Source organism: Schistocerca americana, chromosome 6, assembly GCF_021461395.2.
Source record: "Schistocerca americana isolate TAMUIC-IGC-003095 chromosome 6, iqSchAmer2.1, whole genome shotgun sequence".
NCBI lineage: Eukaryota > Metazoa > Arthropoda > Insecta > Orthoptera > Acrididae > Schistocerca > Schistocerca americana.
In genome coordinates this window covers 34,857,914-34,993,145 of record NC_060124.1, presented here as the reverse complement: position 1 = coordinate 34,993,145, position 135,232 = coordinate 34,857,914, and the positions used below count along the sequence as shown (strand labels likewise).

The window sequence follows — 135,232 nt, the reverse complement described above, 5'->3', positions numbered from 1 at the left end:
GACAACGCTCGATCCCACGTTGCAAAAGAGGTCAAAACGTACTTGGAAACGTTAAAATGGGATGTCCTACCCCACTCGCCGTATTCTCCAGACATTGCTCCCTCTGACTATCACCTGTTTAGATCAATGGTGCATGGCCTGGCTGACCAACACTTCCAATCTCATGAAGAAGTTACACATTGGATCGATTCGTGGATCGCTTCAAAAGATGAACAATTTTTTCGATGTGGGATTTCTACACTGCCCAAAAGATGTGAGAAAGTAGTGGCCAGCGATGGAAAATGCTTTGAATGATACATGTGTAGCCAATTAATGTAGAAAATGAGAGGGCTGGTGGAGTGGGTAATAACAAGTGTATTTCACAGAGCAACTCATGTCCGCATCCCTTAGTGTACGGCGCTAAGCATTGTTGAACAGTGTCGTATACCGCCAAGAGAGCAGGCAGACAACATGGCATCCATGTTGTGAGGGTAGCAGGTTTGCAGGGAAACGATTTCAGTGAATTTGTGACATCAAAGTTAAAGAGACATCCTATTGACGTTTTATGATCTTTGTTTCCAAACACTGCAGTCGATATAGTTGCAGGTATTCTAGGTGGGACAACACTACAGGTTTACCGCCTCTTACTGGGCTGTGAACTGCGATGCTTCTGACTCTGCAAATTCCTGTTTGATAGGTGTTGCATGAAGGGCAGCACTTGTGCACACTGCCAAATCTGATTCGCCCTGCACTAATTTGTCCTCAAACGGGAACACTCTTGTGTTTGTTGCTGCATGGAGGGGACAGGAAACAGAGCACTGTTCTTGGGAGGCAAGTGGATACATGCACTGTGCTTATGGGGCAACAGATGATATGCTCACGCTGCCCAGTGTTTGTACGTTTGGCGTTTTCTGAAATGTTGAGTGCCAGATCCACGCACCTGTACTGCCATCCACAGGTCCACGTGGGAGACAGGTTAACTTGAGGTACGTTTTACACTGGCACAATCTAATAATGAGATATGAGCATTTAAGGCCTATTTTGAAACCTGGTGCACTCATTTCATGTTACAGCTACTAAGGCCTGACTGATGTGGTCGTCAACACACAGTGCGTACATCAGGGCTTGAAGAGGAGGCGTTAATACTGCTGGAAAACACAATCTGAACAAGCTCATGGCGTGTTGCATGGAAAACGGGTGTAAGGCATTCCATAATTTGGTTGTGTGGCATAAAGACCATTTGCAGCCCTACCGCCATCAGAAGATTCATGCCCTTAACCCAGACGATTTTTCACGTGGAATTGAAATCAGACAGTACTTTTTGCAAAGCTGTGCCATTCAACTGGGCTTTCCAAACCGTTTACTTTCTGCAGATGAGGCATTCTTTACACGAGAGGGTATGTTCAACAGCCACACTCAACGCATGTGGGCACAGCAATATCCGCACACCACCTTTGTTTGTGGTCACCAAATCGCTTCACTGTCAACATTTGGGCTGGCCTGCTAGACGATAATCCCGTATGTCCATTCGTCTTCCTCTGACAGCTGAACACAAACAGATACCTAATCTTTTTACGAGAAACATTGCCAGAGATGTTGGAAGATGTTCCTCCCAATGTGCGACAGCGAATGTTGTACCAACACAATGGTGCACCTGTGCATTTCGCACGTGCAGTGCGAATGCATTTGGATGAAACCTTTGGTGAGAAATGGATATGGTGCGGCGGGCTGGTGGCATGAGCTGCACATTCCCCCAACTTGACACCCACTGATTTTTTCTTCTGTGGCCACCTGAAATTGTCTATGAAACACCAATTGAGAGTGACAAAGAACTGATAGGGCGCATTATGGCAGCCTCCAATGCCATTTTCACTTTCCCATAGTGTTAGAAAGAGTGTGACAGTCACTCCAGCATCATTACACGGTGTGCATTCAAGCAGGAAGGTGCAATTTTGAACACTTTTTCTAACTCTTTAAAGAAAAGGTTATAAAATTTCACCCCAACTTCTGATTTACCTTGCTGTGACAAATTCGTTGAAAACGTTGCCACACAGATCTGCTACCACGACAGCTCGAATGGTACGTTGGGTGTGTATCCTCTTGGCAGCGCATGACTCTGTTTGATAGCTAGCGCTGTATGCTAATGGAAGCAGACATGGGCTGCTATGTGAAATATGCTTGTTATATTACTCACTCTACCAGCCCTCTCATTTTCTGTATTCATTTCAGGTATACCCTGTATGTACTACATCTGTGTGTGTATAATAAATTTTCAAAGATTGCTGTAAAATTTATTTTAATATTTAATCTCTTTTCAAGAAACCTCTAGCAATTATGTTGGAATACACAAAGTTTCGACTGGTTGTCGAGTCTGTGATTACAGTGCAATAAAACATTTCATGATCATGAAGTTTATTCTCTAAATGGTGATTAATTACTAAACTAATTTTACAGCAATCTTCGAGAAAGTTACAGAAATGAGTACTAGCTATACAAATCGCTGTTAGCCAATAAATTCACATTGCCTTGACCAAAATAATACAGAAATAGCCCGTTGGTTAGTCATAGGGACATTACAGTGATTTTGTTCTTGCTGTTTTGACAGATCACGAATGTTTTCTCATGATAGAGTTGAAATAAAAAAGAGTACAACCGCTTTGTTTGGGGGATTGGACGAAATTTGTAAACGTGAACTATAGCATGGAACCTATTCCAGACATCTCTCTTCCTCTAATGGAATACTTTCGCAGTTGTAACACTGTATCATTTAATTTTCATCTCACGTCCTCCACAGTCTCACAAAACATAGTTTCGATGAAGGCCACCTGATCCCAACAATCTGTCATTTCCCCTCGTCACCGCTACTTTGCAACAGCAAATCTTCCCATTTAATTTTTATAATAAGTCACTACAAGCCTCACACTTCTACAGGCTTCAGTAAGAGAGAACGAGTAGCGAGGACCGCAGTGACATCGTTCTAACAATGGGCAAAGGACCGGTTGTACAATCATGGTGTAAATCCAGGGATAGGACTGGACTAACCACAGATTAACTTGGAGTGCACGTTGTACGACGTCATTTTATTCCCCAGTTAGTTATTCCCAGAATGCCTCTCCCATCCAATTACATTGGCAACAATTGCGGGTTACGCTGGATATTTTCGTGCAGGGCACGCCATATTGGCCTCCCAGGCAGACGTGTGGCGAAGCGGAGTGACGTCATTAGGAAAACGGAAAGCGAGAAGCGGGAGGCGAGAACACTAACGAGCATTGTTAATTCAAGCAAATTCTTAAATCCCTGCGTTTAAATAAATAGAGCAGATGCGTATTAGCTACTCTTCTTGCAGGTCTATTTGTGGCACTATGAGCAAAAGTAGGAAATTATTGTGCTATCGCTGAATGCAAAAGTGCTTCACATAAAACTGCCGATGTCGTTTACCATCGCTTTCTAAAAGATAAGAGAACTGCAGTGCAAATGGGTGTCACGCTGTAAAAGAACTGAAACTGTTATGGTGAATAACGCAAGGTTTTGTTGAGATTTTTCTTTGAAAAGATAATTAGAGCGTGACTTTTTGTCAACACAAAAAAATTCCAAATTGTCGTGGAGATGCATCCAAGGTTGTTGCTAGTACCAGCAATGACAGTGTACATATAGTTGCCGGATATTCATCCTCTTTAGAAACACGTTCCTATGCTATTATCGGCATTGTTTTTTACAGTGATCGCTGTTGTGAAAAGAGAAGAGTACGACCAGCGCAGAGGTAGTTCTTGACCAAGATGTTAATGCTAAACGCGAAGTAGACAGATTAAAGACTAACGTGCAGCTGTTAAGGAGAGAAACTACGCTTTGAAAGAAGTAACGGGGTCCTGCAAGCCAAGTATTCGAAATATGTGCTCGAAGTAAACAGATGTGCTGCTTCTACATCCAGACGACTACTCTCTATTTCGCAATTAAGAGCCCAGCAGAGGGTTCATCGATCCACCTTAAAGCTATTTCTCTACCATTACACTCTTAAACAGCCTGCGGGAGTAACGAATATTTAAATCTTTCCGTGCGAGCTCTGATTTCTCTTATTTTATTACTATGATCATTTCTTCCAATGTCGGTGTGGACCAAAATTATATTTTCGCATTCAAAGTAGAAAGACGGTGATTGAAATTTCATGAGAAGATCCTACTGCAACGAAAAACGACTTTGTTTTAGTGATTGCCACCCTAATCGAGTTATCATATTCATGGCACTCCCTCCCCATTCGCAATAATATAAAACGAGGTGCTCTTATTTGAACTTTTTGGATGTCCTCCGCCAATCCTATCTGATGCAAATCCCACACCACACAGCAGCACTCCAGAAGAGGACGGACAAGCGTAGTACACCTGTTTCATTTTCTAAGTGTTACATCAACAAATAACAGTTTATTAGGAACTGTAATTCATAAATATTTTGTTGCATTTACATTAGATTGCACTAATTAGTGTGCAACCGAAATTCAGCGGATTCATTTTAGTAACCATGTGGATGAGTTCACAATTTCATTATTTAGAGTCAATTCCCAATTTGCTACTGCAGTAAAACAACATATTACATAGTGTTTCACTACAGATCAGATTCGATCTTCCATTGACAGTTCATTGGGTTCAGTCTCAGAGAAACTTCTTCTGGATTCAGACTACATCAACGGTAATGACTGGATCTCCGTAATCTCCACAGGTAGGCTCACTTCTCTTTCGAGTAACTGGTTGAACAAAATAAACAAGTTTGAAGTGATGACATGTTACTAAGTGTGAATGAGTGATGCAAAAGATATTGTCTACAAAAAAATCGAAGTTTCCAGAAATGCATTAAAAACTAGTTTCTCTTATTTAGGCCAAGAACCTTCACTACAATAAGGCATCTAAACATATAAGCTAAAACAGGAAACTTTCCATGAAGAAAAATCTTAAATGTGTTGCTTCATGATCTTTATGAATATTTATAATATGCTCTAGCTTTTAATATCAAGTCTTCGAAAGTATCTATTATTATGATATACAAGTTTTATTTAATAATTTTAGATGCAAGCGATGCTTAATAATGCGCATCAGCACTCTGCAACATACATTTCACGAGGCTGGTGTTAAAATGTTGTGGACTGTGGTGGACGGTATTCTGAGGCCCACAAGCGGGAGCACAGAACAGTATTCCTGCCGACGTCATACTGTTAGCCACGGCAGTGTGGCCCCCCGGAATGACTTACCTGATTGTTTCTAGTTGCCTCGATTTTCACGTATGTCATTTCATACATACGTTGTCGTCATCTGCAGAAACTGCGTGCCAAACATGAGCGATAAGCTTACCAGATCGCAACACTATTCATTTGAGGATACTTTGAGGCTGGTAGATACTGTAATTGAGTTCAAGAGAATAGTAGAAAATGCGAAAACTGCTGCGGTCTGTCAATGAAAATAGTGCAAAACAAATAAGTTTGTAGGGTACTTGTATGTATGACAATATAACGATCTATCACGAAATTAGTTAAAGGAGGTTTGTTGGTTGGCCAATAAAGTATGGAGGAAAATATGCAACAGTTTACATTCAAAAACAACTTCACATATTCGACTGAACAGCTACAATAGACGAACGATTTTTTTCAGTAAAGAAACATGTAGAAGAGACTAAGATTCGTGGCGCTCCAAATGTGTAACGTATGTTCCAAGTTGTATATAATAAAATACACGATTTGATAAAGTTATTGACAGAATGACGTCTCTGTGACTTTGATTCAGATCCAAAGTTTCTAGATACGATAGTATTCCATCAAATGCAGATGTATGGCAGATGGTAAATTATAAGTAGGCACGTAATACAGAAACAACTGTGAAATACAGCCTACTTTGTGAAATAGTTGTTTTTTCAGTGTGTCCAAAAAACTATGACAACACCAACATCATCAAGATTGGCTTAACTGACAATTATGGGAGGTGTTACTGGCTACCTTCCTATTGTATTTACGTCTTAGGCTGATTAATTCATTGCAGGAGCAATGGGTATTGTACAGAAACCACCTTTGCTGAATTATTAAACACTTTTTGTGCATCCACTTCTGCAGTTCTTTGGGGTATATAAATCATGTTTCTATGATGTGGTGATTATTAATAGTAATATTGAGAGTATACATGAAAAATATGATGCCAACATTTACAATAAACAACAATAATGCCTTTTGTAATCTGGGATCGAAATGTATCAATGGCACATATCCAGACTGGAGGCTGCTGTTATTGTGTGTCATCCTAAATGTTTGAGGAACAGTAACTGCTCCATACACAATTCTGACTTGTGCAAGCATCTCTAGCAACTATAAGTACTCTAGGAGGTAAGGAGAAGTAAACAGAGGCACGACACCTTCACTGCATTCTTCGTTCTTTTCCTCAGTCATCTCTATTTAAATCTGTCAAGTTTGATTTCAGAATAAAAATACCTTTTCTCAAATGTGAAGGAATTAGCAGAGTTGCAGATGGTACTGCTTCAAAAATAGTATGACAAGAAGGGAGGAAGAATTGTATTGATTGAAAAAAGGGCATATACTTTAAAATTAGGAACAGAAAATAAATATTAAAACAATTGATTACAGAATAAAAATACATTAATCCAGATACATGTGTTTATTTTATTTTCACTTAATTACACCAGAGAACAGAAATAATTAACAAAACTGTCTCTTGTGCATGTTGTCCAGTGTCAAAGACATCCTTTAAATAATCCTGCTGTCTGTCCCTTTGCCAACACCAATGAAGTCTCAAGTGGAAAGCATCAGAGGCAAAATATTTGAGTGTTAGTAATAGTTGCTTCAGTGGTGGAACACAGTCATATCTGAAAGAAAGAAAAAGAATGATATGAGACAATTTGTTAAACAATTCAAGAGAAATTCAAAAACATAACTTGCTAGCCACTTCTTCCCCTGTTATGATGATAGAAATTCAATAGCTAAACATACCTGTTAGCTGAATGACAAGCAGTGTGCGATTTGTGCTTTTATCAGTGGGGGGGGGGGGGGGGCGGGAGAGTCTAAGGGGTTAGTATAATTATATATGTTACCAGCTTCGACTGTGGCGTTACCCATGAATAAACAGTTATTTATAAATAGATTTTAATGCTGAAACTCACTATTCACGCGTATGCATTATCAGAAAAGCCATCCTTGTTTCATCTTTAAAAGCACATTATAGGTAAAGCTTATTTACAAATCTCATCTACATACAGGTTTATAAGTTTGTTTTTATTTCATCAGAAAATACGTCTTTCGGATGCATCTGTAACCAATTTTGCAACTGCAGCAATGACGTCTTCATCACTTTCAAATCGTCTTCCCTATAGTGTTTCCGTTTAGGGTCCAAGCATGTGAAAATCGCTTGGAGCCAGGTGAATGTTCCAGCACCTCGAATTTCAACTCCTTTATTGCGTCGGATGTCCGTTTGGCAGAATGTGGGCGAGCGTTATCTTGCTGCAGGATGACACCTCTTCACAGTTTTCCACGACGTTGGGATCTGATTGCAGGTTTTAGTTTCGTACGCAACACATCACTTCCACCATACAATACGGACCTGGCTCTAAAGCCTCTTTTACGCTGGGGCGACGTCTTGCAACATTGTGGCATGCTACGGAAATGTGGCGTGCGTCGTCTTGTAGCATGCTACAACAGGCAACATCTTGAGGCGTATGTTGCATGCAGCAGGTTAATTTATACCAAAGCAACAGAATTTGTGCCACACATGTCGGTCTTGCAGTATAATGGATGATAAAGTGATCGCAGCGGCGGGGCCTACTTGGTACTTGCACATGCAGCTAACAACTGAAATGAAAACCAAAGGAAAAGAAAACGATGGTGGAAGAGAAGAGTATTTAAAGAAGGTCCGCGAAATAGTATCCTAGGAACTAGAAGCAGACGATGGTGCGTTATTTAGAATTTTACGAGAATGTCGACTGAAGACTTTAATTACTTACCACAATTAACTACACTTCTTATTGTAAAGAACGATAACAACTGCCAAGACACTATTTCACCAAGAATTCGATGGGCCATCGCATTACGATTTTTAGCCACTTGCGATTCACTATGTACTTACTTAAAGTATCATATTCTGCTATTTCCCTCATAGTGCCAGAAGTATGTGAAGCTATTTCATTGGTGTTGAAGAATTACATAAAGGTAAGCACGCAACATTCAATACTGATTTCATTTAAGTAATGTTTTATTGGCATTTTTAAGCAAATTAAAATGAATATTAAAGAACTGTTAAAAATACTTATTTCTAAAATCGAATTAATTCGAGCTCTCCTGTTCCTATTTGAACAAATTCGTCACAATTATTATTGTCCACATATACAATTTCACAGCTAGGTTTTGCAATCAACGCATCGATGCTCCAAGTTTGCTGTTCATACTCCCCCAAGGCTACTTTAAAAAGAACATTTGAAAATTTGTGCTTGACGTATGTGGGAGGTACATGTTCTTCAAGAGCTACATCGCCGTCATCTTTTGATACTGTGTCCTCTGTGTCATCAGTCTGAAAAAATACGGAAAGTAATGAGTATGTTTTACTTTTCAGATTCCAAAGGATATTGAATAATGGCAGAAGGTAACAAGAAATTTCGAAGTGAAGTGGAATTTCCCTCACTGCATAGGAGCCATATATGGCAAACATGTGCAAATACTAGAAGTGAATACATCAACTACAAAAAAACATTCAGCATTGTCCTTACGGCAATCGTGGACGCAAATTACTGCTTTCAATACGTAAATGTTGGATGTCACAGGGACAGAAAGAGAGGGGGGAGGAGATTGACTTAGAGGGGGAGAGAAATTGACCTTAGTGTAGGGAAGAGTGACGGAAGGGGTAGGAGGTGAAAGAGGAGAGAAGCAGATGGACAGAGAAAAGGGCAGGAGAAGATGACGAGTGGGAAAAGAAGGAGATGGACATAAGGGGAAGATAGAGAGACATCCGGGCAATGCCGAGTTTATTTAGCTCATTTATAAAATTAATAAATCTTCATATGTTGTTAATTAAAAACTTTGTAAATGATTCATGTGATATACAATACTCAAACTATACTAAAATATGACATGAATAAAATGTAAACTTAAAATTTTTCTGTTGTTTTGTGCTTAATTTTAACACTCTGAAATTGTAAGTGAATGGTAATTTGTTAAAGCATCGTATTATGACAAAGCCACAGCAAAGTGTGGCCAGTTCAGCTAGTACTACAGAATATAATTGTCCTTTTAACTTACATAGTTTAGTTGAAGAGACGAGATGAATGAGACCCTGAAGATTCGAGGGTTTGCCTGTTGGTTTGTCAAGGGCGCTATGGTGCTGAGACTTGATCCACCTTGCTGCAGATTTTTCTGCATCGAAGCAATGCCGTGGAGATCCATTTATTGAAATGAAAAGTAGATTTGAAAGTGCCAGAATTTGTAAGTGATTTCTCTGATCAGTCAGTGTTAAATTCATGGCACTAAACCCGCGTTCACATTCAGCCGTAGATAGAGGTATAACTTCGAATGCTTTCACAAGTTCCTTCACAGAATTGGGCGTGTGTTGAGGATTTTCTTTATAGATTTGAAAATTTTTAACTAGTGACGCACACATGCTTTCACGTAATTTAAAGTCCACCTTATTACACAAGCGAGGAATTCACATGTCACCATAAAACACACGTTCATAATCATCTGAAGGCCATGTATCTGAATTTAATACGGCTAGATCCGAAAAGAAATCCAGGTACTCAAAGCGTTTTTTATATTGTCTACCAAAGACTGAAAAAATTTCTTCCGAAATGTCTGAAATCTGTTATATTCGTCAACATGGTTCTCTAATCAATACCCCTTTGAATGTGCGCTTTTCCTCCAATTCTAGTACTATCATCCTAATTCGTGGCGAGTTATTTGTTTTCAGTGTTTCACGAGTTCTTATAGCCACGTCAATTTCCTGTTTTGCTTTAAGGACTGAAGAATTTCTGTTCTACGTAGAGAATGATAATACTTGTAGAACTTCTAGGACGTTATAAAGCATAACTAATTCCATTACAACCAACCACTTTGTGAGATCTTTTAGTAAACCTTCAAATTTAGATCTCTCCTGAGTTGATCGGGAACCATCATGTCTCAGTTTTACAAAAAGATGGACAAGAGAACTGTGAGTTTCAAGAAGAACTCGAACAGCATTAAATGAGGAAGCAACCCAATGTACGCGAAAAATACGGCCTAGTTTTAATAGCTGCGAGGATAATTCTTGTGAAACACTTTGTAGTAGTCTCTGATTTTTGAGACAGAATATAAGGAATCTAAAAAAACCTGTATATGGTATACATCTGCTACATCATTCATAACATAGTCGACAGCTAATTCCATTTTGTGGTTCATACAATGAACGACAGTTAAATCCTTATGTAAATGACTATGCAATAGAGCAGCTATGCCTTTGCAAGGTGCAAGCATTGTTGAGGCACCATCTCTTGCGATACCTACAAAGCGGTTTTTTAGTACATCATTTGTAAAGCCATACTTTTCAAGAGCTGCTAACAGTGTGCTGAAAATGCATTCTCCTGTCCCACTTTCTAATTCAACAATGTCAAAAAATAATTGCAAGCAACTCTTAGAACAAACGTAAATATATTATTAAACAAGTTTGATTGGAAACCGTTGAACTGAAAGTCCATCATGATACTAAAGTTTGTACCCGATTCTACAAGGAAGTGAGCAAGATTCTTTTTCATTTCTTCTCTTACAAACATAATGATATTTCAGCATGCATGGTCAGAATGAAGCATATTACCAACTGATAAACCATTAAGCTTTGGTAGTTCGATTACTGCAGGATACGATTTGAATGATAATTTCTGTTTAGCTATTACATATGCACACCTGAACAATGAAGCAGTTGCGATTACTTTTTCTTGATGCTGCTTTCCCCACAACTTTTCACTTTCACTCACGCATTTTTCTAAACTTTTCTTTTATATTCATGATTTCTACGCACTTCATGTGTGATTTGCACTTTGCATGTTCCCCGATTTTATCATTTAGTTTTTTGGCGTTATTAGCAGAAGCACGAGCTAAAAACGCTTTATCGATAAGCACACGTTCACTGCTTTCCATCTTAAGTTCATGAACTTATGAACACACTGCGCATATTAATAAGTTTTTGTCATTTACGGACAGCCATGGCTTAGTTATTTGCCAGTTTTGAAAACGTGATAAGGCAACACAATTTCCTACTATAATCTCAAGAGTGCTGTTACTCCCATTCCTACCTTGAGACGTTGCACAGTTTTCAGTCACCGGAGATTCAGTCTCTTCCCCTGTATTAGCACCATCATTACAGTTTTCTTTTTTACATTCACTGTCTATTTTAACTCTTTTCGCACCACTGTTAGTATCCTGACTGTCCGAGTTTGTACACGTATCAGGTGATGCACTGCTCTTAAGGAAATCAGAAATTTTGCTTTGTTTAAATGACATCCTGAAATTCTATAGTTCTTACAGGGCTGGACGCACTCAATTCACTAATGAAGCTATTGAAGCGGGAACGTATGAAGATCGCCGTGTGTTTGGCGGACGCGAGGCAACGAACGAACGGCACCAATTAATTTGGAGTACGCGATGCTGGGGAGCCTGTGTTAAGCTCCACCCACGTGGTTCGTGGCTAGTGAACTCAGACTGTCCGATCCCGTCTGGTAGATACCGTTGTTCACTTGGCACTACTTTGTGCTTTCGTCCCAGGCGCGTTAGTGCGTTGCCAAAACGTGGCCTAACGGTTAATGTTCGCACAGGTACCGGGCTGGTCACCACCCTGTGTCAGGGCCCGGGCTGGGAATTTCAGCCCCCAGCTCACCCAACTGCTGCGGTATGACTGCCACACTACTTCCCTCGCAAGCTCACAAGTAAACGAATGACGCAGCTTAGACGAAAGCAACAATGACAACATGAGAATGATGATTTGGTTCTAAATATTTTGAAATGCTTAACTACTACATAACACTTTTTCAAAATTAATAAGCAAACATGTTAATAGTATTAATAGTAAGACTGTAATAAAATATTTCAGTGTTCAGCTTCAGAAATTTAAATTATATGGAAAGTTTTACTCCAGTGCGTGGGAAATAAACATCCCAGGTTGGGATGCATAAACTAAAACCAGGGGAGGGGATGGTGTGATGCAGAGGGGGGGAAATCCCCCCCCCCCCAATCAAATCGCACACTAATGACAAGTACCTAAGGTGGCACAACGTCTCTCACTCTTTAAATGGGGATTGCTGACCTGTGAGGCAGTAGGGGTTAGTATGTGTCATAGCTCGTAATGCTTACGCGTGTTATGTATATGTGCTTCCTAATAAATAGCTTGGAAATCATATCTTTATGCTGTGTCACTATTTTTCTGTCATACTGCTGGAGCTCCTTCTCCCTCATACCCATGGTCTTATGACAATCATATAACAATTACATTATGATAAATATGGGTGTGGTTTTGTCGATAATACTAATAACTGAGAAATACAACAGCTATATCTTGTAGTTTTTTTAAAAAGACTGACTTCTCTGTTGATTATACTTTGCTTAAACTTAGCTTCAGTACGCACAAATAATTTACATGCTTACAGGAATAATTCTAGGTGGCAGAAAATTATTTTGCTCTGAAGCATTCACTAAAAGATAGAAAATGGTTGTCCCAATGGGACATAAGAGTGAACAATATTTTCTGCTATAGATGTGGCTGAGTGAACTGGGTACATTAGTGTATTACCAAACTTTTGTTACATTAAACAATCATAATAAGGTATCAATTTCTGAAGGATGGTACTTCAGACAAGTACAATATAAGATATTTCGATTTCCATTACCTTTAATTATCTCTACTGAAAATAGCTTGATATTTCAGTAAAGTTGAAACATAACATTCCAGGTATTCCTTCGACATGTTACAATTATGTAGATTTAGTAACCAGATTCCTGTTCCACTCTTATAACACATTTTTATAGATATTATTTTGTGATAAATGTGGATGGGCATATGTGTATATTACTAATAACTGAAAACCGCAACAGCTATGTTCTATAGCTGAGGAAACATCACCTTTAAAATAAAATACCAAAATTTCTGCTAATCTTCCTATGTTAAACTTAGCCTGAGTAAGCGCAAATAATTCACAGGCTTCAGTGAATAATGGTCGGTGGAAGACATATTTTTGCTCTGATGCATTAGTGGGCCTATGGTCCTAATATTTTCATTAAAAGGTGGAAAGTTGTTTTGTCTCTGCTGTGGTGTTTACAAAAAGGGTAATTCCTAATAGAAAGCAGAGTGGAGCAATATTTTCTGCTTTTGATGTAATGTAGCTAAGTGAAATTGGTGCACTGCTGTTTTATCAAAATATTTGCGACATGAAAAATCATAATTTTTAAGACTGAAAAACTGTTAACACAAATAATATCCATAACTGGTGTGGTTTTTCTTGTTGGTTAACTCTATTATGGCACTGTCTGCTAAATAAAACGAAACAGTCCTTTCTGCTACTGCAGCAGTTGTAATACACACCAAATAAAGAAGACTATTTTGACAGGATTTGTCATTTTAATGTGCTTACTTTACATAAAGAACACAATGGAATTCACAAAGTACTGGAATCAAATGCATATTACCACATATAAAAAGTATTATTTTAGAAAACAGAGAAATAGTCTCACCTGTCTGTCATATGCTCCAATTTCTCAAGTACAAGATTGGAAAGATGAAATATTGCTTCCTCTGATAAGCAAAATTTTGATGTAAATTCAGAATCGTCAAATTCTTTGAAATAATTGGGACGAAATCTCACATTCTTCTCGTTCTCATGAAGCCAAAATCTCGTCATCACTGTCTGGATCACAATTCCGCAATCTTGGAAACTTATTCCCTGGTTAAGCTCGCAATTGCCCAGAAATCGCCATTTAAGTTATCCTGATTTTTCCACTTAGGCGTTATTCTGGTTCGTACTATTCCAAGCTTAATTGGCTCCTAATTGGAGATTGTACAACTGGCCCAATGTCTGTCCAGAAGAAACCAAGATATCCACACTAAGGACCTTGCTGTCATGTGCTCACACCAATGTATCATTAAGATTTCCAAACTGATCATCTCAAATGGGTTACTGCTCTCTGTTAATCTCTGCAGCAGGATATGCACTTACGGTACACAGGTCTTTATACATTGTCCTATGCCCTGCTTATATGTTTGCCACCAATACAATTAAGCTACATGTCGCCCTGTTGTTCTACAACCTCCACGTGCTGACAACAAATTATCATTCACCTGGTTTAATACTTCATTTTGCAATGTGGCTGGTACCTCAAATGGGGACCTAGCTTTGTTTGGTTACACAACACTCCATAGTGCATAATGAACTGTGATGGTATTGCAAACGCCTTTCAGTCTTTGTCATTTTCTTGCACCTTTTACCATTCTGCAGTGGAGGAATCTACTTGTCCTAATTGCACAAACTGTCTGACTCAGTCCATTGGTATTCATGTCTATCTTGTCTGGTTAGTAAATTACCTGAATCAAATTTACTCATTTTTAGTTGCTAGCATGTTAACCTGCATGACAGGTCTTTTAAACCTAAATGCCACTTCAAATTTGCATGGTCTGTTATGACTAAGTTTCCTCTCATATAAATAACAATGAAAGTATGTTACGCATTATATGAGACTCAGTACCTATTTCTTGCTGTAGAATAGTTATTTTCTGCTCCGTTTACTATCTAGATGAGTAAACAACAAGATATTCTGACCTGTCTGCTTCCTCACTTAATACATAGCTGAGCAAATAATTGCTCATGTTACCTGACGACACAAATTCTCTTTCATGCACTGTGAAAACCAATTTCTGTCCATTTCTTTCAACTGACTGAATGTATCTTTACACACTGCTGTCCAGTGAACCTTCACTACTTTGTTCAATATACGAGTGAGTGGCCACGCCATTTCCACATATTTTTGTACAAATTTGCAATGATAGCTTTCCAGATCTAAGTAAGACTGCTGCTTCCTTTCCATATGCAGTGCTGGAATATCCTATGTGACTTTTATTATCCCTGGGTCTGTCTGGCCTCCCTTCTGAATAATTTCATGCCCAAAATACTGTATATCATCTAACACAAAGTGGAACGTTTCTCCACTCCTGTTTGGTGCACCGTGCATAACACCTTTATTCATCTTTATTTGCCATTGACCATTAACATAACGGAATAGGCTTTATGTGTTATACATAAGACTGATATCTTTAGTTATATACACAATTACAGACATTAACAATACACTTTAAGTTTTTCATATATGTTTGGCATACTTTATTATATGCTCAATCACAGATATTTATATTTAATTTTATACACAATTACAAGCACTTATACTGAATTACCTATGCAACCACGAACATTTGTCCATATATTTTAAATTTAAATGTATGCTCAAATTTTTTTTCTCAAAAATTGTGTTATAATATGAAATGGTTTTAGCCAGCTAGCTGTACAGTTTTCTTTTAAAAAATTTAGGAGGGATGGACCATGCTGAGGATGGCAATTTTTAAAGATTTGTAGGAAGCTAGCTGTGGATTAGTGGGCGGTTTTTACTAGTCTGTGTCTCGGAATACCCATTTTAATTTTTCCTCCGGTGCTGTGCTGGTGTATATCTCCTCCTATATGATATTCTTAGATATTTGTTTCAATGTTTAGTGATAAGACATATAATACACATTTAAAATTGTAAGTACATTGAGGTTCCTTAACAGAGAGTGGCAGTGATCTTTTGGTCCAGCCCTACACATTTCTCTTATGACTTTTTTATATCTTTGTTATATCACTCATCTGTGTAGAGTGGCCCATACTAGCAGTCTGTATGAAATGTGACTCTGGAACAGTCCAAAATATATCCATCTCGAACAGTTAGGAGTAACTAAATGTCTCAGGTTCCACATTAGGTATGTTTCCATTGGTATTCTTTTGCAAATGTGACTGATGTGTTCTCCCCAGATTAATTAGGAATCAATATGGAATCCTAAAAATTCACCTGTTCTAGTTTTTATATCATTAGATAGTCCTAACAGAAGATGTTGGGTTTTGTCAGGACTACACAGCAGTTTGTTAGAGGAGAACCATTTTACTTCAGCATTTAGTGATTCCAGTAACATTTGCTGTTATGCTTATGTGTGCTGTTGGGTTTAAATTATCACTGTGTAAGCTGTATAGCAGACCACAGACTGAAGAAAAAGATGTGGCAAATCATTGACAGCAGTTATGAAAAAGAATGGTTCAAGCACTCATTCCTGTGGTACCCTTGTCTCTACTATTTTCATTACAGAATGTCTGTTTCTCACTGAAACATGCTGTTTTCTGTGGCTTAAGTATGGAGCAATAATTTTTAGTGCTGTAGTTTGTACTCCATAAAATTCAAGTTTTTCAAGCAATAGCTCATAAGGGATACAATAGAGCACCTTACTTACATCACATAAATCCAGTGTGGTTTTATTCTTATTTTCAAAAGCAGTGATTACCTGGTCTACAGTATCAAGAATTGCTGAAGTGGTACGTTTTCATTATATGTACCGAAACCGTTCGCTCAAAAGGTTATTTAATTAATTGTATATAAGAGGTTCAGATATCTTGGAAATTACAGGAACTATTGAGATTGGTCGACAATTTTGGGGAAGATTCTTGTTTCCTTTTTTAAAAACTGGTGTAACTTTTGAAATTTTTAATGATGCAGGGAAAATTCTGAACTGAAGACATTTGTTAAAAATGAAGGCCAAAGGTTCGCAGATAAAATCAATAGTTTTCTTGATCATGTAGTTGGATAGTTCTAGAAATGGAGAATTTTTTTACTGCTTTTATTACATCTGTGGACGTGATAACTTTCCACTGAAAAGACTGTCTCACTGGTAGCTGCTTACCAAGTAGTTCAGTTGCAGATGTGTTGATCATGTTTATTCTGTTTTCAATTTCTTTCACTGAAGACGTAAAGAACTCATTCAGTTGGACTGGTTCAAGTGATACTTCGTGCGTTAGGAGAGTGCTCTTGTGTGATAATCTGTCATGCCACTGTGCACCCATTTAGCGCAGTTTCTATAAACCTTTTATATGCTAATTTTTCCTCATCAAGCAGCTTAGTTTTATAAAAAAAATATACTTTGGATACTTTCTGTAAGCTATAGACTGGTTTCTGTATATTCATTAGAACCCGCAATTAGCACTATAAAATCGTTAAAATTCAAACTGCTTGTTTCTGAGGATTTCGTCATCTTCACTGTTTCAGCTGACGTGTGGAAGATTTAATAAAACTGGAAGCCTTTACACTAGAGTTTCTTCTAATAATTTTGTTTATACTACACCCACGACTGTCATCCAGAATAGTCACAGTCCCTTCGTTTCCGATTTTGCTTGTGTTTAATGTCGTTCTTTTCATTTGTGAGTTTGCTACATCATTAGAAATGTTTTGTTTCTTTGGTTCAGCCCTTATATAGTTGACTGTATACGTATCCAATTAACACTGTGATGATTTTGTTTATGGTGTGTTTCTTCACGAGCTTTTGGCCTATGGGAGCATCACATTTTGTGCATACCAATATTTTCTGGTTTTGTTCAGCATTCACAGAACTATAATGATGTGTCACTTTGCACTTAAACACTTTCCCTAGCTGTAGTGTTCTTTCATGTTCTTCGCAAATACCATTGTGTCTGCTAAATGCTAAGGTTTCAATCCATCTGGTAAGGGGCACTGAAGGCTTGTGTATTTTGTAATCCAAATGGCACTCATCAATACTGGTGAGTTCTGATAGGGCATAAACACTGTCTTTTACTGATCCTTTGCTGCTGTTTCAATTGATGACAACCACTTACAGATCCATAGTAGAAAAATATTTGCATCACCCTATATTATCCAACGTTTCCTTTACATTTACGATTACAGAAGTATTTGTAACCACATACTGGTTAAAATGTTGGTAGTTACTCCAAAATAATATGTTTTTTGTCCCATCTTTACTTTTCATCAGATTGAGGACCATTGCCATTCCCCAAGGGCTGATACTTCTTTCAATAATGGTGTCTCATAACTGTGTGACTGTTGGTTAATCAACACGTTCACCAAAATGTCAGGTGCGATGTGGTATTCTGTATAATTTGTAGTACACAGGCAGTTCATTTCCAGCTGGGATTCAGTAACGTATTATTAGGCATGCTCAATGCTGGCAGAGACAAGTGAGAGTTGACCAGATCCTTAAGCCTAGTTTACACGACACTAGGTTGCAGGCAACTGCGCTGCTGGCCACTGCGCATGCGTGCCGCGCGTTTGCGCAACTCGTTGGTGAAACTAAACACTTTCGGCGTGTTCCAACTTTGGCGACACTAGCTGCATGAGTTTTGAGATTATGTGTGTTTGTAGTGTGTAGACAAATTGAAATATGAAGTGGGGAATAGAGAATAATGTTCACTTTTTGGATATCTATGCTTTGCGTAGGTGTTTTGGGATTTCAGTGATGCTGATTACAAAAATACGCAACATATGCTGCTGCTGAGACCGTCATGTGCGATCATAACATAGATGGTTTGACAATATCTGAGCTGCAGGTCAAAGTTTATTGAGTTAGGAGCACATATACAACTGAACTGAGAAAAATACAAGCAAGTGTAATTCTAGCTGTGGCAATGCTTTCTTCTGCAAGACTAAAATCCCATCATTCTAGTTGGCCAACTCTTTGTTAAGGAATATTGTTGACAGGAGGGAAGGCTATACAAATTCATGAAGATGCATTCTTTATTCAATAGTCATCTATTTAAAAATGTCGCTCCAGTGCTCCCCATTCACATGTGTTAGAATTTTGTAATATTGCCTCTGTACAGGTCTATCTTCAAGAGAGTAGTTTGCAAACTATTCTCTTCTTAATGCGGCCTGCTTTGAATAATTATTGTTGCTAATGTTAATAATTGATACTGTTAATAATTAATACTGTTAATGTTGATAATTATTGGTGTTAATGAAATAGCGCCATCACCAACTAAAACCGTATCTTATAGCATGCCGAGTGTTCTCGATTGTAATGCATGCAATATGATATGTAATTTCAGTTCTGGCGACAGTGCTTCATGCATTACAGTACCTTTATTTCTTGTCGCATAATTAACTCTATTTAGAAGAAACGTGAACAGTTCTGGTAACATTGTTAGATAATTAAAAGAACTTCTTGAATCTTCCATTATAAATTATTTCAGCAAGGATGCTGAGCAACCGGGCTGGCGTCTTTTCTTCATCCAGTCACAAATCGAAACACGTTTCTTATTTTTTTTCTTGTGCAACAATTCCACGCAACAAGCTTAAACTCAATCACAACTCGTGCGACGTGCAGTTGCCAAAACTTTCATTTCAGACACGACTCAGGGACCCACGAAACTGAAATGTGTACTGGTGTCGCCGTGTCTACAGTCATATATGAAACCACTTGCGTGCAACTCCTTCCACGCAACGGGTGGCGCAACCCAATGTCGTTGTGTAAACTAGGCTTTATACATAACAATAATTGCTATCCACTCTGTTCCTTCTAAGTGCACGACCTTTTCCTGTACTGTAGCTGACTGAGCTGCCAGCATACTTAATCTTAGGACCCATATTTGCTCTATCTAAATCGTCCACATGCAAAATCTCCAAACTGACAACCGTCAACTCCTTGGCCAATTCATGCCCACAATCCAAAAATTATCTATCCTGAAGGGTATCACATGCTTTCTAATTCCTATAAGCGTACGACACTCCTATCTAAATCGTCCACATGCAAAATCTCCAAACTGACAACCATCAACTCCTTGGCCAATTCATGTCCACAGTCCAAAAATTATCTATCCTGAAGGGTATTACATGCTTTCTATGTAATTCCTATAAGTGTACAACACTCCTGTGTAATGAACACCGTTCATTATCTACCTACTCCATTTCCTTTACCAGCTCTGCTACACACAAAACATTCGCTAACAAATTAATTCCTATGCTCACCGGCAGTAGTTTCCCTGTAACTTATGGTCTTTTATCTCGTGATCAATTCCAAGTGACTGTGCATGCGGTTTACGTCATATGCTCGATATTTCGGGTGTGTCTTGGAAAAGTTGGTAATCTCAGCCATAGTATTTAAAGAGCTCTTCTATGCACCGTTCTAAATCGACTTTAGTGTGTTGTTTAAGTAACAAATATAATCCTAAAATTGCACAGCATCCCTTGACCCGTATGAGAAAACTTTCATACAAAACTAACAATTTTCTTACACCAGTCTGAAAACTCGACTTTTGTACTCAGTATGTGCACATCATTTCCACCCAATCCATTTCAACTACATTGTGGTGGACCCAACATTCTTTTCTCCAAGAGACCCAAAGTTGCCATGGACCCCTTCAATCCCATGTCCAATAAAAACTTACGCTTCTGCCCATGCAAAGCAGAATAATAAATTCATACTTGTTCCATTTCTGATCTCTAATGGATATGGGTATCCCATAGCAATCATTTGGAGGCTTCCAATATACCAGTAAGGGAGGTGAATGTGAGGAATAAAATAATTTTCAAATGTTTAAAATAAATTTTGAATTCCATTTGTGTAACATTTATGGCTCTAACACAAAGTCCAATTCACATACGCGAGATGAGATGGCAGCTCATGTTAAGTTACAAATAACATGCAACTGGAGACACTTTATCATCACTGCAGTAGTAGTTAGGAACACGATGGCACTGAGTAACGGATTTGCAGCTCATGAAAATTGATATAAATTCCAATTTATTATGTGCAAAGTGTCTAAAAATGGTGGCGACAAAGACATTTTGTGCTACTCATGTGCTATTGAAATAAGTAACTGCAAAGCTATGTCTACCCGATCGAAAATGAAGAACTGTGTTCTGGTGCCACATGGCAATCAAAAACTCATAACAGCCTCAGCATCGAAAGACGAAATAATTAAAGTGCTGCAAGACAATAGCGAAAATCAGTGAATTAGAGCAAAAATGTAAGTAAATATATAATCAATGAAAACTGCTGCATAGTAAAAAATGCGCAAGACAGGCAATTTAAAATCACAAAGAAAGGCAACTTCGTGTTACTAACGCCATCCAGAAAAAAAACTGCACCAGAACAAGTAAACGTATTTCCCGATAATGGAAATGTTCTGATGCCAGGTAGCAAAAACGCATGCAACATGTAAGTATAACGAAAGGCAGTGTTTACATGCTAACCACTGAAAACGAAACTGTGGTTAATGACACCATTAGTGTTCTGGACGATAAAGCAAGTAAACATACGTAAGAAAACCTGTGCAGGAATACAGTACGGAAGCCGAAAGTTTTAATAGTGAGTGACAGTCAAGGCAGTTATTGGAAAAAAGACTCGAATCAAAGTACGACATTCAAAGTTTTAGTAAGCTGAATGCTCCTCTCTGAAGTTTTTAGACGAATTGTTACATTAGAAGACTTTACTGGGAGTGTTACTGTTATACAGCGTGACGGAAAAACGGGGACACTTCCACAATCCAATAAAACTAGAAGTTATGAAGGAAAGAAATTGAATTCATAATAACTGAAACCTTACAACACTGCCAGTTACGAAAAATTGATGGCATTTATTATTTTTTGAAAATTACTTCCTTCAGATGTTGTCCTCCTGTACGAACACGTTCGTGAAATCTGCTGTTGAGATTTCTCATTGACCTCCGCAACATCTCAGCTGGGTCACTGTGAAGTGCATCCCGAATTCTCTGTTTTAACTCAGCCAGGGTCGAGTCGTGTAGACTTTGCTCTTGATATAGCCTCAAGAGAAAAAAATCACGAACGGATAAATCTGGCGATCTGGCGGGCCAGGGAATGTTACCGAATCGTGAGATCACATGGTTGCCAAACAATTCTTGCACATATGCCACTGATTGTTGAACGTTTGTAAACTTGTTCAACGCAGGTGTAACAAAAGTATCTCCACGTAACGATCGGCATTGACAGTTATTGTGTTACCCCGCTCATTTGCAAAAACATACGGTTCTATAATCCCAAACACCATGCCATACTGTCACTTAACTAGCGAGTAAAGGGTCATCATGAACATCATTACGATTTGTGGTTGCCCAGTAACGGTAGTTCCGTTTATTCAAGTAATCTGAGGGATGAAAATGTGCCTTATCTGATATCCAAACCTTGTTTAGAAATTCATCGTCATTGTTTACTTTTGTTATCATTTGTTGACAGAATCCCAATCATAACTGCAGCAGTCCTTCAGTTGTTGCTACATCTGTAGTTTGTACGGATAAAATTTTAAATCAAGATGAAGAATTCTGCGAACATTCTTCTGGGACATTCCAACCACTGCTGCTTGCTTACGAATTAAACGCCATGGGCTGCGTAAGACAAACTCGTGTACATCATAAATGTTCGCTGGGGAACGCACACTTCTTGGTTGTCCTGTTGGTTTCTTCTTGAGGGCAGATCCAGTCTCTTCAAAGTTATTAAGCCAATATTTTATCACGTGTTTCGAAGGAACGGCATCATGACGTCCTAAATTATAAAAAAAAACGTCAATACTCCCTCTGCGCCACTACCAAACCATCATTGTTTTTATAAAACACTTTTATGGGTAATGCACGCTGTTGTCCCTTCCACTGGTCCATGATTACTGAAATCAGAAATGGCAGACTGTGTGCTCGGTAACTGTCACGAACCCGCAGTGCTGCCACCTGCCCATGGCTGCCACTACTGGTACCAATTTCAAACATCCCCGTTCTACATCTACATCTACATTTATACTCCGCAAGCCACCCAACGGTGTGTGGCGGAGGGCACTTTACGTGCCACTGTCATTACCTCCCTTTCCTGTTCCAGTCGCGTACGGTTCGCGGGAAGAACGACTGTATTGCGAATACATAGAAAGAAGGATCCTTTATTGTATGATTATATGATAGCGGAACAAACACTGGTAGCAGTTACTTCTGTAAAATATCTGGGAGTATGCGTACGGAACGATTTGAAGTGGAATGATCATATAAAATTAATTGTTGGTAAGGCGGGTACCAGGTTGAGATTCATTGGGAGAGTGCTTAGAAAATGTAGTCCATCAACAAAGGAGGTGGCTTACAAAACACTCGTTCGACCTATACTTGAGTATTGCTCATCAGTGTGGGATCCGTACCAGGTCGGGTTGACGGAGGAGATAGAGAAGATCCAGAGAAGAGCGGCGCGTTTCGTCACTGGGTTATTTGGTAACCGTGATAGCGTTACGGAGATGTTTAATAAACTCAAGTGGCAGACTCTGCAAGAGAGGCGCTCTGCATCGCGGTGTAGCTTGCTCGCCAGGTTTCGAGAGGGTGCGTTTCTGGATGAGGTATCGAATATATTGCTTCCCCCTACTTATACTTCCCGAGGAGATCACGAATGTAAAATTAGAGAGATTAGAGCACACACGGAGGCTTTCAGACAGTCGTTCTTCCCGCGAACCATACGCGACTGGAACAGGAAAGGGAGGTAATGACAGTGGCACGTAAAGTGCCCTCCGCCACACACCGTTGGGTGGCTTGCGGAGTATCAATGTAGATGTAGATGTAGATGTCTGAAAGCCTCCGTGCGCGCTCTAATCTCTCTAATTTTACATTCGTGATCTCCTCGGGAAGTATAAGTAGGGGGAAGCAATATATTCGATACCTCATCCAGAAACGCACCCTCTCGAAACCTGGACAGCAAGCTACACCGCGATGCAGAGCGCCACTCTTGCAGAGTCTGCCACTTGAGTTTGTTAAACATCTCCGTAACGCTATCACGGTTACCAAATAACCCTGTGACGAAACGCGCCGCTCTTCTTTGGATCTTCTCTATCTCCTCCGTCAACCCGATCTGGTACGGATCCCACACTGATGAGCAATACTCAAGTATAGGTCGAACGAGTGTTTTGTAAGCCACCTTCTTTGTTGATGGACTACATTTTCTAAGGACTCTCCCAATGAATCTCAACCTGGTACTCGCCTTACTAACAATTAATTTTATATGATCGTTCCACTTCTAATCGTTCCGCACGCATACTCCCAGATATTTTACAGAAGTAACTGCTACCAGTGTTTGTTCCGCTATCATATAATCATACAATAAAGGATCCTTCTTTCTATGTATTCGCAATACATTACATTTATTCTGTGTCACCCTGTATTAATGCCAGTGTCAAGCTATACCGAGGAAAACGATACTGAAGACTCATACAACAACATTCTTGAAAACATTGATAATGTCTTAACTAGTGTTCTCCAAACTAGTAATAAGAGCAAATCTTATTTTAGACATAGTACCCAAAAGATTCGACAAAAAATATACAAACAAGAAAACCTGCAAGGTGAATAGTCATTTAGAGCAAAAACAGTAAACTGTTTGAAATCGTGCAACAAAAGCGGAATATCAGCGCGCACTCCGCTGCAGAGTGAAAATTTCATTCTCGAAACATCCCTCAGGCTGCGGCTACGCCACGTCTCCGCAATATCGTTATTTCCAGGAGTGCTAGTTCCGCAAGGTTTGCAGGAGAGCTCCTGTGAAGTTTGGAAGGTAGGAGACGTGTTACTGGCGGAATTGAAGCTTTGATGGCGGGTTGTGAGTTGTGTTTGCGCAGTTCAGTTGGTGGAGTACTTGCCTGCAGAAGGCATAGGTCCTGAGTTTGAGTCTCAGTCCAGCACACAGTTTTAATATGCTAGGCAGTTTAATATCAGCACACACTCCGCTGTAGGGTGAAAATTTCATTCTGAGAAGCAGAATATACATAAACTTTGAATTAGGAAGATTGTCAAGTGACAAATTCACATGTCACAATTTTCCCTTGAACAGAAAGGGGAAAGAGTAAGTATGCAATAGGCTTTCTTCATTAATTAAAATTAACTGTTGTGTAAAACAGGTGCTTTCATCTTTGAAGCAACACACAAGTCTGCCTGAAGACATCAATGTTACAACAAAATAAAAAAGTTTGAAAGCCAGGAAGATACAACTGCTGAAAATGAAACAAATGTGTCTTGACAAATGGATTATAATTAGAAGCACCATAGCACAAGAAAGGCAGGACCCAGAGTCCAGGGAAAACATCACCCACCTCTAGAAATTAGGATCACCAAATACAAAAAAGAGGTATGTGGTCAAGCAAGACTCAGTAAAATCCGTAGTTCAAACTTTAAACTGCTCCACCGGAAGTTTCAGTCTCTTTCCAGCAGGCTGAGTGAAACAGAGGTCTTGTTAAAGGATTTTAGCGATGTTTCTGTTTTATATTTCACTGGTTGAATAGAGAGATGTTAGAACTGACACACTTATCTCAGTTCAAATTAGCAGGCAAATTTTGTGGAAAAATACTCAGGCATGGTTGTAGCTGCATATATGTCCAAGAAAACATGGAGTTCGATAATATCATCAAACTTAATAGCTTATCAAGAGAAAGAGACTTAGAGCTGTCAATAGTAGAACTGCTAAATCAAAATACAGTTATTACCTGTGTATATAGGTCGCCAGATGGTGATAAAAAGTTTTTTATAATAATATGGAAGAGCTGTTAGAGAATTTCAACAAACTCAAGATAAATATTTTCATATATGGAAACTTATTTGTTGATTTCTCTAAACCCAATAAATTAAAAGATGAAATTAAAGATCCACTGTGCGCCCTAAAACACTAATCATCATCTTCTTAAAGATCCACTAAAGTCCTTTAACTTAAAACCATCTGTAACTCACCCAACATGGATAACTTGTACTTCTACAACAACCATTGACTAGGTTTTTTCAATACCTGCAGCACATAAACTGTAAACACTGGTTTTAGTGCTCATAGTGCCCAAATACTAACAATAGCTTATCCCAAAAACTTGAGCTAATGTAAGGAAGTTCAATGATGAAAATGTAGATTACTTTTGCTCTCTCTTGAGAAGAGCAAACTGGACTGATGTTTATAGTTCAAACAATACTGATGACAGGTTTGATACATTTATGGCCACATACAAACATTTTTCTTAAATAGCTTTTGCTAAACAAATGTAAGTAATAAAATCCATGCACAATTAAAATAAATGGATCGTAGGAGTAAAAATACCATGCCAGAATAAAAGAAAATTATGTGAATATTCAAAGCAAACCACAAATTCTGTTTTAGTAATTATTTTAGATAATATAATCAAGTTCTTAGACAAGTAACATCAAAAGCAAAGAAGTTGGAAAGTGGCAAAAAAATAGAAAATTACAGGAACAAGACTAAAGCAACATGGAATATCATCAAAAAAGTAAAAGGTACTACATCATTAGACTGCAAAAACATAAAATTTCATGAAAATAACAATAAAATAACTTACCCCACAGAAGTGACTAATAAATTTAACACTTATTTTTCACATATAGCACAACACCTGATTGCAGCTCCCAAAGAGACAGCAATACTCTACATTCAGATTCACATATTTATACAAAACTCTATTCATGTCTTCTATAACACCTGAGGAATTCTTTATGGTTAAAAAGATTACCCAACAAATATTCAGCATGTGTTGATGAAATACCAAATATTACCATTGAGGCAAGTGCAATACTTATTGTGGAATCATAAATAGATGGTTTCAACTCATCATTCATGAGTGATATATTCCTGACAAATCTGAAAACAGCAAAAGTAACACCACTGTATAAGAAAGGAGACAAATATGAGGCTGCAAACTATATGCCTGTATCATTATTGACAGGCTTTCGCAAGATTGTTGAGAAACTGTTTCTTAGGAGACTAACAACCTTCCTACGTAAAGAAATGATAATAAATGATTCAGAACTGACAGACAAATACAGTCATTTTTACTTTCCTAGATGAAATTGTAACTGCAGTAGGTAATAAGCAACGTTTTTCTGGTGTACTGCTTGACCTTAGTGAAGCTTTCGATGTAATTGATCAAAACATCCTCTTGCAGAAGCTAAGAAATTATGGAATACGAGTTCTACCAAGAGGTGGATCCACTTTTACCTGCATGGTTGTCAACAGATCATTCAAACAAAATAAATTTCAAATTTTTATAGTATAACACGCAAAAAAAAAAAAGAGGGAGAAAGAAAAAAAAAAAGAAATCAGATATTCAGTCCTTCGAGAGTCAATCCTATCTTTTCATTCTTTATGTTAATGACCTATCAGCAAAATTACCTAGAGACAACAGTACTTTTTCAGACAACACAAATATCATCATTAAGTGATGTGGTGAAGATAGCCTACAAAAACAGCTGCAAATGTAATACAAGATTTAACACAATGGTTCAGTACAAATAAGTTAATAACAAATTCTGAAAGACTGTGTCTGTCAATTTTTACAATTTACAGAAACTCCACCCAGCTACACCAATTTTTAACATTTGTGAATGCGATAAAATTTTTATATTTAAAAACAAAGATGATGTGACTTACCATACGAAAGCGCTGGCAGGTCGATAGAAACACAAACAAACACATACATACACACAAAATTCTAGCTTTCGCAACCAATGGTTACTTCGTCAGGATAGACGGAAGGAGAGGGAAAGGCGAAAGGATGTGGGTTTTAAGGGAGAGGGTAAGGAGTCATTCCAATCCCGGGAGCGGAAAGACTTACCTTAGGGGGAAAAAAGGGCAGGTATACACTCGCACACACACACATATCCATCCGCACATACACAGATACAAGCCTAAACTTAATGGGGTCGTTGTGGGGGTGTCTGTGTATGTGCGGATGGATATGTGTGTGTGTGTGTGTGTGCGCGAGTGTATATCTGTCCTTTTTTCCCCCTAAGGTAAGTCTTTCTGCTCCCGGGATTGGAATGACTCCTTACCCTCTCCCTTAAAACCCACATCCTTTCGTCTTTCCCTCTCCTTCTCTCTTTCCTGACAAAGCAACCATTGGTTGTGAAAGCTAGAATTTTGTGTGTATGTGGTGTTTTGGATTATGTGAGATCACTCAAGTGTTTAGTCATGGCATCAATTTACCCAATGTGGTTGGTACCTGCTGACTACAGAAGGAAATTACTACAAGCTCAAAATACTACCACTGATGTTCAAATTCTTGAAATAAGACACCTTAGGAACTTATAACATGTCCTAAAATATCTTCATGGAAATTGGAACACCATTCTTCCTGATTTAAAGTTGTCACCAATGCAGTTAATATCAACCCCCCCCCCCCCCCCAAATGAAACCACAAATGAGGCAAAGGTTTTGAATTCAGAAGATTTATATGAGAAAAATAATGACATAAAATACATTTTTCTCATTATTGGTAACCTAGTATCTAACTAAATTCATACTTTTAACTTTGAATACATTGCTTTGAAACCTTTAGAATTCGTGAATAAGATGCATGAGCTTAAATTTTTAAGCTTGTTTCCAAATGTTTGGGTAGCTATGTGAAACTCTTACTCTCTCTCTTAACCTCTTCCAGTGCTTGTAGCTGAAACCAAAAGGTCATTCAGCACCCTGGCTCATGTCAAAAGTTGTCTCAGATCAATTATGAATCAACAACGTCTCACAGATTTGGGAACCTTGGAAATTGAATATTATTTGGCGAGACAACTACACTTTGATGGTGTGATTCAAACATTTCCTGAACAAGAGGCTCACAAAGCACCACTGACAGTGTTGTAGGCAAGTTGGTTATAATATGCTACCCACTGCATGACTCATTGTAATTTACATGAGAGTGCACTGATGCCTATTTACTGAAATGTGTAGGAACGCCAGAGAATAAGTGGTGTCAGAACACTTCATAATGCAGCATTACTAGCACTAGACATTTCACCATGTACAAATTGCTATAAATACTTAGCCTTTTGTTTTAAAGTGAAGTGAAAGAAAATTAAACCAATTCAAAAATAAATAAATAAACAAAAAATTAAATTAAATGGAGCTTACATCCATTTCACAGTAATTCAATATCGAATAGCGTCTGCTCTTGCTGTATAGGTCATGGCTGAGCTATCATCCAGTTCCCTAGCTGCGGTGGTCTGGGCTCCTGGTAACTGTTTTCGTTTTCGTCACCACTTTTCAAATCAGTTTATGACCATTCTTTCAGTATGCTACTCCACAAAAATGTTATGGCACTGGTATTCTTTCTTGATATATTTAACCTCTGCACACACTTTCCTCTGATTGATGTCTTAGTTCAAAGCCGTGAGAAACTAGAGAGATGGTTTATATTATTTTTGTTTTATTACATTCCAAATAATTTTGATTGTAATAGAACATTATATGAGGTGTATCACAATAGCTATTACTAGTTTTCTAAAACAATAAAAGGCATGAAATTAAATATTTTTCTTAATAAATCAATGTCCAGTAATGAGTCGTTTTGCTCTTGCACTGGCGCAACGGAAACTGTATAGTGTAATAAAAGTGTTGGGAGGTCTTCATTGGAAAAAGACTGTGAAATTTTGAACATGATCTTAGCAAGGGCACATCACACAGAAGTGCTATAAATTGTTTTCTTTCTATGAAATTATTGTAATTAAATACAATGAAAATTACAAATGTATTTATAAATTTTATATAAATTTGTAGCTACCACAATCTGCTCTAATTCTGATTCAAAATGCATATGTAATTAAAAAAAACGAATACAGGAAATGTGCTCAGAACTAAATTACATACTAGAGGCAGCAAATTTAACTTTCAGCATCAGATCTGTAATTAGAAAACTGTCTTTCTCCACTTTCAAAGAAAAACAAGGTTATGTATTTTAAAACCTGAAACTGAGAAAACACATTTCATAGAAGATATTCTGTGACCAGTAGTAACAAACTGACTTCGATAGTTCATTTTTTCCATGGTGAGAAAATCAGCTACAGCAAAACCATCTAAACTCTTGAGTTAGGAACACTGGCTTTTGTATAGAAAACAAAGCATTTGTAGACACTGTGTTATTGATAAGTAATGTTTGCATTTTCGCCCTCAACAAAATCAGAAAATGAGTAACAGTTATTCTGATATGTGTGTATAGAAACCTGGTTTGCATCAGAACACTTCATGCTATTTCATAGGGCGCATCCACTTATCCAGTTTCTGAATACAATGCAATGACATGTCACAGTCTACATAATATCATCGAATGTTCACATGTTCTGCAATACAGGATAACATTGCATCTAACATGCAACCAAAGTTAGTACTGTCAATTGTGGGTCTACGATACGCTGTGTATACTACCCCACACTCAGGTTCACCCTATTGATCAAGAATATCAGTTAATTCACTTGAATTCTGCTGGCAATATCTCGTGCAATGTATAGTGCCATTAGTATAAACCAGAGGAAAAATGATGCTACCAGAGTGTCAAAAGGCTACTACGTACCTCTTGATGAGACTGACAGAAAATGGAGGAACCAGCTATTTCAATCCTCATTCCACCTTCCTAAACAAAAATTTTGGCATGCAAACACATTCGCACTCTCTTAACACAGAACACAGTAAATAGTTTTACCCAGTCTCTCAGACAACAGTATCTCCCTCTCACTGCCACTGTCAGAGTTTCTCTCTCACCATCTCATTTTTCTCCCTTTTATTTACAGTATTCCCCACAGCCACTGTCGCCTTTTGTCTTTCTTTGGCACTGCCTCTTTCCCCACCATACCTTGGCAGTAAAAAAATTCTGGCAGAGGAGGGTCCATCCTATTTTTTTCCCTGTACCTTAATGTTTAAATCTTGCTCCAAAATGCATGCTCCCCTGTACCCACGTATTAAAGTTCGCCAGTCTGGGAGGCTCCCAGCCTTCACAATTGTATTAAAAATACAAATTTCTGCTTTGCATGTGACGTTTGTATTTCACCAAATTGGATACAATTGTATGAAGGCAGCATTTGCCTTCTTTAGGCGGTTCTCCGCATATTCTGCCACCACACTACCCATATACAAGAATGAGTTGCGTCTCCACCTGCTGCTCCCCTATGAAAAGAGGCACCTCCACATTTCTAGAATTTGCTCTTATTTTCTCTTTTTTAGCTATATTTATTTTGAGGACAGTAATCTCTGCTTCTTTTTTCAGCGAGTTTAATTTAGCTTTCGCACAGTAGCCTTTGAGCTACTAAAACTATGTCATCTGCGGAATACAAACCCCCCAGACATGGATACCCCACTGGGTTTCTCTTGTCCTGTCTGCTTTGACTCTTCTCATAACTGAGTGAAGGACAGGTAGAAAAAGTCTTGGTATAAAATACAATTCCTCCCGACTCTGGCTGTTACCTCAACTGACTGTGAGATTTCCCTTGTGGATCACAAAACATCTGTAACCATCATACAGATCATTGATGATTTTTAAAATCTCATACAGTGTACCATACCTCTGCAGCACTTTATGTTTCACGGAATCGAAGACCTTTTCAAAATCAGTTAATGTTCTTTAAGCAGTCAATTTTACAGTGAATCTTTAATCCCATGTAAAATAATTCTAGTGAGTATTCTACTGGACACTGAAAGCAATGTAATAAGGCACCAGTTGTTACAATCTGAGAAAATTCCCCTTTTGGGAGCTTTGACACCAACCTATTTTTCTACTCCTTTGGAGATTTCTCTTTGAGCCAAATACACTTCCACAAGGGTTGGAGCATTTTAACAGTAATTTTGATATCAGCTTTTAGGAGTTACAGTGCTGTGTTATCTAGGTATGGAGTCTTTGCATTTTTTAGGCCTCCCAAAGCTATTCTTATTTCATCCATTGCAGATTTGTACCTCGATCCACATTAACTTTCTCTAAACATTTCCCCCCCCTCTTTCCCTTGGTTGTCTTCACAGTTTAACATTTCGTTGAAACCCTGCTCCTTCGTAGTTGTGCCTGGGGTTGTAATACTCACCCAATCTTTGCTCTTAACTGGTCATTCACACCCAAAGCTCTTCATTGACAGCCATTTGATGATGCTGTACAGCTCACTGTTTTGTTGTCTCTTCTACTAACGGTGCCTACTCATCTGTACATTTTCTTTTAACTCTCCTTATACCCATACTCACTCTTTTGTTTGACTCTTTGTATTCTTTATGCACATCAACTTTCTGTACTATTGTCTTACAAGATTTAACTTTTGTTTTGGCTCTTTAAGTTTTTGTCAACCTGTTTCAATTTCTTCCAAGATAAAGTTTTCTTCAGAGAGGATCTGAGATCTTTTTTGTAGTTTAAGAGTAAATCTTTCTTTGATGTGTTGGTCTTTTAGCCTTCCCAAACCACATTTTTTTTTCCTTCTGTGGTTGAGCTTGGTTCCATTAGCCACCATCTTCAATCTGAGCTCCACTTCTCTCCTATTTCTTATATTTAACAGAGTGTCTCAAAACTTGCGACATTGTTATCTACTTGATTTGCAGTAATATGGTCTGATGAGACCCACATTATGACAATTACGATGTGGAAGCAGTGTACCTCTAATGACTAGACCTGCTCAGCACACACATTTCTCAGCAGTTCACCATTTAAATTTCTATTCCCATTGTGGAGATTGCCCATGATGTTTTCAAACTTTTCATTTATTGAACCAACTTCTGCATTCAAGTCTCCCAGTAAAAAATTTATATTGCTATTATTAATTTGTCTAAGGCTTATCTCTGTATAAAATGAATCTTGCAACTCTTCTCCAGTCACTTCAGTAGGTGTGTAATCCTGAATTGCAGTGATATTCTGCACTTTTGTTTTAAAATGTGCAATTACTATCCTTTTCGAGACTGGTTTCTACTCCACTAAACTCCTTTCGCAGTTTTTAGATCCTGTGCATTGCAGCTTCACCTGCCTGTCCTACATACAGCAGCACTCCACCGTTCAGTGTTTAAACTTAACACTGATTATGGCCACATTATTTCACTTAGTCCCAGTATATCTAATAGGTTTCTCTCCAACTCTTTTTTGACTTGTTTTAATCTTCCCCCTCTCTGAATGTTCCTACATTCCAAAATTCAATAAGAGTTTTCTTTTCCTGGCCAATTTCCATGATTTGAATGTTTCTGGTGGTGTGCTTTATCAGCAACCCCTCCCCCCTCTGAGTGACCTGATGGTGTACCACCTATTGTTCTGGAGATCTCCCAGTGTTTTAGTTTCAAGACCTTACTCCTTAGATAGCTTGTCTTCACTATGACTAGAGAACGCTATCCATCCCGCCACAGTGAAATGCTATGTGCGTCACTGTTTTCCTGGTTACCAAGGATCTTCTGCTATTCATATTAGGGGACTGAGCATGCTGCAACACAATCACTGAGAGGGGAAGGACATTATAGCATACAAGACAAGATGTTGAGACACATACTCATCTGGATCCTCTGTGGACTCTGGCTTGGGAGACTCTGTCAGTAGTTGCACTATGACCAGTACAGCCCTCAACTTCAACTTCATAGGAGCACACAAACCCCTTTCCCACAAGAACAGTGTTTCATTAAGATTAAGATGGTGTCTCCTGAGGGAGTTGTAAGTCTTTGTTTTACAATCTATTATACATTATGTGTAGAATATTACTATGCCTGGATCCACTTGACAATATATTCATCAAGAAATGATATGATTTAGGAAAAAATACCAGAATTCTTGGACAAGCACTTAAACACAGTATTCAGGATTCTTGGACAAGTACTTAATCCCAGACTTCATCAAGAAATCAATGAGTACCACTGCACTGTCTACTGCCTTGGGGGACAATAAACATACAAACTGAAGTGAGAATGTGGCTCTGTAGAATTTCCTGACATGTTAACAGATATACTCTTCTTGTCTCTGCAGCCACCTCATTCAGTCATCCGGACTCGAATATTTCAATGGTCCACCTGGCTGCCATCTACATGTGAGCACACTAGTGCTAATCCTGTCAGAACGGCAGCCCTTTTATATGCTGCAGAATATGAACAGTGCAGGCACCAAAAATCGTCACTGCAGCCTCCTGGCACAAGAGGAGGTACAACACCCCAGTGATCACAGCTGACACAAATGATAAATTGTAATTAACACTGTCAATACATTCTGCTGGCTGAATCAATGACCATTGTTTTTTTATGCCAGATAAAACATGGTTCCAAATCTTACTTAATGGGTAACACTTGTCTCTATTTATAATTTTTCCCGCCAGTTTAGTTTTAACAGTTTGCTTTAAAAACACAGTCCCAATACCAAGATGCAGGAGCAATAGTTTGTGGCTAATCATACATCATCTCAGTAGATAGTGCTCTGCCACTGTATATTTCCAGACTGCAGCAACTGTGTGTGGCGATGGTATCAATACACCTGTCATTAATGGTGCAAATAGTTTGGCAAATATACAATTCCCCACAATGGCAAAGTATTTTGTAAACGCTGGGCTTCCTCAATACTAAGTGATCTTTCGCCAAGCCAAGGAGCACTCTAATCTTGGCTTAATGTGATCCACCTCTTGCGTCCAGCTTTCTGCATCTGAGATCGCATAAGTCCTCTTTGCCAGCATCCTTACGACCCCTGTGCACTGGTACAATGTATGACAACTTGCTGCATGCAAAAACTGGTCCATGCACATCGGTTTTTGATAAAAATAGTCCTCTGTATAGACAAATATGTGTAGAAACAGAAGCTTTCCATCCCTTCTCAATCTCTATTGTGAACTTTAGGCTGGGACAAAGGCAGTTAAAATGAGCCAGGAAACAGTTCAAAGTGCCTGTTCCAAGTACTAAGCCATGAATGTATTGTTGACATCCTCCAAAAACAGGTAGATTTTAAATATGCCATCCTCAGCACCCTATCTTTAAAATCTGCCCCCAATCAGTTTGTTCCACATAATTGTGATTGAATACAAAATATTTGGAAGTTAGTATGTGATGGCAAAGCTTCGTCAATAGGAATATGAGAAAACGAGTTCCTCAAATCTGGTTGTGAAATTTGATGTATGATTCCAATGACTATACTTGCTAAACACGAAATTTGTCTACTAAGTTTGTTACAAAAATGATGATGGTGCTCAGGGGAAGGGAGATATTTTTCATGATAGGCTGGCTATAGAATATTGAATTCATATTAGTACAGACTGCTGAACATTGTGCCAGCTCAAACTGAATCCTCTGCATCTGTGATAACACAATGTCCACAAGGGGTTGAAGGACAACTGATAGTTTCACTAATAGTAATTAACGATGAAGCGATTTTTCAGGAGCATATCAGCATATATCTTGATCTTCACTGGGGCTACTGCCTGGCTGAAGCATGCACATAATAAAGTTTCTGCAAAGTGACCTCTCACTATCATTGAACATGGAGAAATGGTTGCAGCAGCTAAATTCAATTACCAGCCATGTCCTTGGTTATGATATTTCATTAGATTTTTTTCATGCAGCTATAATGAAAAGCCAAGAATAAAACAGCCATAAGGATATTGTTGCCATGCATCCCAGAAACCCAGGATTGTCCTCAATTTGAATGGTGTAAAAAATGTCATGCTCTACTGAGTAAAAGTCCTGGACTTTTAAAAAGTAATACTCTTACATAGATATCAAGGAAATACAATTTAAACACCTGCCCAATGTCATCAAACTTCAAAAGAAATTATCGATTACATTTTACCTTATTGATGAAGTAAGTAAATTAGCAAATTATTCCCTCTTTCTATGGGTTTCCGGTGCTACCACTTCTTTTTCACCTTGAATTAATCTCATTCAACATTCCATGTTTTAAGAACAGTCTGTAGGAATCCATTAAATTCAGTCTGATAAGTGACCAGTGTTACCAAGTATGAAATATTTCACATTGTTAAGGATGAAGTAAACCACATTTAAAAGTTGAACACACCAGAGAATTTCCTTCAATGAAATGAGGTCGAAGTGGACACGAAGCAGAATGTAAATTCTCCAAGTAAGTTTCTCCCGACCTGGTACAGAAGCAAATAACCAGAGCCACTTCCTCATCCCCTCAAACCCAGAACCTCCCACAGAAGAACCACAAAGTGCCCCACTTGTGACAGGATACTTTCTGGGACTGGACCAGACTCTGAATGTGGCTCTCCAGCAGGGATACGACTTCCTCAAATCCTGCCCTGAAATGAGATCCATCCTTCATGAAATCCTCCCCACTCCACCAAGAGTGTCTTTCCGCCGTCCACCTAACCTTCGTAACCTGTTAGTTCATCCCTATGAAATCCCCAAGCCACCTTCCCTACCCTCTGGCTCCTATCCTTGTAACCGCCCCAGTGTAAAACCTGTCCCATGCACCCTCCCACCACCACCTACTCCAGTCCTGTAACCAGGAAGGTGTACACGATCAAAGGCAGAGCCATGTGTGAAAGCACCCAAGTGATTTACCAACTGACCTGCCTACACTGTGATGCATTCTACGTGGGAATGACCAGCAACAAACTGTCCATTCGCATGAATGGACACAGGCAGACAGTGTTTGTTGTTAATGAGGATCACCCTGTGGCTAAACATGCCTTGGTGCACGGCCAGCATATCTTGGCACAGTGTTACACCGTCCGGGTTATCTGGATACTTCCCACCAATACCAACCTATCCAAACTCTGGAGATGGGAACTTGCTCTTCAATATATCATCTCTTCCCGTTACCCACCAGGCCTCAATCTCCGCTAATTTCAAGTTGCCGCCACTCATACCTCACCTGTCATTCAACAACATCTTTGCCTCTGCACTTCAGCCTTGACTGACATCTCTGCCCAAACTCTGTCTTTAAATATGTCTGCTCGTGTGTGTGTGTGTGTGTGTGTGTGTGTGTGTGTGTGTGTGTGTGTGTGTGTGTGTGTGTGTGTGAGCGAGCGCGCGCGCGAGCGAGCGAGCGCAAGAGTGTATACCCGTCCTTTTTCCCCCCCTAAGGTAAGTCTTTCCGCTCCCGGCATTGGAATGACTCCTTACCATCTCCCTTAAAACCCACTTCCTTTCGTCTTTCCCTCTCCTTCCCTCTTTCCTGATGAGGCAACAGTTTGTTGCGAAAGCTTGAATTTTGTGTGTATGTTTGTGCTTGTTTGTGTGTCTATCGACCTGCCAGCGCTTTCGTTTGGTAAGTCACATCATCTTTGTTTTTAGATATAACTACATATATTATTACAAGTTTTAGATTATACTTAATCATGTGGAAATACCCAGACAAAATTAAATGTGGAAGGAAAGGAATATGCACTAAACATATGCGTGTTCACCATTAAAAAATAACATGTAAGGGGCACTGCACATGACAAAAATGAAAGCATTTCATCACAATACATAGAACTTTACTTACTCAAAAATACAGGGAACATAATAACAAACTTTAGGGGTTTATTCTCAAAATCAAAAGATTACAAAAACTTCACATGGAGATGGTACAATAATCCTTCATTAAGGAAGTATGAAAGGATTTATTCATGACACAAAACTTATACATTTACAAATATTGCCCCAAGCGGCCACTTCCTACTTCTGTACAGCCCCTGAGCCCACATTCCATACTTGTGCCATGTTGTGGGACACTCCTGATACGTTTCAATTTTGGGTCCCCTGCAACAAGTACACAGACTACAGGGCATTCAGTAGAAAATGACTATCTCTACTCATCCTAAATTGCACAAAGCCATTTATCAGAAAAATGTTACATAAGTAACATCTTTTCTCTGTAATGTACCATACAAAGTGTATTGAAAGGTATGTTACAAGGTATGGTGGTTGGTAGGTTGATACCATCTGAGGATATTGTGCTAATAAAGCTATGTTTGAAAACAGTTTGTTTGCGTGCTAATTGTCTGAAACATGGAAGAGGATGCACACAGTTTGGACAACACAAGCTAGGCAAGGAGAAAAGGACACAATGCACATTACTGTCTGTAACACAAGCTTAATTCACTTTCATAAGGTATTCATTATGATCACCACCAACTTCATACATTTTGTTTATCACCTGATGATGTCTCGAACTACTGGAAAGATTCCTGGCATATGGCAGATGACCCCAGCAGCTACTTGTAATCATGCCACACGATCTAGTGGTGACTCCATGGCTGTCTCATATGCCAGGATTTTCATATACCCCCAGAAATGAAAATACAATGGTATCAGGTCTGGTGAGAAGTGTGCTAGAGCACCATCCAAGCAGGGTCCACAGGATACGCTGGATGTACAAAGGCACCTAGTCCAACAATCCCGATAAGACCTCTCATAGGAATACAAGGTAACTGGGACCATCAACGGGCAGAGGCATGATGTACAGGGCTATATGGTAATAAATGCAACCTGCTCACATACTGGCAGTAAAATAACATTGGTGGTCTTGGATATGCAAGCCATGAGGATATTCTTCCATCCAAACATGGCTGTTTCTGATGTTGAACATCCTGTCCCCAATAAAGGTGCACTCATCAGGAAACAGGATACATCATATGAAATGAGGATCCTGCCTATTTTTTTTTTGATGTCATACTGAGTCATCACATGAGCCTTCTGGACTTCATGGGGATGAAAGTGCTCATCATGCAGAATGTGTCATGTGTGAGACAACTCTTGCTTGCAGTTGCTCTGCAAAATGCTGTCGTACAGCTTCAGCAAACTTTAGTTTACGGCTTTCCTGCAGGTGTCCAATTTGGTGACCATTAGGACACAAGCTGGCCATTCCCTGTAAATGTCTCCAGTCTTGCAAAAGTGGTGCGGGGAGTCTGTGACGTTGGGGTAATGGTCTTCATAGAACCAGCAAGCCTCTTTCAAGTTCCTTTGGGCTTCCCTGTACACAAGTAGCATGTTTATGTACTCTGCAACTGTGTACACAACTGCCTTTGTTCGTTCCATGAACGACTGTAAACTATGTACAGTATGAAACTGCAGAACAAAAGACAGCACTGTATTTTACCACTGTCTACATAAGACTGTTGAGTTCTATGTATGTCGTGTATCAAATGAAACACAACCACTGGGAAACAATCTGACCTCACAGTACCCACAGTATGCTCTCTGTTGCTTGTCTGCATTGTTCTGTTTATCTGTGATCCCATTTTGGAGACCCTACTGTTTCAACAGTGTCAGAGTGACTACAATTTACACAGTCTCCTTTACTCATTGCCTAGCATGTCTAGTTCAAACTGCCTATGTCCTCCAAATTTCAGAGACACTAGTATGCAAACAAAGCATACTTTATGTTACCTATCTACCTACCTACCTACTCACCTATCAAGCACCACCTCTTGTAACATACCTTTTGGAACATCCTGTAGAAATGAACTGACACTATCTACATTGGACATGTCCTACAATTTTATACAACCTGTGAAATTGTGCAAATTTACTGTCTGAATAAAACTATATATAAATAAAAGCTCCAAGGTAAAGTTAGAAGATTTCTTTCATCATATTTATAGCAGATTTTCATAATAAGAAACCATACAACACAAAATTAACTACCGTATTTACTCGAATCTAAGCCGCACCTGAAAAATGAGACTCGAAATCAAGGAAAAAAATTTTTCCCGAATCTAAGCCGCAATTGAAATTTGAGACTCGAAATTCATGGGGAGAGAAAAGTTTTAGGCCGCACCACCAAATCGAAACAAAGTTGGTCCATTGTAATATGAGACACAATTTAGGTGGAATGAATGACGATACACCTACAGTATGTTCGAGTCGTAAGCTTAGCAATTAAGCTTTACTAGGTAGCCATTGCTATGCGCCACGCGCTCCATCTGTATTTATACGAGTACCTTTCCTTTTTCACGTACTTCGTCTGGTTTGAAATGATTGCTTATTTTGCTTTGATCTGGTAAGTGCCGATCTCTTTGTTATAGGTGTTTACGTTACTCTAAGCTGAAAATGCATTACTGTACTGTGTCATGAATTGTTTGTCGCATTCTGATAATGAGTGTTTACGGCCTGTCCCCGCTCGCGGCATGGCTTGCTTTGTGCACGCTACCACCGCTTACAATAAAAAAAAAAAGAGAGGAATTGTCTCATTAGCAAAACAATGGCAAGAGACTGCTATTTGTTGTTACTTACACTGCTGCTTTCTTTGATAATGATCAACAAGAACCAAATAATAGACGGCTTATGATAGAAGACGTTCTGAACGAGAGATTAGTGAAAATTTTTCTCCGTTTGAAAATCTTTGCAGGCGCCTCTTTAGTACATTAGATTCTGCACAGAAATTAAGAGTCATCTTAGACTTAAAAATCTAGTCGATTGCTGCTTCATTTCTGACTGTATCACTATTAGGCATAAGAATATAAACATGACATGATATGTATATTCTTCCGCGTTTGCTGCTGTCTCACCCTAGTTTTGTAGTTTATTAGGCAGACAGGATTTAAATGAGATAGCAGCAAACACGAAAGAATACATGGCAAAATGTTTATATTCGTATTACTCTTATGGCGAAGAGAATACTGCATATGATTCACAATTCATAAAAGTTCCTATTTGCAACCATCTCTTCTCACAGGTAGGAAAAAATTCAGATCGTAGAGTTGGCCATATTGACAAACATCCCAAACAGTCTTGCCAGTCGGATTTTCGTAGTACATTGAAATGCTGGTACATTCGAAGATGAACAATACGGTATTTGTTGGTTGGTTGGTTTGGGGAAAGAGACCAGACAGCGAGGTCATCGGTCACGGAATTTGTATTTACTTCGTTGGATAATGTATAAAATGCAGTGGTCGAAACTCAGGGCGGAGAAGAAATGTCGTCTTCCACCTTTTTTTTTTTTTAATTTATTTACTGACGCGGAGGTTTTGGCGCCAGTATTTATCTTTGTGCATGCAAAGCATGCCTGTGCAGCGCTACATATATTCGACGGCAGATATTAGTTGTGGCGGCACCTACCAACATTTTTCAGAATTTCCGCTTACTTTGCACTCGATTCTAAGCCGCAGGCGGTTTTTTGGATTACAAAAACCGGAAAAAATGCGGCTTAGATTCGAGTAAATACGGTATGCAGGTGTTGCTTACTGCACTGTTAGCATTGGAGGGCCACTTGATGAGAAGAAGCAATTGGGATGGATGTCTCTGGAAAGAAAGAAGTGCTTTGGATACTACTTTTTAACACACACACACACACACACACACACACACACACACACACACACACACACAGTTCTGTAAAACAGTACGTATATGACACGATTCTTTTTTTTAAATGTAGATTTTTACTTTTGCAATCTAGTTTGGAGGGGGAGCGGGGGGGGGGGGGGGGCGGGGGGGGGGCTGTAGTGGAAGTATTACCTATCCCAAGGAACCTTAACAAAAGCAAAAAAAGACTATTTTCTATTTTTTGTGGCTACATAGAGGTTTAATTTCAACACTGTAGATTGTTTTATTTTATTAGCAGGCACTATTACTTACGCACAGTACATGAAACTGATGAAAACCCAGATAAGAATGACATAGGGTGATGTTCCCAAAGAAAACTCCGTGTTATCATATTGGTACCATTCAAAATTAGCAAATCACTTCTTTATCTTCTTTTTCCACATATATAAATCAGTACTATGAAATACGACTTCGCGGGGACTACTCAGGAGTATGTCGCCATCAGATATGCCAACTATCTCTGCAGATGGAGCAATTGAAAAAGTGTAGCACAAGATAAAGGAAATTATTTTAGATAAAAGATGAACATTTAATTTTGATGGGTGACGAATTTGGTACTAGCAAAAGGAAAAGATGGAGAAAACAGTAGGAGAATATGGATTTCTGCTTACAGCATAATTTAATCACTGCTAATGTGTGGTTTAAGTATCATAACAGAAGACAGTACATGTGGAAGAATCTTGTGACACTCGAAATAATCGCAAGACAGATTTTGAAACCAGATTTTAAACTAACACAATTCCAGGGGCAGACAATAATTTATTGGCTATGAAATGCAGACAAACTAAAGAAATTGCAAAAAGATAGGAAATTAGGGACATGTGACCTCATTAAAGTGAAGGAACCAGAGATTGCTGAGGGTTTCAGAGGGAGCATCAAGTACTGTGACTGAATAGGGGAAAGGTATACAAGGGAATATGAATGGGTAGGTTCGAGAGATGAAATAATGTAGGCAGCAGAGTATCAAGTGGGTAAAAAGATAGGGCTCAACAGAAATTCTTGAATAACACAGGCGATAATTTAACTGACAAAAGGCTGAAAAATGAGTGACAGATGGCGTAAAATGACTCAGCAGGAATGGTTTTTTTTTTATTTTTTATATACATATAATTCATAGTTACAAGTTTGACAAATGCATGGCTGCAGAAGCAAGTGCAACTAAAGGAAAGATATATGCTAACTACAGAAAAATTGAAGAAACTGTTGGAGGAGAGAAAAGCGGTGTTTGAATATCAAGAGCTCAAATGGCAGGCCTGTACTAAGCAAAGAAGAGAAGGCTGAAGGGTGAGAGGAATATATAGAAGGTCTATGTAAGCGGAAAAATAAACTTGAGGACAATATCATGGAAAGAGAATAGAAAGTAGGTGAAGACGAGATGGGAAATATGATACTACGAGAAGAATTCGACGGAACACTGAAAGCCCGGAGTAGAAACTAGGCCCCTGGAGTAGATGACATGCCCTCAGGATTGTTGACATCCTTGGGAGAGCCAGCAAAGAAAAAAAAAAGTCACTTGTTGTGCACAATATATGAGAGAGGAGAGATACCCTCAGACTTCAGAAAGAATGTAATAATTACAGTTTCAAAGAAGACGTGCTGACAGGTATGAATACTACCAAACCATCAGTTCAATAAGTCATGATTGCAAAATAATGAAAAATTATTTATAGGAGAATGGAAAAACTGGTGTACGGCAAATCTATGTTTATAGCATTTACTTAGAGAAACTGTATGCAGCTGATTGGTCAGGTCAGGTCAAGCAGTGTACTGGGTGGTGACAGCTGTTTGAATCAGTTGCAGTGTGTAATGTCAAAGTGCTGGAGGACAGTTCAAGCACCGTAACAGTTTGTTTAGGAAACTTGAAAAAGTGTGGAGTTCAAGATTGAAGTGGCATGTAGTTTGACTGCATAACAATGTTTTCAGGGACTGTGTTAAGTGTGTGGTGATGCACCACTGCCATATCGTATGGCGTTTGGATGGGTGAAAGTGCTTCAGGATGGCAGGGATGTCATTCAACACCAGCCTATGAATAGAAATGACCTGGTTCTTCTCATCCTGAAAATGTGTGCTGTGAACCAGCTGGTACCAAAGTGATGGATACTGTTACGTGACTCATTGTTGCTTACGACATCCATGTGTTAATCAAACATATGTTGTACTCCAGGGGTAGATAGTCACTGCACCCTACTACTGCTATTTCTTGTGACATCACCTTTGCCCACACTGAGAAGAATGTGCCAGCACCTTCTGGCACTGTATCTCATCACCCTTCATGACAATGCACGATTCCACAAGATGAGCCCCATGCAAGAGTGCCTGCATATGTGGAAGTGGCAGGTACTGGAACATCACAGTACTCACCCTATACGAGTCCATGTGATGACCCATTTGCCAAAATGAAGGAACCTCCTCACTGCACATAATACAACACAAGATGCAAGGCACAGCATACGGCAGTCCTAGTGAAACATTGGCAGAGATGGACTTGTTGAAGATGTATGATGCTTAAATGTGTGTGGGGAGGGACATGGGGGAAGCTGATCAAGATGTGGGACAACTATATGTGAGTACATAATAAAGTGAACGTCTATCAATAAAATCTAGTATGAATTCTAATAGTGCTGCCACTTTTTTTTAATCAAACCCAAGTAACAACTTTAAAGTTTGCTAATAATACTGTAATTCTGTCAGAGATCGCAAAAGATTTGGAAAAACAGTGAATGGAATGGATACCATCTTGGAAAGAGATTGTAAGCAATAAAAGTAAAACAAGGATAATGGAGTGTAATCGAATTAAACTGAGGGAAATAGATTATGACATGAAAAATTTGTAGTAGTATATTAAGCATTGCTATTTTTGCATTAAAGTAACTAATAAAGGGCAAAGTAGAGAGGATATCTTCTGCAGACCAGCAACAGCAAGAATAGCATTTCTGAAAAATAAGAATTTGTTGACATCTAATATCAACTTAAATGTTAGGAAGTCCTTCTAAAAGTGTTTGTCTTGAGTGCAGCCTTGTATGACTGTGGAATATGGGCAATGAGCAGTTCAGACAAGAAGCGAATAGAAGCTTTTGAAATATGTTGATACAGAAAAATGCTTAAAATGATATGAGTAAATCAAATAAAAAATGAGGCACTGAACCTGTTAAGGTTTAAACTTACTAACTTACTTTATTGTGTATGCACTGGATAGACTGGTGAACAAGAAGTAGAATATCACTGAGTCCAAGAGTAGTCCATGTTCGAGGCAGTAGTTGTCACAAGCTGGCCAGTAATATGCACATCATATGGAGCATCAATGAGAACTGCTGTTCTGAGTGGAGCACCTACTTATATCAGGTAGGTTGGCCATAGGATCCTGCAAGGTGACATGGTGATCGCTTTGAGGGTGTGGCTTCTTTTGAGCATGGATTCACTCGTAGCTTGGGAAGTACAGATCTATTTCAGACAGCCGTGATACCTCCATCTCGCTGTTCAAGCTGGTGAAATCAGAATCGAGCTGGTAGAAGAAGAAATTTAGCATACCACTTAAGTAATGCATTGCTTGATAGGACACATTCTGAGGCATCAAGGAATTGTCAATTTGGTAGTGGAAAGAAAGTGTTGGTGGTCAAAATTGTAGAGGAATACCAAGACTTTAGTAGGTTCAAATGGATGTAGCTTGTGGAGTTATGCAGATATGAAGAAGGTAGCACAGAGCTGCAGCAAACCAGTGTTCAGACTGAAGTAGTCGTCAACAGTGACTGCAATGAATTTTGGCAGAATATATTTTAATATATTATACTTCAAGGAATACAGATGGTTTGAAGTGAATCAGTGAATTTTACACTACTATTGTGACATTTTCTTTTCAATTTCAATATTGGCTCTCTACTGCAAGAGCGACGCATTCTTTTTCTACTGATTGGTTCTTACTAGAGCTACGAGCTTACGATAAAATGTCATACTAAGTGCATACGTAATTACAATTAATTTACAGTATCAGATATCAGCACAGATTACAATTATCACTTGGCCCAGATCTATTATGTCAGTACCTGCACTAACAGCAATTTGTATGATTAACTGTGGATGAGCTTCTGTCTGAAGTGATTTATACAGCTGGAAAATGCAAATTTATGTCTGTGAAATTCTAAACCTTTGTACCAGAGATGGTTAGTAGGAGAGAGAAAGAGTCATGAATTCACTGCCAGTTTTCACCTATTTTAAGAGATGAAGACAGCAACAGTAATCTATTTTCATCCATTGTGTTACTTATGTGTGGACCCATTTTGCATTGGGTAGTTTTTAATAATAAAGCATATTACTTTACAAAAGTTCAAATAAAAATAGAAGCAATAAACTATATTTATCAGAAAGCAGCAAGTGGATATAAATAAACACCCACACTAACTTAACATAATTAGAGGTTACATGACTAAATTGACTGGATTGGGTTGAAGGAAACAGTGATATCCAGAGGCTATGTGAGACATTCTCCCATGATGTTAAGTTTGAAGGAAAATCATCTGGAAAGGGGGAAAAAATTAAATGGACACAGCTGTAACTCATCTTGCATTTTCTTCGTATCAGTCTGCTGCTACTTGTTACTGCATTTTTCTGTCTTTCTTTCTATGACTAGCCATTTTGGGTATCCGTAATTTATAAATATATTAAATAGTTTGACAAAGCAACAGTTTGACCTGGAAGTAATGCAGTGATATATATGGTGGTAAGAAACATTTAGTTCTCACTGCAGTATATATAATTCATCCCTTTTCCTTAACAGTTCAACAAGAGTCTGAAACAATGAGCCACAAAATTCCTACAATTTTTCTGTAACTTTGTCACTATGGTGCCACAGCTGGCATGTATAAACACAATGTGAAATAAAACAATTGTGTATATGGACTGGAGAGGCCAAAATGCAAATGAAGTTTTATTTCAGAGCTTATTGTGATGCTTACGAAAAGTAATTTTATAATGTGGAATAAAACAAAGTTTTCATTTTTTAGGTAGTATTATCGATAACACACACAGAGAGAAAAACACACTTTCTTCAAAGTGAATTAGAATAGTTTGTACTGACATCTGTATAGCAAGCCAAGACCACCAAAGGTTTAAGGAAAGTTCTTGGTCACCAATGGTGTTTATTTGTTCATTTAACAAAGAATAAGGGCAGTAAAAGAATATTGTTTATAAAGTCAGAAAATTGGCACTATGATTCATTGCCGATGCAACAGTAGTGGCTGGAAGTGAACAGTAATTGGCTTTTGTGCTAAATGGTATTTTACAAACAAACATTATAGGTACATGCAAGGCATAGAAGTAAGGACGAGGCACACAAAGTCTTTTGTATAGCTAAATAGTGTCTAATACCCAAGAATGTAAAAATCAAGCCTAGTTTTGAACGTATTAAATGAGTGTAAAATCCAAATGCTGGTACGGTCCTTTGAAAAGTATATGGCTGATTAGCTTCTGCAAACTTGCCCTTTCAGAGGATGTGCTTTATCTGCAATGTTGTCACTGTCAACTGATATTAAGCCTTAATTTTTCTTTCAAGCTTTTTCTGGCATTTCAGCAGACTGATCTCTGAACCATTTTCATACAGTGGTATTTTGATTGGAGTAACAATCCAGAAAAAGGACAAAAATCAACATTCAGTGTCTTTATTTGGTCAGCAATACTATGTCCAAACAAAAACACTATATTTAACAATATTTGTAGTTACTACTACAAAAGTTGGGCAAGGATATATCATGGCATTATATCCACTACGAAAGACAGTTTTATGCAGGTACTTTCTTAACGTAAGTGAAAGAACATGTTCAAAACAGATGCTGTCAAATATGAAACAATTTTGTGTGTGTTCCATTTCATAACAACGGACTGTCCCAGGAAAAGCTTTAGCTATTGGTGTAGTTACATTTATGTATTTTCCCCCCTTTCCTTTGAATTCAAAACCTCCAATGGGGGAAAGGGTGTGGAATCATGCCACATACACAAGAAAAAATATTTGTGAAAAGATGTATCAAGTATAATCATCAAAATTAAAGTAAAGGGTGGCCCAAAAAGGATGGTCACATTTTAAATAACTATAACTCCATCAGTTTTACAAATTAATTTTATTCAATTACGTAACTAAATGCTCCCAGGCACCCAATTACAAGAACTAACCACAAAAAATCATGTACGGAAAATGACTTCCGGAAGATGGTGTCCTTCCTCGGTGATACATTCCACAAGTCTTTCCTCGAAATTTTCCATCACTTTCACTACTGTTTCTTCTTGAATTGCCATAATTTCCGCACTGATTGCCTCCTTCAGATCAATTAAGTTTCGGGGCTTCTTTACGTAGACTTTTGACTTTAGGTATCCCCAAAGAAAAAAATCACAGGCTGAGAGGTCAGGTGATCTTGTGGGCCAGTGGACATCTCCAAAACGCGAGATGATGTGGTGGGGGAACATCCGCCTTAAAACACACATGGAGTCATTGGCTGTGTGGGCCGTGGCCCCGTCCTGTTGAAACCAAATTCGATCTCGATTTACATGTAACTCTCGCAGTTTCGGCACCAAAAAGCTACGTAGCATGTTAACGTAACGTTTCGAGTTCACTGTGACTGTAGCGTTGTTCTCCTCAAAAAAATAAGGACCAACAATCCCCAATCTTGAAATTCCACACCAGACTGTTACCTTAGCACTATGAAGAGGCTTTTGGTGCAATTCTCTGGGATTATCTGCTGCCCAATACCTGCAGTTTTGTTTATTGACATAGCCGTCTAACTGGAAATGGGCTTCATCTGACATAAGAAGCACAACATCATTATTAGAGTACAAAATGTCAAGCATTGATCACAAAATCGTCTTCGCTGCTCAAAATCACGATCATACAGCTTTTGCGTGATCATAATTTTGTATGGGTGAAACTGTAACTCACGGCTTAAAATACGCTGCAACGAACTACGGCTGAGGCCTAAAGTTTGAGCACGACGCCTAGTGGAACGACGCGGGCTTTGCAGCACTGACGCTCTAACATCATCAATGTTCTGTGGAGTAACTGCCGTACGTGTACGCCCTGTAGATTTACCACTTTTGACAGACCCTGTTGTCCGGAATGCAGTCACCCAACGTGATATGGATCTGCGATCTGGAATGGGTCCATCACGCGCTACACCAAAACGTTGTCGAAACAATCGTTGCACAGTAATAAACGATTCATCATTTCTGAAAAACTGTTCCACAGCAGAAACACTATGCTCGACCGTCCACTGCGCCATCTCGTGGCAAACTGGGTGTAATGGCCGACTTGCAGACGGCCGGCAGTGGTCCCCCCCTCCTCACCTTTCAATGGTACTACGCAGTTCAAATCCGACCATCCTTTTTGGGCCACCCATTACTTCACTATTAATACTTTTAAATCAATCAATCAATCAATCTCTATCTCTATCTCACACACACACACACACACACACACACACACACACACACAGGATCCACAGTATTATTGCACTTTGCCGTTATTGGAAAACGAGGTGATTTACAGTAAACCAGGACAGTGGTGACTAATGAAAATGCATCACACTGTTGATACTTTTAGGTCAGCTGAGCATATACTATCAACCTCTATTATGCACTGACTCCTGATAAGCCAACCAAAGCGCTCTCACGCCCACGTGCAGTAATACTGTGGTCGACAAATACATGCGTAAGTCAGATACAGATGACTTGATGCCTTCCTTAATTTTTGTTTACTGTTTGCAATTTCCATCAATTTAATATTTATTTTGCACCTACAAAGCAGCTTGTAACTGGCAAATTTACATTACAGTTTCACAGTACTGTGTAGAAAAGTAGCACATATAAAATTAGAAATTTGGCCAGCCCTACATGGAATGAGCACTAAATTACAATTTATTAGGCACAAATTATGCCCCATATGACTATTCACTGAGATTCTTTCATCAAGAAAATTCTAATTCACATTTTTACCAGCAACTTCAAATGGAATTGCAGATATACCGTTAGCAGTGCACAAAAAATGGCTCCTCGAACAAAGATATCACAATTTGTTGATGTCCGATCAGTCAACAATCTTCTTTCTCCATACACCATGTTGACGAATAAATGGTGGATGGATAGATCTGGAAAAACAGGACGGGATTGAGATTTAGTTACACAATATGATCACTAATAAATGTGGTTCTTGTAATAGTATTATTAAAACTTTAAACAATGGAAAGTCCTGGATGGATTACTAATAATATTATAAAAAGGACAGATGGCTGCTTGCTATGTAGAGGAGATGTTTAGTAGCAAACAGGCACAAGGAAAAGACTACTATACAGACATGTGTGTGTGTGTGTGTGTGTGTGTGTGTGTGTGTGTGTGTGTGTGTGTGACGTATCTCCTCTACATGGTGAGTAGCAATCTGTCCTTTTCATTTGATTAAAATTTTGGAACAGATGCACTGCACTGCATCTATCACCAACTATGTCAAGTGATCAGTATGCTAGGTCTGGTAAAAATGTATTCAAAGAAGTAATACACCATGACAAATTATCATCATCAATTGTTGCTGTAAATAGCCGTTAAATGTCAAATGAAGAATATGTGATAAATACTACGTCTGCTGAACATACTTTGTTTGTAAATGTACTAACACACTGCACATCAAAGGAAGTTGACATAAGTATGATTCACTGAACATGCAGAAAACTGAAGCAGATGTAACACCTCAGGTAAAAGTATACTGAAATCCACATGATGACCACTGTTTTTTGTATCTCACAGGGCATCATACTGTGTAATTGGAAAACAGTAAAAAGTTACTAGCTATTACCATTCAATGTTATTGGATTGCTTGCTTAGTGATTTGAAACTATCAAGATCAAATGTACAGAACTGCTCTTATAAAACGCAACATACCTGCCTACACAATAACCACTGATATCAAAATTAATCAAGCTGCATTTAAAAAATGAATCCACATTCACCACATGGGAAAGAAATTTATTTTCTGAGGCAATGAAAAAACTATTGAGATCACTGGTTATTTTTGACAGTTTTGTTTTTCTAAAAACAGTGTTATTTACTGTGTATTTTTATTCCATTATTAACTAAACTGTACAACAAAATGATGCTTATAGTAAGAATATTTTATGCAACTCCTCTGAACAGGCATAAATTATAAAAACAGAAATTTTAAAATGGCATTCTTCTTCAGCCTACAAATCTGTATTAAATCAAGCATGAATACCATTATTTTTTCTCATTTTTCCTGTCTCTATGGAGGACGGCATTGTTATATATATATATATATGGGGTTTGGTGGCGTTAGTGGCATTTTGTGGCCAGATATTTGGTATATATGAATCATATATCTATAACTTAACTTTGTAACAATATTCAACCATTGATTCAGACTTAATAACATAGCACGAGAATTTTAACGAAACAGTCTTAGAACTGGGAAGTTCATAGAACATTATCACTCTCAACAGTCAATAAATTTTGGTATCAGTCAGTGGTAGCACCTTTGAGGTACATACAGCTTGGCATCTTCTTACTGCAGACGAAATAAGATGAACTAGACAGTGGATGCTGTCTACACCTTCTAAAACATTTCTTTCAAGGTTATTCCAAAGATAACCTATGGGTTTTAGGTCACAAGACTGAGCAGACCACTGTAGCAATTGAATACTGTGTCTTTCAAACCATTCAAACACTGCTCTGGTAACATACGATCTAGCATTATCATGCACATAGAGGAATTCAGCCCTGTACTCATGAAGGATCAGACGCACCAATGGCTGCAAAATGTTTTGAATATAAAAAATTGCTCATGTGTCCTTTTACAAAAATGAGGTCTGGTTTTCTACTGGTCATTATTCTTCCACAGACCACAATAGAAACTCCTTGAAATTTGTGTATGTGCTGTAAGTTTCTAAGCCCTTCTCCATTACCTGGTTACCTACAAGTAAGCACTGTTCTTGAATCTAGTGGGACTAATCTGTAAAGAGGACTTGTCCTCACTGATCCACTGCCCGATTTGAGTAACAAGAAATTTTAAAGACTGAGAGGCCTCCTTCACGTAGCACGATTCTGATAATTGGGTTGAAACAACTACATTACTTATCTTTTGAAAGGTACTTTTATTCTGGTAGTTAAAGTTCTTTCTCACAAGACTCCAATGCACAATAATCTGTCTTGGTCTGCAGTGGTAACCCTTGGTTTTCTTTGGTGCCTTTCTTCTGGGCTGACAAACTGTTGATAATGAGTCCATATTCTTGAAAATAGCCTCTTCCTGTATTTAGAGACCTATCAACAGCTTGTGTTCTCCCATTTTCAGTTATTGCAATTGCCTTAAACATTTCATCACAGTTTAAATGACAATGCTCTTCCGCCATTGAATCTATTATTAACAGTTTACACAGTTACCAGTCGCTTATGTCCCCTGCTAAAAACACAATTTTTTCCAATGTGGCTGTTCTTCGGACAATGCTGATGTGTGTATCAGAAACTAATTTCAAGAGCCACACTGAAACTATTACCTTAAAATATCTTTCAGTGCATATAGGAAATATTCTATGAATATACACGATGTTTTCTTTTGATTTCAACTTTTCCTAATTCTGACCAGTCTTTAAACAAATGTGTAATGTGAACTGTCATTTGCAAATGAAATTTCAAAAATAAGAAAGAAAATTTTTGTGTCTACTGATGTTTAATCATTACTGACTTTCCTCTGCACCATAATTTATTTGCAAAATATTACTACCTGCTACATACAGTTCTCTCTCTCTCCCTCTCCCCCCATTAAGTTCAATTATATACCTGTCATCAAAATTTAACATACAGCATACACCACTTTCCAGGACAAAAACTTGTTCTTAACACCCAGTATGTGCTTACCTGTAGTGTATACTGCAGACCCTCCAACTATCTCACCATTGCTGAGATACCGTCATGATGCCCCCAGAATACTAATCAGATCCTATAAATGTAATTCATACAAATCACTGGAAAATTCACTTAAAACATACAATGTTCGTATCACCTTTTCAATTAAGTACCTAACTACAAACTTTTTAATTCATTTCAAACTATAATACGACCTTGTTTTTCACATATACTTGTAGGAAAACTTACACTTTCAAGCAGAAATGCAGGACTATGGGAAGCCATGTTGTATTAGCATTATCACCTCCAGGCCCCCTCATCCTTTATGGTATCTGCCACAGTACCTCAACTCCTGATGACCTACAGCACTGAGAATGAAGATTGTGTTTTTAATTAGTAAAAACAGATACCAGGGCTTTTTAGTCTGATTGTTATGCTAAATAAATTTTCTTAAACACATCTTAATCTAACAGCAAGCACGTAGAATCCAAGATTAACTTATGGGGAAAAAGTATAATATATACTGGGCAAAATTGCAGCTAATCCATTGGCAACATTCTTTAATACGGACTGGTCAATACCTCTATGAACATTTTAGCCCCCCTTCCATATGTTAATAAAACTGATGTGTCCCATAACCCAAGATAAATTTGCAATACTTCGAAGACAAACCAATCAGAAATGAAGCTTATACATGAAGTGTGCCATCTAAACTTTACATTTATATAATGCAGAGTGTTTTATAACAGGTAACAGCAATATCTGTATAGGGCAACTACTGGCATATTATATAATATTATTCCTCCTATGCCAGATTTTACTCCATGACTAAGCACTGGGCTCAGGACAGAATTCCAGTGTGCAGCTATTTTTGAAGGGGAGCAAATGACCATTCTCTCATGATGAGACGCACAATGATAATGTGTAAGGTTTTTGGATTGTGTAAAATTTAAAAAATCTTTTGAGCACCATAATAGAACTTTAATAATATACTTATTAAACTTACTGCAAATAGCATTTATTCTGTATGTTATTTCTTGGGCAGAGTGGTACTGCATTTTGTTTGTTCTTAGTCGGAAGAGAAGGATAAATTTTTGAAAGCCCAAGACTGGTCTACCAAACTAGCTGCCTCCTAACTCTCTGAGGAATAGGAAAATTATTTTTTTGATCACTACCAACTCGCTACCTTTCTGTCACAATACCTACCTAATCTCCCATTTCTTTCAGATACAATGTTTCAAGGTCTGTTCTCAAACGTGCTTTGGAAGAGTGCACTGACCTACACAACCCAATACAAAATTGATGCATTTTCTAATCAAATAATATTAAAGAGAATATGTGTAAATACCCCATCTGTTTTCACAAGTAACCATGGTTTATTTACTTTGATACCAGCACTGAAAAAATAGACATTTGTTTCTCCAGAAAGAAGTATTTTGCAAATATTAATGGAAGATAGTCTGACAAATTCTGGATCAACATGACCATTTGCATTTATAATTATTCCTTGAATTTGTGAACATATAACTCAGACATATTTTACCATTCCAACATTTTTCACATATCAATCCACCAAAACCAGCTACAGAAATAATATTCACAGCTGATAACTAGTTTTGATCACAGAGATCATCATTAGTTGACCATGTTGTGCATATATATAGGGAATTTTATTAGTTTTATGTCAATCAACTGATACCATCAATCTGAACTAGTTGTCGGCAGTCAATGTTAATGTATACAGCAGATCACTATTTTAAAACATTTATGATCAGCCTTGCATTTATTTACTCTAAAGAGTATGTCCAGAATCCATGTGAACTGTTGCATATCAGTTAACTGACTTTGTTCAGCACATCAGCCAAGAGCAGAACTCAAGACTGGTTTAAGCTGACACATCCACATTTGTTCCTGCTACCCTTGCAGACACTTCTACATAAGAAAAGAATCATGGTTGCCATCTCAATTATGAATGTGTTTGTTTATATTTATTGCTTCTAGGAGCAAGTTTTCCTGAGTAACTGAATTTGGGGATCCCAGACATTACACTGGTACTTAACTGAAAAACATTCATTCCTCCAACAATTAATTCAAATACAAGAGGTATTACATATAAGGCAGATGAGGGACAACTACAAGGTCTACCATAAGAATACACACCCATTTCTTCCTAACATGAAAATCTTTTCAAATTTTGTGCTAAGTTGTATATTGGTATCAAATGTCACCTCGACATAGCACAAGTTAAGGAAATATATTTATTTAATCAATGTTTAGCACAGTTTGGAAAGTTTTCTTGACACTAGTTTCTCTTGTGACTACCCACTTACACAACTAACTTCGTATCAGAACCAAAATCTAGCTGCAGTAGGGACATCCAACCTGCACTACCCATTTACTTCCTGTCTGGAAAGTATCTGGAATACTGGGGGCTCAAAAAACACTGAAATGCGACATGTGATATATATATATATATATGTATATATTTCAAAATCAAATATGAAAAATACATCATTATTACAGATATCTATGTGTATTTCAAACGGTCCACGTTTATGTATGATTGTGTGTATGTATCTTCAAAATACCATTTACACACCTGTTTCAGTTAATTCTACAATATTTGAATTTCCATAAAACATAATTGCTACCATTTATACATTGAAAATATGGCAGATGTGTCTTAAAAGTAATATGAATAACAAAGAGCAGCCTTTTATCTTATGCAGTTCCACCAAGAAAGCAAGACAATTCTCTCACTCCTTTCCACACTTCAATGAACTGCTTTTCTTTTCCAGTTATTTGCTTACCAAAAATCACACCTATCTCAAGCTTTAAACACCAACAAATCAAGCCTTACCTAATATGTTTCTCTGTATCAAAATACACAAATTTCCAATTATCAACAGCAGCAACTGTCCATTATGTGTCACCTCTACTCTTTGCTCACCTCAAAACGTCTGTTTGCCTAAACCTATCAGTATTTGGTTTGAAACTATACGAGAGAGAATATATTCACACAATATTTCGATTCCTATCCATTATTAAAATATTTCACCTGCTTGACACTAATAACTTCTTGAAAGGTCATTGTATAATGAACTCTGACAACTGAATTACTTGGTTCATTGGGAGAATTAAAAAAAAAAGTTTTATAAACTGCATAAACCAATATGGGGCTCAAATACTTGCTAACAATAAAACTAAAGTAAACCCAGTCTAAAAGAGGCAAAGAATACAATTGTCACTCTCCATGATTATCTTGCTGAATTTGTAATACATTTAAGTTAATAACTACTCTGATTATATGATCTTTCAAAAAATTTGATGGTTTCACCTGCTTTAAAGCATGATCAGTGACACTTTACATACAAAGAAGTGATGACTAGTGTAAGTTATAGGAAACTTAAAAAGGTAAAATTGCTGAAAACAGGCCATACAAATGTTTTCATAGATAGCTCCTCATTTGCACAATCGTCTTCACACAAACTTAAGAGAATGACATATTTAAGTCACAGTACGACCAAAATTTTGATGCGCAACAAATAAGTTATCAAACTTCTGTGTTTTAAGTTGCTGTATCGAATGTCTCATAGGAAAGTCTGCCTACAGTTCACTAAACTAAAATAGGACATGTCTGCAATGCATGCACATGTATTACATTTCCAGCAATCTGTGATTATGTGCTTTCAGTGAGCAGGATTAACAGGTGTTTCGTAAGTTATGTGCCCGATGACTCCCAAGTACATTCAGGCATTATTTGTACAAAAGCCAGACTAACTGTAAGTCATGATATTATGTTATGTAGGTAATTGGACTTCGACATCAGAAAAGCACACAACTGAACACAATAATTCTATCTAACTTTACACAATAACTTTTGTACTGTAAAAACAAGCAAATGACAACCTAACACACACACACACACACACACACACACACACACAACTGGCCAGCCATCCAATCAAACTACCTTCACAGTCACATTAAATTAAAAAAAAGAATAAATATCCTATCTTTCAAACCGATATATATTTAAAATTTTGCAGAAAACAAAAACCTACCTTAGAATTTCAAGGATTGTAACAGTGGTATCAGTGTAGCTTCTTATTTACAATGGTGTATATTTTCAATAATGTTACAGTGAAAATACTAACATATGTACAAAGAGACAAATATGACTTTCTAGAAGCACATTATACAAATATAGAATAAATGCAATATTCCTCATCTATAAAACACTTTATACTCTTATCACGGCGTTTCTTGGAGCCGTTTCAGGAGTTTTTCTACAACAAATTCTGAGCCATGAACACGTTATCGTAGTATGTCAATGACGCTGACAAATGTGATGTCCTGGTGTTACTGGTATCTTTCGAATTTTATCTCCAGTCTCGAGTCTGCTAATTTTAGTTTTGGTGAAATTTACTAAAGAATAAAACGCAAATCAAAATTGTCTCATAGCTATCAAAAATTGAATTCGTTTCAAAAACTTTGATAAATATTATCGACTGAATAAAAAGACGAAGGGAAAGACACTTTGCACCAGGCAAATTTTCAACTGCTGCGGCTTGCACGAAACTTTCGACATTTGAACCAACTTTGACAGTGCTATTACTAGTCATCAATGACTTTCTCCCTCAGCTCAGTCTTCTGCTAACGCTTGCAATTTTGTTGCGATAAATACTTTAAGGGGACAATATTTAACAGAGATTCCATGGTTTACCTTTAATCGAGGTAAGACTGATTAAAATCTAACCATAGTAAAGTCACAAAGCACAGTACTCTGAGAATCTAATACTATTCTCTCGCTAACAAAACATTGACAATCAAAACGTTACTGGAAAACAAGATGCACCGGATAAAGCAGTACTAGTAGTTCTCAGTCAGATTAAGAACATCAATATGTAAATATTGAAAGCTTACACTTATTTACTTTCTTCACTGTCCATTTCGCTACTCTCCAACCGGGCAGAACTGCTGCCTTGTGGTACAGCAGTTTCTGGCTCGGGCTCTGCCGCAAACACTTCTGTTAACGAACTACCATTCCTTTGAATTTGGTCTGAATTTTTGTGCTCTTCACTGTCAATTTCCTCTCTCATATCTGCAGTCCCCTCATGTGCCGGACTAATAGGGACATCAGCTGTCGATCTGTCAAACTGAACATTTTCCGGATTTTCGCGGTCAGTGGCATCGATTTCTTCATTTTCGAATCTCACTGCATCAGTCTCTTCACAGTCTTCCATCTCATGTTCACTTTCCGAAGAATCACTGCCTGTTGAGCACGAAGACGATGAACTATCACTTTCTGAATCCACAGACGAAACAGTCGAAGAATTTCTTTTCATATAAGAACGAAGATGATCGTTTTCCCTTCTAAGATGATCGTTCTCTCTCCGCAACTGTTCGTTCTCGAGTTGTAACCTTTCAAGTTCCGCTGCATCCGCCACTCGTTCTTCCGATACACTGTCGGCGCTCACCTGATCCGTAACCCGGCTGCCTTCAAGAGATTTCACTCTTGTCTCCAACATTTCAACCTTCTCCTCCAGCATCAGACATTCTTGAATTAGTTGATTTTTCGACATAGCACTTATCCTTTCTGCGTGGAGATCTTCATAAGTATTTGTGAATTCTTTACTAAGAAATTCGCCTTCGTCTTCCGGCGAGGAATAAAAATAATCATCCTCCGAATCCACGCTAAAACTCGAATCTCGCGCTCTTGGTGGTCGTTGTACAACCGGGACATTTCGAAGATGGTCATCCAATCCCTGAAGATCGTGATCCGCCATCAAAAACTGTGTCGTGTTAAACGGCGCTTCTGGCTGTCCATACGCATATACTTTAGATCGTCTGTTATTTGTCGAACGCTGTTTATCATCTTGCCAAAGACGTGAATATGGTTTCAACCTGCGTCTCTTCGGCTTTCCTCTTCGAGTCTTCTTTCGCTTTCTGAATGCAGTACCTTCACCGTTTGTATTAGCGGTGTCTTCTTCCTTTGACCCGCCATCCACTTGCGCGTCTGTCGACTGCATATCTGGGAGGTTCTCAATACGACGCGCAACGTCACTCGGTTCAATTTTCAAACAAGCTTCTGCAATAGATTCTGCAACTGCAACGCCTCCAGACATTTGTAAACAGTTAAAAGAAACAGTTTCTCAAATTTTTAACAATGAAATTTACCAATAAACGACAGCGAAACTCACTAAACGCAAGAGCAGCAAATATGTCTGCCGTTCTCACCGAACTCCGATCGCCATCTTACCCAAGGTCTCCCACATAACCAGCACAGCGCCAGCTTGATCGTTAAACCGGCCTCTTCATGCCCAGCGCTGCCAACCACAGCCTTCTAAATCTTCCATAGTCGAGGGTAAAAGTCGTGATTTCAAACTACCTAAAATGACTGCGTGCATATAAAAAACATTACCTACATGTCTTTTGTAAACTTATATTTCATTTCGTTACCGTAAATGTTCTAGAAATTCAACAACTGTAAGAAATTGCGTATATTTTGTAGATAAATTAAAAAGTTGCAAGACGAAAAAAGTGTTCACAAATTACATTATAGAGAATTTAACGTAGATAAAACCAACACTTCAACTCATCTGAAATAGAAATTAATATAGGTCTTATGAATATAATGGCTTTTTGACGTACAGTCTGTATTTCGTAAAATAAATTGACACTAAGGGATAACTTTGGAAGGGCGACGCACACAACTTATTTCTGTATGAAACTGGCTTTATTGTTCTGATAAAATTATTATAGTTCATATATTGGAGAATATAAATATCTTGTTTTGCATTAAATTTTTGTATTGCAAAACAAATTGCATTTAATTTTTGTGGCGACCTTCAATGTATCTAGATAATATTATTATTATCTGTATCCCACAAAATATCACCACTAAGTTCTGTTAATTCCTGTCCAAAAGAATATTCTACGTACGCTGCACCATGTCACGTGGGATAAAAATTCACACTGTCGTTGGTATGAGATGTGCCGAGACAATGATTGTCGCCCTCTGACCCATAGTAACGATAATATTACACAGTTTTCGCTAACTTTATTTGAAACTGAGGCACTGTTACATGTTGTCACTTTCCATGTACTTCACTGATTGTCTTGTTCCAAGTCACTATGTTAGCAGGCCCACTTGCAGGTCATTCAATACGATTATCTAGCTGTGAAATCATTGAAATTGTTCTGTGGCATGGTAGGTCTCCACACGCCCCTGTACAGTATGTGTTCCTCAGTGGTTTAGTAACAGTTGTATTGCGATTTCTGAAGACAGTTTATACAAAATGGTATACCTGGAGAGCAAAAGACAAGATAAATAAAATGCCTTGTAATTTCATGTACAAAGAAGTGGCAGTGTACAAGGGCGCATGGTAAGAATGAAAAATGTCATTTTTGTGCACTTCTATTAAAATTATAATACTCTTTCATAAAAGCTCATTACCATTGTACTGAAATTGTAAGCAAGATTCTTCAGCGATCATTGGAAGCTTTGTAAATGAACCTCTGGCTCAAGATATACAATGACTAATAAAAATCATCATTTTTAAGATAGAAAATAGGACTTGCAATTTAATGTACCATTCAGTTCACCATCTTAGGTTACTAAGGAAGGCTACTATAGCTGTTATACTATAAAAATAAACCAGTTTCAATATAACTGAGAAATATATTGACTAGTTCCAAGTATAGTCACCTGTACGTATACAGTTTATGTCATGGCCATGAAAGGTAATAAGTCTTCATTCAGATGTGATACTTTTTCAGTAATTAGAACTTTGTTTTACTTCCTCACAGAGGAAACATCTGCTTAAGTTTTCATTTCATTTTGCATCAGATACCATCAAATTAGTTTTACACTGAACATTTACTGGTTGTGCATAACATACGAGTTTATTACCACTACAAGTAAGAGTCTGCTGTGTCTGAGGCAGTGATTATTACAGGTTTGATCTCTATTTTGTCTTTCAACATCTGCATCTACATCTATACTCTGCAAGCCATCTTATGGTATGTGGCAAAGGGTACATTGTGTACCACTGTCACATCTTCTTTTCCCTGTTCCAGTTGTAAACAGTTAAATAGAAAGAATGACTGCTGGTAAGCCCCTGGTTGGACTCTAATTTTATCTTCATGGCCTATTTGTGAAATATACGTAGGAGGACTCAATATATTGGTTGACTCCTCTAGCAACACCCACTCTTAGATCTTTAAATGTAAACCACACCATGATGCAAATACTTCTCTTGTAACATCTGCTCCTGAAGTTGGCTAAGCATCTTCATGATGCTTTCACACTCACTAATTGACACTGTTAATGTACAGTTTTGTTCTCTCACATGGAGGGGCAGGCTGGCGGCAGCTGTGTTGCTCCTGTTTAGCCGAATGATGTTAAGATATGCACAAATAGTTTTTTTACATTTAAAATGATTAAAATACACTAAATAATATTTACTTTGATAATTTTCTATAAAACAGAGACAACAATGGTGTGGCCAGAGCTAAAGTGATGATGATGATGAAGATGCTTCTGACAATTCCCTTGAAGTCAATTCCCAGTAAATGCTATGTGGGCAAGAAGGGTGGCTGGAAGGACAGGATTATAAAGATAGGTCACTTTGTCTGGGAGTGGGGGAGATGCTGTTAGGCTCATAAATGGGATGGAGGCTGGATGGGTCAGTAGGCAGGGAGAGGTATCAGAGAGTTGATCTAAGCAAAGGTCATAGGAACTATGGCAATAACTTGTAGAATATGTAGTTCAGAATGAGGAAGCTTGCTGAAGTTCCTTTGGTTAGGATATGTGGGGTGGAGGGAGGAGGGTGAAGAAGTGGTAGGACATGTTGCTGTAGGTGTGATGGCAACCCAGAGGAAATGGAGAACAATGAGGTCTTAAGGTTACAGGATGTATAAGATTTACAAAAAGGTTTTACAAATTTTGGGAGAGGTGGGAATTTTGACAGATGGTGGGGAATGCATGCATGAGAGGGAAATTGGATGTAAAGGCAAACCAGAGTGACTGATTTTCTAAAACATGTAAAAAGTAATAAAATTTAGTGTGTTCAGAGATCGAGGCCATATTGCGAAATGTGAGGTGAGTCAAAGAAGGCTTTTGTAAATGTGGAGGATTATAGAAAAGTGTAATCCCCATGAATGGCCTATCAGTAGTTTTAGTGATTTAATCAACTGTGAGCTTTTCGTTGGGTGAATAATAGATGATGAAGACATGTTAGCTCATTACCAAGACTTAGTTCAAGATATTTATATGTGTTAGTAAGATGGATGGGATTGTTACAGATGATGAGGTAGGCGTAAATGGATGGAGTGATAGGAAGCATAGACCATGATTATTGGCTGTATTTTCACAGTATTGATTTTGAGGCACCAGAGGTTATATAGCATCTGGAAAAAAAGAAATTTAAATCACTTTATCAATATGTTACTACAATGGAGCTGTTATACGTGCTCAGAGAATTGTAATTACTATTACCTGTGTATCGTAGTATACAAGAGAAGATTTCATTGTCTTCTCTTGTCTTCTTCTTCTTTGTTTTCGGTGCCTGGTTGGTTCTGATGTCGCATTTAGATTATGGTCTCTAAAGAATTATTTCTACTATATGTAGTGTATTTAGAATTTCTGCTAAATGCAGATGTCAGTATTTAATGCAGTATGTGTTTTTGTTAGTAGCAAGAAACTACCTTCCTTGCCCCCTTTATTTAATTAATTATGTAACAATTAAATGTTAGCCGGCCGCGGTGGTCTAGCGGTTCTGGCGCTGCAGTCCGGAACCACGGGACTGCTACGGTCGCAGGTTCTAATCCTGCCTCGGGCATGGGTGTGTGTGATGTCCTTAGGTTAGTTAGGTTTAAGTAGTTCTAAGTTCTAGGGGACTTATGACCTAAGATGTTGAGTCCCATAGTGCTCAGAGCCATTTGAACCATTTTTTGAATTAAATGTTAACCTGGCCATTTTTAATTGCTATGGTGAAATGATACCATTGCTGTTAAAATTGATAAAAATTTCTTCATAGCTATTTCATTCTGAAAGTATTGAAAGTATTTAATCCCAGTAAATGTAAAACAGCATCTCAAAATAATTTTCATTTAATTTTAGGCCAGAGGTACAGTTTTATTGAAAGGAATTATTTTAATTGTGTACACTGCCATTGCACGTGGGCAGCTATACCTGAGCATCAAACCTCACAGAGAAAAAAAAATTGTTTGAATATTATATTAAATTTTATTATCATGTAACATTAAAGATAGATCATTTTTCTTATCCATCATGAGTAAGACAGATGTCTTCACATTGGACTATACATGATATTTGTGGTCATAGCACCTTGAGAAATTTTGACCGTGGGTTTTAATGAACGTAAAAGAGATTTTCTTTAGTCAAACTTTTTCATTCGAAATTAATGGAACATTTTTTCTCTCTTTTCAAAAATGTAAGTTACACAATAGTTACATGAAAAAGTAGATTTATTGATTTGGTTCTGGAAGGACCATTGAGAAGCACGGGATGTTGGGTGGAAGCAGGAAACCAGCATTGTTGGCATACTTGAGTAGATGGTTAGTGGAGGCGGATGATTACATCAGTTGTGTAAAGGAAATATAGGATAGAGGGCATGATTGATCCTTCGGGCACTTCTGTGGTTGTACGGAAGATCCTAGATGGGCCGTCTCTAATGACCTCGTTGTCGACGGGACGTTAAACACTAATATCCTCCTCCTCCTCCTCCTGGATGGGTACTGTTGATCATGAGAAAAGAAGGGCGATGCCTAAGTAAGAAAGCTGTGAGGTGGAAGTAACTGACTGAAAGCACAAAAGCACATATGTCTGTAGGTTGAAAAGGAGACCTGAATATCACACTCAGTCACAAGTATTTTCAAGCTAGAGAGAGGGACAAAGATAGCAGGATGACGTTTGTTAAGTTGTAGGGATAGGAGACGGATGAAACTGAAGATTGGCTGTCTATGGAGTACTTTGATGAAAGTTATGAAATTCAGGATGGCGGACATAGATGTTGCAATGTCGCACTGATGCCATGGTTGAAAATTCAAACTTTGGCGGGGAAATAGGTCAATTTGGCAACCTTTACTAATCTAACTCCACCCCTCCCCCACTATCCTTCCATCTCCTCAACTCCCCCAAATGGAAGTTGGTGGGAAAAAGACTCAATCTGTGGTGGGCAGCTGGATAAGATGGATGTAAGTCTTTTTTGTATGCAGTTCGGTGTAGTGTTTATTTAAACAATCTGAGTTGCCATTAATTGAGCACTAGACAGTAGCTCCATCCAGTGTGTTCATCTTGAGGCCAGAGGCCAACTGACATAGTTCACAATGCCACTACCAGAGGGCACTTTTGATCCTCGCCTCTCATGACATAATCCAAGGTGGCGACCCAGGGGAAAAAGTGGCGGGAAATTCGTTCTGTCTGTGTCTAGCTGCTGGACTAGGAGGATCTCAAGACAGCAGGTTAATATAGCGTGCACAAGGCATTGTTTAAACAATTTATTTAAGGATATTGTTTTCTTATCTCAGAAATTGCAATACACCTCGAAATTGGCACTGGTGTTTTTAAAAAATTAGACAACATTGAAAAATTGCAGTAGTTATTTTCGATAGTGAAAGGAACCACGTACCTACACTGATCCAGATCCCGCAATATGTACCTGGAAAGCGTTCTCGCATGCCCTCCTTGCAGAGTCGTGGCCACTGGAAGAAGCCATGCACCAAGCTCATGGCACCAGCATGTGGCAGCCGCAGGGCAGCCACAACTAAGCAGTTCCTGTTGCGCTGCAAATACCCACAGCCTTCCATCTCACCCGTGGCGCACGGATACCCCTTGCCGTTGAACACGAGCTGCCTGAGGAGTTATTACACCTGATGTTTAAGCAGTGCGCGGAGTATTAAATAAGTGTAAGTGTCGTGTGGCTAGGACCTCCCATTGGGTAGACCGTTCGCCGGGTGCAAGTCTTTCGATTTGACGCCACTTCGGTGACTTGCTCGTCGATAGGGATGAAATGATGATGATTAGGACAACCCAGTCCCTGAGCGGAGAAAATTTCCGACCCAGTTGGGAATAGAACCCAGGCCCTTAGGATTGACATTCTATCGTGCTGACCACTCAGCTACAGGGGTGGGGAGTATTGTCACATACTTATCTTGAAGATTTCACGGGGACTAAATGTATTACTGCACAAAGAGAGAGAGAGAGAGCTATGCAGATGACACAAGAATATTTAAGAATTTGCGATGTAATTACACGTTTATTCCGAGGAATTCCACCTTCCCCCCTCCCCCCCCCCCCCCTACTTGAACATGGACTCTAAAAAGTTCGTGGCACATTTGTCAAACCTTCCAGTGTTACTCCCTGAAACACTTCGCGTGCTATTGTGGGAAATTCCACAGCCTTCCCTTGTCTTCGAGCACAAGCTGCTTCAGAAGTTATTAAATCCAATTGAATATGTCGCTAAATACACTTTCAAAAAGACCGCTGCACAGCAGTTTGCTTCAATTTTGCGATGTATACCGCCACACTTGGAACACAGACTCCAAAACAAGATCGCAGCACACTTGTGAATCCTTCTTGCTTTCCTGCCTGAAACTCTTACCGCACTTTTGTGAGAAATAGATCCCAAAACCGATATAAGCTGGAATATCCAGTTTTACGCGCCAAAACGACAATATTTGGAAGCCGAAATAAATACCTCTGTAACTTTAAACAGGATGCTCGACAATTTTCGAGTTTTAGCTGCTTGTTTGGAGGCACTGCGAGAGAGAGAAAAATTTCTGAGTGTCACAGCTGCTGTGGTCTTTATCACTTTTCTGAAACACTAAGTGGGCTTTGCTGCTGCAGACAGGGACGTTAAAGCTCTAATTTTTTTTATTTTCCTCAATTTTCGAAGCACGCTAGTGTCTAAACACAGGCGGGAAAATCAGAACAATGACATAACTTCAGGACACATTTCGAATCCCACAACAGACCATGGAAAAAAAAACAGAATTCGAAGCACTGACTTACAGACAAAAAAATGGCTGTAATTTTCGGTCAGTTTTCGATGTCCTGCAACTGCTGGTCTCGAGATGCTCTAAAGCCACAATGGCACATGGGGGACAGCATCTCACGTGTCCAAACCAGAGGAGAATTGTCTGCTTGGACTTGTCTCTGAATGTTCGAACAAAGAAGACATCATGTAACTCTCAGACGTCATAGAACTTTCCATGGATACTTTGCCCCCGTCTTGTCCGAATCAGTCTGTAGAAACTCCTATGCTTTGCACAAAGGATATCTTGTGACTCTCTGATGTCTTGGAACTTCTTGTGAATGGAGAATTCTGATTGGCTCTTTCTGAATTCACCCACCAAATTGCTGGTGCACTGTCCACCACATTCTGCAGACGGACAAATTATGAGAATTTCAGCGGCAAACTCTTTTGTATAGATAGAAAAACATATAGAAATCATATTGCACTGACAGTTAAAGCCTGCAGAAGTGGTCTACAAATTACAAAATACGGAAACTACCATCAAAGACACTTCCCCAATCACACAGCTCTGCTACTGTCGAGGAAAGCTTGAATTTTTCGGCGTGAAACCGATCTACAACCAAGATATCACCACAAAAGATTGTACCACCATACCACAATGATGCAGTAAACACAATTCGCATCCTGCACCATACAAAATCATCACTTCTGCATCCTGCATATAGCTATCGACCATCAGGCACTCGTACATATACCGCAAAGACAGACAGATCCCAAAAAATATATATATACACGTGCATCTTATATAGTCGTGGCACTAGACATTTCCCACGAGATTGGTTGGTCATCCATCGTGGCCAAGGGTCATGAGTCTTGTGCCCTCTGTGCATGCTGGCGTGATGTGCGATCAGAGCGCCCTCCACAGACAGTGGCCACTCTCCGAACTGGTGTACAACTGGTTCCCCCAGTACAAAGGAATCCACTGATGGTAATGGTTCCAAACTGGCCAGCCTGCTTGCTGCCATGGTCCCTGCATCGAGTGTCGATTACTTGCAGATGCTGGGGTTACAAGAACTTTCACAATGTACTTTCACATGGTTTGCCACAACAGAATACCATTTACCTAACAGTTCTCGACATCAGGCACATAGCAGTATGCTACCGATCGTTTGCACAGTATAATTCCGAAGATAAAGAGTGGAAATTATATCTCTAGAAACCCGAAGCTTTAGTGAGGTTGTTATGTGGAATGTGCTGCAAACAACTCAGTAACTAGAAATTTCCACTCATATTTTTAACGAATACTGATGTCAGTGATATAACAGATTCCAACTCATCCTTTTACTTTACAAAGTCAACTAAGGTCTTAATATTTAAAATCTCATCCCTAGAAAACCAGAAAATCTCTCTACCACCCGTTATTTTCACCATCTAGATGCACACAGTCCACAGGACAGGCGATGTTCTTTGAACCAAATAAAGGCGGGAAATATGTAGAATGGCAGCACAAGCAGTCAACCGGTCAATTTACATGGAAGGGAATAATTTTCCAGTGCCGATATTGAATCTTCTCAAATTCCCACGGAGAAAACTTGCATCACACGCGATCACAAAGGCTGCCCAACACATACTGAGTATTAGTTCGCTATCCAGCCTCATATAGGGCGACACGATTAGGTCTGCTACATTCACGTAGCCGAGCCTTTCCAGTTTGGGCTATTCAACGACAGCTCCCGCCGTAAGCCGGAAATGTCAAGTCATTCTGGCCACAGGGTACCTCCGCCATGCACACCTGGCACAATCTTCCAAGGAAACCAGCCGCATATTTAACAGCGTAATTACAATTAAATATTACGTTCGTAGCGCCAATATGGCGACATTCGACAAAGAGCAAAGTATCGGAAATACCTTCTCCTTATGGCTGTGACTCTGGATATATAAAACCGATAAAATTACGAAAGATGGGTATAAATTGAGGGAAGAAACACGCCTAAATGTTGAGAAAATTAAGGAGTACTTGCATGTCTTCTGCTTGGTGCAGGTAAATTCTTGTACACGGGAAAGAGTGTGTGGTAGCAAGAAGAATAAGGGAAATAGTTGACATGGAAGCACCGGAAACCAGGGAAAAAGTCAATTTTCGTCGACAGCGATAAGACGGCTGGAACAGAATCTTCAACGTTGATGACCACCAAATGTAAAGTAATAAATCTACGTACGTCTGATCACACGCCCTGGTGTGAGCCAGAGCTGTCGGCCACTGCATTATACGTAGATTTTCATGAAGAATGCTTAGCTAAGGAGCGTTGTATTACCAACTGTGGAACTGCAATATAGAACTAAAAATGGATCGCGTGTTTGACACTGTGCAGGACTGACTAGGTGTTTTAAACCCTAACAAACAGTATTTACAGTGCACTTATCTGTTCTCTCTACTTTGTGGTGTCAGCTAATAAATACATTACAAACATTTGCTGTATGGTTTTTTAACAACATGCTACTGTATGTCTATTGAGGTAGGCCTATTACTGATACATGCAAGTTGATAGCTGTCTTTGATGCTCTCCTGGAAAAGAGAAACATCTGTCTCTAAATTGACTATCATCTGCGTTAAAGGATGACAGGAAGTGGATGGAGTGATTGGTTGAGGTGGTGTTGTAATGAGATATGATTTAATTGTAGACTGATGATGCATTCTAGAGAGGGAGTGGTTGCTGCAGGCCATTTACCATTCATTTAGCCATTTTTCTCCCGTTGTTCTCTTGGGAAGTATCATTGTGTAGGATAACTTGCGTTCGGCCTGTATAGAAGAACGTGTTCTGTGTGTGACTTAGAGCAATATCTACCTGCGATCGTTATCAGCAAATCACTGTCATCAGAGGATTTCCTACTCATGTGTGATGATGAAATATGTCCATCGATGGAAAATCTGTTTTGGCATCCTCCTCTAGACCAACGAAGATCTATGCCTAGTACTCCAGTCTCCTGTTGCATCTTGGGGCATAAAATCGAGTCCTCAGTTTCATAACTACGGTGATTCTAAGTTAGTGGCAGGTGTCTGTGAGGTACTGTAATCCTTGTGTCTACAACAGCTTGACAGATGTACTTTTAAGGAGTTAGTGGCAGCATGGCGTGTAATTTTACATGTCAAACAACTTTGCTATGCATTTGTCTCCCTGTGAGAGGCATTATCCATTGCTGACAATCATTTTAGAGGACTGATAGGAGCTCGGTATAATTTCTGAATCATGATTGTTTGTGAACAGTGAGCGCTATACACCTACAAAAAAGCTATATTGTGCATGTATGACAAAGACTCTATGCTTTTTCCTTTGGTGTAGAAAGAAGTAGTTGCTGTGGCTTTAGAGAATCACCAGACCAGCAGTTGTAGGACACCGAAAATTCCAGCCATTTTTCTTGTCTGTAGGACAGTGCTTCGAATTCTGTTTCTTTTTTTTTTTTTTTTTTTTTTTTCACGATCTGTTGTGGGATTCGAAATATTTAATGAACTTCTAAATATGTGATTGTTCTGATCTTCCCATCTGTTTCTGTACTTTAGCACACTTCGAAAAATGAGGAAAATAAAAAAAAAGCCCTTTAACGTCCCTGACTCCTGCAGCAAATATAAAGGAAGCCCACTTAGCGTTTCAGAAAAGTGGTGAAGACCGCAGCAGCTGTAACACTCGCAAATTTTTCTCTCTCTGGCAGTACCTCCAAACAAGCATCCAAACGTCGAAAAGTGGTGAGCGTCCTGTTTATAGTTATAAAAGTATTTATTTTGGCTTCCAGATATCGTCGTTTTGGTGTGTGAAATCGGATATTGCAGCCGTTATCGGTTTTGGAATCTATTTTCCTCAATAGCACGTGAAGTGCCTCAGTGTGGATGGCAGGATCTACAGGCGTGCTGCGATCTTTTTCTAGAGTCTGTGTTCAAGTGTGGCGGTACACATCGCAAAATTGAAGTAAACTATTGTGCAGCGGTCTTTTTGAAAGCGTATTTAGCGATGTATTCAATTGGATTTAATAAAGCCTGAAGCAGCTTGTACTTGAAGACAAGGGAAGGCTGTGATATTTCCCACAATAGCGCGCAAAGTGTTTCAGGGAGTAAGACTGGGAGGTTCCACAAGTGTGCCACGATCTTTTTAGAGTCCATGTTCAAGTGTGGGGAGGTGGTATTCCTCGGAATAAAACGTGTAATTACATCGCAAATTGTTTAAATATTCTTGTGTCATCTGCAAAGCTTTCTCTTTTTGTTCAGTCGTCATTTAGTTCCTGTGAAATCTTCAAGATACGTATGTGACAATCTTCCGCACATTGCTTAAACACCAGATGTAATGGGTCCTGAGGCAGTTCATCTTCAGTGACAGGTAGTATCTGTACGCCAGGGGTGAGGTGGAAGGCTGTGGCTATTTTCAGCACAACAGGAGTAAGATTGGGAGGTTTCACAAGTGTGCCACCATCTTTTTAGAGACCATATTCAAGTGTGGGGGTGGTACCATGAGCCTGGCTCGTGGGTTCTTCCAGTGGCCACGACTCTGCTGCAAGGAGGGCATGCGAGAAATTTTTCCAGACACATTTAGTGGGATGTGGGTCAGTTTACGTACATGGTTTCTTTCGCTATTGGAAAAAAGGTACTGACATTGTTTAATGTCGTCTAAATTGTTTTAAACACCAGTGTCAATTTCGAGGTGTTTTGCTATTTTCTAAATAAATAAACAATATACTAAAATTTTCTATACAATGCCTTGTGAACGCTATATTAACCTATCGTCGTGAGATCCTCCCAGTCCAGCAGCTAGACACAGACTGAACGAATTTCCCACCATTTTTTCCTTGGGTCGCCATCTTGGATTATCTCATGGGAGGGGGAGGATCAGCAGTGCCCTCTGGTAGTGGCGTTGTGAACTAGATCAGTTGGCCTCTAGCCTCAATGTGAACACACTGAGTGGAGCTACTGTCTAGTGTTCGATTAGTGGAGTTAGCCCAGTTGACCTATTTTCCCAAGAAAATTTGAATTTCCCACCATGACGTCAGTGCGAAGATGCCACATCTATGGCTGCCAGCTTGAATAAATCTGGCAACAATGCAGAGTGGGGAAATGCTGTCTTTGTCCCACTACTGCTTACCTCTTCCCACGTTGATCCAACGACATAGTCAATTGCGATGCAGAGGACCTAGACTCATCAAGATTGACCTGTGGATCAGTGGAAACGCGTCACCTGATCGAACGAATCACGTTTCTTTTTACACCAGGTCAATAGTCGCGTTGGATACGCTGTACACATGTGAACAGCTGCTCCAAACATGTGCATCGTCCTGGACGCAGGCCACTGAGAGCAGTGTTATGCTGCAGATGCTATTCAATTGGATTTCCGTATGACCTTTGGTAGTAATTGGAGGCATTGTGACAATCGTGCGTTATGTGAACATCATTTGGATCCCCTGAAGGGGATAGCATCTACGAATATGATAACTGTCGGTGTTGTAAGGTAGTCCTAAAGTGGTTTGAAGATCATGATAATGAACTTACATTTTTTTCTTGGCTATTAAAATCTCCTGTTCTGAACGACATGGAAAAAATTTGAACGCCTTTGGGTACCTATTCTATGTTCACAAACCACTGGTCCGTAATTTACAGGGATTGGGTGATCTGTGCATACACATTTGGTGCCGCATATGTCTGGAAACCAGTCAAAGACTTGTTGAATCCATGCTATGTATGATCATAACTTACGAAGATCATGGCACTGCAACAGCAAAAACGCTGCACAACAAAAAAGTGAGGCATCCAGAAGACACGGTTTGATGTCAGTGTCACTTCAGTACATACACACCAGCGGGGGCTATGTAAATCATTAGAGCTGCAATTCTCTGTGACGAGTAGCAGAGTGCTTTATTGTTACTTCGGAAAAAAACTTTCAATAGCCAGTATATATTGTTAACAACAGGTTTCGACAGTCGTAACTGTCATCTTCCGGTCTTAAAAATTTTTTCGTTATAAAACGTGTTCCATTGTTAGATGGAACCTCGTACCACGTTGTCATTATGGTGGATAAAACACAGCACACAATACACAGGATTGTTGACAATAGAACCACTTGCCTTCAAAAAGCATAATGTACGCGTGGACATGTTTGCACACATTTAATACAAATTTTTTGTTGAAGACCAGAAGATGGCAGTTACAACTGTAGAAATCAGTTGTCAACCATAAACACTAATTTATGCGATCTCGGCTATTGGGAGTTTATTCCAAGTAAAACACAGATCTCTCAATATGAGAAAATTAAGTGCTGGTAGCGTATCAGGGTGCCCTTCCTAAGAGTCGCCAAGAGCATTTTCTCTAGTGTTTCGACAAATATTTGAAATTTGGTTTTTGCAGTGAGTAGCTGGAGTCACCCCAAACAAGCTGCTCATCGCGATCTTTCGTGTGATGTCCAGTGTCAACAGAAAGCTTTGGTTCGTTCCCTGTAACAAACAAAATGATTTTTGAAGCGGCATTTTACGTGCTTTTTGTATACTGCAGTCGCAAATTACTCTAGTGAGAAATTCGTTTTATCGATATGTAATAACAGGGACGTGCTGCTGCATGGCAATAGTAGACAGTACGGACGCTGCTCAGTTGCTGCTGGAGTACTGGTTATTCTTCGTGTTTTAATGTCTCTGTTAACACATATCGATAAAAATGAAAATCGCACTTGACTAATTTTGGACCACTCTATCGAATGGGCCCATAAAATTTCACATTAAAAATCGTTTAGTTCATAGTGGAAAACAAACTGACGCTCTCTGTCGATACTGGGCGTCGCATGACAGGATTTGGAGTATGGGTTTTGGGTGACACCTGTTAAAAAAAAAATAAAGAAAAAATGCGGCTGACTACTCTTATAAGAGCGACACCCGGTATAAGGGGCCTCGACAATGTTAGAAACTGAGCGATCACTATGAAGGGCACAGAGATGCTGTGTACTCGTTTGAGACAGCATTTTCAGCACCTGGTAGAGTTCGAAAGTTGCCTGATTGTGGGTGTCCATTTCAGCAGAAGGCCGAATGGTGCAATATCAAGATTTGTGGTGTATTCGAGTGTGACAGCGGCCCCAAGTTGGACTACATGGGAACACGAGGGCAGGTATATTCGTCTTCAAGGTTCCAGTTGATCACACCTGACCAACACAAGAGATGATCGTCATACTGTGCACAGAGCACCAGGCAACCCTCTGTGCCTACCATCTGAAAAGAAGTAATGGACTGCTTGCAACATTCTGTGTCTTCCTGCACTACAGGTACGAGACTAGCAGCAGCCGGACGAGGGAAGGCGTAGGCTGATGTTAACTCCACTATACACTACTGGCCATTAAAATTGCTACACCAAGAAGAAATGCAATTGATAAACGGGTATTCATTGGACAAATATATTATACTAGAACTGACATATGATTACATTTTCACGCAATTTGGGTGCATCGATCCTGAGAAATCAGTACCCAGAACAAACACCTCTGGCCGTAATAACGGCCTTGATACGGGTGGGCATTGAGTCAGACAGAGCTTGGATGGCGTGTACAGGTACAGCTACCCATGCAGCTTCAACACGATACCACAGTTCATCAAGAGTAGTGACTGGCGTATTGTGACGAGCCAGTTGCTCGGCCACCCTTGACCACACGTTTTCAATTGGTGAGAGATCTGGAGAATGTGTTGGCCAGGGCAGCAGTCGAACATTTTCTGTATCCAGAAAGGCCCGTACAGGACATGCAACATGTGGTCGTGCATTACCCTGCTGAAATGTAGGGTTTCGCAGGGATCGAATGAAGGGTAGAGCCACGGGTCGTAATATCTGAAATGTAACGTCCACTGTTCAAAGTGCCGTCAATGCGAATAAGAGGTGACCGAGACGTGTAACCAATGGCACCCCATACCATCACACCGGGTGATACGCCAGTATGGCGATGACGAATACACGCTTCCAATTTGCGTTCACCGCGATGTCGCCAAACAAGGATGCGACCATCATGATGCTGTTAACAGAACCTTGATTCATCCGAAAAAATGACGTTTTGTCATTAGTGTACCCAGGTTCGTCGTTGAGTACACCATCGCAGGCGCTCCTGTCTGTGATGCAGCGTCAAGGGTAATCGCAGCCATGGTCTCCGAGCTGATAGTCCATGCTGCTGCAAACGTCGTCGAACTGTTCGTGCAGATGGTTGTTGTCTTACAAACGTCCCCATCTGTTGACCCAGGGATCGAGACGTGGCTGCACAATCTGTTACAGCCATGCGGATAAGATGCCTGTCATCTCGACTGCTAGTGATACGAGGCCGTTGGGATCCAGCACGGCGTTCCGTATTACCCTCCTGAACCCACTGGTTCTATGCTATGCTAACAGTCATTGGATCTCGACCAAAGCGAGCAGCAGTGTCGCGATACGACAAACCGCAATCGCGATAGGCTACAATCCGACCTTTATCAAAGTCGGAAACGTGATGGTTCGCATTTCTCCTCCTTACAGGAGGCATCAGAACAACGTTTCACCAGGCAACGCCAGTCAACCTTGTTTGTGTATGAGAAATCGGTTGGAAACTTGCCTTATGTCAGCACGTTGTAGGTGTCGCCACCGGCGCCAACCTTGTGTGAATGCTCTGAAAAGCTAATCATTTGCATATCACAGCATCTTCTTCCTGTCGGTTAAATTTCGCGTCTGTAGCATGTCATCTTGATGGTGTAGCAATTTTAATGGCCAGTAGTGTACAAACGACTACACGTGGAGTGGTGATGTGATGGGAAGCATGGACTGTTGACGAATGGCGTCGTATTGGGATCAGCAGTGAATCGCGTTTCTGCGCAGTCTTGGATGACCATCGTTGGCGAGTATGGCGGAGAGAAGGAGAAGCACCATTCTTCCAATGGTTGGTAGAGACAGAGCGATGTTACACCTGGCGTCTTGATTTGAGGAGCCAGTGGGTATGACTTCAACTCAAGGCTGGTAGTGACTGAGGGAACTCTGGTGGCACAACGGTAAGTCGCAGACACCCTCCATCCTTATGTGTAACCTCTTGTGCGACAGTATTGTGATGCCATTTTTCAATAGGAATACAATCGTCACACATGACATGTTTCTGTATGAATGTCTACACGATGTACAGGTACATCCATAGCAACCAACTTCCCTAGATCTTTCACTGATACAAAATGTGCGAGACCAGCTGAGACGTCAATTCTGCCCTAGTGACAGTATCCAGGATATCAAGGTCCACTTACAACAGTTGTGTGCCAGCTTGCCTCAGGAGAGGATACAATGGCTCTATGACACCTTTCTCAACCAAATCAGAGCATGCACTCAGGTCAAAGGGGATGTAACATCTACACCTACATAGGTACTCTGCAAGCAACTGTACGGTGCGTGGCGGATCGTATCCTGTACACTGCTAGTAATTTCCTTTCCTGTTCCACTTGGAAACAGAACGAGGGAAAAACGACTGTCTATATGCCACCGTAAGGCGACGGCCTTGCCGCAGTGAATACACCGGTTCCCGTCAGATCACCGAAGTTAAGCGCTGTCGAGCGAGGCCGGCACTTGGATGGGTGACCATCCAGGCCGCCATGAGCTGTTGCCATTTTTCGGGGTGAACTCCGCCTCGTGATGCCAACTGAGGAGCTACTCGACCGACCGAATAGTAGCGGCTCTGGTAAAAGAAAACCATCATAACGACCGGGATAGTGGTGTGCTGACCACACGCCCCTCCTATCCGCATCCTCACATGATGGGCCTGTAGACGGAGTGCTTTTTTAATATGCCTCCGTATGACTCCCAATTTCTCATATCTTATCTTCTTAGTCCTTAAGCGCAATGTATGTTGGCGGCAGTACAATCATTTGGCAGTCAGAATCAAATGCCTGTTCTCTAAATTTTCTCGATAGAGTTTTTCGAAACGCCGTCTTCCCTCCAAGCATGCCCATTTGAGTTCCTGAACCATCTCCGTAACAGTTTCGTGTTGTTCGAACGTACCGGCAACAAATCTAGCAGCTCGCCCCTAAATTGCTCCAGTGTCTTCCTTCAATCCGACCTGGTACGGATCTCAAACACTCGAGCAGTACTCAAGAATAGATCTCACCAGCGTCCTATATGCGGTCTCCTTTACAGGTGAACAACTCATCCCTAAAATTCTCCCAATAAACCTGAGTTGACTATTCGCCCTCCCTACCGTAGTTCTCAGCCGGCCGGAGTGACCGAGCGGTTCTAGGCGCTACAGTCTGGACCCGCGCTACCGCTACGGTCGCAGGTTCGAATCCTGCCTCGGGCATGGATGTGTGTGATGTTCTTAGGTTAGTTAGGTTTAAGTAGTTCTAAGTTCTAGGGGACTGATGACCTCAGAAGTTAAGTCCCATACTGCTCAGAGCCATTTGAACCATACTTCTCGCATGCTCGTTCCATCTCACATCGCTTTGCAATATTAAGGCCAGATATTTAAGCGACTTGGCTGTGTCAAGCAGGACACTAATAATACTGTATCCGAACATTACAAGTTTGATCTTCCTACTCATTCGCATTAGCTTACATTTTTCCGCACTTAGGGCTTGCTGCCGTTCATCACACAAACTGTAAATTTTGTCTAAGTCGTCTCGTATATTCCTACAGTCATTCAACTTCGGCACCTCACCGTACACCACTGCATCATCAGCAAACAATCACAGATTACTGCCCACCCTATCCACCAAATCGTTTACAGGGTGTTTAAAAAATGACCCGTATATTTGAAACGGCAATAAAAACTAAACGAGCAGCGATAGAAATACACCGTTTGTTGCAATATGCTTGGGACAACAGTACATTTTCAGACAGACAAACTTTCGAAATTACAGGAGTTACAATTTTCAACAACAGATGGCGCTGCGGTCTGGGAAACTCTATAGTACGATATTTTCCACATATCCACCATGCGTAGCAATAATATGGCGTAGTCTCTGAATGAAATTATCCGAAACCTTTGACAACGTGTCTGGCGGAATGGCTTCACATGCAGATGAGATGTACTGCTTCAGCTATTCAATTGTTTCTGGATTCTGGCGGTACACCTGGTCTTTCAAGTGTCCCCACACAAAGAAGTCACAGGGGTTCATGTCTGGCGAATAGGGAGGCCAATCCACGCCGCCTCCTGTATGTTTCGGATAGCCCAAATCAATCACACGATCATCGAAATATTTATTCAGGAAATTAAAGACGTCGGCCGTGCGATGTGGCCGGGCACCATCTTGCATAAACCACGAGGTGTTCGCAGTGTCGTCTAAGACAGTTTGTACCGCCACAAATTCACGAAGAATGTCCAGATAGCGTGATGCAGTAATCGTTTCGGATCTGAAAAATGGGCCAATGATTCCTTTGGAAGAAATGGCGGCCCAGACCAGTACTTTTTGAGAATGCAGGGACGATGGGACTGCAACATGGGGCTTTTCGGTTCCCCATATGGGCCAGTTCTGTTTATTGACGAAGCCGTCCAGGTAAAAATAAGCTTCGTCAGTAAACCAAATGCTGCCCACATGCATATCGCCGTCATCAATCCTGTGCACTATATCGTTAGCGAATGTCTCTCGTGCAGCAATGGTAGCGGCGCTGAGGGGTTGCCGCGTTTGAATTTTGTACGGATAGAGGTGTAAACTCTGGCGCATGAGACGATACGTGGACGTTGGCGTCATTTGGACCGCAGCTGCAACACGGCGAACGGAAACCCGAGGCCGCTGTTGGATCACCTGCTGCACTAGCTGCGCGTTGCCCTCTGTGGTTGCCGTACGCGGTTGCCCTACCTTTCCAGCACGTTCATCCGTCACGTTCCCAGTCCGTTGAAATTTTTCAAACAGATCCTTTATTGTATCGCTTTTCGGTCCTTTGGTTACATTAAACCTCCGTTGAAAACTTCGTCTTGTTGCAACAACACTGAGTTCTAGGCGGCGGAATTCCAACACCAGAAAAATCCTCTGTTCTAAGGAATAAACCATGTTGTCTACAGCACACTTGCACGTTGTGAACAGCACACACTTACAGCAGGAAGACGACGTACAGAATGGCGCACCCACAGACTGCGTTGTCTTCTATATCTTTCACATCACTTGCAGCGCCATCTGTTGTTGAAAATTGTAACTACTGTAATTTCGAAAGTTTGTCCGCTGAGAATGTACTGTTGTCCCAAGCATATTGCAACAAACGGTGTATTTCTATCGCTGCTCGTTTAGTTTTTATTGCCGTTTCAAATATACCGGTCATTTTTGAAACACCCTGTATGTACGAGCGTTGGAACTTAAATAGTGGTAACTATTTATTCACAACCGGTACAAAAGAGTTACATGTTTGAACCTGTTACTGTCCTTCAAAGTAGTCACCAGAGTTGTGTAAAACCCGTTGCCAGTGATGTGGAAGGCATAGTATACCGTTAGCAGAGCCTGTTCTGTTGATGGTGCGAATGGAGCGGTCTACTGCCTGTCGAATCTTTGGAACAGTTCTGAAGCGAATGCCACGACGTGGTTCCTGCAACTTCGGAATCAAATCAAAGTCACAAGGGCTTTAGTCTGGGGAGTGTGGTGGATGGTACAGTACTTCCCAGTCCCATCGACCGAACAGAGCAGCAACAGCTTGAGCTGTATGCGCCTGCGCAATGACGTGCAAAATGATGGGTGGGTTGCGCAGAATGTGTCGCCGCTTCTTTCGCAAAGCTGGTCGCAGGTGGCGCTCCAAAAACGAACAGTAATACTGTGCACTGACGATCTGCTGTGGAGGAGCGTAATGCGTTAGGATAACACCATCACAGTCGTACACGAGAATCACCGTAACTTTAGACCGCTCCATTCGCAACTCGTGGTCTCGCGGTAGCGTTCTCGCTTCCCGAGCACGGGGTCCCGGGTTCGATTCCCGGCGGGGTCAGGGGTTTCTCCTGTCTTGAGATGACTGGGTGGTGTTGTGTCGTCGTCATCATCATTCATCCCCATTACGGTCGGAGGAAGGCAATGACAAACCACCTCCGCTAGGACCTTGCCTAGTAAGGCGGCGTGTGTCTCCCGCGTCGCTCCCCTACGCTCTGTAAAGAAGTATGGGACTCATCATCATTATCATCATCATCATTCGCACCATCAACAGAACAGGCTCTGCTAACGGCATACTACGGCTTCCACATCGCTGGCAACGGGTCCTACGCAATGCTGGTGACTACTTTGAAGGACAGTGACAGGTGGAAACATGTAACTCTTTTGTATCGGTTGTGAATAAATAGTCGCCACTATTTAAGTTCCAACCCTTGTATATAGAGAACAACGGCGGTACTATCACAATTCACTGGGGTACTTCCGACGACGCCCTTGTCCCTGATGAACACTCGCCGTCGAGGACAACATACTGGATTCTAATACTTAAAAAGTCTTCGAGCCACTCACATTATTCGGTATGCTCGCACCTTCGTTAACAGCCTGCAATGGGGCGCCGTGTCAAATGCCCTCGGAAAGTCTAGAAATATGGAATCTATGTGTTTCCCTTCATCCATAGTTCGCAATGTATCGTAAAAGAAAAGGGCCAAGTTGAGTTTCGCACAAGCGATGCTTTCTAAAACCATGCTGATTCGTGGACATAAGCTTCTCAGTCTCAAGAAAATATATAATATTCGAACTGAAAATATGTTCAAGGATTCTGCAGCAAACAGAAGTTAGGGATGTTGGTCTGTAATATTGCGGGTCTGTTCTCTTACTCTTCTTACATATTGGAACCATCCGCGCATTTTTCCAGTCGTCTGCAACAATGGTGGGCGAGGGACTCAAAGATAAATGCTAGCTAGCTACGGGGCCAATACCGTAGTGTACTCTTTGTAAAATCGGTCTGGGATTCCATCCGGATCTGCTGATTTATTTACATTCAAATCTTTCAGTTGTTTCTTCAAGCCAGGAATGCTTATTACTACGTCGTCCGTACGGGTGTCTGTTCGATGGTCAAATGCTGCTGATAAGTGGGCTTATATGCCAAGTTATTTGTAAATTTGTCTCGATTTTGCAATCACTGAAATAACATCACATATCCTCTCAGCCTGTGAAGTTTTATTTCATTATCTTCCCCCTTCTGTGTACTTCACGTTTTCGGGAGTACCGCAGGGAAGCGTGATAGGACCTTTATTGTTTACAATATACATAAATGACTTAGTTGACAACATCGGTAGCTCCGTGAGGCTATTTGCAGATGACACGGTTGTCTACAAGAAAGTAGCAACATCAGAAGACTCGTACGTACTCCAGGAGGACCTGCAGAGGATTAATGCATGGTGCGACAGCTGGCAGCTTTCCCTAAACGTAGATAAATGTAATATAATGCGCATACATAGGGGCAGAAATCCATTCCAGTACGATTATGCCATAGGTGGTAAATCATTGGAAGCGGTAACGACCGTAAAATACTTAGGAGTTACTATCCGGAGCGATCTGAAGTGGACTGATCACATAAAACAAATAGTGGGAAAAGCAGGCGCCAGGTTGAGATTCATAGGAAGAATTCTAAGAAAATGTGACTGGTTCAAATGGCTCTGAGCACTATGGGACTTAACTGCTGTGGTCATCAGTCCCCTAGAACTTAGAACTACTTAAACCTAACTAACCTAAGGACATCACACACATCCATGCCCGAGGCAGGATTCGAACCTGCGACCGTAGCAGTCCCGCGGTTCCGGACTGAGCGCCTAGAACCGCTAGACCACCGCGGCCGGCGAAAATGTGACTCATCGACGAAAGAAGTAGCTTACAAAACGCTTGTTCGTCCGATTCTTGAGTATTGCTCATCAGTATGGGACCCTTACCAGGTTGGATTAATAGAAGAGATAGACATGATCCAGCGAAAAGCAGCGCGATTCATCATGGGGACATTTAGTCAGCGCGAGAGCGTTACGGAGATGCTGAACAAGCTCCAGTGGCGGACACTTCAAGAAAGGCGTTACGCAATACGGAGAGGTTTATTATCGAAATTACGAGAGAGCACATTCCGGGAAGAGATGGGCAACATATTACTACCGCCCACATATATCTCGCGTAATGATCACAACGAAAAGATGCGAGAAATTAGAGCAAATACGGAGACTTACAAGCAGTCGTTCTTCCCACGCACAATTCGTGAATGGAACAGGGAAGGGGGGATCAGATAGTGGTACAATAAGTACCCTCCGCCACACACCGTAAGGTGGCTCGCGGAGTATAGATGTAGATGTAGATGCAAGATTTGAATGGATACTACGACTGAAACAAATGAGAGAAAGGAAAAATACAAGCGTCTTTCGTATACTTACAGCAAGATTGTAGTTATACTTTCTGCATACACTATAGTACAACGCACTCTTTATTACCAGAAAAAGTGGATACACCATAACCCTTGATAATTCCCATATCCACTCCTTACCGGGTCATCGTAAATAGTAGAACACACTGCAGTAGGTGCTGGGATCGATAAAGTAGGCAAGCGTTCCACTGTTAGGGTTGAGTGGCGCTGCAGACAACGACTGCAGTCAGCTTGTCGTTTAAATTTTTTATTGTCACCCACAAATAGACGTTACCAGCATTGGCGGTCGAAGACTTCCTGCGTAAGAAGTCACCTTCACTCTGCCAACGGCCGAAGGAGTGGACAGAGGTTCAGGTTACTCACTTGCCCTATGGGTGGAAAACTGCCCCTAAAGGCGGAAGAATCAGCAATGATCAACGGCATCAAGATGCAGAAGGCAATGGAAACCACATGTAATGTGTATCTACTTGACATGTAGCCTGTAATTGAGAAAGTGTCATGATGATCTCTCCATTGGCACAAGATCCGGAATAGGAGCCAATTTGGATTCCCGGGAGCGGACTGCCAAGGGGGAGGGGACCATGAGAAAAAAAAAATGAATAACCAACGAAAGGATAACATTCTACGAGTCGGGGCGTGGAATGTCAAAGGTTTGAACGTGGCAGGGAAGCTAGAAAATCTGAAAAGGGAAACGCAAAGGCTCAATCTAGATATGGTGGGGGTCAGTAAAGTGAAATGAAAAGAAGACAAGGATTTCTGGTCAGATGAGTAAAGGGTAATATCAACAGCAGCGGGAATTGGATTCGTTACGACTAGGAAGGTAGGGCAGAGAGTGAGTCACTGTGAACAGTTCAGTGATAGGGTTGTCCTCATCAGAATCGACAGCAAATCAACACCGACAACGATAATAAAAAGTACCCATTACCCATGTCGCCGTCGCAAGCTGAAGCTGAAGATGAAAAGATAGAGGCAGTATATAAGGGTAGTGAACGGGTAATTCAGTACGTAAAGGAAGACGAAAATCTAATAGTTATGGGGAACTGGAACATGGTTGTAACTTGTAGGGGAAGGAGCAGAAGAAAAGGTTACCGGAGAATATGGGCTTCAAATGGTTCAAATGGCTATAGGCACTATGGGACTTAACATTTGTGGTCATCAGTCCCCTAGAACTTAGAACTACTTAAACCTAACTAACCTAAGGACATCACACACATCCATGCCTGAGGCAGGACCGTAGCAGCAGCGCGGTTCCCGACTGAATCGCCTAGAACCTCTCGGCCACAGCTGCCCGCAATATGGGCTTGGTACTAATAATGAGAGAGGGGAAAAATAACTTCCGCAATAAATTTCATCAAGTAATAGCGAATAACCAGTTCAAGAATCGCAAGAGGAGGAAGTATCCTTGGAAAACGCCGGGAGATATTGGAAGATTTCAGTTAGATTACATCCTGGCCAGACAGAGATACTGGAAATCAGATACTGGACTGTAAGGCATACTCAGGAGCGGATATAAAGTCAGATCACACTTTTTAATAGTGATGAAGAGTTGGCTAAAGTATATGAGATTAATCAGGAAGAATTAACCGCAAAGAAGTGGGATACGGATGTACTAAGAAATGAAGAGACACGCTTGAAGTTCTCTTGATAATTTAGGAATACAGACATACAAGTCACTGAGGACTGAAATAAACAGGAAGCGCAGGAAAGCTAAGGCGAAATGGTTGCGTGAAAAATGTGATGAGGATCGGAAAAGAGATAATTGTGGGAAGGAGTGACTCAGCATATAGAACAGTCTAAACAATCTTCGGTAGAATTAAAAGCAAGGGTGGTAACATAAATAGTGCAGTGGGAATTCCACTGTTAAATGCATAGGTCAGAGCGAATACACGGAAAGAGTACACTGGTGGCCTCTATGAGGGGAAAGATTTGTCTGGCTTGATGGAAGAAAAAACAGGGGTTGCTGTAGAACAGATGGGAATCCAGTATTAGAATCAGAATTTAAAAGAGCTTTGGAAGACTTAAGATCAAATAAGGCAGAAGGGATAGATAACTTTCTATCAGAATTTCTACAAGCATTGGTGGGAGTGACAACAAAACGATTATTCACACTGGTGGGTGGAATCTATGAGTCTGGAGAAATACCATTCGACCTGCAGAAAAATACCATCCACACAATTCGGAAGAGTGCAAGAGCCGACAAGTAGGAAAATTATCGTATAGTCAGCTTAACAGCTCATGCATCCAAGTTGCTGACTACAATGCTATACAGAAGAATGGAAAAGAAAATTGAGGATGTGTTAGATGACGAGCAGCTTGGCTTTAGGAAAGATAAAGATACCAAGATGCATTCCTGACGTTGCGGTTGATAATGGAAGCAAGAATAAAGAAAAATCATGTTCATAAGATTTGTCGACCTGGAAAAAGCGTTGGACAGTGTGATATGGTGCAAGATTTTCGAGATTCTGAGGAAAAGAGGAATCAACTACACTATGAGATCAAAAGTATCCGGACACCTGGCTGGAAATGATTTACAAATTCGTGGCGCCGTCCTTCGGTAATGCTGGAGTTCAGTATGGTGTTGGCCCACCCTTAGCATTGATGACAGCTTTCACTCTCGCAGGCATACGTTCAGTCAGGTGCTGGAAGGTTTCTTGGGGCAGCCAATTCTTCACGGAGTGCTGCACTGAGGAGAGGTGTCGATGGCAGTCGGTGAGGCCTGCGCGAAGTCGGCGTTCCAAAGCATCCCAGAGGTGTTCTATAGGATTCAGGTCAGGATTCTGTGCAGGCCAGTCCATTACAGGGATGTTATTGTCGTGTAACCACTCAGCCACAGGCCAAGCATTATGAACAGATGCAACCGCTCTTCAACAGTGGGAAGCAAGAAGGTGCTTAACAATGTAGGTTTGTTCTGTGATAGTGCCACACAAAACAACAAGGGGTGCAAGCCCCCTCCATGAAAAACACGACCACGCCATAACACCATCGCCTCCGAATTTTACTGTTGGTACTACACACGCTGGCAGATGACGGTCACCGGGCATTCGTCATACCCACACGCTGCCATCGGATCGCCACATTGTGAACCGTGATTCGTCACTCCACACAACGTTTTTCTACAGTCGTCCAATGTTCACGCCCCTTGCACCAAGCGAGGAGTCGTTTGGTATTTACCGGCGTGATGTGTGGCTTATGAGTAGCCTCTCGACCATGAAATCCAAGTTTTCTCTCCTTCCGCCTAGCTGTCAGATGCAGTTTGGAATTCCTGTGTGATGATCTGGATAGATGTCTGCCTATTACACATTACGACCCTCTTGACTGTCGGCGGTCTCTGTCAGTCATCAGACGAGGTCGGCCTGTACGCTTTGTGCTGTACGTGTTCCTTCACGTTTCCACTTCACTACCACATCGGAAACAGTGGACTTAGGGATGTTTAGGAGTGTGAAACTCTCGCGTACAGGCGTATGACACAAGTGACACCCAATCACCTGACCACGTTCGAAGCCCGTGAGTTCCGCGAAGCGCCCCATTCTGTTCTCTCGCGAAGTGTAATGACTACTGAGGTCGCTGATATGGAGTACCTGCCAGTAGGTGGTAGCACAATGCACCTAATATGAAAAACGTATGTTTCTGGGGGTGTCCGGATACTTTTTATCACATAGTATATAAGGAAAGATGGGTAATATGCAACACGTACAAGAGCCAAGCGGGAATAATAAGAAGCGCTAAGATTTAAAAGTGTGTAAGACAGGGATTTCGTCTTTCGCCCTTACTGTTCAATCTGTGCATCGAAGAAGCAATGATGGAAATAAAAGAAGGCGTCAGGAATGGAATTAAAATTAACGTGAAAGGATATTAGTGATAAGATTCGCTATTGACATTGCTATCCTCAGTGAAAGTGAAGAAGAATTAAGGGGTCTGCCTAATGGAATGAACAGTCTAATGAGTACATGATAGTGAGAGTAAATCGAACGAAGGCGAAAGTAATGAGAAGTAGCAGAAACGAGAACAGCGAGAAACTTAACATCACGGTCGATGGTCACGAAATAGATGAAGTTTAGGAATTCTGCTACGTGGGCTGCAAAATAACAAACGATGGACAGAGCAAGGAGGACATCAAAAGCAGACTGGCAATCACAAAAAAGGGCATCCATGGCCAAGAGAAAAAAATGGTTAAAATGGCTCTGAGCACTATGGGACTTAACATCTGAGGTCATCAGTCCCCTAGAACGTAGAACTACTTAAACCTAACTAACCTAAGGACATCACACACATCCATGCTCGAGGCAGGAGTCGAACCTGCGACCGTAGCAGTCGCGCGGTTCCGGACTGAAGCGCCTAGAACCGCTCGGCCACCGTTGCCGGTGGTCAAGAGAAGTCTACTAGTCTCAAACATAGGGCTTAATTTGAGGAAGAAATTTCTGAGAACATACAATTGAAATACAGCAGTGAAACCCGGGCTACAGTCCGACCTTTATCAAAGTCGGAAACGTGATGGTTCGCATTTCTCCTCCTTACACGAGGCATCACAACAACGTTTCACCAGGAACCGGAACGTAAGAGGATCGAAGCATTTGATATGTGGTGCTACAGAAGAACGTTGACAATTAGGTGGACTGGTAAGGTAAGGAGTGAGGAGGTTCTGCGTAGAATCGGAGAGGAATAGATGGAAAACACTGACAGGAAGAAGAAAAGCTTGATATGATATCTGTTAAGACGTCAGGGAATAACTTCCATGGTACTAGAGGGAGCTGTAGAGGGTAAAAACTGTAGTGAAAGACAGTGATTAGAATACATTCATCAAATAGTTGAGGACAAAGGCTACTCTGAGATGAAGAGGTTTGCACAGGAGAGGAAATCGTTGCGGGCCGCATCAAACCAGTCAGAATATTAATGGCACACAAAAAGAAGCAGACGTAGTACAGTGTGGCTACTACAGGCTGACGGCAGGCGACGGGTTTTAAATCTTGGACCCAGACGCGCCGACTAGGGCACGCCACTGAATGTGTTTCTCATGGAGGCGATCGGTAATGGGAACCCTGGTATCTCTGCATTGCAAGCGGCCGGTTGCTGCTTAGTCAGGGTGGTGTGACAGTGACTAGGTGTCAGGGGGCCGCATCTTGGCGGGCCGGTTGCATACCCCAGCGCAAGATGGCCGTTTTGCTAAGTGTGTTGAAACCTAGACTGAAGGCTGGAAAGCGGCAGTTGGTGGAGTAGGACCCCCATGACAGTGCTACAAAAGCCCTCACTTTGTGCCTTTGACCATGAGGCGGCAGATCATCAAGCAGCGGTCGTTGGGTTACGGCCCAGCTACAATGATGGTAACTGATTAAAGTGAGCATTGTTGAGCCCACAGTGGAGACTAACGAGGGCTGGTGTGGATACATAGCTGATAACACGCTCTGCTAGCCCAGAGTTTATATACAGCCAGAATGGTCTTGCAAATGCGGAAGAAAAACAAAGCCACATATGTTCTGTGCTGTCGAACTCCCTTGCTAATGTGGACGATGATTACTTTAGGGTTGTCGATGAAGGGTAATCAATACCCAGAGATCGGCGCCAGCGCTATTATGGCGAAAATGCTATGTTGGCCAGCTAATGCCCTGAATACTTCGCTTTGTCCTGTGTCACTACAATACCAAGAGAATAATCCAAATAGTCCAGGGTTAAGAAAGTCCGCCAATAATCTGTAAACAGCAATAAAAAATGTGGCCCAACTGAAATCCAGTAAAAATCCAGGTCACGACATAGAGACTTTAGCACAGCACAATTTTTAGCATCTTTCAGTAGAATGACGGAGAGTTTTATACTTGGCTTGATGTCAGCAGCCAGGCCCATGTGACAGATTGCTGGCACCTCTTACCAGCTGCGGGGGGAGTCGTTGATACAGACACTAACGGTATCGGCCTCACTGTTGGATGACAGAGATATAGCACCCGTCCTACTTTAATCACTGCATAGGGCCAAAAGTGTGTCTGTCGGTACTGTGATCACCACACTGGTAGGGGGAGGTTTGTGTGGAAAAGCTAGCTAGAGGTTCTGTCCATCTTGATGTCTAATTTCTGTCCTCTGCTTGAGGCAAAGGTGTGGTGCTGGTGCTGGAATTGGCTGGAGCAGATGTTCCGGTCTCCAGGTCTGTGCCAGGAGTCAGTGGTGTTGGAGGGATGTGAGTCTGCCAGGTGTCGGACATTGTATCGAACCAGCTCCAGTGGTGGTGGCGGTTGTCTCGAGGTGGAAGTTGCTAAGTATAGGCACAGATGGTTGTATGTCGTACCAGCATGGTGTCACTGGCTTCCATTTTGAACGTTCGTCATCCCTGGACAGCTCTCACGATGCCTGGATTCCAATCTGCCATTGTAAACCACTGTGCCCATCAAGTACCAGTGGTGATGGCTGGACTGACATCAGCTTGTTGTAGGCCTCAGGAGGTCGCAGAGGATCTGCTGTTAGTGGTCATGTAGCTGAACGCTGGAGTTCGTACCTGTATTGGTGTGCTCCTGTAGGAGGCCAGGAACTGGTTCAGGACCTCAGCCTTTGGTGGATCTGACTGCTCTTTTGCATGGAACACTGGAGGCTGGGAGCAACAGCATTATTGTCAGGTGCATTATGCTTTTCCAAGAACAGAAACTTTGAAACATACTTGATGAAAATCGAGGGTCATTGTCCACAACCATTGTTCCTGGGGCCCCATCAATGGTGAATACTTTTTGCAAAGCTCGTATTGTCTGCCTTTTGTGGGATTGGAAGTGCGAAGAACACAAGAAAACTTCGTAAATGAGTATACTTTATAATAAGAGCCACATCTCTCTGAGGAAGGGGCTACCCAAGTCCACACTGATGTGCTTCCATGGACGCTGTGGCGTTGACCAGGCGTGGAACCGTTGCAGGAGTGCTGACTGGGTTGACCCACGTGTCTTGCAGGACTGTGCTGCCTCCCAGTGTCCTGCGTGATGCTTGGGCAGTAGGCTGTCACCTTGCGGGTGCCTTCATGCTTGCCATCCATCAGTCATCAGCAAGAGGGTCATTCATGAAAAGGTGATGCAGTAGCAGAGGGATAACCGCCCAGTGCCTGATATCAGTAAATCATTAGATATATTTTGGTCCCGGTCTGTTCTAATTTCTTTCAAGACTGTCGGTCTCTAACATGGCTAACCTAAAATATTCGCCCCTTTGACTCCACCAATCACAGGGATGTTGCCGATGTGCTTGTGGCGCCCCTTATTCTTTCTGCTCGGTACTCGGTTCGTCTGCCCTCCCCAATCGATTCATGTACCTGCCATAATTTATGTGTCTCCATTTCCGAATTATAACAACAGTTGCAGCACAGATACGGGTTCAGAAATGGCTCTGAGCACTATGGGACTTAACATCTATGGTCATCAGTCCCCTATAACTTAGAACTACTTAAACCTAACTAACCTAAGGACAGCACACAACACCCAGCCATCACGAGGCAGAGAAAATCCCTGACCCCGCCGGGAATCGAACCCGGGAACCCGGGCGTGGGAAGCGAGAACGCTACCGCACGACCACGAGATGCGGGCTCACAGATACGGGATTTTGCTTCAGTCAAAAGCAATCCATTCACCTATTTGTTTGGATGGCGGACAGCTGTGTTATCCCAGCGCTGGTTATGGCACTGCGAAACCTCCACAAATCTCACACGAAAGTGTGCTGTTGAAGCTCGCATTTCCACCATCTCACCTTTAATGCTATACTCTACACAGCTTGCTGCGTAGCTTTCCATAACTCTGTTGCCTCTCTTCGTGCTTCCCACACACTGTTCTCCAGGATTGTAGCCATTCTGGTATCACTAATTCCTTGTCCAATATTTCTGCTTCACTTTGCAACATCTTAATGTTCTGGTTTACTGATTCTTCTACAGTGTTGCGTAGCTCATTACTTTCCCAGTCAGCTGGCGTAGTCACCCAGTATTGTTCAACACATCTTTCTCCAAACTCGCGATTTGTCTGGTGTGCCACTCACTTGATGCCTTGTTTCTTTTCACCATTTGTTTCATTGTTCCACAGCGTCATTCATCCTCCTAGTGTTCCCATCATCAGCTGTCTCAAATACAGTTTTCAGAAGTCGGACTCCCACATCAATCCAACCTCTCCTCCTTCTTGAATGCAGTATAATCCCAAGAACCAGTATCATCTCGTACTTCAGCTTCTCATAAGTCCGACGTATTCTCCCCCAAATCCCCGTGAGTCCTTTGAACACTCAATGATTCTTTTCCCCTTGTCGACAATTACTGGAGGCTTCGTCTAGCCGTCTCACATCATTCCGTATCTCCCATGCGTTAAACACCATTTGTATAACCACAGATGACCGGTGACGATCACATCTTCTTGCTTCGCGAACAGTACTCCTCCTTCCAGGTGCTGGTTCCGCAATGCTCCCACTGTGACGACCACCAGTAGTCCCCAACGTCATCTTGTCTTCCGGCATATATCATCTGACAATAGGGATACCAATAAGCCTTTTCTCCCCCTAACGTCCCCTGCTGCTCACAGCAGTTCATTGCGCCTATTCTAAACATTATGTTACAATTACGCGTAACGTTCAGATAATATACGTCTACTTTTGTACGCTAGGTCTCAATCCACACGGACTTCTTATCACTGCTTCACCTACAACTTCTCGCTCGCTCCTCCTCACCTTCTTTTCCATTTTTCCTTTCTAGTCTGACCTTCCAATTCCTGGGGTAACTTCCGGCCTCCCTCGAAAAGGTTTCAAACGTCCCACGTACACAATTGACGTTCTCGTCTGCAACTGAAGCTTGACTGTCACCGGTGACGTAGTTTCCAAAACTTGATATGACCCTTGACACTTCAGAGAAAATTTCTTCGTCTTTCCCTTTGGGGTGTAAGAAGTCGATAGCATTATTCATTGGCCAACCTTGTTTTGAGGCATTCGTGCTGTACATTGCACTGCTTCCTCTTGTTTTACCGCCCGTGTATTCGCCTTGCGACCCTTTCTGTATTTCCCTCCTCACCCTTGCAAGTTCCTTAGCTCGTTCTCCTATCTCCCTCTTCTTGGTTTTCACGTATCGAACGACGATGGCATTTTACGACCATATATTACCTCATATAACAAAAATCCTGTATGAGTGTGCTGCTTCACGTTGTACTCTGAGATCGCATACCTCAAATAGATATAGAATTGGAAGGAAAATCAGCATTGGCCGTATTTTGTTGTTTTATTGTCAGCAAAATCGATTTTCGGTCACTTAGTGACCATCCTCAGTGCTGTAATATACAATTAAAATTGGTAGGCACTGGTGATCGCTCTAAGCTTGTGGTTATAGCTTGATACCAGTACCTACCAATTTTAATTGTATATTACGGCACTGAGGATGGTCACTAAGTGACCGGAAATCGATTTTGCTGACAATAAAACAACAAAATACGGCCAATGCTGATTTTCCTTCCAATTCTATCCACTATTTGGTCGTGGTGCACACAACACGCCATGGAGTCGCCAATCAATCAAATAGATATTCCAGTTGGTATGGTGTGCATCCACACTGAGTCCTAACGTCTTCCCTGTGATTCTATGCACCCTTTCCATCCTCCCTTGAGGATGAAGAGAACTCGTCCACAATTTCTTTACACGTAACAACTTACATAATTGCTTGAATAAATCCGACATAACGTTAGTACCCTGGTCAGTTACTATCGTTTCAGGTACCCCAAAGTTCAATATCCAATTGTTTACTCGCGATTGTGCCACTGTTGCTGCCTGTTGGTTTGGAATTGCGACCATTTCCACATATCTCAAAAAATGGTCTATAATCGTGATTATGTACTTGTTCCCTGCAAGTGTTTTGTTGAAAGGACCGAAAATATCAAGCCTGAGAATGTTTCAATTATCTCTGTAACGGCACTCTCGTTCGACACAAATACTCCCTCTGTGCACCTCGTATTCTTCTAGCAATACCTCATTATCATTCTCTGCTACCCTCCTGTTGGTGGATCTACATCCTCCATGACGTGCTAGGACGTGATCATGTATCTCTTGAAGCACTCCGTTCCTCCGTTTCGTTGACACTATTACTCGTGGTCTCAGTTTGGTCTCTCTGCACAGCAACGCATCCCGTATGCAAAACTGCGGTTGTTTGCTACGCTACTGACACTCGCCATCCGTCTTCTGTGGTGTCTGGCTCTCCTTAAGCTCGTTACAGCATATATGCAACACTGCTACTTTCCTACGTAAGCCTAATCCGTCTGTGTTCCCATGTTTCTTTCCACATTAATTACGACCTCAAAATCAAACTCGGTCAACCATACCGCCCAGCGTGTCAACCTACTAGGCAGGTTCTTCAACCACAGCAACCGTGTCAACGCTCCATCATCCTTTATCACTCGAGACTTTTTCCCGTAGAGGTATCACTTGAAGTAGGTGATTCCATGGATAAGGCTCAACATCTCTTTTTCCGCCTTGGAGTAATTCGCCTGCGGAGTTCATTTGGCTTGATGCACAGGCTACCGCGTGCTCTGCACTTTCTAGTTCTTGAAACAAAACACAATCAAGTGCATCGTTGGACGGAATGAATTCCTTACTGAAATCTGAAAACTCTAAGATCGGACTTGATGTTAAAGCTTCTTTCAGTTTTTCAAAAGTGCGTTGACGGTCCTCTTGTAACCTCCCCCTCACTTATCGACCTTAATGACAGTGAAAAATTAAACCGCGTGTACCTAATGGAAATTTGGGAAAAGCAATCGTCACCGACGTTAATCTGTCGGTAAAGAGGGAGGAAAGGGTTACATCTAAATGAAAGGAAAAATGCAAATGAAACTGGTGGAAATTAATTTTGAAAAGGGGTAAAGTTAATAAAGAAAGTAAATGTGCGGTCGTCACATTAACAATTAATTGGCGCTAATTAGATATTTGAGATTTGGGGGAAATTACGGTCGCCAGTCCTAAGGACAATTACTATACTAACTGAAAAAGAAAGGTTATTACACATATAATTAGCACTAGAAGCGTGGCAACTGAAGGTTGACACGTGTAGTGTGAAAACTGAAAGTTTGTCAGAAGTAATAAATTTCGCTACACTCTGACTTAATTTAGCAAAAGAATTAATAAAACCGGAAAATCTAAAGTTAATTCAGTGACTAAAGTTAATAGTGAGCTTTCTTTCTGAAGCACATCGAAATTCAGTAAGATACGGTTAGTCTTGGACTACCTCAACAATCGTTTCAAAAGCTACTTGAATCTACGCAATTTAGAAATAAGAGGTTTAACTTTGAACTTGAACTAAATGATTCTGAACAATTAGCAATAGTAAAATTTAGTACGTACCAAGCTGAGCTGCAGTCACAGGTAAGCTAAAATACGGTAACAAAACTCGCACTCTTAATTTGTGCTTGTGTAATCTAAATATTGTAGCCATCTATGAATACTTTAACTGAACTTTGAAATTAAAGCAGTGAAATAGAATAATATTGCTTTAATGCTGGCGTTTGAATTTCAACGACACTCGGGTTCATTCCGGAAAAGGAAGGGACCCTGTTTGGTAATGCAATTGGGACAATGAGCAACAAAGGTTCATGCTACGTTGCTGTAATTTTGTGATTTGAACAGTTTGAAAAGCTGAGGTCTGCCATACAGTTCTAAAACTTTACGTGCTTCCAGTCTTCCTTGTTGGTTGATTGAAGGTTTGAAGCCGTCGATCGAGGAGGTGGCGACAGTCACTCGTTGTCGGCCGTTGCTGTTGCAGAAGCTGGATGTTGGCGCGCCTTCTTCTCGACACGGTCACCAGGCGAAACGGGCTCTTGACGTGCGCCAGCTAATGCTTCCCGTCCGCGACACCGCGTCAGAAACTATCATCGCAAGTCGAGCGCAATTACATGCTGCCCAACCCAGAAAGCGCGGCAACTCGCGGGAGCGTCACACAACACACCTGCTCCACTGCACTACCCCAGCCAGACTCCGCGCTCTGCCCGCGCCCCACGCGACAGAGTTAACACTATCAAAGATCCTAAACACTTTTGTTCTCCATACGACCTATCGATGTATTCGTTCGATAGCATAGTTTTCCCTAGGCCAGACCCAGCGTATAAATACAAATAATATTCACAAAACAAACCAATTATAAATCGACATAAATGCATAAATATATACAAATAGTAAAACAATTACAATATACAAAGACACAGAAATGTTATATCTTCAGGTAACAAAATAAGGAAAAAAATTTGCAGTGCAATAGATGGAAATAGGAGGATATGCATTTCTGGCGTTACACTCTGATCAAACAAATTTTGAATCTTTCACCAGTAATGGCGTCAACAGCCTGGCAACATCCGCAAATTCCTTTACGAATCTTTAGTAATAATTTGCGACTCCAAGATATGATTGTAGTCCCTTCACTGACTCAGGCACACAAAATCCACGTATAGCTTTAACCAATCTCGGCGTCTGTCGTAACCTTATCCTAATCGCCGCCCCTTGTAACACAAAATTGCGGCTTTCTGTACTCTGTGTAAAATTCGCTGCCCTCAATCTCAGGAATACTTCCCTCAAGCGTTGTATGCACAGACAATTATAGTATCAAATAGACCAAGCATTGACGTGGTTTAAGTCGTCTGAGAAATCCATGTAACAATCTCTGAAATGTCACAGGTACGTTCTTTATTCCAAAAGGCATCCTCCTATACTGATAATGACCCAACGGTGAATAAAATGCTTTTTTTGGTCGATTTTCCAGAGTGACTGCTAACTGACGGTAGTCACTCCTTACGTCCATCGGTGCGAAATACTTGCACTGACCCAAATAGTCTATTGTTTTCGTAATGTTAGACAAAGGGCACACATGTCGATAATCGCAACAAAACTTGTACTTCCATGATCCATTCCATGATCCATCCACTGACTTTTTGCGCATTCGGGAGGACGACGGTTCAATCCCGCGCCCTGGCATCCTGATTTAGGTTTTCCGTGATTTCCCTAAATCGCTCCTGGCAAATGCTGGGATGGTTCCTCTGAAAGGCACGGCCGACTTCCTTCCCCGTCCTTCCCTAATCCGATGAGACCGATGACCTTGCTGTCTGGTCTCATTCCTCAAACAACCCAACCCTACCAACTTCTTGCGCACGACGAGAATTCTAGCCCCCCATGGGCTATTAGTCTCCTCGATAATCCCATCATTCAGCAGCTGGTCGACAAATTCTTCCAGAATCGGCTGCAGTACCTAGGGACTCTGTGTGGTTTGCGGTAAATAGGTGATTCATTTCCTGTTGGTATCCAGTGCTGCATGATACGCGTAACTGGTAGCGTCCCTTTTGGAACAAACAAATCACTAAATTCAAAAGTAACTCTTCCAACCGTTCCCTACCACTCCCTTTTAGGTGCTTCACTTCCCATGTAATGCAGTTTCAGTCGTGTTTGGCGATTGTCTGTGGCCGACACCAATCGCGTTCCACTCTTCGGGATATCCGCATTAGCGATCAACAACGCCGTCGTTAATCTAAACTCTCGGCGCTAAGGTTACCCACAAATACAGATACCATTTATCTCTGGTTCTCTTACAGCACTTCTCTTCACAAAGCAACCTGCCCGATCCAATACTTCGTTTACTTCCAAGGGCTCCACCACACACAAAATTCCTACCAGTAAGCTAGACTCAACACTAATCCATAGTCTAAAGCGATTTCCTGTTACCCTTAGATACACAGTTATGTGAATCATGTCTTAGTGTGGTTGTTCACGATTTAAATAGACTCACCTCACAACATCGGTACAGTGTTTTGCCTAATTGAAACATTTTCCTGTCAAACTCCATCATATGCTCCCGAAGACTGATTTTATCACAATGATGATGCAGGAAATCTAACCCTCAGAACCCTGTCATAGCCTCAGTCACATGTGGCATAATCTCTACACATTGTTCTAACTGAACCGTACTCTGGCAAAAATCTCCATCCACCGTTCCCAAGCGCGTGACATCTTTATCCCCCACTCCATCTAACCCATACAGTGATGGGTCCACTGCTTATGTTCCACCAAGATCCTCACACACAACCGACGCATGTGCTACTGTGTCCATCAGTATCCTGCAATTATTCCTTCTTACTATTCCCCTGATCGTACAATCCACATCTGCATATGACTTAGTAACATCTAATCTTACTGGGAATGACTGTAGGTGGACCTCAGGTTCCCTCTGGCATTTAACATCTGGTTCTTTCCGAGCCTCTTACCTCTGAAACTGCTGTGACATTTGTCTCTAATCCCATTGTCACGAGGCTGGCGACATTGCCTCCTCACATGCCACAACTACAATATCTTATATTGAAAACGCTGTCTGCCTAACCTGCACTCCAACTGAAATGTCAATTTCTTCACATTCTGTTGGTAATACGACAGCTGTGCACAAATCAATTGGACACCCCCATACTCTCTGAAGGCAATCTTCTTAAATATGCGTAAAGCGCTCTCTACTCAGCCACTCGTAAAATCACCTTATTCGGTATAGCAGTCTGTCTCAACTTGTAAGTACACCTTTGACCTTCCTTATTGTGTCTGCCAATTCTTCCACCGAATCCGCATGCTTCTTCGTTACCATGCTCAACTATCCCTAAAATGACATGCACTGTACTGCTTTGTATACCTGTGGACTAACCCTTTCTTAAATCCCTCAAAAGTTCTAGGTCCCTTTAGAACGTCCGTAAACCCCATATAAGTTTTTGCTCTTGTTGTTGATCTCAACTCGGCTACCCTTAAAATTTCTGTGTCAGATCATCCTTCTGACTCTGCTAAATTCCTAAAATCCTCCACAAATGCTTGCACATCCTTAGTTCATTTCCCTGAGGGAAGAGCAACTAAACTTGCAGCTGACAAATATATACCTTGCTGTGGCGACTGCGATTCCACTACGTCATGTAACTCCATATTGTCTGTTATCATCTTTTCCAGTAATATGCACACTGCTTCCGGTTCTGATACACCTTGTATCTCAGAATGTACAGAATACTTGTCCTTGCCGACACTCCTTTTGAACACCAATAATTACAAGACATAAAAAATAAAATGCAGGGTGTATCAAAAGGAATCATGCGATTTTTTAAAAAAAAATCATAACTTTTATGTCATTTGAGATACGTGCGTGAGCAGCATACTGCTGGAAAGAGCAAACTTTCGAGTTTTACATGGTTCCCTCTAGGTAGCAGCAGTGTGCGCCCACTTCAGTTGTAGTAAAAATTGTGTTGGCTTGGATCAGTAATAACTGTTCAGAGTGACTTTCGTACTGGGTATGGAGTGGATCCTCCTACAGCACAGAGCATTAGACGATGGCATTAACCATGGACCTTGCCGTTGGTGGGGAGGCTTGCGTGCCTCAGCGATACAGATAGCCGTACCGTAGGTGCAACCACAACGGAGGGGTATCTGTTGAGAGGTCAGACAAACGTGTGGTTCCTGAAGAGGGGCAGCAGCCTTTTCAGTAGTTGCAGGGGCAACAGTCTGGATGATTGACTGATCTGGCCTTGTAACAATAACCAAAACGACCTTGCTGTGCTGGTACTGCAAACGGCTGAAAGCAAGGGGAAACTACAGCCGTAATTTTTCCTGAGGGCATGCAGCTTTTCTGTATGATTAAATGATGATGGCGTCCTCTTGGGTAAAATATTCCGGAGGTAAAATAGTCCCCCATTCGGATCTTCGGGCGGGGACTACTCAAGAGGATGTCGTTATCAGGAGAAAGAAAACTGGCGTTCTACGGATCGGAGCGTGGAATGTCAGATCCCTTAATCGGGCAGGTAGGTTAGAAAATTTAAAACGGGAAATGGATAGGTTGAAGTTAGATATAGTAGGAATTAGTGAAGTTCGGTGGCAGGAGGAACAAGACTTCTGGTCAGGTGACTACAGGGTTATAAACACAAAATCAAATAGGGGTAATGCAGGAGTAGTTTTAATAATGAATAGGAAAATCGGAATGCGGGTAAGCTACTACAAACAGCGTAGTGAACGCATTATTGTGGCCAAGATAGATACGAAGCCCACACCTACTACAGTAGTACAAGTTTATATGCCAACTAGCTCTGCAGATGACGAAGAAATTGAAGAAATGTATGATGAAATAAAAGAAATTATTCAAATTGTGAAGGGAGACGAAAATTTAATAGTCATGGGTGACTGGAATTCGAGTGTAGGAAAAGGGAGAGAAGGAAACATAGTAGGTGAATATGGATTGGGGGGAAGAAATGAAAGAGGAAGTCGCCTTGTAGAATTTTGCACAGAGCATAACTTAATCATAGCTAACACTTGGTTCAAGAATCATGAAAGAAGGTTGTATACCTGGAAGAATCCTGGAGATACTAAAAGGTATCAGATAGATTACATAACGGTAAGACAGAGATTTAGGAACCAGGTTTTAAATGGTAAGACATTTCCAGGGGCAGATGTGGATTCTGACCACAATTTATTGGTTATGAACTGCAGATTGAAACTGAAGAAACTGCAAAAAGGCGGGAATTTAAGGAGATGGGACCTGGATAAACTGAAAGAACCAGAGGTTGTAGAGGGTTTCAGGGAGAGCATAAGGGAACAATTGACAGGAATGGGGGAAAGAAATACAGTAGAAGAAGAATGGGTAGCTTTGAGGGATGAAGTAGTGAAGGCAGCAGAGGAACAAGTAGGTAAAAAGACGAGGGCTAATAGAAATCCTTGGGTAACAGAAGAAATATTGAATTTAATTGACGAAAGGAGAAAATATAAAAATTCAGTAAATGAAGCAGGCAAAAAGGAATACAAACGTCTCAAAAATGAGATCGACAGGAAGTGCAAAATGGCTAAGCAGGGATGGCTAGAGGACAAATGTAAGGATGTAGAGGCTTGTCTCACTAGGGGTAAGATAGATACTGCCTACAGGAAAATTAAAGAGACCTTTGGAGAGAAGAGAACCACTTGTATGAATATCAAGAGCTCAGATGGCAACCCAGTTCTAAGCAAAGAACACGTTCGACCTATACTTGAGTATTGCTCATCAGTGTGGGATCCGTACCTGGTCGGGTTGACAAAGGAGGTAGAGAAGATCCAAAGAAGAGCGGCGCGTTTCGTCACAGGGTTATCTGGTAAGCGTGATAGCGTTACGGAGATGTTTAGCAAACTCAAGTGGCAGACTCTGCAAGAGAGGCTCTCTGCATCGCGGTGTAGGTTGCTGTCCAGGTTTCGAGAGGGTGCGTTTCTGGATGAGGTATCGAATATATTGCTTCCCCCTTCTTATACCTCCTGAGGAGATCACGAATGTAAAATTAGAGAGATTCGAGCGCGCACGGAGGCTTTCCGGCAGTCGTTCTTCCCCCGAACTATACGCGACTGGAACAGGAAAGGGAGGTAATGACAGTGGCACGTAAAGTGCCCTCCGCCACACACCGTTGGGTGGCTTGCGGAGTATAAATGTAGATGTAGATGTATTGAAGGAATGCCCTTTTTTTAACCCCTTAAGTTCCCTTCTGTGCTTACCGTCTGATTTGTCGGCCGTAATAGCGAACGACGTGCGGGCCGTCGACCGCGTTTTACTTTTTATCCAACGTAGCAATATGGCGAAGGCCTCCGTTTCCCTACGGCGTATTTCGTAGACCTTTCTCCACATCCCTGTTTTTAGCTGTCTTCTCGTCCGTCGATGGGGATTGACGTGTAGTCGTTTTGAAGTCCTCTCTTTATCGTCGTATTCTACAGTTTTGACATGGGCGCGTGTGACCCCTAGTTGTTTTTGCGCCCTAAAGCAAAGCAAAACAAAACAAAATTAACACAAGTTGGTTACAGTACAAAAATGGCTGGGCATTTACACGCTTTCGGGCTGCACTTGATTGGGATTTGCTATGACTCGGACGATGTATACTAAATACTTTTGCGGTTGCCTGTGTGAAAAGGCTTCCGCCTTCTTCCACTTACGTGTTGCTGTATCACCTATCTCCACCTCTCATCTCGCCAGCTCGCGTCGCAATATGAGACGGCTTTGTTGTGTTTTGTTAGGCATAACAGACTGTAGCTGAATGTGTTGTAATCTGCGTCCTACTTTGCTCGTTTCTGACAGGTATAGTCCGTGTGCAAACAGGGTAAAAATGTTTTGGTGTACGCTGGACTAGCGGCATTTTGTACATCCATCCGAACAACTGTCTTACTGTAGCTTCGTTACAATATATTAAGCAAGGTTTGAACGATGAACCGAAGGTGGTGACCGGGAAAATTTGGTGAATCGCTTAATTCCTATTCCAAAAAATTTTAATTGGACTGAAATTAATGCCCAGCTAATGGCATCATTTGCACCATTTGGATTTTACGTGCAAAACAAGTCACCCTATTTCCGGTTTTACGTCCAAAAAGAGTCACCTTTAAATAACTCCGGACTGGAACGCGACTAATGTTTCAGATTTGATCCACTGGTGTATTGGAACCTCGTCAAAGACGAGTTTTACCCGTTTGAACAAAATCTTGCTTCGTATGGATTTTACGTGCAAAAAAAACATGTTTTTCTGGGAGATTTTTGAAGCGTGCTACTTTTATACGAGGGTCGGTCAAAAAGTAATGCCTCCCATTTTTTTTCTACTTAAAGAAATTAAGTTAAGTGAAAAATTTGAATTTGGCGCCATTCCTCAAACCTTCTTCTGCAATCCACTGCAGTAGTAACTTTCTGTGTCAACAGGTGGCAGCACAGCAGAAGTTTGTAAGATGGCCGACATCGATGTTCGTTTGAGACAGCGTTGTGTGATTGAATTCTTGAATGCAGAAGGTGAAACGCCCATACGCATTCATGAAAGACTGAAGAAGGTGTATGGTGTTGTGACAGTGGATGTCAGCACTGTTAGACGATGGGTTCGTCGTTGTAAGGAAGCTGAAGGGCAAACACCGTTGACTGACGAAAAGCGGAGCGGCAGGCCGGTGAGTGCAGTGACTCCACACAACATTCAGCAAGTTGATGACATCATTCGTGGTGACCGTCGGGTGACTGCAGATGAAGTGTGTCGCATTATTTCTCTTAGTAAAGGCAGTGTGATCACGATTATTAAACAATTGGGGTACTCAAAAGTTTGTGCACGGTGGGTTCCAAGAATGTTAACCGATCAGAATAAAGAGGCAAGGAAAACAATAGCCTCCCAACACTTGCAGCGCTTCCGTTTGGAGGGAGATGAGTTTCTGAAAAAAATTGTGACCGGGGACGAAACATGGGTGCATTTTTTTGAACCCGAATCAAAGAGGCAGTCAATGGAGTGGTGTCACACAAGCTCGCCGAGGAAGAAAAAATTCAAAACTGTGCGATCGGCAGGGAAAGTTATGGCAACAGTTTTCTGGGATACAGAGGGTGTGATTCTGGTTGATGTTTTGGAGCAGGGATGCACAATAAATTCTGTTCAATACGTCACAACCCTCAACAAACTTAAAGCACGTCTTCAGCGAGTTCGCCCAACAAAATCAATGGCAGATGTTCTTCTTTTGCATGACAATGCAAGACCACACACCAGTCGTCACACCTCTGACGAGATTGTCAAAATTGGATGGGAAGTTTTGCCTCATCCCCCATACAGCCCTGACCTGGCACCATCAGACTTCCATCTGTTCGGGCCACTAAAAGAAGCTCATCGTGGGATTCATTTTGAAGATGAGGAGGCCGTCAAAACATCCGTGCGTCAATGGCTTAGGAAGCAGAGCTGTGATTTTTACCGTGCTACGATACATGCCCTTGTTCAAAGATGGACCAAAACTGTAGAGATGGGCGGAGATTACATTGAAAAATGACAAAATGATCCTCAATGTTGTGGTTTTCAACCTATGTAATTGCATTTAAATTTCCTGACAATTAAATGTAGAAAAAAAAATAGGAGGCATTACTTTTTGACTGACCCTCGTACTTTAAACTTGTATGAATCGGTTCAAACTTCGCACGAATGTAGTCAAAACAAATTTTTTTATCCAGTAATCTTTATCCGTTGTTGGGATACTGTTGTGACTTGGCAAGACAGCCAAGCCACTATGAGGTAGCCGAAAGGCACGCGTTTAAGCTGGCGTGAGGTCTGGAACAGTTAAAGGAGTTGAGTCTAGTAAAAAAAGTACGTAGCTTCTGGAATACTTAACTTTAATCCATAATTGGTAAACATCGGTCTGACGGTACATGCATCACAAGATAAATAGCAAATTATAATGGCGCCTTGCTAGGTCGTAGCAAATGACGTAGCTGAAGGCTATGCTATCGTCTCGGCAAATGAGAGCGCAATTTGTCAGTGAATCATCGCTAGCAAAGTCGGCTGTACAATTGGGGCGAGTGCTAGGAAGTCTCTCTAGACCTGCCGTGTGGCGGCGCTCGGTCTGCAATCACTGACAGTGGCGACACGCGGGTCCGACGTATACTAACGGACCGCGGCCGATTTAAAGGCTACCACCTAGCAAGTGTGGTGTCTGGCGGTGACACCACAGATACAATGGTTTAAGATCGAGCTAAAAGTAGCACATAAATTCGTTCACAGATGAATTGGGTACACAAAAACGGTATAAAGTGAATCAAATTAATTTAAAATCCATTCTTACGATAAAATTGAAAACTCGATTTCAAAAACCTAGCTTGATCCGGATTTTACATGCAAAAATACGTTTTTTGTCAGGTTTTTCTACGCTCGCCACTTCGGCGTTTGTGCGAATCGGCTCAAATTTTGTAAGAAGGAAGACAAATACATATAATTAATGGTCGTTCTGTTGTTTTGTGGAAGTTTTATCCGTTACCACGACAGAAGCAACAGCGTTCGAAATAAAAAATCCTGTACCAGATCAGTCATCGCCCGAGTCGAGAAAAATCTGCTCGGTTACCAAGCTATGGCGGTCTAATGTCAAAATTATGGTAGGGTAAAAGATGAGGATCAGAACGAGAAATGCTCCTATCTTGCTACAAAGAAGGGTCAATATGTCCTAGACAAAGTAAGCAACATAAAAGAAGGGAGCTAGCTTTTCGACTTATCTGGCAGCTTCAAAAACATTTAAATCGAAACAGCTTGACACATTTGCGCTTTTTTTACTAGTTGAACCTACTTCCCCAGTGCCGTGGCTCTCTTAGCTGCAAGGTGTTAGCACATACGCATCCTGCAGTTTATAGGCTTAAGTCCCTGATCCTATGCCCAAAATCCAGAAGATTCGCCAGAAATAGTAAACATGACATGATGGCACGTGTCGTACAACATTACATCTTGTATCACTTTACTCTACAAACACGGTGTATTCTGTTACATGAGTTGGGTACTAATATTAACAAGTAAAAAAGTGTGAATCTGTCAGGACACTGATTTAACTGTCTTTGAAGCTGCCAGATAACTCGAAAAGCTGTTTCTATTCTTTTACGTCCCTCTACCCTGAACATATCCGCCTTTTTGTGTTATTATACGTGCGTTTTTCATTTTGGTGGAAATTATGAACGGTCTCGAACTTGAGATAGGACCAGCCTGTTACAACTTCTGTACAAAAGCGGACGAAAGGTGTACAGAGTGAGCAGAGCAGCGGATGTCAGAAGCTGCCAAAGAGGCGCGCAGGACCACCAAGGCCACAAAGATGAAAGAGGAATACTCCTTTTGGATTTGGAACTATTGCTGTACGGTATAGTGATCGCTAACTAGAGGCATGTTTAACTTGACTACAAAAAATGTAACCGAAAACATTAAACGCTTTTTTCTCGGAAGTTCATTTTTTAAATTGGCAGGAAACATAACATGAGAACGGCACATACAATTTTGATCGTAGTTTGATATTGGAATTCTGAATTAAATTCTCTCTCGGAACATGAAGCCGTTTTGCGATATCTTGAAAAGACTATTGTCGGTGCACGCTTTTGTCACGATTTTGTGGTCGAAGAAAATTACATTTGTTTCAACTCGTCTGAGAGCGCCCGCTATCAACACAAAAATGTCTTCTTAAAGACAAAAGTGTAAGGAATAAAACTATGTCATCACATTTAGCATTACCTGTTATTTTACTCGTAAAAAATCATGAATGTTACATATTTTCACGCGGTTAAAAATGGGTACCCCCTTACACGTACAGAGCTAATTAGCTATGAATGTTACAGGAGCGTAGGCAAATGTTTGCAGTGTGAACCTGTCTACGGACACGAATACTTCGAATGATTTCAAAAGAAGCCCCCACTGACTGTTTCCTGCGGCTTTACAAATTTGGTATAAACGTACTGCGGTTAGTAGAAATTACTTCGAAGGCGGACTTACCTAATTTCTATGTCTGTCCTTGTTTTATGATACTATTAACCAACCTTTTGAGATACATCTACAATTTTTCTTGACCCGCCTTGGAACGTAAGCTCTCGAAACCATCTTCGTTGGATACTTGTCGTGTCAGAACGATTTGCAACGCTCGGTGCGATGTATCGCAGATTTATTTTGTAAACGCAGGATTCCTGAAGAAAGGCTTTACAGTCTAGGTTGGTTTTGAAAATGTGAAAACTTGCATGTACGAAGAATTTTTGCAACTGAATCCTATAACGTTGACTGACGCTGAATAATACAAATATTTATCGTAGTTTTGTTGAATCAACACAGGAGATAGCACCCATCTTCAGAGGAAAGATCAAAATACTCAGACTGCGCAGGGAGCAGTACAAACACGGGTGTTGTCAAATTCCATGAAAAATTTATCGGGAGTGTATAGTGACGTCCTCGTAGGAAAACTCGTAAGTTGAGAAAGTACAGCATATACTGCAAAGTAAGAGATGGGTGTGATTTGAGGAAAAAAACACAGGCTACAGCTTCACCGATAAATCAGTTTCGGTAAACAAGTATTTTTAGTATAAGAAGTTACTGTACATTAGCTAAAAAACAGACAAACAGAAATATAAAAAGGACGCGGTGTTATTGTTGCAAAACACCTAAAGGCTTTAACGACTGTACACGAAGTATTTAGGGACTATCATTGTAGACACGAAGTGGTCATGTAGGGGAATAGTCGGCTGAACGTGGTGTATGCACTTAAGCGTGCATAAAATGCGTGGAGGTATAAAAAGGTCAGTTGTCCTGACGTCACAAACCTGAAACCGACGTCCACCGTGTTAGCCGCCCCAAACATTAACTTCTGGTGGAAGTGTTCCGAAAAAAAAAAGAAAAGAAAAGAAACAACGCCAGATGTCATAATTTACAGTGTACTAGATGTTTTGATTATAGACTAAAGCATAAATGGATGACATTTCTTTCGTAAGTGGTCTCGTTCAAGCCATATTTTCTTTTATATACAAACTTTAGTTGCGGTGCTTACTGTTACTATAGCGGTTTTATTTCCATAATTTGACTTCACATTTCCTGCCAATACTACTCGAAGGGCTCTCTGGTTGCACGCTGTGAGAAGACAATATTGCAACCGACCAGACGTAGCAAAATATGTTCTCAGCAATTTTTGAGAAGAGGGCACAGACGGAAAATCAGTTTCGACATTCTGTATTAAGGTAAATGCTGGATAACGAAAGAAGCCTTTCCACGTTAGATACTTCGCTTTTTGGTAATTCGAAAAGTGTAACAAAGAGAAAGTTACAGTAACGACGCCCAAAGCGTCGTATTACTGGGTCAAATATGCCTTTATGGCCAGAAAAGTCTAAAAATATCTTTCTGACAATGTGTTATTCGCGAAAGCACTGTAATATTTACTATTTAAAACAACTGTTACGTGGACACCACAGAAACTAAGAACAAGAAACAAACGCAAACAGCAGTCTACCGATGCTCTAAGTCTATAGCGCCACCTCTCCTTGTTACTCCTCCACGGTCACATAACACAGCATGTGGGAGCGAAGCTGATAACGACCTTAAAGATCCAACAATGTACAGGTCTGCTGAATTCTGTACAGTCATCACTTCACATCACGGAGGGAATAAAGGATATAACCAGCGCTTGTTTCACACCGGTAGCCAATAACAAAGCGAGCAACAGCCCCACACTAAGAAACTCTGAAACTGAGAAAATCCTTTGAATCGAAAATATAATTGGTATTGGTACACTATTAGGGGAAGAGGGGATTTGGAACCAATAGGAACATACACCCTACCTCTGCACCTGAAACATCAACAGGGATGGAGAAGCAGATCAGGCAAATGAAGGTCTTGTCCTCGTACAAAGTGGGGATCTAATTCGATCCTGGCCAGTACAGTCCCCGGACTCGAGCATTATCGAATCCTTGTGGGCGGTATTGGAGCGTAGACCCCGGATAAGATTTCCGCCTCCCTCGTCACTGCAGGTGTTAGAAGAGGTTCTGATCGAATAGTGGCATGACATTCCACTGGAGACCATAAATCATTATATGCCAGTATTCCAAAAAGAATCGCAGCTATATTACGGGCAAAGGGGGTCCAACCACTTATTGATAACGCTATTCCCAAGCAAGCACAGGTGTTCACATTATTTTGCGTATCCCCTGTACGTACGCAGTGTGACTTAAGAAAATCATTCAGCACTATGTACAGAATCAGTGCCAATAGTATGTTTCACATGTAAACAGCCGGCCGAAGTGGCCGTGCGGTTAAAGGCGCTGCAGTCTGGAACCGCAAGACCGCTACGGTCGCAGGTTCGAATCCTGCCTCGGGCATGGATGTTTGTGATGTCCTTAGGTTAAGTTAGGTTTAACTAGTTCTAAGTTCTAGGGGACTAATGACCTCAGCAGTTGAGTCCCATAGTGCTCAGAGCCATTTGAACCATTTTGAACATGTAAACACTAGGGGTACATGGATAGGCAGCGCGATTATATGTTAGAACCAGGTTAATATACAGGGTGTATCAAAAAGAATCATCCGATTTGGCACATTTCTGAAACCAATAAACAAATACAATGAAATTGTTTTTTGATGAACGGGCAACTCATTAAGCTTTTTTCCACAATTTTTCATAAGTGTTCAATATGCCCCCCCCCCCCCCCCCCCCCTTGAGATGCACGGCATATGTCAATGCGGTATTCAAGTTGTTCCCACACTGTACAGAGCATGTCTTGAGTTACAGCTTGCACAGCTGCTGTTACGCGATGTCTCAGTTCATTCATTGTTGTTGGTAACGGGGGTACATAAGCAGAGTCTTTTATAAACCCCCACAAGAAATAATCACATACAGTCAGGTACGGTGACCTTAGAGGCCAGTAATGTAAGGCTGAATCATTGGTCCAGTGCGACCGATCCACCGTTCAGTAATACTTTGATTTAAAAATTCCAGATGTTAGTGTGGCAGTGCCCCATCCTGTTGATAAATCAAGATGTTCGAATCAGTCTCCAATTGTGCGAAAAGAAAGTTCTCAAGCATATCGAGATATGTGCTTTCTGTAACAGTGTTCTCGGCAAATAAAAATGGACCATACACTTTTTCCTGTGAAACTGCACAAAACACATTAAATTTTGGAGAGTCCCTCTCATGTTGGACAGCTTCGTGTGTTTGTTCAGTACCCCATATTCTCACATTATGATGGTTCACCTTTCCATATAATAGAATGTTGCCTCGTCACTAAACACTAAGTGTGGAAGAAAAATCCTCCATCCTCCATCTTGCCTAGAAAGCAATTACAGAACTCCATACATTGTTGTTTGTCACCTTCACGAAGAGCTTGGAGTAGCTAAATTTTGTATGGTTTCATGTGTAAACGTCGACGCAACACACGCCAGACGGACATCGGGGGATGTTGAGCTGTCGAGCTGCACAGCCTCGTCGCGTAAAACTATCCTTATCAGAACGATAGCAGCAGTGGCGAATGTAAGACAGTCATTACGTAATCATCGCAGAGGACAGACGTAAGAAACGGATGTGAAGGTACATATTTATTCGACAATGCAAACTGTGGCTATGGTAGGAATAGAAACTAACGTGGTCACGCCACTGGGTACAGCCAGGCCCAGCTTCGAAATAGACCGCGTAGTTGAGTTGCAGTGCAAACAGGAAAAGGATCGCGAAAGGTATCTTCGCGATCAGAGGTGACTTCTGGCTATTTATGTCTTCAAATTTGTTGACAATGTGTAGAAGAAAGGACAGACAGAGGAGAGGATGGAAAACGTGTTTGTAAATAAACTGAGTAAGCCCTTGTGAAAGAGTTCGGGAAGGAAAGAAGAATGTTAGGTTTAAAGTCTCGACGAAGACAACGTTATTAAAGTCGGAATGTTTGTTAAAAATTTTAGCTGTCCTGATCGCAATATAACATAATTAAATTGCGCTGATTACCGGTTTCGGGCCGGCCGCTGTGGTCGAGCGGTTCTAGGCCCTTCAGGCCGGAACCGCGCTGCTGCTGCGGTCGCAGGTTCGAATCCTGCCTCGGGCGTGGCTGTGTGTGATGTCCTTAGGTTAGATAGGTTTAAGTAGTTCTAAGTCTAGGGGACTGATGATCTCAGATGTTAAGTCCCATAGTGCTTAGAACCATTAAACCATTTTGGAACCGGGTTAGGCTGACGAGCAATCACTCTTAGATCTATGGATATCAACAGAAAACTGACTTTCGGTTCACGCGAACACTTCCAATTTAAAGAAAAAACATACATTATATATAAAGGTATTTAAACAGAGTGAAAAACAAAAAATGCGTGCTAAAGAATAGGTGTCCGGGTACAACACTGGTCACAACACCATTGTTTCTAAGAACAACACAGGAATATTCAAAAGTTGGTTGGTTGGTTGGTTTTGGGGAAAGAGACCAAACAGCGAGGTCATCGGTCTCATCGGATTAGGGAAGGACGGGGAAGAAAGTCGGCCGAGCCCTTTCAAAGGAACCATCCCGTCATTTGCCTGGAGCGATTTAGGGAAATCACGGAAAACCTAAATCAGGATGGCCGGACGCGGGATTGGACCGTCGTCCTCCCGAATGCGAGTCCAGTGTGCTAACCACTGCGCCACCTCGCTCGGTAAAGTTGGTCAAAGCATGACTATTAATGTATAAAACCAGCAGAAGATTAACCGCTGTGCATGCTAACCCTTTCCCACGCACAAGTACCGCAGCACCGCATGGCATAGACTCGATTAGTGTCTGAAGTAGTGCTGGAGGGAACTGACACCATGAATCCTACATTGCTGTCCATAAATCCGTAAGGATAAGTGGGGGTGGAGATCTCTTCTGAACAGCACGTTGCAAGGCATTCCAGATGCGCTCAATAATGCTCATGTCTGGGGGCCAGCGGAAGTGTTTAAACTCAGAAGGGTGTTCCTGGAGGTGTGGGGTGACGCATTGTCCTGCTGGAATTGCCCAAGTCTTTCGGAATACACAATGGACATGAATGGATACCGGTGATCAGACAGGAGGCTTACATACGTGTCATCCGTCAGAGTCGTATCTAGACGTACCAGAGGTCCCATATGACTCCAATTACACACGCCCCACACCATTACAGAGCCTCCGCCAGCTTGAAAAGTCCCCTGCTGACATGCAGGGTCCGGGTTCATGAGGTTGTCCCATACTTGTACACGTCCATCCACTCGATAGAATGCGAAACGAGATTCGTCCAAGCAGGGAACATGTTTCCAATCATCAACAGTCCAATGTCGGTGTTGACGGAACCAGACGAGGCGTAATGCTTCGTGTCGTGCAGTCATCAACGGTATACGAGTGGGCCTTCGGCTCCGAAAGCCCATATCGATGATGTTTCGTTGAATGGTTCGCACGCTGACACTTGTTGATGGCCCAGCATTGAAATCTGCAGAAATTTGCGGAAGGGTTGTTGTTCTGTCACGTTGAACGATTCTCTTCAGTCGTCGTTGGTCCCGCTCTTGCAGGATCTTTTTCCGGCCGCAACGATGTCGGAGATTTGATTTTTTACCAGATTCCTGATATTCACGGCACACTCGGGAAATGGTCGTACGGGAAATTCCCCACTTCATCGCTACCTCGGAGATGCTGTGTGCCATCACTCGTGCGCCGACTGTAACACCACGTTCAAACGCACTTAAATGTTGATAACCTGCCATTGTAGCAGCAGTAACGATCTAACAACTGCGCCAAACACTTGTCTTATATAGGTGCTGCCGGACGCAGCGCCGTATTCTGCCTGTTTATATATCTCAGTATTTCAATACTCATGCCTATACCAGATTCTTTGGCGCTTCAGTGTATAATAAGATGATTGTATGATTCTATTTATAAAAATATGTAGTGTTGTTTTGTGGTGTCACCGCCAGACACCACACTTGCTAGGTGGTAGCTTAAATCGGCCGCGGTCCATGTAGTACATGTCGGACCCGCGTGTCGCCACTGTGTGATCGCAGACCTAGCGCCACCACAAGGCAGGTCTCGATATACGATAGAGCACTCGCCCCAGTTGTACGGACGACATTACTAGCGACAATACGGACGAAGCCTTCCTCTCATTTGCCGAGAGACAGTTAGAATAGCCTTCTGCTAAGTCCATGGCTACGACCTAGCAAGGCGCCAATTGTAACAGTGCATGTATCTTACGAGTCGCATTTGTATAGTCAAGAGAGATGTATCACAAGGATTATTAAAGTTAAGTATAAAGCAGCTACGTACTTTTCTTGCTACCATTCAATAGTTATCCTGTTCCAGACTTGACGCCCGTCGGCGTGTGTGTACGCGTGCCTTTCTTTCGGCTACCTCAAGTGGCGTAACAGTCTTGTTACGTCACAACAGTTTTTTCCGTTTAAAACTTAGAAGAGAAGTAAACGGTCTAATAGGTAAAGATAAAGAGACAAAATAGACATTTTAAAAAGGGCGGCGACGTTCATTATAAAGGAGCACTGCACTTTTTCTAAAAAACCGAAGAATCTGGGCTGGGGTACACATGAAAATTGCTGTGACTTGGCAAGACGGCCAAGTCACTATGAGAGGAAGCCGAAAGGCACGCGTTTAAGCTCACGCAGGCTGGCGTGATGTCTGGAACAGGTAAAGTAATTGAGACTAGCAAATAAAGTACGTAGCTTCTGGAATACTTAACTTTAATCCATAAGTGGTGAACATAGCTCTTGACGGTACATGCATCACAAGATAAATAGCAAATGATAATGGCGCCTTGCTAGGTCGTAGCAAATGACGTAGCTGAAGGCTATGCTAACTATCGTCTCGGCAAATGAGAGCGTAATTTGTCAGTGAACCATCGCTAGCAAAGTCGGCTGTACAACTGGGGCGAGTGCTAGGAAGTCTCTCTAGACCTGCCGTGTGGCGGCGCTCGGTCTGCAATCACTGATAGTGGCGACACGCGGGTCCGACGTATACTACCGGACCGCGGCCGATTTAAAGGCTACCACCTAGCAAGTGTGGTGTCTGGCGGTGACACCACAAAAATGGTAGCTGCAAAATAATATAAGAGTCACAATAATTGTGTCGAGAAGACATAATAACAGGTATTAATTATCAGATTAGCTATTAAAATAAAGGATAAAACCAAGTAATGTGATTTGTACATTTTAAATGAATACTGGTAAGAAGAGAACTTCAATCTGATATTGAGCTTGTTGTTAAACGCCGATAGTTGTCCTCAGTGACTGAGGCGCTACTTTCCTGATGTCAGCTGCGTCGGGACATTACGCGGAATCAGCGGCGTGTAGTGAAAATTTGTACTTAATCGGGATTCGAACCTGTGGTCTGCTGCTGTATTAGACAGATGCGTTAACCACTGCCATCCGGGACACAGAGTTATCACAACTGCGCGAACTATCTCGGCACGCCTCACCGCCGACGCACACTCCCACCGAGCGTCAACAACCCGCAGTCCCGGTACATTTCCTCCATGCTCGTTACTCTGAGATTCCTGCAAGAGGTCGGACGTACCTGTGCATTCGCCCCGAAGAAGGTGGATCCATTGCCCATCTAGGCGAATCAACCACATGAATGCGTGGTATCTGATTGCCCATCTAGGCGAATCAGTTATACGAATGCGTGGTGTCTTTTCTTTCGGACGTGTCCGAAAATCGAAATTTCGCGGCGTTATCCTGTAAGTTGGTAAGCGTGTTACAAACAGCGTGCAGAATGGCCTGTAGGTGGCAGCATATTGCAGATGCAAACATACCGTCGCAGTATCAGTATAAAGATGGCCGCCCCACTTGCGACTTGCACCAGGGAAGAACAACGTTCTGTTATTCGGTTTTTGCTTAGTGAAGGTGTAAACCTATTGAAATTCATTGACGAATGTAGGTTCAGTACGGTTATGCATGTTTATCACAGCAGCAAGTCTACGAATGGAGCCGGCCGGAGTGGCCGTGCGGTTCTAGGCGCTACAGTCTGGAGCCGAGCGACCGCTACGGCCGCAGGTTCGAATCCTGCCTCGGGCATGGATGTGTGTGATGTCCTTAGGTTAGTTAGGTTTAATTAGTTCTAAGTTCTAGGCGACTGATGACCTCAGAAGTTAAGTCGCATAGTGCTCAGAGCCATTTGAACCATTTTCTACGAATGGAGTAGGAAGTTCGCAAATGGTGTGACTTCAGTGGAAGATACTCCTCGTCCAGGTCAGGCACAACGAGTTGTGACTCCACAGAACATTGCAGCAGTTGAAGCCATAGTGAAGGTAAACCGCCGAGTGAGACTGAATGACATTGCAGCATGTTTACAGATTACTCATGGGTCAGCACACCACGTTGTGCATGATGTGCTCCAGTTTCACAAAGTGTCTGCAAGATGGGTGCCACGGCAGCTGACTCCTGAAATGAGAGAACGACGTGTTGATGCTTGTGAAGAACTTCTTTGGCGCTTTGTACGAGAAGGTGATGGCTTCCATGCAAGAATCGTTACTGGGGACTAAACCTGGATTCACTTCCAACAACGAAGAGAGCGAGCAAGGAACGGCGCCATTCCCCATCACCAACACCAAAGAAGTTTCAAACAGAACCATCAGCAGGGAAGGTTCTGCTGACTCTCTTTTGTGACGAAAAAGGCGTCATTTTGGAGCGTTACATGCCTAGAGGGACCACTGTCACCAGTGCATCATACATAAATCTCCTAAAAAATCATCTGCGGCCTGAAATCAAATCAAAGCGACGTGGATTGCTGTCAGCAGGTGTCTTTTTGCAACATGACAATGCAAGGCCCCACACTGCCCGTACAGCAGTTGCAACAACCACAGACTTGCATTTTGAGTGTCTTCCTCATCCACCATACTCACCAGACCTTGCCCCCAGTTATTTCCATACGTTTGGACCACTCAAAGACGCAATGGGAGGAAAGAAGTTCCGTTCTGATGAAGAGGTACGCGCCGGCCGGTGTGGCCGTGCGGTTAAAGGCGCTTCAGTCTGGAACCGCGTGACCGCTACGGTCGCAGGTTCGAATCCTGCCTTGGGCATGGATGTGTGTGATGTCCTTAGGTTAGTTAGGTTTAATTAGTTGTAAGTTCTAGGCGACTGATGACCTCAGAAGTTAAGTCGCATAGTGCTCAGAGCCATTTGAACCATTTTTTGAAGAGGTACGCCACGCGGTGCATGAGTGGTTGCGCGGACTACCAAAAGAGTTTTTTTCTAAAGGAATTTATGCGCTTTGTAAGAGCTGTAGAACTTGCATTGAGCGTGGGGGAGATTATGTTGAAAAGTGATACAGCTTTGCACCACTTCTGCACAATAAATAATATTTAAAAAAATATTTAAGGTGTTCATTTGACTCACGCTCGTAAAATAATAGTCCTGATCGAACTCGCATTGCTCATTGAGTATTAGTTCAGGTGTATTTTTCCTTTAAATATGAATTTCTGTTTCTTCCAGTACTTCAAGCAAACCCGCTTGGATGCAGTGGGCAGAACTTCCGTATTATGGTCAATATCTTGTGCAGAGTACCTCCTGTAGCAATGTACCCACCAAAAACTGTCTGATTCTGGAAATATGTTGTTATTGCACTTTTTTTTTCGGAACAGGCCTGCAACATTAGCAAACTCATCGTATTTAAATTAGAGACCCACACTCGACCTGCTTAACTAATTGATCTTAAATGAACGAATGATCGTGTGCTACTGCGGAGTAGGAGAATGTTTTGGAAGCAAACTGAACGATACGGCCGGTGATCCAAAGGCTGGGACGGCCAGATGCCCCGATACGCTTCTTCAGAGAAATGCCGACGATGGGTGATGATCGAAGGCTGGCAGGGCTGTTTCTGGCGCCCTGCACTGCTACCGGGAGGATTTCGTAACTGAAAGAATTTCCTGGAGCGACCGCCTGCGGAAACTTTTTATGAGGCAGAGTGAAGAGGAGCCTTAGCAAAAGCCGAATGTAGAAACGACTTTTGGGATATTGTCAGGCAGAGGAAAAGAAGCCACGAGTCATTGAAACCACGGGATGTCGCTGCATGCGTAGTTCTTACGGAAAAACCTAGTCTAATAATTTAAGGAGAAAGGCGATTGGCTAACATGAAGTTTTTCCCCAGAGTGACTGGGAGCGCAGCAATGCCGAAAGCAAGGTCCCTTACTCGCTGAAGAAAGAGGCAGAAAAAGCGGATATATGACTTTTTCCGAGCAAACTGTTGGGAAAAATTTCATTGATCAACCAAGTTAAACGTAGGCGAGGGAAGGGGACTGTGTTCCCCTAGAGACACAGTTTTACTGGTGGGAGCTCGCAAGAAATAGTATCCAGCCAACTAGGGCTAGATCGTAACGGAAAACACGGTAAAGCGAGCCTTTTCCCGACAGACGCCCCGCACTGTTAGAGACTTCATCAGAGAATTCAGTCGCAGAATACAGCTTACAGAAAGGAAGGCATGGTGCAGCTCCTTTGATATGTATCAACTCAAGCGTTGCGCTCGGCGCCACATTGAATCTTTAAAGACACATCTGCGGGAAGAGCGGATTTTCGGAACAAAATATTTGAAACGTTATAAATAGATAAGGTATAAATTAAAAATTAGATACTACGAACGATTATATCGACTGTAGAATTCAACAGCAGAAACAAATGTAGAATCATGTCCCTCAATTATTCTTGTGAAGGGGATGGCACCTTTTTGTTCTAGAAGCGAGCCAATACGGATGTTTTTCTGTGATTGCGGCATATTTATACGGCACACTGCCGTTATCATTTATATTTGCTTAATGTAAGTCTCATTGTAAATTTATTGATTATGTATGATACTCGAATTAGCGATATTACTTAACATTTGTATAATTTTACGTTAAAAGTCATACACAGCTATACTACGACTTGACATGACGAAAGGCTCCGTGTTCTTTAAATGCGCATTCTTCGGTGAGCAAATGTTTTCGAAGTCCGATAAAAGAAGTTTTCATTGAAGAGAGATACACGGTCGAGTAAAAGAATCAGAACGGACCTTACACACAAAGCCATTGTCAAGCGTGCAAAATAAGAGAAATGAATTAACAAAAATTATTTATTTGAGAAATAATTTATTTACTTTAATATTTGTGGCTTATTCCCTGTCATTTATCCACCCCTGAAAGCGTCAAAATTAATAATAAAAGAAAATTTAAAAAAACCGAGTAAACGCAAAACCATGGCTGAAACAGGCATTCTTACGAAACTGAACTAATCTAACCGACTAATCAAAATGTTACGAAACCAAACGCTAATGAAACAAGTTGTGATAAATTTTTACTAAAAAACTTATCACATAAGCTTTTAAATTCATTACCGTTCACATGTGCAAGCAGTGAACTGCCGCTGGTTTTAGCTTCATATGACAATGAAGCTACTTTATTTGGTATCATCATCTGTGTTCTGCCAAAAGGCAGGTCTTCACATGGTAGGTATCCAGGCTGTCCTCTTCAGGTCTGCATAGTTTCCTCTTCCCTTTATGTCGTCTATCATCTTGTATCTCCTTCTTCCTCTCAGTCTTCTCCCACAAACCAATCCTTCCAAAGCATCTGCTAGCAAGCACTCCCTTCTCAATGAATGTCCCAACCAGTTCCTTTTTCCTTTCTCTTACAACCTTCAGCAGACATCTACTCTCACCAACCCTTTCCAATACTCTTTCATTACCCACTCTTTCCATCCAGCTTATTCTCTCCAGTCTCCTCCACATCCACATCTCAAATGCTTCTAACCTTTTTTCATCCTCTCGTCTCACCGTCCATGTTTCTGCCGCATATAGTGACACACTCCAGACAAAACATTTGCCAAGCCTTTTCCTTAGACCTTTATCTAATTCCCCACATAAAAGTCTCCTCTTTCTGTTGAATGCCTCCTTCGCTATGGCAATTCGAGTTTTCACCTCCTGGTGTCATCTCAAGTCTTCAATTATTGTGCTTCCAAGATATTTAAATGCACTTACTTGCCTAATGGTAGATTGTCCTATTTTAATATTGGACAGTCTGCGTCTTGTACTGATGACCATACTCTTTGTTTTTGCTGTGTTTATTTACAGCCCATCTTCCACACAAGCTTCAGTCAGATCTTTGAGCATGTTATTCACTGTCCGCTCACTTTCTGCCACTAATACCAAGTCATCAGCAAATCTTATACATTCTATTTCTTTCCACCAATACATATTCCTCTTTTCTCATCTAGGCCTTTCGCTATTATCTCTTCAAGGTATGCGTTAAACAACAGTGGGGAAAGGCAGCAACCTTGTCTAACACCTCGTCCAATGCTGCTTCCTTCTGACATTTCATTTCCAATCCTTATCCTTACTTTCTGGTGTAAATATAGATTCTGTATCAGTCGTCTCTCTTTCCAATCTACTCCTTTCCTCTTCAAAATATCCATTAGCTTGTTCCACTGATCTCTTTCAAAAGCCTTTTATAAATCTATAAAAACAGCAAAGATTTCTCTACCTTTTTCCATATATCTTTCCCCTATTGTTCTTAACAGGCCAATAGCATCTCTTGTTCCTTTTCCTCTTCTAAATCCGAACTGCTCCTCTGCAATCCCTCTATCCAGCTTGCCATATAGCCTTCTATTCAACACTCTCAGCAAGACTTTAGCTGCATGAGAAATTAGACTGATGGTCCGATGCTCTTCACATTTTTTAGTGTTTCTCTTTTTCTCCATAGTTATCGTAACTGTTGCAAGGAAGTCCTCACGCCATTCCCCTCTGTCATATATCTCGTTACAGAGGTAGACTATTTCTTTTCTTGCCTTGTTTCCCAGACTCTTGAACAGTTCTGCTGGCAAATCATCAATTCTACATGCCTTCCTATTCTTCATCTCCTTCAGCGCGTTCTCTACTTCTGCTTCCAAGATGGTGAATCCTTTTCCATCTTCCGGCACATATTGCTCCTCTTCAACCTTAATTTCGCTTTGCATTTCATCCCCCTTATACAAACATTCAATATATTCTTGCCATCTGTTCAGAACATCCTGTGGTTCTTCTGCTAGAGTACCATCCGCTCTTTCTATTTCCGTGTTATTCCTCTTTCCTTTACGTTCAAAAACTATCTCACTAGCCAGTCTATACATCATTTCATACATTCCCTCTTTCTCCATTTTCTCTATTTCGTCGCATTTCCGTTTCATCCATTTTTCCCTTCCTTCTTCAGTTTCTCTTCTTAATTCATTATTCAGTTTCCTGTACCTCCTCTTGCCTCCTTCAGTTTCTACACTAACCGCTCGTTAGTTTCTTGTGCGATCTTCCCTCTTACTACTACTCATTATATACTTCCAACGTAACAACGCATCAAACTACCGTTTGTGTGTAGGTAAGCCCAGCAGCTAAAACGCATAATTAATTTTTAAAAAAACCTATCCGTTCGCCGTTGGTTTTAGACGTAAGTGTTAACTCGGCTTCAATATGGCAGACTTGGAGCATGTGCACTAAATTTCGGCACGTGGACTGCAGCCAAGTTTCCACTCAGTATATTCTGTATTCTGTCGTTCGGTCTCACTCTTCACCATAAACTTTATCAGACAACTCATCTGACGGTTCTCGCCTCCTGCTCGTCTCACCATGCTGCTCCGCAACTCTTCTACTTACGACGCCAGCTTACGTTCGAAGGTAGGACGGTGGCGCTACTGCAGCGTTTCCGCCACCAACAGCTACATTGGGGTGAGATCGAGCAGCTTCTGCGTCAAGATGTGGGCAGAATCATATCGGTTTACAGCTGTAATATATTAAAGCTTCGCTCAAAAGATTTATCTTGCAAGTCATGATACGTTTGCTTCGAAATTCCACAACCGGTGGAAGGTAGTATCTTCCATAATTCTGTGGGTGGCTCTCAGCATTTCTATCCTTTACCAAATTATTTCGCGACGATCACTCAGTACTTAGACGATTTATTATCAGTTTTCTCCCAGCTTCTTTCTCAGATTAACAAATTTGTGTTAGCACAGGTTGCCTTATCGAGACACTGCCACAAGAAGCCTTCATAAAAGTTATTAAGCATTAGATATCTTCGCCCTAATTATTGACAGTTAGAAGATTAGTGAGAACTAAATATATTTACTGCTAATTATTGGATAAAACTCCAGAGGAAAAGAAAAAAAACATGTACAATGTGTGCTCCCTAAAAGGTGCTTCGAGCGAACGGCCCATGTGGCCAATGTAATATTAATCACAGTCATTGCATTTAACTTACTATACTCCTGAACTAACAAATAATAAAAACAGTGTGTCTCTTTCACCCGACCGAGCGAGGTGGCGCAGTGGTAGCACACTGGACTCGCATTCGGGAGGACGACGGTTCAATCCCGTCTCCGGCCATCCTGATATAGGTTTTCCGTTATTTCCCTAAATCGTTTCAGGCAAATGCCGGGATGGTTCCTTTGAAAGGGCACGGCCGATTTCCTTCCCAATCCTTCCCTAACCCGAGCTTGCGCTCCGTCTCTAATGACCTCGTTGTCGACGGGACGTTAAACACTAACCACCACCACCACCACCATCTTTCACCCGACGATGTGTGGTCTTACAAAGATGCGGTACGTGATCGGACAACACTAGAATGGGGAAGGGAATCAACCGTGTCTTTTTCAAAAGGTTTAGTCAAGCAGTCGCTTTAATCTATTTAAAGAAACAAAGAAAAGCAGAAATTTGGATGACTGGGCGCGGTTCTGAATCGTGCTCCTCGCGAAGACGAGTCTAGAGACTGTAATCTGCCACCATCTCACTCGGTAGAAGAGAGGCACATCGTGCTGAGAATAGAGGAAGGAGCAACTCACGCTTGCTAAGTAGTGCTTATGCAAGAAGAAAAAGGACTCGCTATGGTCTCTAGACGTCGCTATTCTCTCTCCTGGGCTGTCAGGTCCTGTTAAACTGGGAAACTTCCCGATAGCTTTCTCGTGCTGAACGTGACATAGGCGTCAGCCTTCATTTCCTGCTGGCAGGTGTAATTAACCCCAAACTTTCGCTTGTTAATTACGATTAACGTAATGAAAGCTGCTTTCGGCAGACAAAGGGCAGGTGGTGATATTACAACTCTACTGAAATGAGTCACACAGACTAAGAAAATAAAATAAACAGACTGACAGAAGATTTCAGTTAAAAACACAGAGAAGCTCACTGTTTGACAAACGTAGTTGCACTGAAATCCACTTACGGAAAAAAGGAGCAACACCAAAAAATAATTAATGTAGAGTAATGAAATTACGGCAATACGTTTGTCTAGGTAACATATTTAACTGATTCACATTGCAAGATCACTGGTTAATGCAAGCGTGAGATAAACCATTGCAAAGGTATAATGCCGGTACATTAATAACCTGCGTAACCACCAGAATGTTGAATGCAAGTATGGAAACGTGCACACATTGCGTTGTGTGCGGGTGCCGAATGTCAGTTTGTAAGCTGCAGTTCCATGCCTGCTGCACTTGGTCTGTTCCGTATGTGGTCCATTGGAAACAGACGTGGTGACCGAACAGGCCAAGGCAACATGTCGACACACTGTGGAGGTGTTGGGTTTCAACAGCTGTATGTGGGCGTGCGTTATCCTGTTGGAAAACATCCCCTGGAATGGTGTTCGTAAATGGCAGCACAACATGCCGAATCGCCAGACTGACGTACAGATTAGGAGTCAGGATGCGTGGGATAACCACGAGAGAGTTCCTGTTGTCATACAAAATCGCGCCCCAGACCATACCTCAATGTGTAGGTCGTGTGTGTCTAGCACCCAGACAGCTTGCGGGCTCTCAACTGGCATGCTTCTAACCAACATACAGCCATCACTGGCACCGAGGTAGAATCAGCATTCATCAGAAAAAAACAACTACCTCCATCCTGCTCTTGAATGAGCTCTCGCTTGACTCCACTGAAGTCGCAAACGGTGGTGGTTTGGAGTTAGTGGAAAGCACGGCCGGCTGCGGTGGCCGAGCGGTTCTAGGCGCTTTAGTGAGGAACCGCGCGACTGCTATGGTCGCAGGTTCGAATCCTGCCTCGAGCATGGATGTGTGTGATGTCCTTACGTTAGTTAGGTTTAAGTAGTTCTAAGTTCTAGGGGACTGATGACCTCAGATGTTAAGTCCCATAGCGCTCAGAGCTCAAATGGCTCTGGGCACTATGGGACTTAACATCTATGGTCATCAGTCCCCTAGAACTTAGAACTACTTAAACCTAACTAACCTAAGGACAGCACACAACACCCAGCCATCACGAGGCAGAAAAATCCCTGACCCCGCCGGGAATCGAACCCGGGAACCCGGACGTGGGAAGCGAGAACGCTACCGCACGACCACGAGATGCAGGCGCGCTCTGAGCCATTTGAAACATCACAATGTGTATTTAAAGAAAACCTGATTAGCAAAATGGCCACCCCGGCCGGCCCTGATTAGCATCATCATAATGGCGCTACTAGCGCCCCTCTCTTTAGCGAGGGACGAGAAATTTGAGTAAACGCAGTCTTTTGGATGTAGAAACAATCTACCAGCTTTCGTTTGCGTCCCACAACTCCACCTTGGTGTCGCGATTTTTTTCCCGTTAGTGTAGGTAGCAAAGAATACTCGATTTGTTCAACATGAATATGAATGCGCCAGTATTTATCAGTTCAGTTAGATAGTACAAATCACTAGAAATAAAGACTAATCAGTGAGGCGAGCGAGGGAGATAACTTCGTGGATAAAACGGTAGTAAAATCCCTCTAGCGTTGTCTGAGCAGTGGCACGGATTACCTCGTGGTCCGCTGACAATAGAAGTTACGTTTATTTAAACGAGTTATCCTGAATAATGAGCAGTGAGGTGATTGAAATGACTGCTCGTTGAAAACCTTAAGCTTCAGCACTCAAGTAAACTTCTACTGACATAGTGACTAAACTGCAGGTGCATGCAATCTGGCGATTAACGGGCGGCATTAGCCAAGCGGTCTCAGGCGCTGCAGTCATGGACTGTGCGGCTGGTTCCGACGGAGGTTCGAGTCCTCCCTCGGGCATTTGTGTGTGTGTGTTAGGATAATTTAGGTTAAGTAGTGTGTAAGCTTAGGGACTGATGACCTTAACAGTTAAGTCCCATATGATTTCGCACGCATCATCATCTCGCCATTAACTATACCATTCTCAGAAGCGCGTGTTGGTCTTTGAAAGACCCACCAAACAGTGGGTGCGGCTGCTCTTCTCGGTTCCTATTTAAGGAAAAAGTCATTGGCTGTCCAAAGTGACACTGTAAGGTGGCGATAATTTCGCACTTTACGAGCACTCATCTACATACTTTGCCGTGATTTACAACCGCAATTAGCTATCATTTGATAGGTTGTGTGTCGTATATACAGGGTGTTTCAAAAATGACCGGTATATTTGAAACGGCAATAAAAACTAAACGAGCAGCGATAGAAATACACCGTTTGTTGCAATATGCTTGGGACAACAGTACATTTTCAGGCAGACAAACTTTCGAAATTACAGTAGTTACAATTTTCAACAGATGGCGCTGCAAGTGATGTGAAAGATATAGAAGACAACACAGTCTGTGGGTGCGCCATTCTGTACGTCGTCTTTCTGCTGTAAGGGTGTGCTGTTCACAACGTGCAAGTGTGCTGTAGACAACATGATTTATTCCTTAGAACAGAGGATTTTTCTGGTGTTGGAATTCTACCGCCTAGAACACAGTGTTGTTGCAACAAGACGAAGTTTTCAACGGAGGTTTAATGTAACCAAAGGACCGAAAAGCGATACAATAAAGGATCTGTTTGAAAAATTTCAACGGACTGGGAACGTGACGGATGAACGTGCTGGAAAGGTAGGGCGACTGCGTACGGCAACCACAGAGGGCAGCGCGCAGCTAGTGCAGCAGGTGATCCAACAGCGGCCTCGGGTTTCCGTTCGCCGTGTTGCAGCTGCGGTCCAAATGACGCCAACGTCCACGTATCGTCTCATGCGCCAGAGTTTACACCTCTATCCGTACAAAATTCAAACGCGGCAACCCCTCAGCGCTGCTACCATTGCTGCGCGAGAGACATTCGCTAACGATATAGTGCACAGGATTGATGACGGTGATATGCATGTGGGCAGCATTTGGTTTACTGACGAAGCTTATTTTTACCTGGACGGCTTCATCAATAAACAGAACTGGAGCATATGGGGAAACGAAAAGCCCCATGTTGCAGTCCCATCGTCCCTGCATCCTCACAAGTACTGGTCTGGGCCGCCATTTCTTCCAAAGGAATCATTGGCCCATTTTTCAGATCCGAAACGATTACTGCATCACGCTATCTGGACATTCTTCATGAATTTGTGGCGGTACAAACAGCCTTAGACGACACTGCGAACACCTCGTGGTTTATGCAAGATGGTGCCCGGCCACATCGCATGGCCGACGTCTTTAATTTCCTGAATGACTATTTCGATGATCGTGTGATTGCTTTGGGCTATCCGAAACATACAGGAGGCGGCGTGGATTGGCCTCCCTATTCGCCAGACATGAACCCCTGTGACTTCTTTCTGTGGGGACACTTGAAAGACCAGGTGTACCGCCAGAATCCAGAAACAATTGAACAGCTGAAGCAGTACATCTCATCTGCATGTGAAGCCATTCCGCCAGACACGTTGTCAAAGGTTTCGGGTAATTTCATTCAGAGACTACGCCATATTATTGCTACGCATGGTGGATATGTGGAAAATATCGTACTATAGAGTTTCCCAGACCGCAGCGCCATCTGTTGTTGAAAATTGTAACTACTGTAATTTCGAAAGTTTGTCTGCCTGAAAATGTACTGTTGTCCCAAGCATATTGCAACAAACGGTGTATTTCTATCGCTGCTCGTTTAGTTTTTATTGCCGTTTCAAATATACTGGTCATTTTTGAAACACCCTGTAAGAATATTGAAAGAAGACTGACACTGTCACGTACACCTTGTAAATTGTTGTTAACGCTTATTGCATGAAAGGTGGCAGAGTGTCTTTATTATCAAAATGACATAGTGAATGATTGCCTATACTAGTAGAGGTTGGAACGCCAGTGAAAATGAAACGGCAGGAGTACCTCAAGCCCTGGGTGGAAAAGCCCGCACAGGTGTGTTGGTCCTGCTTCACACAGGAAGTGCCAAGACAGGCGGTCTGGTCACCTGAGCGCGGAATCACAATAGAGTGCCGGCCGGCCGATTTGTAGTGGGACTGGAAGGATAACCGGATAATACTTCGGGAACTCTGGAAATCTTGGACGCAGCAGAGCGGAAGGAGGAAGCGTTACTTTAGAAATTACCCAGCAGAACTCTCAGAAGCGTACCGTTGTATGAGTGTAGGTATTTCCTCACAAATTTTCCGCACTGTACTACAAAAGACTAAAATATGGTTCGTCGGCGTTCGGAAGAATCTGTAGAGGGGAAAAATATTCCGTGGTTTCGAGAATATGATTCGCCTTCTGAGTTATGAGGGAGGGGAGCCGAGCTTTGCTGGGCAGCCAGTGGTGGAGAGAAGAAGTCTTCCGTTTTGAGTGCCCGGGTTTGACGGTCGCTCAGTATCCGCTTTTGTTGCTGCAGACGGACTTGCCGTCTTTGCCCTCAGGAGATTTTATAACTAGAACGGTTAGGCACTGTACTGTTGCGAACTTATACGATTCTGGACTTCTCCTCCGGGGTATTGGGTACACAGCATTCAGTGACTGAGAGCACTTCTTCTGTCTATAATCACATAGAGACGTTATCTGAATTCCGTTCTTGTGGCTGGGAGTTTGCGTTTCTTGTCTGTAGAACACAGAGAGGAGAAGACAACTGAGGAGCACCATTATAGTATCATGGTAGCAAACTTAAAATTAATAATCAAATATTTGAGCTCATTACTTAATGACGATTTTCCATTAATTCTAGGCTCAATAGATTTTATCACTTATCTCTATGTGATTATGGAATATATCAGTGATATCGATACCCCTTGAGGGTGTAAAACCACACTTGAACGTTGCATATAAATGTGCAGTCGGACAGCAATTTCTCCGATGCTCTGAACAATATCAAGCGGTGCTACTCCTACGAAAACTGCGCAGCTTTTGTCGCACACAAGTACACATCCATTTTAGAAAAGAAAATCTAGGAAAAAATTATTTTTCCAAGGTCAACAACAGAATGTAGGTGCGATAAGACTCTTCCGAAAAATTGAATCACCCCATTCAAAAGCCAATATTTATTTCGACGAGACGAGAAATTGCTCACATTACGATGTGGGTCATTGCAGCAAAGTAGCGCTTTGCGATTTTATCGAAAAGTACTGATCAATGTTTGTCGCTAGACGTTTAGCGGCCGACGTGATTCACTTCTAGGAGTTGTTATATGAAATTTTCTGGAATAACGTGTTCCACTATTATCCTTTTAGGTCGACCAAAGATGCCTGTGGAAGTTGAAAACGTATGTTAGGTAGATAACAGATAGAGAACATGCAACTGTGCGCGCTTTGTCTTGATATACAGGGCTATTACAAATGATTGAAGCGATTTCATAAATTCACTGTAGCTCCATTCATTGACATATGGTCACGACACACTACAGATACGTAGAAAAACTCATAAAGTTTTGTTCGGCTGAAGCCGCACTTCAGGTTTCTGCCGCCAGAGCGCTCGAGAGCGCAGTGAGACAAAATGGCGACAGGAGCCGAGAAAGCGTATGTCGTGCTTGAAATGCACTCACATCAGTCAGTCATAACAGTGCAACGACACTTGAGGACGAAGTTCAACAAAGATCCGCCAACTGCTAACTCCATTCGGCGATGGTATGCGCAGTTTAAAGCTTCTGGATGCCTCTGTAAGGGGAAATCAACGGGTCGGCCTGTAGTGAGCGAAGAAACGGTTGAACGCGTGCGGGCAAGTTTCACGCGTAGCCCGCGGAAGTCGACGAATAAAGCAAGCAGGGAGCTAAACGTACCACAGCCGACGGTTTGGAAAATCTTGCGGAAAAGGCTAAAGCAGAAGCCTTACCGTTTACAATTGCTACAAGCCCTGACACCCAATGACACAGTCAAACGCTTTGAATTTTCGGCGCGGTTGCAACAGCTCATGGAAGAGGATGCGTTCAGTGCGAAACTTGTTTTCAGTGATGAAGCAACATTTTTTCTTAATGGTGAAGTGAACAGACACAATGTGCGAATCTGGGCGGTAGAGAATCCTCACACATTCGTGCAGCAAATTCGCAATTCTCCAAAAGTTAACATGTTTTGTGCAATCTCACGGTTTAAAGTTTACGGCCCCTTTTTCTTCTGCGAAAAAAACGTTACAGGACACGTGTATCTGGACATGCTGGAAAATTGGCTTGTGCCACAACTGGAGACCGACAGCGCCGACTTCATCTTTCAACAGGATGGTTTTCCACCGCACTTCCATCATGATGTTCGGCATTTCTTAAACAGGAGATTGGAAAACCGATGGATCGGTCGTGGTGGAGATCATGATCAGCAATTCATGTCATAGCCTCTATGCTCTCCCGACTTAACCCCATGCGATTTCTTTCTGTGGGGTTATGTGAAAGATTCAGTGTTTAAACCTCCTCTACCAAGAAACGTGCCAGAACTGCGAGATCGCATCAACGATGCTTTCGAACTCATTGATGGGGACATGCTGCGCCGAGTGTGGGAGGAGCTTGATTATCGGCTTGATGTCTGCCGAATCACTAAAGGGGCAGATATCGAACATTTGTGAATGCCTAAAAAAACTTTAGGAGTTTTTGTACGTGTGTGCAAAGCACTGTGGAAATATCTCAAATAATAAAGTTATTGTAGAGCTGTGAAATCGCTTCAATCATTTGTAATAACCCTGTATGTGCCGAGATGAAATAAACGCAGACACAGGATATGGGCGAAGCTCAACGGCGATCCAGCGTCTCCACCTGCTGTGAAGTGGTTGCTTATGCTTTGGCATCGCGGCTTGACGACGTCTTGGATCACAAAGAGAAAGGGACGCTGTCTACAATGCCAACGCTCAAGAAAACAACTGAAATGTTTTAAGTCTGAAATGCGACTTGATTCGATGTACTCTTTGAGGTGATTTCATGTCACTCCAGATATGTTGTTCTAGTTAAAGATCTATTCACAACCATATAATTGTTTTATCTGAGCAACAAAACACAGAAGACACCTTCAAAATACGGTTACACTTCGTAGCGAGCTGAAGTAGTTGTAAACACTCTTACAGCCCTCGACCCTCTGCAGACGGCGAAGAAATCCACACGGCATAATTAGTGGAACTCCGTAGCACGTCCACAGTTTAAGAAAATACAATAAGGTGACCGAAGTTTAAAGTGAGCTAAAAGATGAGCACGAGAACCGTCTGGGTGACAGATCAACTTCCATTTTACATCTACATCTACATCCACACTCCGCAAGCCACCCGACGGTGTGTGGCGGAGGGTACTTTGAGTACCTCTATCGGTTCTCCCTTCTATTCCAGTCTCGTATTGTTCGTCGAAAGAAAGATTGTCGGTATTCCTCCGTGTGGGCCCTAATCTCTCTGATTTTATCCTCATGGTCTCTTCGTGAGATATACGTAGCAGGTAGTAATATACTGTTTGACTCCTCGGTGAAGGTATGTTCTCGAAACTTCAACAAAAGTCCGTACCGAGCTACTGAGCGTCTCTCCTGCAGAGTCTTCCATTGGAGTTTATCTATTATCTCCGTAATGCTTTCGCGATTACTAAATGATCCTGTAACGGAGCGCGCTGCTCTCCATTGGATCTTGTCTATCTCTTCTATCAACCCTATCTGGTACGGATCCCACACCGGTGAACAGTATGCAAGCAGTGGGCGAACAAGTGTACTGTAACCTAGTTCCTTTGTTTTCGGATTGCATTTCCTTAGGATTCTTCCAATGAATCTCAGTCTGGCATCTGCTTTACCGACGATCAACTTTATATGGTCATTCCATTTTAAATCACTCCTAATGGCTACTCCCAGATAATTTATGGAATTAACTGCTTCCAGTTGCGGACCTGCTACATTGTAGCTGAATGATGTGGGATCTTTCTTTCTATGTATTCGCAGCACATTACACTTGTCTACATTGAGATTCAATTGTAATTCCCTGCACCATGCGTCAATTCGCTGCAGATTCTCCTGCATTTCAGTACAATTTTCCATTGTTACAACCTCTAGATATACTAAAGAATCATCCGCAAAAAGCCTCAGTGAACTTCCGATGTTATCCACAAGTTCATTTATGTATATTGTGAATAGCAACAGTCCTACGACACTCCCCTGCGGCACACCTGAAATCACTCGCTTCAGAAGACTTTTTTCCATTGAGAATGACATGCTGCGTTCTGACAGATTGTTATGAAACGAAAATTCATTTACAAACAACTTTCAGAAACGTTTTTATTTCGCTTCAGAGTGTAGGTCATCACTTTCTTTCTCTCTCTCCCCTCACAGGCACACACACACACACACACACACACACACACACACACACACTATCTGTTTCTCTTTCTAGCGCGTTTGCACGACTGCACTGCACTCTGACAATGTCTTCAGTCAGCGTTGCAGACTAATACAAATAGTTTTAGGAGGAAATGAGTAAATTTCACATGACACGTTGAAGAATAAAGGGGTACGCACATCATATAGATCTACGGCCGCGGAGAGACCACCGAATATGTAATGAAGGATGACAACAAAATTGACGTGAAATAATTATCTGCAGGTATTAATTCTCCACTGCGTGTGATATTGAGCACTTAACGAGAACGCCATCGAAGTCGGTGTACTTTGCGACTTCTAATCATCCTGGATGCTGTTCTTGCGCTAAAAAACGTGGGAATATCTTTTAGCACAAAAATATTCTTGCAGGAGAGGTAAAGTGCGCCGTAACTGAGGAATGTGTTGCTGTAGAAAAGATGTCAAAGTCCACAATGATCAGTATGAAAACTGCAACCGCCTAAGTTTATTAAGTACGATGCCCATGGTTTCATCTACATTCACATAACTACACTGTAATTCATACTTAAGTGTCTGACAGAGGGTTCACCGAATGAACTTCAGGCCATTTCACTACCGTTCCACCTTCGAAAGGCGTGCGAGAAAATTGAACGCTTAAGGCTTTTCCTCTGAGCTTTGATTACTCTTGATTTATTACGATGAATCATTTCTTCCTATGTGAAGGCGGGTTTCAACAAAATATTTTCGCATTCGGAGGAGGAAGTTTGGAGATTGAAATGTCGTAAAAAGATCTCACCGCAAACGTAAGACGCATTTATTTTAATGACTATCACCACAACTCACTTATCATATCCGTGATATTCTCTTCCCTATTTCACGATACTGCGAAGTGAGCTTGGAGTTTTCCGATGTCCTCCGCCAATCAAATCTCGTAAGGGACCCATACCGCACAGCAATAAATTAACGAAGAACGGAGCTGATCCTCCTTGGCACACAAAACGGGTCAGAACACTGTTGCAGAAACAACGAAACAAACATGCCAAATTTAAACAGTCGGAAAATCCCCAAGATTGGTTATCTTTTACCGAAGCTCGAAATTTAGCGCGGACTTCAATGCGAGTTGCTTGTAACAGTTTCCACAACGAAACCTTGCCTCAAACCCTGGCAGAAAATCCAAAGAGATTCTGGTCGTATGTGAAGTATCTTAGCGGCAAGAAACAATCAATGCCTTCTCTGTGCGATAGCAATGGAGATACTATCGAAGACAGTGCTGCCAAAGCAGAGTTACTAAACACAGCCTTCCGAAATGCCTTCACAAAAAAAGACGGAGTAAATATTCCAGAATTCGAATAAAGAACAGCTGCCAACATGAGTAACGTAGAAGTAAATATCCTCGGAGTAGTGAAGCAACTTAAACCACTTAATAAAAGCAAGTCTTCTGGTCCAGACTGTATACCAGTTAGGTTCCTTTCAGAGTATGCTCATGCATTAATTCCATACTTGACAATCACATACAACCGTTCGCTCGACTAAAGATCCGTACCCAAAGACTGGAAAGTTGCACAGGTCACACCAATATTCAAGAAAGGTAGAAGGAGTAACCCACTTAATTACAGTCCCATATCATTAACATCGATATGCAGCAGGATTCTGGAATATATATTGTTTTCGAACATTATGAATTACCTCGAAGAAAACGTTCTATTGACACACTGTCAACATGGGTTTAGAAAACATCGTTCTTGTGAAACATAACTAGCTCTTTATTCACATGAAGTATTGAGTGCTATTGACAAGGGATTTCAGATCGATTACGTATTTCTGGATTTCCAGAAGGCTTTTGACACTGTACCACACAAGCAGCTTATAGTGAAATGGCGTGCTTATGGAATATCGTCTCAGTTATGTGACTGGATTGATGACTTCCTGTCAGAGAGGTCACAGTTCGTAGCAATTGACAGAAAGTCATCGAGTAAAACAGAAGTGATTTCTGGCGTTCCCTAAGGTAGCGTTATAGGCCCTTTGCTGTTCCTTATACAGGCTGAAGCGAAATTCACGCACTTGGGTTTCGCAGCACGACTCCTTATATATCAGCAGTAAGAAAATCTCTCTCACAAAATTTCGTCTGGCGAGTTCATCCGACAGAAAAAGGACATTAAAGAGTGGCAATCTGGCAACACTGTAACCACATGTATGGTAACTACCTCTGACAGCAAGTTTTAGTTGTGCACAACAGTTGGTGCAATGGGTAGAGTTTTGGTTTAGCATGCAGGATGTCGATGGTTCATTCCTGGCATTCGAAGCATATATTTTTTTAGTTGGTAAATGTAGTCCAGATGGTACGATATCTGGCATCTTAATCGTCAAGAGCGATTGCAGCGGGTCCTCTAGAAAACATTTGCACTTTCATACTACAATCGTAGAAATGGAAGATTGGTCGGCTTTGAAAGAAGCACCTTCCACATCGTGGGCGTGAATTAATTCACACCGCTTCATCTACTAGATGCGAAACCTGTTTCCTATGTACCCTCCTCCAGTGGTCCCATAGATTAGTACCAACTATTATTCTTGCCTCGTTCAGATACATTACATTTCGTTAGGGCCTTACGTTACCAGTAGCACTAGCATCGTGCTTTGCGAATAATGTCCAAACTCGGTTACTATTTGTATGTGCTATCACCAGGGTACCACTAATTACGCCTTTCAACACTGAGTCTGGTAACCGCATGCTGTTTAGTACGTTTCTCAATGCATTATTATTATTATTATTATTATTATTATTTCTTTCTTGTCTCAGACGTTATGTCTGGTTAAAAATGGAAAGTGACGCGGACCTTGATCAAGCGTGACTTCCTTTTAACTGTATGGTATATGTTACATTGCATTTAGGAACTTTCGGGTAGTTGAACAAGTGTCAATAATTACAGATTTCTGTAGTTGTATATATAAGTTTGGATGTAGCTGTATTGCATTGATTGTGGATATTGTGTGGTATGACTCCTGTAGTTGATAGTATAATTGGTATAATGTCAACTTTATCCTGATGCCACTTGTCCTTGACTTCCTCAGCCAGTTGGATGTACAGGGTGATTCAAAAAGAATACCACAACTTTAAAAATGTGTATTTAATGAAAGAAACATAATATAACCTTCTGTTATACATCATTACAAAGAGTATTTAAAAAGGTTTTTTTTTCACTCAAAAACAAGTTCAGAGATGTTCAATATGGCCCCCTCCAGACACTCGAGCAATATCAACCCGATACTCCAACTCGTTCCACACTCTCTGTAGCATATCAGGCGTAACAGTTTGGATAGCTGCTGTTATTTCTCGTTTCCAATCATCAATGGTGGCTGGGAGAGGTGACCGAAACACCATATCCTTAACATACCCCCACAAGAAAAAATCGCAGGGGGTAAGATCAGGGCTTCTTGGAGGCCAGTGATGAAGTGCTCTGTCACGGGCTGCCTGGCGGCCGATCCATCGCCTCGGGTAGTTGACGTTCAAGTAGTTACGGACAGATAAGTGCCAATGTGGTGGCGCTCCATCCTGCTGAAATATGAATTGTTGTGCTTCTTGTTCGAGCTGAGGGAACAGCCAATTCTCTAACATCTCCAGATACTGTAGTCCAGTTACAGTAGCACCTTCGAAGAAAAAGGGACCAAAAACTTTATTGGCTGAAATGGCACAGAAAACGTTCACCTTAGGCGAGTCACGTTCATACTGAGTTGTTTCCCACGGATTCTCAGTGCCCCATATACAGACATTGTGACGGTTGACTTTCCCGTTAGTGTGGAAAGTTGCTTCATCACTAAACACAATCTTTGAAACGAAAGATTCATCTGTTTCCATTTGAGCAAGGATAAAATCACAGAAATCGATTCTTTTAATCTTATCAGCTGCAGACAGTGCTTGAACCAATTTCAGACGATAAGGTTTCATAACTAACCTTTTCATAGGACTCTCCATACAGTTGACTGTGGAATTTGCAGCTCTCTGCTAGCTATGCGAGTCGATTTTCCTGGGCTGCGAACAAATGCTTGCTGGATGCGTGCTACATTTTCATCACTCGTTCTCGGCCGTCCAGAACTTTTCCCTTTGCACAAACACCCATTCTCTGTAAACTGTTTATACCAACATTTAATACACCACCTATCAGGAGGTTTAACACCATACTTCGTTCGAAATGCACGCTGAACAACTGTCGTCGATTCACTTCTGCCGTACTCAATAACACAAAAAGCTTTCTGTTGAGCGGTCGCCATCTTAGCATCAACTGACGCTGACACCTAGTCAACAGCGCCTCAAGCGAACAAATGTACAACTAAATGAAACTTTATAGCTCCCTTAATTCGCCGACAGATAGTGCTTAGCTCTGCCTTTTGTCGTTGCAGAGTTTTAAATTCCTAAAGTTGTGGTATTCTTTTTGAATCACCCTGTATTTTTCAATTTTTTCTCCTGTTTTCTTTTGTATATTTGTTGTATTGGGTATGGATATTTCGATTAGTTGTGTTAATTTCTTCTTTTTATTGGTGAGTATGATGTCAGGTTTGTTATGTGGTGTTGTTTTATCTGTTATAATGGTTCTGTTCCAGTATAATTTGTATTCATCGTTCTCTAGTACATTTTGTGGTGCATACTTGTATGTGGGAACATGTTGTTTTATAAGTTTATGTTGTAAGGCAAGCTGTTGATGTATTATTTTTGCTACATTGTCATGTCTTCTGAGGTATTCTGTATTTGCTAGTATTGTACATCCGCTTGTGATGTGAGCTACTGTTTCTATTTGTTGTTTGCAAAGTCTGCATTTATCTGTTGTGGTATTGGGATCTTTAATAATATGCTTGCTGTAATATCTGGTGTTTATTGTTTGATCCTGTATTGCAATCATGAATCCTTCCGTCTCACTGTATATATTGCCTTTTCTTAGCCACGTGTTGGATGCGTCTTGATCGATGTGTGGCTGTGTTAGATGATACGGGTGCTTGCCATGCAGTGTTTTCTTTTTCCAATTTACTTTCTTCGTATCTGTTGATGTTATGTGATCTAAAGGGTTGTAGAAGTGGTTATGAAATTGCAGTGGTGTAGCCAATGTATTTATATGAGTGATTGCTTTGTGTATTTTGATAGTTTCTGCTCGTTCTAGAAAGAATTTTCTTAAATTGTCTACCTGTCCATAATGTAGGTTTTTTTATGTCGATAAATCCCCTTCCTCCTTCCTTTCTGCTTAATGTGAATCTTTCTGTTGCTGAATGTATGTGATGTATTCTATATTTGTGGCATTGTGATCGTGTAAGTGTATTGAGTGCTTCTAGGTCTGTGTTACTCCATTTCACTACTCCAAATGAGTAGGTCAATATTGGTATAGCATAAGTATTTATAGGTTTTGTCTTGTTTCTTGCTGTCAATTCTGTTTTCAGTATTTTTGTTAGTCTTTGTCTATATTTTCCTTTTAGTTCTCCTTTAATATTTGTATTATCTATTCCTATTTTTTGTCTGTATCCTAGATATTTATAGCCATCTGTTTTTTCCATCGCTTCTATGCAGTCGCTGTGGTTATCCAATATGTAATCTTCTTGTTTAGTGTGTTTTCCCTTGACTATGCTATTTTTCTTACATTTGTCTGTTCCAAAAACCATATTTATATCATTGCTGAATACTTCTGTTATCTTTAGTAATTGGCTGAGTTGTTGATTTGTTGCTGCCAGTAGTTTTAGATCATCCATGTATAGCAGATGTGTGACTTTGTGTGAGTATGTTCCAGTAATATTGTATCCATAATTTGTATTATTTAGCATGTTGGATAGTGGGTTCAGAGCAAGGCAGAACCAGAAAGGACTTAATGAGTCTCCTTGGTATATTCCACGCTTAATCTGTATTGGCTGTGATGTGATATTATTTGAATTTGTTTGGGTATTAAGTGTGGTTTTTCAATTTTTCATTACTATGTTTAGGAACTGTATCAATTTAGGATCTATTTTGTATATTTCCAATATTTGTAGTAACCATGAGTGGGGTACACTATCAAAAGCTTTTTTGGTAATCAATGTATGCATAGTGTAGCGACCTTTGTTTACTTTTACCTTATATGTCACCTCTGCATCTATTATCAGTTGCTCTTTACATCCTCGTGCTCCTTTGCAGCAGCCTTTTTGTTCTTCATTTATAATTTTGTTCTGTGTTGTATGTGTCATTAATTTCTGTGTAATGACTGAAGTAAATATTTTGTATATTGTTGGTAGGCATGTTATGAGGCGATATTTAGCTGGGTTTGCTGTGTCTGCTTGATCTTTAGGTTTCAGATAAGTTATTCCATGTGTAAGTGTATCAGGGGATGTGTATGGGTCTGCAATGTAACTGTTAAATAATTTAGTTAGATGTGAATGTGTTGAGGTGAATTTCTTTAACCAGAAATTTGCTATTTTATCTTTTCCAGGGGCTTTCCAATTGTGAGTAGAATTAATTGCTTGGGTGACTTCATGCTGCAAAATTATCACTTCAAGCATTTGTGGTATCATCTTGTATGTATATGTTTCTGCTTGTATCCACCCTGCATGCCTGTTATGTTGTACCGGGTTTGACCATATGTTGCTCCAGAAGTGTTCCATGTCTATTATGTTTGGTGGATTGTCTGTTTTAATGTGTGTGTTATCTATTGTCTGGTAAAATTTCTTTTGGTTTGTGTTGAATGTTTGGTTTTGTTTCCTTCTATTTTCACTTTTTTTGTATCTTCTAAGTCGTTTGGCCAATGGTTGTAATTTCTGCTTCTTTTCATCTAATTGCTCTATCACTTCTTGTTATGAGATTTTACCTAACCTTTTTCGTTTTTTTTCTGACATTTCATTTCTTATAAGTTGTGTTAGCTGTCCGATGTCTTTTCTCAGTTTTTCTATTCTGATCTGTAGCCTGTGTTGCCATGCTGGTTTTGTGGGTTTCTTCTGTGTGTTGGTTGGTTCTGATCTCTGCCTAGTGTGTATATTTAGTGTAGTGAGTGCTCCTATATAAACCAGTAGTTGTAACTCTTCCATAGTTGTGTTTTCATTTATATTGTTGTGTATGATTGTGTTGATAGTTTTTATTGTTGTTTCGACTTGTGGGTTATTTGGCGGTGTATGCAAGAATGGTCTAATGTCTGTATTTGTGTCTTTGTATTCTATATATGTCAGCTGAAATTTTTCTTCTATATCTAACATGTGTGTCACTTCGTGTTCTATTTGTGCTTGTTCTGGTGGCTGCCTTAAGATTTCGTTTTCCTCTGACTGTTTAATTGATGCGTGTTGTTCTTTGTTTGTTTGCTCTGGGACGTTTGAGTCCATTACTGATTTTCTTCTTCTTCTGTTTGCACATTATTTTGTTCCAGTATTTGTTGTACTTGTTGTTTGAAGTTTGCTAATTCTGACTGGGGTATCCTGTTATTTTTGATTATTACACGGATCTGATCAGCTAGTCGTTGTTCTGTTAAAAATTTTAATTCTGGGTATCTGGTAACAAATGTTGTGTATACTTGTGATCTGTATCCAGTTGTGTTGGTTCCTAGGTTTGTTGCTTGGTAATAACGGAACATGAGGTGTCGATTAACTTCATCTGACCATCTCATCCTCTGTCTTTGTTTTCCTTCTAGGGTGGTTGCAGGAAGCATATCCTGCAAAACACCTCTATTAGGATTTGAATCATTTTCCAGTTGGCTAGCAGTGTCGATACCATTGTGGGCGGGTATAGTTATTATTATTATTATTATTATTATCATTATTATTACTCTATCGATGTGATTGTGGAAACATCACGTATATCACCATTAGGGATACGTGTAATTCGAAACTGAACATTTCACATTAGCTGTGTTGGGATGAATCGTACTGAACAATATCTGTCAGAGGGGCAATGCCTTTAGATGGAACAACGCACAGGACTGACGGCGTATTTGTACTGTATGCGCTGTCCAAAAGACAGGGACTAGCTGCGAGCGAAGTAACGCGCCCATGACAGATTGCAACGTACATGCGTACACGTATCGATTTTTCTCATTGTAAACCTCTAAACCAGTGCGGCAGACGTATGGCATACACAAACGATGAATATGTGGATATGCTACTGGTCCCTGGTGCATCTGATAACCGGGCTGGTGTTGCCACTCGTGGATATGCTGCGACATATCCTCGTCGACAACATCCAGATAAAAATGTGTTTCGTCGTCTGGAGCTGCGCCTTCGGGTGTCAGGTTCTATCCTTCCACCATCACGTGACAGAGGGCATCCACTGGCACGCCATACTCCAGCTACTGAGGAAGACATTCTGAAGGTCATACACCAAGAAGCTCAGCGAAGCACACGTAGCATAGCAAGGCAGCTGCGTGTCTCGCAATGCAAGGTCGTTAACGCGCTGCACGAGCATGGGCTGCGCCCCTATCATTATGCTTCACGCAACACCTGCATCCTGCAGGTCACCATAAGGGGATGGAATTCTGTAAATAGTTCCAGCAACAACAGGAAGCCAACGATTTCGTGGTCACCGTAATATGGTCGGATGAAGCAGCATTCACTCGTGAGGGTGTCTTTAATATACAAATGCCCACCATTGGTGAGAGGTTAAGCCGGCCACTGTGACCGAGCGGTTCTAGGCGCTTCAGTCTGGAACCGCGCGACCGCTACGGTCGCAGGTTCGACTTCTGCCTCGGGCATGGACGTGTGTGATGTCCTTAGGTTAGCTAGGTTTAAGTAGTTCGAAGTTCTTGGAGACTGATGACCTCCGATGTTAAGTCCCATAGTGCCCAGAGCCATTTGAACCATTCGAGAGGTTAACCTGCATGTCACCCGCGACCGTGGATATCAAGTTCGATTTGGTATCAACATCTGGGCCGGAATATTGGGCGATAGGTGTTTGAGCCCCTACATGTTGCCTGACTGGTTGACTGCACGAAGGTATCATGCATTGGTCTCAAACTATCTGCCTGATGCACTAGAAGTTGTTACACTACATGTTCGGCAGAGGATATAGTTCCAACATGATGGTGCACCTCCACACTCTGGAATTAATGTGCGATGTTATTTGGACAAAACATTTCCAGGGAAATGGCTCAGACGTGGAGGTCCAGTTGTATGACCACCACATTCACGTGACCTAAATCCTCTGGGTCTCTTCCTGTGGGGTCACCTGAACGAGCACATGTACTGTGCTCCGCCCACGAATGTGGAAGAATTGGAAGGGCGCGTTCATGCTGCTCTTGTTACTGTGGACGCAGCTTTGCTGCAAAGAGTCCAGAGCTGTACGATCCGGCGGGTTGCGCAATCTCTGGACGTGCAGGGAGGTCGCTTTGAGCACCTGTTGTTCTGAGGACAACGTATTCTGTTGCGAAGGTCATGTTTACATTAATATGGGCATTATTATTGTCACTGGTTGCTAATGTACGACATCTGAGCCCTCATATTATATGTAGTATAAAT

General features: G+C 41.3%; 1 protein-coding gene and 1 pseudogene across 6 annotated transcripts; one reads left to right on the top strand and one right to left on the bottom strand.

The window, feature by feature from the left end:
- Nucleotides 1–37,192: 37,192 nt before the first annotated feature.
- LOC124619786 (protein HEXIM1) lies at nucleotides 37,193–58,223 on the bottom strand. Of its 6 annotated transcripts, none has more exons than XR_006980129.1 (5): nucleotides 58,126–58,223; nucleotides 52,172–52,290; nucleotides 51,935–52,016; nucleotides 49,043–49,164; nucleotides 37,193–37,474 (listed from the first exon to the last, which is right to left on the bottom strand). XR_006980129.1 is itself a non-coding variant. In XM_047146375.1 (5 exons), exon 1 carries the CDS (start codon nucleotides 58,048–58,050, stop codon nucleotides 56,851–56,853), a length of 1,200 nt encoding a protein of 399 aa, XP_047002331.1. In that variant the 5' UTR covers nucleotides 58,051–58,178; the 3' UTR covers nucleotides 37,193–37,492; nucleotides 49,013–49,164; nucleotides 51,935–52,016; nucleotides 52,172–52,290; nucleotides 56,849–56,850. The 6 variants fall into 6 exon arrangements, 4 of the variants coding, with proteins under 4 accessions (XP_047002331.1, XP_047002330.1, XP_047002332.1 ...); XR_006980130.1 differs by having other exon boundaries at nucleotides 58,103–58,189; XM_047146375.1 differs by having other exon boundaries at nucleotides 37,193–37,492; nucleotides 49,013–49,164; nucleotides 56,849–58,178.
- A 16,196-nt stretch (nucleotides 58,224–74,419) lies between these two features.
- LOC124620593 lies at nucleotides 74,420–74,537 on the top strand (annotated as a pseudogene).
- The last annotated feature ends 60,695 nt before the right edge of the window (nucleotides 74,538–135,232 follow it).

Excerpts from the sequence above, each read along its gene's own strand:
- LOC124619786 (XM_047146375.1), bottom strand. The coding sequence starts at position 58,050 with ATGTCTGGAGGCGTTGCAGTTGCAGAATCTATTGCAGAAGCTTGTTTG.